Below are 144,179 nucleotides of genomic sequence, written 5' to 3' on the forward strand. Positions count from 1 at the left end.
TCAACTGATGGAAAGACAGATTGTCACAGGTAATTGGGCTGCATGCAACCTGTCCCTGACTCAGGAAGGGAATTTGCCAAGAACAGCAGAGACCTTCCCTTGTCCCCATTCTTGGTCAGTCAGATGTGCTGTTGAGGGGAGATGGTCCCATTCAGCATGATGCGGTGAGTTGCATTTAGCTGGGCCGCCATGTATACTTGCATAGGTTGTCCACTGCTCAAGGGTAGTTGGCCATATGGCCAAGCAAGCCTGGAATCCAGCCCTCCCTCCTCTTATCCAGCTCTGCACCATGATGTGGTCTACATCAGCCCACAGGAAGCATGCTGTCAGCAAACTTTGGTAACTGTGGCACACGGGGCTTTGTTGCTCCATGATACGTGGAATCTTCCTGGACCAGGGATCGAACCCGTAACCCCTACATTGGCAGATGGCTTCTTGTGCTGTCATTTTCTAATTGGCACTGGGGAGTTATCTAGACTAGTTTTAAGCTTTCATTTAAAATGAGAAGTGATAGCACGGCTGGAGAAGAACTTCTGTGGTGGGGATGTGCACAGTGGAGGCAGTATAAATGAGGGTGAATGCTGAGACTGAGAGAGCTCGGGAAGAGTGGGTTATGGGGCTCAGGATTTAGGGAGCCAGAGGAGGAGGTCCAGGAGACTGACAATACCTGCTTCCTGTGGCCTGTGTCACCTGTGTCCCCTCCAGTCAGGAAGGGGAACTTGCTGTCCCCTCAGGAGCTCTGCACTGCAGTTTAAAACCAGAACGGGCTCACGTCATGTCTGATCGTTGTAGAGGAATCCTCTTGTGTACTTCTTCGTCTGAATCCTTTGCTTGAGAAATATTTCTTTTAGGAAACACCTTCCACTTTATCCATATATATATATATATATATATATATACACACATATATATATATGTATATATATATATATATATGTATTTCACATTGATTTTTTTTTTTCCCGGACAAACAACTCATTCCCAGCACGTGGTGGTGTCCTAGGTCTTGGGCTGTGTCCAGGGCTCCATGAGGTAGGTCCGCACGAGGGACTTTGCTGCGTCCTTGATGGGGAGAAGCCGTCCATAGCCCTGTGAGCATGCTGATGCTCACGGACACCAGAGGGAAGGGTCATGGCCAGACCTGGAGTGGTCCTCCGGCCTACTTCTGGGAGCAGTCCAGAGATGAGTGAAGTCCATGACAGTGAGAGAAGCAATAATCCGCTCCACTTGTGGAGCGCTTACTCTGTGCTAGGGACTGTTCTGAGGGTTCTGGCTCATGGTGACTGTTTTGACCTGGTGTCGATTCCATTTTCATGCTCATCTTTTTTAGTTACTGGCTATGTGGAAAAACCTGTGATGGCTCATTTGATTTGAATAAGTAGCTCATTTTTCTGATCTGCCTGGCACAGGCACTGGACTGTTGGCAAGTATAATGCAAGTGTGTGCCATGCTTTGTGTGATCTCAGCTGCCTAGTGGGTGATTTCTGTAGCCTGGGGCCAGGCCACGTGTGTCTGGCTTTTTCTCGAAAGGCTGAGCACGCTCCACTGCTCTACTACTGGCGGTCACGCTGATTTACTTTCTTATACTTTATTTCTAAGCAAACGTTTTAAGGGAAACCAAGAGACTGGGTGGGGCTTCCCTGGTGGCTCAGTGGTAAAGAACCCGCCTGCAATGCAGGAGACACGGGTTCAATCCCTGAGTCAGGAAGATCCCCTGGAGGAGGAAATGGCAACCCGCTTCAGTACTCTTGCCTGGGAAATCCCATGGACAGAGGAACTTGGTGGGCGTACAGTCCACGGGATTGCAAAGAGCCAGACACGACTGAGCACACACACTCACACACACACGCAAGAGGACTGGGTGGTGGCCAGATGAGGCCTTCGTGTTGACTATAACCCAGAGTTTTGGTGAGTCCGTGAAGCCACGGGCCGTGTTCTCTGATATCATAGGAATAGCTGTGATATCTTTCTCACGCCATGTGTCAGGCCATGACTCACCTGAGAGACTGGTGGAGGGCAGTTCAGGAGCTGCCGCCAAGCCTGCGTGTTCTGAAAGGCATGCCTTTGTAACGAGGTTGTCATCTGGAGGTCATGCACGAGAGGCAGACCTTGGGCCTGAGGGAAAATAATAACGGTAAAGTGTGTGTGTGTGTGTGAGAAATTGTAACCCCCTACCCACTCTGCCCCCCAAGTGGCTCCCTCCAATTCAAGGAGAGTCAGGGGAATGTGAACCACATTATATCTCTTTCAAGACTATTCTTTTGGCCAGGGGTCAGCAGATATTTTTTTTTCTAATATAATTTTTTAATTTTAATTGGAGGTTAATTACTTTACAATATTGCATTGGTTTTGCCATACATCAACATGAATCCGCCACAGGTATACACGTGTTCCCCATCCTGAACCCCCCTCCCTCCTCCCTCCCCATACCATCCCTCTGGGTCATCCCAGTGCACCAGCCTCAAGCATCCAGTATCATGCATCGAACCTGGACTGGTGATTCGTTTCATATATGATATTATACATGTTTCAATGCCATTCTCCCAAATCATCCCACCCTCTCCCACAGAGTCCAAAAGACTGTTTTATACATCTGTGTCTCTTTTGCTGTCTTGCATACAGGGTTATCGTTATCATCTAGATATTTTCTGTAAAGTAAATATTTTAGGCTTTGCAGGACAATAGGCCAATTGAGGGCATTATGTAGGTTCTTTAAGAAAAGAGATAGGAATTTTATAAATATTAACCAAATGCAGGTTTTTTTATGTCTATTAATAAGAATGGAATTCTCTGGAATTCTTTTGCCTCACGGCAGTTTATAGATAGTGTTCTTTCTCAACCAATCAATGGCAAAGTTCATCCATGAAAATCATTCTCTACTCCCTGCCCAGGTTTGGCCCACATGCTGGAGTCTGCTGACTCCTGCTCTTGGTAAACCTTCTAGAGCCTTCTCTCTGAGAGCTTAAGAAGCAATCCACTTATCAGCAGATCAGGAATTAAAGTTTTCCTGCCTCATGCTCCTGCTCATCCCTTCAGTCATTCACCACAAAGGTGTATTGAGCTTATGCTACATGCCGGGGACTGTCTGGGGTGCAGGGACACCCAGGAGAAAGATGGTGGGGGGACCCGCGCCCACCACACCAAGGGCTGTCCCAGAGATGGGCAGAACAAAGATGAAGCCATTCAGATGTTATTTAACTGCATCCATGAATTCCATGAGCAAAACGAGTATGTGCAACCGTAAATCAAGTATACATTTGTGGTAAAGTTGGGAAAAAACACTCTAAATTTTTTTTAAGGAAAAATTTCCCCATTTCTCCCTCCTTTCCCCCTCATCCTGCTCCCCAGAGCTCACTGCTCTTAACATTTCACTGCAGATCCTTGCAGTGACCGCCCACCAACCCACCTGGTCAAACAAATGAACCCAAAGTCACAAAGAGGTGCCAGGTCAATCTGGCTTGGGTTATATTTAGATCATTTTATAAATGCCTTTTTTCCACCCCCTCCACTTCAGTTTTGAAATTGTACAGCCTAGTCAATAAATGATTTGGCAACAGTTAAGAAATCACGAGTTCCCTTCTTCCCATATAAGCTTCTGCAAACCGTAGGCGAGGCTCTGCTGCTGGTAAAGCGGCCAGTTTTAGGAAGTTGGTTAGTTTCTTTGTGCGCATACACCCAACAGCACAGAGGTTGCCACTCGGCAGCACTGCAGGTTCTAGAATGAGCAGTTAGGACACCACCAGAGGTGCGGTAAGCCCCTTCTATTCTTTTAACAAAGCTTTCCAGCAAAATAGAGGATTTCTGGCCATGAAACAGGGTTTGGTGGCAAATAACTCTGACCAAAGAAGTGGAGAACGGGCAGATGAGCATGAAAAGGCAAAGTCTTAAAGCAGCTCTAAGTGTAGGTGGAGTGGTCCGGTGTGCAGGAAGTGTCAGAAATCCAGTGCCGTGGTCTTAGCATTTTCAAGAGGAAAAGAAGCAAATTCCAAGTTAGGAATTGATCCGGTCCTGCCAGAAATAGTATTCTCATCTAGAGCCAAAAGGCTGGAGGGGAGGTGTTTGTTCTTTGCTATTTCTACAGAAAAGGACAAGCTCTCTTTGTTCACTCAGGTTGCTTGCTGGTGCCTAGGCAAAACCCGAACTTCATCTCCTACCAGGAGCTTCAGGTGCATTCAGTATTTCTGTTTTCTTGTTCAGAATGCTTAAGTGAAGATGTTACTGTTGCTATAATTATCTTCTGTAGTGTTTAGACATAGAAGGTGGTAAGTTTTTGTTACTGTCAAGAACTGTCAGGTTGAAAAACTTAACAATTTTTTTAAAATTGTGTATTTTCTTAAAAATTGAATGCGATTTAAGCACCATTGCAAAGACTGATTTCCAGAGAATCTCATCCAATGTTTACTTTAGTATATTTTTTCTGTGATCATTTAGTGCCTATTAAAGTTCTTGGAGTTATTTTTTTTACCACTATTTAAAATATGTAATTTCTTGAAGTTCATTTTTTTATATCCAGTGACTGCCCATTACAGATCTTGAAAGTAAATTAAGTCTGCCCTGAAATTCTCTGATGCTTTGGAGAATGACTGCAAAGGCTCAGAAGGAATTAGGCCAGCAGGGCCAATGATATATAGGGAATTGCATTTAAACTTATCCCATTTCGACTTGATATTTACAAACTGTTGTGATAGCCAATATAACTGCATTAGAAGAAAATGATATTAGAATAAAATCAAACTCAACTTGGAAAAATGCCCTGCCTTCCTGTCATTGGTGGTGGGTGGAAGGCAAGGACCTCGCTGACTCCTGGTCTCAAGAGTAGAGGTTCTTAGGCTTGACTATGTGTCAGAACCACAGAGTGAACTTTAAAAAATCCCCCTGTCCAGACTGAACCGCAGACTAATAGAATCAGCATCTCTGGAGTGGGCCTGGGCATTGGTAGCTTTTCAACTTCCCAAGTATCTCCGCGAGCAGCCAGAGTCAAGGACCACCACCTTAGAGAAGCATCTGAACATCCCATTTGGTCTTTCCCGCAAGGAGCACAGACTTTTGGGAGTGGGACTGACAAAGCCTCCAGGAAGACCTGAAGCTTATTCATTAGCCTCTCAGCTTGATTCCAGAAAGCAAAATAAAAGTTCCACGTATACTTTATCCAAAAAGCTGAGGCTGTGGATCAGGGCAGGGACACTTGATGCTGTCCACTCTTCTTTCTGCTTCTCATTCTTTCATGGAATAATCCTAAAAAGTGCACAGGAATTGATGAGAGAGAAGTCAGTCCTGTGGAAACCCAGACTGACAGAGTATCAGGGTATGTCTGACATGAGACGGTGTCACGACCCAGGGTCAGCCTTGGAAACTCAGTTGGATATTATTTGTAAGTGTGTCTCAGCGTCACCTCTGGGGTCTGTTGAGGGGGATGTCATTTCAGTGAAATATCATTTGAGTTCAGCTGACCTATTGAATGGTGCTGAGGGATTTGTTGTTTTTTAAATTATTACTCCCAATTTATAACTCTTCAGGGCCGTAGAGACGGTACATGTAAATGCATAACCCATGGTTCTGGGTCAATGTTGCCTAGCACAGACTGGGCTGACTTTTCAGCTGATTGCTAATAGCCACTTATTGGCTAATATGTCTAGAATCAGTGGATTTCCAGTTGTTCTATGGAATTACAGAGCACCTGTAAGTACTCTGTGGTATCAGTGGAAAGGCAAGGTGGGTAATACCCCCAGCCATTTAAGCCCAGAAGGTTCCATGTATGGCTGTGATGTTTCTGCTGATAATTGAAACCAGATCATTGCTTGGTACCACCTTGTTACCTACGTGGCTACCTCTAGACTCAGTTTCCGCTCTGCCACCTACCATCTGATTGACCTTGGGTAAATGAGCCTCTGAGTCTCAGGCTCCATGTCTGTAAAATGAGGGCTTATGACAGCACCCACCTCACTGATTTTTATGAAGATCAGACAAGAAAATACTTGATTTGTGCTCCCAGTGTTTGCTTAAAGCACTCAACAAATGTGTGCTACCATATTTGCTACATTTCAAATAGCATAATTTTTCATGTTGTTATGTGTATGAAATCAGGCTCCACCTCTTTGTTGATACGTGCATTTAGTGGTAGTGGTTTCTTTGGTCTTCCAAAGGTGTTAGTGAATCCATCAAATGTGGAATGGATCAAGTCAAGTAGCTAGTATTTACTGTAAATTTCATCTCAGGTGACAAATTCTCTCTGCCACTTCTTTATCAATTTACTTTCATAATGTATCAGTGGTCAACGTAGTCAACTATGAAGACATCAGAACCCATGCAAAATTAGAAAATGTTTCCAGTTTGGCAAGCATTTAGTTCTGGTAGAATCCTGCATCATGGCCAAATGGCTCAGTGATTCAGTTGGGTGGATTCATCTTTTACAATCCATAGGTTCCTTTGACACTTTCGTGTCAGGGGGCATCAGCAGGATCCATTCTGAGAAAGCAGTGCAGCTAGAGAGATGGCGTGAGGAAGATCACATCTTAGCGAAGGAGGCTTTCAGAGAGAGAGGTGAAGTCGTCCTACTCTTCGTGACTCCATGGGCTGTAGCCCGCCAGGCTCCTCTGTCCATGGGACTCTCCAGGCAAGAATACTGGAGTGGGTTGCCATTTCCTTCTCCAGGGGATCTTCCCAACCCAGAAACTGAACCTGGGTCTCCTGAACTGGAGGCAGATTCTTTACCAACTGAGCTATGAGGGAAAAAGAGGACTGGATTATTGTACACCGTGGACCCAACCAGAGAACTGATTTGCCGTGGAAACCAGGAAAACAGTTGTGAAATGACTGCCTCAATAGTGAGCAATGCTTTATTCGGCATGGAGTGGGACGTGAGGCAAATTTCTTTTGTTGTGTGTGATTCATATGCTTTTTTTTTTTTTTTTTGAAGAAATGGGTTCTTGATTTTTTTTCCCCATTGGGTATTCCAAAGCGACACGCAGGGAGACTGTGTAGACTGGACCGTCATTGGCAGAGTGTGCTGTGCAGAGAGCTCACTGCCACAGCCAAAGAGCTGTCTCTAGCAGATCAGACTCAGCTCAGCCATGGGGTCTGCTGGTCATCTCTTATTCCCCTGCTCTCTGCTCTTCCTCTCTGTTTCCTGGGGCTGCCACCAACTGGGTGACGCAAAACAACAGAAATGTATCCTCTACCAATTGTGGAGACCAAAAGTCTGAAATCCCGGTGTTACCAACAAGGTTGCCTCCTTCTTGGAGGCTGTGAGGGACAATCTGGGCTGTGCCTTTCTCCCCGGCATCTGGTGGTGGCTGGCAATCCTTGATGTTCCTTGGCCTGTAGACATATCACTGTGGTCTCTGTCTCCATCTCCACATGGCTCTCTTCCCTTGTCTGTGTCCAAATTTCTCTCTTCTTATCAGAATAGCAGTCATTGGATGAGGGCCCATTCAAGTCTAGTATGGGGCTTCCCTGGTGGCTCGGTGGTAGAGTCTGCCTGCCAGTGCAAGATACACGATTTCGATCCCTGGGTGGGGAAGATCCCCTGGAGAAGGAAATGGTAACCCACTCCAGTATCCTTGCCTGGGAAATCCCATGGGCAGAGGAGCCTGAGGGGCTACAGTTTATAAGGTCGCAAAAGAGTCAGATACAGCTTAGCAACTGAACAAATCTAAGTATGACCTCACCTTAGCTTGATTCCAACTTCAGAGACCCTATTTCCAAACATAGTCACATTCACATGGAGAAGCTAAAATGTCAACATATCATTTTGGGGTGACACGATTCAACCTGCAACACTGTCCTTTTCTGGTCCTCTATTCTGCCACTTCCACTCAACCCTAGGCCTCCCCTTCAGCCTCTCCCAACCTAATACTTACCTTACTTTTAAGCAAGTATCTCCTATTTATCTTGACTACTTTTCCGGGACTTGGTCTGAGCCCCAGGATACCATCATTGACAACCAGGGCCAGTCTCTCTTTGGTCAGAAAAGACACAAGGTCTTGAGCCCATGACACTTTAAGCAAAGACTTTAGTTGTTTTTAAAATCTGCAGAAGAGTGAATATATTCCAGTCTGGGTTATATTTGTCTTTATGCCAACGTGGTCATAACATAATTTTTTACTTTTTTTTTTTTTTTTTTTTTATGGAGGAAGAGGCCGTAAAGGCCAAAGCATCTCAGGCCCATGAAGTCGTAACTCAGTGCTATTGACAACCTCATTCTCTTTTCTGATCTGACATATGCCAAGCACAGTTCAGGAACTGCTAATAGGTTTCCAGTGAAGGAGCTTTAATTGTTGAATCACAATCCATCGCCTGCAATCTGTAGGCTAGAATTGTGTCAAAGTTCAGAATTTGCACTGTATCGAGAGAAGATAATTTTGTTGTTCAGTTGCTAAGTCGTGTCTGACTCTTTGCCACCCCATAGACTGCAGTGCTCCAAACTTCCCTGTCCTTCACCATCTCCTGGAGCTTGCTCAAACTCATGTCCATTGAGTTGGTGATGCCATCATAGTACATAGAGGATTTATTATAAAACACTTTGGATGGGTCCACAGAAGCCCTGACGATCACGCACGTGGTAATTTCCGCTCTGAAACCAGAGAGCTCCCATAAGTGGATAAATAAAAATTTTAGTAGCCTTAGCTCAGTTCAGATCAGCTTTTGCTGTCAAATAAGTTAGGAAAAAAAACCCCAAATCTTCTGGTGCTCAGATTTTTAAGGATTTCAGAACTGCGGAGAGATTATTGAGCACCCATACAAGACAGGACCTGCATTCAGAATATAAACCATCAGCCACTGTCCTGGTGACCAGAAGACCTGATTCTACCAATTCCTATGTTTGTAATTTTCCTTTTCTTTTTTTGCTTGTGTGCATCTCTCTTTGATGCTGGGTAAATGCCAGGTACTGACTGTTACTTTGTAACAGGTACTGACTATTACTTCCTACTCAAGCATGAAGCCCCAAACAGCTGATGAGAAGTTTCAGTTGCAAGAACAGGCCTTCCAAAGGATGGGTCCCAGCCTAGGATGGGAACAAACTTCTGGGCTAGGTGCACCACTGTGACCACAGGTCTCTTTTGTGGTGCAGGGCTAGGGTGAGGGGAGTGAGGCCCTAGCTTTGGGTGCAGAATTGCAGGCAGGTAACGTCCCCAACAGCCTGACAGTCAGGACACATATTTTAGCCTTCTATTTTTAAAAGTCATAGTGAGGAACTCTGGCCCACAGGCTGGGGGCCTATTTTGGTAAAGTGAGTTTTCTTGAAACCAGAGCTGGGATGGGGGAAGGCAGGGAACTTACTGCGTGGCACATGCAGGGTCCAACTCTGTCATTATTTCATAGTGATATATGGTCCATCAGGAACTTTCATTTTTTTGTAAACTATTTTCATCTTGATGACTACCTTTTGGGGCATCCTCTTAATTTTTGCTACTGTGGCCCTGCTACTGTGCCTTTCCATTTTCCCAATGAGTTGCTCCAGTCTCCTGCTTGGGGGGTGGAGTGGAGCACTAATGAACCAGGTGGATGTCAGGGGCCCCAGGGCCAGAGGAGGGAAGAGAACGGGGATCTGCGCTGCAGAGACACATGGGGCTTTAACTTTCCTGTTTTCTTTATGACAGTCCACCCCTGCCTTCACTTGGTGCCTGAATTCCTGAACCCAAGGCTCTGGATTCAACCTTTCAAGGTAGTAAGTCTCAGGGAGGGACTCAGGTGAGGTCTAACTTCTCATGCAGACTTCCAGCCCGTCCTTTGTGCAGCCCCACCTGGCACTCCACTGGTGACACTGTGACTGCTGTCTGCAGCTCCCGAGTCTTGTGTGGGCTTGTCTGCTATGAATTGACCTCACTCTCATCAGCTTTAGCCCTTCTCCGCTCTGCTGTACCACCTACCACTCATCCATCTGCTTTCTGTCTTCCTCAAGTTCATACACAGTCCGTGTCTCCTGTGCTTTCCTCTTAATGCCCTTTCTCACCTTGTACAATCCTAACCCTTTGCTCTCACTTTAATGGGTACCTTCAGCTGTTAGCCTCAAACAACAGAAGTGTCTCTGTCTCTCCCTCTCTTTCTCAGCTTTATTTGCATAGTTTTGCTTTCTATCCTATTTGCATAATTGACCCTTTCCCTTCTATTTTCAGAGTTGCTATTTCTCTTTTTTTTTCTTCTTCCACGTAGTTGCCATTTCTCTATTTTATTTGCAGTGTTGCCATTTTTCTTCTGCCAAGCTGAATTTTTTTTTCATTATTTATTATTCATTTATCCACTAAGGGAATAAATTCTCTCGAGTACCCTTCTTAATTCTCTGGGATCTGGTTCCCTTTGAAGACCTTTTGGAGCCAAGACGTTTGGAAGCCAGAGGCATGGGTGTGACTAAGAGGAAGAACTTGGCTACCAAGGTGGGGCTTTTGCTGCGCAGGGCTTTAGGCTCTGCCCTCTCACCTCAGAGGCAAGTGGATGTGGTGAGCTAGGGTTCGCTCTATGGATGATGAGCATTTGCAGTCCGTTTTGCCTCTCTGAGGCCCTGAGGTAGATGGAGAGGCTTGAACTATTGGGCTTTCTCTTTAAGATCTTTGCTAGTTGCCTACTTCCCACCTCCCACTCTTCCCATCCATGTACTTCTTTTCAAATTGAAGTTATTTGGAATTTGTTAAATCCTGTTTTTACCTCAGGACACTCTTTTGGGAGGCTGGAGTTAGGAACCTCAAGCTCTTCGCTTAGAAATCCTCTCTGCAATATTATGCTCATTTCCATGGCCTAGCCCCTAAGTTGCCTCAGATTCTCTGGGAGGCCATGGTGGTGCTGTTCAATCACTCAGTTGTGTACAAGTCTTTGCGACCCCGTGGACTGCAGCACGCCAGGCTTCCCTGTCCATCACCATCTCTCGGAATTTGCTCAAACTTATGTCCATTGAGTCGATGACGCCATCCAAGCATCTCTTCCTCTGCCGTCCCCTTCTTCCCTTGCCCTCAATCTTTCCCAGCATCAGGGTCTTTTCTAGTGAGTTGGCTCTTTGCATCAGGTGGACAAAGTAGTGAAGCTTCAACATTCATCTGCAAGTGTCAAAGGGCTCTTCTTGTGGTCTCCAGCGCCACCTAGAGGCTTTTCTCCTCAATTGCTCAGTGTTGTGTGATAATTGAGTTTGGAATCAGATGTTGAGGAGTTAACGAGGCTGGGGAGGCTGCACAGCACCTCCCTGTCCTGGGGACACCCCCACCCCACCCCCACCCGAGTACCCACATAGAAATGTCTCACCTACTAACAGTACTCTGTGTACTGCATGCAGGGAAGAGTCTGCAACCAGCTTGCCTTGCCACCTGTTCCCCAGGAGACTTTTTAAAAATATATATATTTAAATTATTTATTAATCTATTAACAGGAAGCTGACAGGCACTACCTCAGCCAGGTGATCAAGCTCCACACCAACAGTGAAAGTCCTGCATGTGCCATTGCTGAGCTGTGACTCGAGTGGCCTTTGACCTCTGTGATTGCCCTACCCAAGCCCATTACCCCAGTCTAATCCTGACAAAGACATCAGACACAACCCAACTGAGGGACAGTCTACATGACTATCCCCTTTCCCATCATTTTCTCCCTAGTACTTTCTACCATCTAACATACTGCTCCAAATGGGAAGATATTTTCATCTGTTTTGTTCATTGCTGCATTTCCCCCAATAAAGTATATGCTTAGTAAATATTTTTGAATGAATAAATGAATGTAGAGCTACCCTTTCCCTTTTAATGGCTGTATAGTATTCCATTTATGACTATAACACCCTGCTTTATTTAACTGGAGCACGACTCATAGGCATCTAGATTATTTCCAATCTATTGCTATCACTGAGAGCCCTGCACGGAATATCCTTGTAGACAGGCATTGGTATATGTGAAGGTCTCTCTTGTGGTCTACTTCTAGAATTGAAATTGTTAAGTTCTAAGTATGTCTAATTTTGATAGATATTACAAATTTCTCTCCACCTAATTTAGACCCCTCCAAGTAAAATATAGGAATACTTGATTCCCCACAGCCTCACCTACACAGTAGAATCAGTGAAAAATACACTCTCCTGAAGGTCTGTGCCCTCTTGCCAGAGACTACTGTAGAATCATGAGCATGGCACCACCCTGCTTAAAACCTTCAGAGGCTTGCATTGCTCCTCAGATCAAGATCAAAATCCACACTCATGGATTCTTACATCCATGACTTTCTTTCAGTCCCTTAGAGTCACATGCTCATTCAGATGAGACTTGAGAAATGTCTGCTGATGGTAGTGACATGGAGGTGCTGAGGATCTCTGCCCACGTCATCTCTCACATACCCTTCCAGTCCTCCTGGCCCTACCTATTCTGAATGCTGCTGTTGCAAGCAGCTCCCCTCAGGTTTCGGTGGGCTTTGAGGCTCTGAAGCCTGCTGCGCTTTGTCTCTGGCCCACACCATACCCCTCTTGTGTGCTGTCCAGGGCTCCTGTGGCGGCACTGCATGGGAAACTCAAAGGAATGCTCGCAGGGCCTTTGCATATGCTGAGACATTCTTTTGGCATCTTTCTGTCTTCTTCATGCCAAAGCAACCTGAAAATCCCAGCTCAAGTTTCGCTTCCTCAGGGAAACCTTTCCCAGCCTCCATGAAGAGGTGAAATCCTCCTGTTTTAAGGCTCTTCTAGTCTCACTTCTTTGTGTCATCACTAAGTTCTTGTAATGTGGTTGCGTTTCATTTGTGTCTGTGAGTTAACTAATAATCTGTGCGTGCATGCCTTCTAAATTGTTTCGGTCGTGTCCAACTCTGTGCAACCCCATGGACTGCAGCCTGTGAGGCTCCTCTGTCCATGGGATTCTGCAGGCAAGAATACTGGAGTGGGTTGCCATTCCTTGCTCCAGGAGATCTTCCCAACCCAGGGATAAAACCCACGTCTCTTATGTCTCCTGCAATGGGAGGCGGGTTCTTTAACACTACCACTGCCCCACCCCCCACAGGCCACCCACTAGCTAGGAAAGGACAAGGAAGAGTCAGGAAGTGACTTCCAAATCTAGCGATATTCACACTTGAAAATCACATAGGCTGAGATCTGCTTAGGTGGCAAGCAAACACAGTATTGCCTTGGTCACCTACCCAAGCTTCTTGCTTCTCCAAGGTTCATTACCCTCCTGGCATATGTGTCTCTCCCAGTGGAGACGTTGAACTTGGAGACCTGGGGTGGACTCCGCAAAAGCTGCATATTTTGAAGCCATGAAGCATCTTTTCACACACGTTTTCTAGATGTGTTAGTTTTCCATTGCCACATAACAAATAACCCCCATGTTTAAACCTTTCAAACAATGCTCATTTATTAGCTTACATTTCTGGGCATTAGAGATTGGGTGGGCTTAAGTGGATTCTCTGCTCTAGGTCTTGTGAGACTCAAGTCAAGGTGTTGGCCAGCTGGACTCTTATTGCTAGGTTCTGGCTTAGGAGTCATTTCCAAGTTCATTTGGGCTGCCCCTCAATTTCAGTTCTTTGGGTTGTCAAATCAGGGCCCCGTTTCCTTGCTGTCAACAGGGAGCTGCTCTCAGCTTTCGTAGGATGCCTACATTCCTTGCCAGGGACCCACCCCTCCAGCTTCAAATCTGCAATGATGTATCTATTTCTTCTCTGGCTTCCCATTCCTCTGATGCTTCCCTTGGCCACTAGCCAGGGAAAACGTTCTGCTTTTAAAGGCATAGTGGCACTAGTGGTAACAAACCCACTTGCCAATGCAGAAGACATAAAGAGACATGGGTGTGATCCTTGGGTTGGGAAGATCCCCTGGAGAAGGAAATGGCAACCCACTCCAGTATTCTTGCCTGGAGAATCCCTTGGACAGAGGAGCCTGACAGGCTACGGTCCATGGGGTCGCAAAGAGTTGGACACGACTGAAGCGGCCTTGGCATGCACATATGATTAGATTAGGCCCATCTAGATAATCTTTTTGTCACATAATGTAATTACAGGAGTAATACCAGGGGGCAAAGGTCATAGAGATCGCCTTAAAATTCTGCCTACCCCATGTAAAGCCAGGCTTTCTTTCAGTAAAAGCTAAACATTAAACAGTGGTACCTTGATGGTGCTGTATTTGGGAGTAACTACAGGTAACTGAAAATGCCTGCAAGTTCTGTTCCACTTTAACTTTCATCTCATAAGGAGTTGGCCTTTCCTTGGCTCATATGAATGGGCAATAATTATTGATCCTCAGAATTCTCAACATCCATATGCAAGTTTTTTATATTGTAGGAAGGGTACAGTAGTGACTATTAGTTCACTAACCCTAAATTTAAGGAGAATTTAAAAAGAGAGCACGTGCTTGGTATAACTCACACTAAGGAGATGAGTTGGATTTTAGTGAAAAATACAGTTTAGTAAAGATTGGTCTCCACATCCAGTGAAATACGATTTTGAGAGTTGGTTTTTTTTTTTTTTTTTTTCACTATGACCCTTGGTCATACCCTGAGGAGGCAATGGCAACCCACTCCAGTACTCTTGCCTGGAAAATCCCATGGATGGAGGAGCCTGGTGGGCTGCAGTCCATGGGGTCGCTAGGAGTTGGACACAACGACTTCATTTTCACTTTTCACTTTCCTGCATTGGAGAAGGAAATGGCAACCCAGTCCAGTGTTCTTGCCTGGAGAATCCCAGGGATGGGGGAGCCTGGTGAGCTGCCATCTATGGGGTCACACAGAGTCGGACATGACTGAAATGACTTAGCAGTAGCAGTTGATCATACCAATCACATTAATCTTTTCATTGCTTTGTATAATTACCAAAATAATATTTTCAGCCTCCCGTTAAGAATTGCAGAAAGTGAGACACTCTACTAAACATTATAGAGTGTGTACAAAAACACTAAATGCCGTTGTCTTGCCCACAAAAGTTTACAAAAGCAAAAGAATGGCTATTAATACCAGTGTCTGTATGATAAGGGATATATAAGTGGTAGCCTCCCTACAAAAGCTTTTTGAGTGTTGTCTACATTTGAAGATGTAGTCTAACATAAAGATTTCAAAATGAGATTGTGTAGCATGATGGTTACTGGTTAAAAGCACCATGTTGGAATCTGATGGACTCGTCTCACTTCTGCAGTGTATCATCCTTCTGAAAAGTAGTTAAGTCTCTGAGTTTGAGTCTCACTTACAACCTATGGATAATAATGGAACCTATTGCATTGTATTGTTGGGAGCATAAACATGGGTGAGAAAATGTTCGTGTTTAGCATAACACGTGACACTTTGCTATTATTATAAACCGAAAGTGTCCACCTTCCTGTCATGCTGGGACATGAGAGAATTTGATACATACCATCATGGAGGTATAGACAGATTGTGGGAAATATCAATAAAATATATGGTTGTATAGATAAGGTAGAGAGACTCTAGCTTGGAAATCTTGAAGGATGGCCTAGTAGAAGCTGGATCTGGACTCTCCTTGGGGCTGGCCAGAGTTTCCTTGAGTTATGCTAATAGATTGAAGCAAAAGACATATACCTTGCTCTGCTATAGGTCTGGCATGAACCATAGCCAGGATCCAATATCAGGCCCCCTGTGATGGTGGGGCATCTTGATGTGTGCTTCTGCCAAAGCTTTTCAGGTTTTCTTGTCATCACATCTCAGATAGCTTCATCTTTTGCTTCTTTGCACATCAGGAAGCTGAACAGGGTGAAAACTAAAACCATTCTGAACTTAACTTACTGCACTTTCTTTAACTGTTCAGAGAACTCCTACTTCAGAACTCATTCAAAGTATGATCAAAGCACTGTGAATTTCATCCTGAAATGCCTAGAAAATATTGCCAGTCTAACATTGTGACTCCACTTTGATTTTTCTTAGGAAAACATGACCCTTCGCTTTTTGCTTCTGACCTCCCTTTTCCTGCTCATCTCCGATTCCTGTGAGTTCTTCACTGAAGCCAGTTATCCCCGAAGCTATCCTTGCGATGTGAAAAACAAAAATGGCTCTTTTATTGCAGAATGTAACAGTCGTCGATTACAGGAAGTACCCCAAACAGTGGACAAAGCTGTGACAGAAGTAGACCTGTCTGATAATTTCATCACACGTATAACGAATGAATCCTTTCAAGGGCTGCAAAATCTGACTAAAATCAACCTGAACCATAATGCCAAGTCCCAGAGTGGAAATCCTGCTGTAAAGAAAGCTATGACTATTACATACGGGGCATTTCTCAACCTCAAACACCTAAGGGAGTTGCTGCTGGAAGACAACCAGTTACAAGAAATACCGGCTGGTTTGCCAGAATCTTTGAAAGAACTTAGTCTAATTCAAAACAACATAATTACGTTAACGAAAAAGAACACTTCTGGACTTGGGAACCTGGAACGTCTCTATTTGGGCTGGAACTGTTATTTTGCTTGTAATAAAAAATTTAGCATAGAAAATGGAGCATTCCAAAACCTTACCAAGTTGAAGGTGCTGTCATTATCTTTTAATCCCCTTCACAGCGTGCCACCGAGTCTGCCAAGCTCGCTAACAGAACTCTACCTTAGCAATACCCATATTGGAAACGTCAGTGAAGAAGACTTCAAGGAACTGAGCAATTTAAGAGTACTAGATTTAAGCGGAAACTGCCCGAGATGTTTTAACGCTCCGTTTCCCTGTGTACCTTGCCAAGGAGGTGCTTCAATTCAGATACACCCTCTTGCTTTTCAAACCCTGACCCAACTTCGCTACCTAAACCTCTCTAGCACTTCGCTCCGGAAGGTTCCTGCCAGCTGGTTTGACAACATGCACAATCTGAAGGTGTTGGATCTTGAATTCAACTATTTAATGGACGAAATAGCCTCGGGGGAATTTTTGACAAAATTGCCCTCCTTAGAAATACTTGATTTATCTTACAACTACGAACTGAAAAAATATCCTCAGCACATTAACATTTCCAAAAATTTCTCGAAGCTTATATCTCTCCAGATGTTGCATTTAAGAGGTTATGTGTTCCAGGAACTTAGAAGGAAAGATTTCAAGCCCCTGCAGCACCTCTCAAATTTAACAACTATCAACTTGGGCGTTAACTTTATTAAGCAGATTGATTTTAGCATTTTCCACTGGTTCCCCAACCTGAAAATCGTTTACTTGTCAGAAAACAGAATATCGCCCTTGGTCAGTGATACTGAGCAACATGATGCAAATGGGACCTTTTTCCAGAGTCACATCCTGAAGCGACGCTCAGCTGATATTCAATTTGACCCACATTCGAATTTTTATCATAACACCCATCCTTTAATAAAGACAGAATGTTCACGTCTTGGCAATGCCTTAGATTTAAGCTTGAACAGTATTTTCTTTATTGGGGTAAACCAGTTTAAAGATTTTGGAAACATTTCCTGTTTAAATCTGTCCTCAAATGGCAATGGCCAGGTGTTAAATGGAACGGAATTTTCACGCTTGTCTGGTATCAAGTATTTGGATTTGACAAACAATAGACTAGACTTTGATGATGATGCTGCTTTCAGTGAGTTGCCATTGTTGGAAGTTCTCGATCTCAGCTACAATGCGCACTATTTCCGAATAGCAGGGGTAACGCACCGTCTAGGGTTTATTGAACATTTAACTAACCTGAGAGTTTTAAACTTGAGCAACAATGACATTTTTACTTTAACAGAAACACAACTGAAAAGTGCGTCCCTAGGAGAATTAGTTTTCAGTGGGAACCGCCTTGACCTTCTGTGGAATGCTCAAGATGTCAGGTACTGGCAAATTTTTCAAAATCTCACCAATCTGACCCGGCTTGACTTAGCCCGTAATAACCTTCAGCATATCTCCAGTCAGGCCTTCCTTAACTTGCCCAGGACTCTCACTGACCTATATATAAATGATAACATGTTAAATTTCTTTAACTGGTCATTACTGGAATACTTCCCTCACCTCAGGTTGCTTGACTTAAGTGGAAACCAGCTGTTCTTTTTAACCAATAGCCTATCTACATTTGCATCTTCTCTTGAGACACTACTACTGAGTCGAAACAGAATTTCCCACCTGCCATCTGACTTTCTTTCTGGAGCCAGCAGCCTGATACACCTCGATTTGAGCTCCAACCAGCTCAAGATGCTCAACAGATCCACGTTTGAAACGAAGACCGCCACCAAGTTAACCATTTTGGAACTAGGGAGTAACCCTTTTGACTGTACCTGTGACTTCGGAGATTTTCGAGAATGGATGGACAGAAATCTGAATGTCAGGGTTCCCAGACTGACCGATGTCATTTGTGCCAGTCCTGGGGATCAAGAAGGCAAGAGCATTGTGAGTCTAGACCTCACCACTTGTGTTTCAGATACCATTGCGGCCATATTCTGTTTCTTAACCTTTTCTGTCACCATCTCAGTGATGCTGGCTGCCCTGGCCCACCACTGGTTTTACTGGGATGCTTGGTTTATCTACCATGTGTGCTTAGCTAAGGTCAAAGGCTACAGGTCTCTGTCCACATCCCAGACTTTCTACGATGCTTACGTTTCTTATGACACCAAAGACGCTTCTGTCACGGACTGGGTGATCAATGAATTGCGCTTCCACCTGGAAGAGAGTGAGGACAAGAACGTGCTCCTGTGTTTAGAGGAAAGGGATTGGGACCCGGGTCTAGCCATCATCGACAACCTCATGCAGAGCATCAACCAAAGCAAGAAAACAATATTTGTTTTAACCAAAAAATATGCCAAAAACTGGAATTTTAAAACGGCATTCTACTTGGCCTTGCAGAGGCTAATGGAGGAGAATATGGATGTGATTGTCTTTATTCTGCTGGAGCCAGTGTTGCAGCATTCGCAGTATTTGAGGCTGCGGCAGAGGATCTGCAAGAGTTCCATCCTCCAGTGGCCTGATAACCCCAAGGCAGAAGGCTTGTTTTGGCAGAGTCTGAAAAATGTCGTCCTAACAGCCAACGATTCACGGTATAACAACTTGTATGTCAATTCCATTAAGCAGTACTAACTGATGTTAAGCCAGGGGTCACAGGCATAGTCAAAATGCACAGCAATGCTCCTTTTGTTCTTAGCTGTCACTTGTTGTATAACAGAGTACTCCAAACTTAATAGCTTAAAATGATACACTTTGTTGTGTCATCGTCTCTGTGGACCAGGAATCCGGGCTTGAGTTCTGGCTCAGGGCCCCTCAAAGGCGGTAATCTCTCTGTCAGCCAGGGCCACAGGCATCTTACTATGGTTAGCATCCACTTCAGAGGCTGCATTTGTGTGGTGGTTTTCAGGACTGAGTTCTCCCTGGGCTGCCAGCCCAAGGCTACACTCAGTTCACGGCCACATGGATGGACCCTTTCCTGTGGCCGCTTGCTTCAGCAAAGCCAGCAAGAAAGACAGGTTGCTGACACAATGGAAGTCGCCATCTTTGTAACCCAATCAGGGAAGTGATAACACCTCACTCTGGCCATATTCTGCTGGTTAGAAGTAAATCAGAGGCCCTGCCAGCTCCATGGGAGTGATCACCTCAGTCCCGGGAAAGCAGTCTATGACCAAGGTGGGCAGTCATGGTAAGCTAGCTCAGCCTGCCATCTCGGTCGTAAATGGTGAACACCAGGAGCAGGGATCACTGTGGCCATCCTGACAGTTGGCCTGCTCTGCCTTCTTTTCAGTATCTCAGAACTTTTGTGACTGTAATAGTTCTGATGTTAAGTTGCTATTTAGATTGATCATATATCCATGGCTATGTGGTTATATTATGTTATGGTTGCATCAGGCCTTCTTTTATAATTACTTTTTATAAATACTGGCTATAATATTTCACTTCTAAGGTTTAGATACCATTTAAAGGCTAAGATGGATGGTAGTTAAGTTTGTTTGTTTGTTTGTTTGCTTAACCATTTTTTTAAGTGCAGCTAAATTAGAAACATTTGGAGTTATCTGTCAATCACCATTGCTGTAAATCATGAAGTTAATTATTAAAATGCTTCATTTCACATCATGAGCATATAATAAATATACAGGGAAGTAAATCTATAATATAAAATAAATTACCTGAATGTCCATTGACAGGTGAATGGTTAAAGAAGAGGCAGTACATACGTACAATGGACTCAGCCATAAAAAATGAATGAAATAATGCCACTTGCAGCAACATGGATGGACCTAGAGATTATTGTACTAAGTGAAGTAGGTCAGAAAGAGATATCACTTATATGTGGAATCTGAAATATGACCCAAAGGGATCCATCTGTGGAGCAGAACCAGACTCACTGACATCGAGAACAGACTTGTGTTTGCCAAGGAGGGTGGGGGGAGATGGACTGGGAGTTTCGGGTTAGCAGATGCAAACTATTACATCTAGAATAGATGGACAACAAAGTCCTACTGCAAGGCACAGGGAACTCTATTCAGTGTCCTTGGATAAACCATAATGGAAAAGACTATGAAGAAGAGTGTATATATGTATATAACTGTCACTTTGCTGTATACAGAAATTAACATGACATTGTAAATCAACTATAGTTCAATTTTAAAAATAAGTAAAACCTCAGTTCAGTTCAGTCACTCAATCGTGTCCGACTCTGCAACCCCATGAATCGCAGCACGCCAGGCCTCCCTGCCCATCACCAACTCCCAGAGTTTACCCAAACTCATGTCCATCGAGTTGGTGATGCCATCCAGCCATCTCATCCTCTGTTGTCCCCTTCTTCTCCTGCCCCCAATCCCTCCCAGCATCAGGGTCTTTTCCAATGAGTCAACTCTTCGCATGAGGTAGCCAAAGTATTGGAGTTTCAGCTTTAACATCAGTCCTTCCAACGAACACCCAGGACTGATCTCCTTTAGAAAGGACCGGTTGGATCTCCTTCCAGTCCAAGGGACTCTCAAGAGTCTTCTCCAACACCACAGTTCAAAAGCATCAATTCTTTGGTGCTCATCTTTCTTCACAGTCCAACTCTCACATCCATACATGACCACTGGAAAAACCATAGCCTTGACTAGACAAAGTGACCTTTTCCAGTCCTGTGGCCACTTCTGAGTTTTCCAGATTTGCTGACATCAAAGTAAAACCTAGGGGGATTAAAAGATAAAATTACCACCAACACTGAGTTTTTGGAGAATTCTTAGGGAAAAAGAAAACCTTTAATAGATATCAAAGGTAGAAAAGTTTTCATGAAGTGTGTACAATTGTTAACACAGAAATTAATTCTATCTTTACTTCCTATTCCCTGGGGATTGGACTTCCCTGGTAGCTCAGATGGTAAAGCGTCTGCCTGCAATGCAGGAGACCTGGGTTCGATCCCTGGGTCAGGAAGATCCCGTGCAGAAGGAAATGGCAACCCACTCCAGTACTCTTTCCTAGAAAATCCTATGGATGGAGGAACCTGGTAGGCTACAGTCCATGGAGTCGCAAAGAGTCGGACATGACAGCGATTTCACCTTCACTATTTCTACTTTCACTACTTCCTATTCAGAAGACATAAGATCATGATGCATATGTATCGGTGCCCTTTATGTAGTTCTCCTAAGTGAAACAGTGATGTCCCTCCCTAGCACCTCTGCTAGCCCTTTGTTCCTCTGCATCTGTCCATAGGATCTTCTGTCCGTTGCAGTATGAATCTTGAAGAGGAACCTTATGAAACTGACCTGAAAATAACTGGAAATCATTAGAGCATAAGAAAATAAAATCCCTTTATCTCATCTATCTTCTTCAATTCACAATTTCTACTTAATGGACAGATGCTTTTTGAACAACCAATATGTATTGAGTGCTAAGGTGGATTCTGAAATGCCCAATATCTATCAGCTGTTGAATGGATAAATGAAATGGGCTATCGCCATACCCTGGAGTATTATTCAGCCTTAGAAAGGGATGGAGTATGACACACAGGACAACATGGATGTGCCTTGGAAACCAGATGCTCAGTGAAAGATGCAAGTCACAAGAAACCACAGGTTGTCTGATGCCATATATAGGAAATGTCCAGAATAGGCAAATCCATAGAGACAGAAATTGGGGAAGTGGTTCCCCCAGGGCTGGGGGAGCCAAGAGAAGATGGGAAGTGACTGCATATGGTCACAGGATGTCTTGCTGGAGTGAGGCCACATTCTCAAATTCATGATAGTGATGGCTGCATAACTCTGTGACTCTCCTGACAGCCTTATTTCTCTTCTTGGCCATTTTTTCGGCGGCTTTTCCAGCATGGCCTCACCATGTCTGAAGCTCCTGTATTTCTGTTCTACTCCTGAAGTCGTCTCTATCAGCTCAGTTTTGTCCTCCTCTTTTTGGTGTGTGTGTGGGGGGGTGGTGGGCTGGTCAAGATTCACCAAATCCCTGTCTGGCACTGATCTCTAGTGGTTGGCCTCTGTAAAGAACCCTGAACCACAGGAATTAGAATGCCCAGGTCTGATCATAGCAAATCACTCTGCGTTTCTTTCTTTTTTTTTTTCCTTTTTCAAAAAATTTATTTGATTATACTGGTCTTAGTTGTGACATGTGGGATCTAGTTCCCTGACCCCCTGGTCAAACCCGGGCCCCCTGCATTGGGAGCACCGAGTCTTAACCACTGGACCCCCAGGGAAGTTCCCGCTCCACCTTTCTGAGCACAATTCCTCATGTCTAGAATGAACTACGTGATCTCTATGTGATTTTCCAATATTACAACTGCATTCGTTTCCTAGCATCACCAAAACAAAGTGCCCCAAACTGGGTGGCTTAAAACAATCAAAGTTTATTGTCTCACAGTTCTGAGGGCTACAAGTCTGAAATCTGAGTGTCTACGGGGCCATGGTTCCTCTGAAACTTGTAGCCGAGGGTCCTTCCTTGCCTTTCCCAGCTCCTGATGTTGCTGGGAGTCCTCGGAGTCCCTTGGCCTGTCACTGCATCACTCTGGTCTCTGCCTCTGCTGTTGCATGGCCACCTTCCCTCCCTGTCTCTCTGCTCTTATAAGGACATTAGTCCTGTTGGAGTCAGGGCCCACCCTCCTCCAACATGGCTGTGCTTTAACCAATAACATCTGTTTCCAAATGAGGTCATAGTCTTCTTTTTTTGAAGGAAGTAGTGTTTTATTTCTTTTAATATTTATTTTTCTTATTTATTTGACTGCACTCTTAGTTGCAGCATGTGGGATCTAGTTCTCTGACCAAGGATCAAACCCCAGCCCCCTGCCTTGGGAACGTGGGGTCTTAACCCCTGGACCACCAGGGAAGTCCCTCCAAATGAGGTCATACTCTGAGGTACTGGGAGTTACGACTTCAACATAAAATATGGGAAGGACACAGTTCACCTCCTAACAACAACTGTGGCTTTGCTTCTTTAGAAATTACTCAGAACTCCGAGAAAGTTGAAAATGCCCTTGTGAAAGGGAAAGTCATTTATGAATATTGGAAGAATAAAGGCAATTCCCCTCTCAGCTATTAATAAAGCTATAATAGTGATATGGCCAGGTTTCAACCTCATTATCCTTGAACTTAAAGCCATAATGGTATCCATCATTTCCCGTGAGCACAAAAGAAGGTCGCGCAGTCGTGTTCTCTTTCTGCCCTTGAATGGGAGAATTGGTCAATCCATGCCTCACTCAGCAATCACGGTGTAGTCTTGGAGGAACAAGCTGAGGGAAAACTGGGTTTTGAACCAGAAGGACATCCTCTGCCAATGACCCCAAAGAGAAAATAGTCTTTATAAATGTCCCTTCAGTGTGTGAAGAGATGAGAGGTACAAAGAGAAAAAAACCACTTATGATAGCAGAATATTGCCATGGGGAAGCTCTTTGGGTTTTTTTTGAGCCTTTTCATTTCTAGTGAGTTGCATTTCTAGGAGAGAAAAGAAGACCCCTCTGTTTTCCCAGTCTTCCTCTCCTTTGACATTATACCTGGCCTATTTTAAGTATAACTCTCTATCTCAGTAATGATGATACCAGAAACTCAGAGTTGATCAAGAGTGATCGATGTCTGGATTTGTAGAAGCTCAGAGGCAGTTCCCCAAGCCAGACACCTGAGGCTCACTGTTGACTACTCCATCTTACTCCCACACCCAACCATTCATCTAGCAGATTTCCGCCCCCCTCCTTGGCTGTGCCAGGTCTTAGGTATGGCACGTGGGATCTAGTCCTCTGAGCACGGATCGAACCCAGGGCCCCTGCATTGGGAGCAAAGTCTTAACCACTGGACCACCAGGGAAGTCCCCATCTAGCAGTCTTGACCTCTTAAATTTCTCTCCCATCCATCCTCTGTCTCTGTCTCTATCATCACCATGCCTTATCCAAGCTATGAGCATCTCTTATTGGCTTGCTGGTATCTACTCTGATCCCTCCCCCAGTTCAGTTCCAGCAGCCAGTGATTCATGTAAAAGATGCAACTACTGAATTAAATTTAAAATCTTAATCCTAAACAAGGCACACAGGACTCTCTGTAACCTCCCATTGGCCTGCCCCTCAGGCCTCCTCTCTGTGCATCCCTGTCACTAGCTTTTGGTTCATGCTGAGAACACACCGAACCCTCTTGCCTCAGTACCTCCACACAGGCTACTGCCCTGAGGCCCCTCCTCCTCCAGGCTTCAATTTCCTAACTCCTGCTCGTCCTACAGAGAGAGGTTCACTTAGAGAGGCTGTTCCCTAACCTCCAAATCTCACCTAGACTATCATCTTAGCATTGATCACAAGTTTTATTGTGAAGACCACAGAGAAATGGATAAAGTGCTTTTAACGCATGGGTCTTCCATTAGACTGTGGCCTCTAGAGATGAGAGAAGGTTCCTTTCAGTCCATCATTGTGTCCCCAACATTTATGACCGTGCCTGACATACAGAGATTCTCAGGAAATAATTCTCAAGTGAGTGAGTGAGTGAATGAATGGATGCATGAGTGAAAGTTCAGATAGATATGGGCAGGAGGGCCCACTGTCACATGTCACAGCGCAGCATCTATGGGGGGAGCTCCTTAACCCTCCATTTCCCCCTTTCCCACTCGCAGTGGCAAGCATGCCAGTTGTCCTTTGGGTCCTAGATAGCACCAACCATCTTGGATGCTGTGATGCTGAGTCCATGAAGCTCAGCACCCGGACAGAAATCACTTGCCTTCTCTGAAGGCGGGGCTGTGGTTCAGAGCAAGTGCAACGCAGACGAAGAAGAAGGCAAAGGGAAAACATTTATCAGTTCACTTGCCAGAATTTTCCACAATTCCACTCTACATTTATTAAACGACTGCTCTAAGATGCTCTGTGCTTGGCACTCAGGAGGAGACAGGTGTGAGTATGCTGTGGTATAAACGTGGAACAAACCTTCTCTTTTTTTTTTTTTTTTCCTCCCCAGTTTAAGGACAAAAGTGGGCAACTTTTTATAATCTGTAGCCAATTGATAGAGACTTGGACTCTAGGAATTTATTATGTTTTTTCCTTGATAGATGTAGCATACAAACGGTGAGAGAGGGTGCCAGTGGCATGTAGTGAGCAGAGATCAGGCTTGCTGCTAAACATCCTACGATGCAGAGGACACGCCTCCCCCAACAAAGAATTGTCCAAAATACTGGCAGTGCCAAGGTTGAGAAGCCCTGCCTCACACCTGTATTCCCCAAGTGCTAAGCACAGGGTATCTTAGAGCAGTCGTTTAAGACAGGCATAATGAAATTCTAGAAAGTGATCTGATAAATATGTTTATTACATAAACAATGCACACATTAGCCTTTCCAGAGATTTCCAGGGTTTGTTTCCTGTTGGCAGTATCTTAAATGAATGTGTTCCTAATGATGTTCATTTGAGCAATGCTGAGAGGATCTAGTTTGAGCAAACACCTACCGACTGAACCACCCAAGCTGTGACAGTTTGGCTACTTCTAGTCTCCCTGCTCCTCCAGTTCCTCAGGATGGGTTTTTCACACCTGCCCAGCTTCCAGTGGTCAAAAGTATCAAGTTTGGCCCTAATCTGAACACACAATCATGATTTTCTGATCATAGAACATGAATGATTACAAAAAGAAGGCTCATTTAAGTTGCGAGTGAACATGATCCAAAGCTCATGTGCTTTGATGCGTGTGTCTCCCTATCTGCATTACCCTATCTGATATGTTTAAGGAAAAGTTCTTTCTGCCTGCAGCACTGCTGGCGCATATGGAGCAACAGGGTCAGATGGCTGCAGCTAAGGATTGACCTCCACCAAGGGGTGTGACGTTTTTCACAGGAGTCAATTACCAATCACTGCCGACAGGTGGCAGCCACGATCTACCAAAATCTTCTCTTTCGCAAGGATCTTGGGGTGTGGAATTCTTATTGTTTACTCTGAGACCTGGCTTCTCACCTGCCTGGGGAATCAAATCCTCCTCCACCCACAGCCTCAGAACAAATGTGTTGAGACTAAGCAAGCCGATAGACGGCTGAATCAGTGCACATCAGAGAATAGGCTCTCCTAAAAAGAGAGCGTCAGGGGGCGTCAGGGGCGGGGCATAACCCTACATGGTTTGTCCAGTCAGTTCTCGGTTAATCAGTTTAGACAGGAACCGGTCAACTCAAGTGCAAGTTTTTCATTGGCTCCTGGTGATGTCAGATGAGGCTGGGAGAACTGGTTTTCTAGGTGTGGGGCCGCTTTCTTCCCTGAAACATCTAGAAAGTGCTGATGCCTTTCACCTCCTGCCCAGCCAGGGCCTCCAGCTGTAACTGGATACTAAGCTTTTCTCAGACACTTTATGAAGAAAAGGAACCCCCAGAAATTGAATGGAAAGGGGGAGTGAGAAAAATAAACTCAGCAGCAGGGAGTCTCTCCTGGGCTGCACGTGGGGATCAGCTGGGGATTTCCGTGAGCATGTATGGCTCCAGGATCCTAGCCCAGAGCTTCTGATGAACTGCTCTGGATGTAATATGGGCAGCTGGAGCTTTCAAAGATCCCCAGGTGATTCTGGTATTCCGCCAAGACAGAACCACTGTTAGATGTGAGCCTTTGCTCCTGTGTTAATGAAATCCACTACTAGATTCCTCATGCCTTGAGCTCGTTTGAAATAGAAGCCCAACCTTAGGAAGGAACACTTAGTGCAGGGTCAGAGACATGGGAACCTGATTTAAATGGAACATAAAGCAAAGTCAGGTTTTTTTCTCTCTCCAATTGCCTCCATTAAGTGCTCCCCCAAATACCAGCCTGCTATTTACTTTATCCATCTGTGAATGAAGGGATTGTATTCATATTGGCTGACCTTCAAATACTTCCAGGTTGTCTAAGAGGAAGCCATGTGGCACTTGGACTTTTGAGTGACTTGGCAGCTTGGTGGTGCCACATCTCTTTGAACCTTTGCATTGGAAGGTGATGTCACCGTTTCCATATGTTGCTGAAACTCTGGAGCTGAAGGCTCTAGGCACAATTTAGGTCAAGTCTGTTTAAAGGTTAGTACACAGGGGCCACCACTGGAGGAGGTGATTTGGGTGAGCCGCAGGACACATCACTTTCACAGCCAAAAAAATGGTCGTCTAGCACCTTATGTTGATGGTTACATTTTTAAGTATGTGGTAAGGTCCCATGACTCTTTTGGATGGTTAGACTAACTGCCCTCTTAAGGGCAGGCAGAATTGGGGGGCTGTAACATGGTCACGGGGTGTGCTGGACGGCCTGGATCCTCGGAGTATGTGACAAGCTGGCCTCACCTTCCTCTCACCAGGAGTGTGATCTTACGCAGGTTTATCACTGGCTTCGGGCTTCACCTTGCTCTTCTGTATTCTAAAGCAGGGACCTCCAACTTCCAGGATCTAATGCCTGATTATCTGAGGAGGAGCTGATGTAACAATAACAGAAATACAGTGCGTAATAAATGTTATGCACTTGAATCATCCCCAAACCATCCTTCTGCCTCAGTCTGTGGAAAAACTGTCCGGCGCGAAACTGGTCCCTGGGGCCAGAAAGGTTGGGGACCCTTCCTCCAAGGTAATGATAATCATGTCAGATGGTTTCTCTTAAAGAAACGGGATAAAGCTGTGATGTGCTGGGAATATTTAAACACGAGTGGGGGCCGGGAGGGGCATGTGAAGCACCCTGATCGGTAGTGTTTGCCTATTTCCATGATGTAAATGCTCCCACCGTGGCTGATTTCCAGGTAAGTGGGACGTCACTGAATGTGGAATTGGGAAGAGATGTGTACCACCTGGGAGAAACTATCTTGCGGTGCCTTCCTAGAATGTCACAGACACTCACAAGAGGTTATGTCCTGGTCATCCCACCGCCCCATCCCTGGCCATACAAACACATATGCTGCCATGCCCTCAGTCACTCTGTGCGACCCATGGACTGCAGCCCTCCAGGCTCCCCTGTCCAGGGGGTTTCCCAGGCAAGAATGCTGGAGTGGGTCCCCATTTCCTCCTCCAGGGGATCTTCCCAACCCAGGGATAAAACCCGGGTCTCCTGTGTCTCCTGCATTGACAGGTGAATTCTTTACCACTGAGCCACCACATACAGCGACATAGGGCTTTAGTATTTTTTCTGGTACTTTCACATACACTCGCTCATTAAATTCTCAGGGCAACATTGTGAGATGGGCTGGGTGGGTGTGATTTCTACCGTTTACAGATGTTATATACAGGGTCGGAGAGTCTAGAACAAACTACTCAAGGCCACACTGTAAGTAATCTATGAAATGGGTGCAGCAGGCAGAATAATGGCCTGCAAAGCTGTTTGCATCCTACTGCCTGGAACCTGTGACTGTGAAGGTCATGTGCCAGAAGGGAATTGACGTTGCAGCTGGAATGAAGGTTGCTAGTCAGCTGACCTGAAAATAGGGACTCCTGAATTACCCAGATAAAGCCAATGTAATCACAAGCGTCCTTACAAGTGGAAGAGGGAGGGAGAAGCGGAGGGAATGTAGCTAGAGGGAAAGGGCCAAAGAGAGGCTGCGTTGCTGGAGGTTTTTTTCCTTTTTACCGTATTTATTTTTTGTTGTGCTGGGTCTTCATTGCTGCGCAGGCTTTTCTCTAGTTGCAGCGATTGGGGGCTGTGTGTGTGTGTGTGGGGGGGGGGGGTTGGGGCTTGGAAACGCTGTTCTTTGTTGCAGGTGTACAGGCTTCTAGTTTCATTGGCTTCTCTTGTTGCCGAGCACTGGCTCTAGGCTCCCAGGCTTCAGGAGTTGCGGCACGTGGGTGCCGGGACTTAGTTGCGGGTTAGTTGTATCCGCGGTGTGTGGGATCTTCCCAGACCAGGGATGGAACCGGTGGCGTCTGCATTGGCCAGTGGATTCTTAACCTCTGGGCCACCAGGGAAGTCCCTACCTTCCTGTTTTGCAGATGGAGGAAGGAGCTGCAAGCCAAAGAGTGCAGATGGCTTGTAGAAGCTGCAAAAGGTAAGAAAGCAGATTCTTCTCTAGCGTCTTCAGACAGAAACACACCCCTCCAGCACCTTGACTGTGGCCCCGTGAGACCTATGAGGCACTTCTGATGTTCAGAGCTGTAAGAATATATTTGTGGTGTTTAAGCCGCCGAAATCGTGTCATTTGTTACAGCAGCCATCGGAAGGGAATACAGTGGACTGGCTTCCACCGTCTGGGAGAGGCTTTTTTTTTTTTTTCCCCTCTCACCCTTTCTATACCTTTGCTTTTACCCGCTGAGTTTCTCGTAATACCTGGCTTTTAGCGTTTATGTAGGTCCGCAACCTTTTTGGCACCAGGGACTGGTTTCGTGGAAGACAGTTTTCCGACCGGAGAGAGGGCGGGATGATCTCGGGATGATTTCCGGATGGTTTCCGGATGATTCAGGCGCACTAGGTTTGCTTCTAATCCAATGCTGCAGCTCATCTGACAGGTGGTACTGGTCTGTGACCCGGAGCTTGGGGCCCTCTGGTATACTGCTACTGCTAAGTCACTTCAGTCGTGTCCTACTCTGTGCGACCCCATAGACGGCAGCCCACCAGGCTCCCCCGTCCCTGGGATTCTCCAGGCAAGAACACTGGAGTGGGTTGCCATTTCCCTCTCCAATATGGTTATAATTCTTGGCCTCCCTGTCCGTCTTCTCCCTAATCCCTGACAGCAAGAGAGTTTGCTCCTCACTTTTGCATCACTTTCTGCCAGCGTGGTACTTTCCCCAAGACCAGAGCATAGTAACTCGATTCAGAGTGAAATTAATGTGTGAATGAATGCTAGACTCTGATATTAGCAATATTACTGTACCTCATCATCACCAAGAATCATAGGGCTGGGCTGTCACAGCTGCACGACAGTTAAAAGCATCTCTTGGTAGCGTCTAGAGCTACCTCCCTCCCACCCCTCACTTCCCTCAGTGCAGTCTGGGAGCTGCAGGAAAGATCGAGACTACCTACCCATCAGCCCCAGAAGTAGCCTTTCCCCCAGACCAGTGTGTGTCCTGTAGGGCAATCTGCAGGGAGGAAGAAAGGTTCTGGTTCCAGACAGCGTTATGAATGAGTTATAGGAGCCCCAGACTCTGATGTCGCCATCTTTGTCTCAGCAAAGCTGATAATTGGATTTGAGCCTTTAGGCTAGTCACTTATTTACTCTGCCCTCATTTATCAAATGTGAGAAATGCCAGCTGTGTGCTTGGATTACTTTCAAGGCTTTATAAAAAGGAGTAAAAAAGGTATGAACAGGTCTTGGCTACTGTCACACAGTTAATGCACTGAGAGCAGATGTGATCACGTGCTGAGAAAAGTCAGGGCTACGTAGGAAAGTTCACATTCACAGAGAAGTGAAAGTGAATTGCGTCACTTTCTGTCACGTGACATCCATGGGCTGCTGATGAACTCACTGAGGCTCTGTTTCCTCTTGTGTGAGACAGAGTGAAAAGATGTGTCTCATTTATTGCTCACTCCTAGTGTTGCCCACCCTGTTCTATGCCCTTCACCATTATTTTTATTTTATAGTTACATGGCTTGTCAGAGTCAGGACAATTACAGGTTGGAAGTGAGCATGCTTTTTTTTTCCTCAGGCTAATTGCTTTCCAATGCTGTGGTGCTCTCTGCTGCACATCAAGGGGAATCCGTCAGAATCCTATCTATGTCCCCTCCCTCTTGAGCCTTCCTCCCCCCGCAACCCACCCCACCCCCCAGACTCGTGCATTCTTAGCAGCGGGAATGGTGTATGCAGTGATCTGGAAGTGGAGGCAATGGAGAGGAATATGCATGAGGGATGAGGTACCCTTGTGACTGCAGGTCTGGGGACTTGCAGGAAGCAGAAGCATGCTGGTAAATAGCATACGTTCGAAACATACTGGAAGGTTTAGACGCAGGAGGTGATGTAGACACAGGTCAGAGAACTCTCCTGAGGGGCTGTGTGGAACAGGGCAGCCCTGGGCATGAGCATGGACTGGAGGAAGCTGTTCTGATGACACCCTAGGAGCACAATGATGAGGGGCTCTGGGGGCAGAGGCAGGGAAATGGGGAGAAATGTACAACTTCTGTGTGTGTGTGTGTACGCACAAAGTCGTTTTAGTCGTGTCCGACTCTTTGTGACCCTATAGATTATAGCCTGCCCGGCTCCTCTGTCCATGGGATTTCCCAGGAAGAATACTGGAATGGTTTGCCATGCACTCCTCCAGAGGATCTTCCCAAGCTCAGGCAAGTCAAAATGATGAGTTTGGGTTACCATCTGCATATAGGGGGAAAAGGAAAAGCTGCTGAGGCCTGATGACCTGGCCTCTCATTTGGGGGACCTCAGGCCTGTCTTGGGGTGTCATCACCTACACACACTTAGCCTTTGAGCCCGTAGTAAACAGGATACATTTCTTCAGGAAGAAGAAATTCTTTGAGAAGACAAAAATTGATTTCACTTCCTGAAAAGAACAGCTGTCACTGGCTATACATTCACTTATTTCTCAATTTGGATTTTTCCCTCTGAATATTCCAGTTTCCAGAGGTATTATCAGTTCTTTGATTGTGTTCCTTGTATGTAATTATATCATATGACAATAATTGTCAATTTCAGAGGAAAGAAACTATGCAGTTAAAACAAAATCAGAAAATGAATGAAAAAAGGAGTGTTCTTCCGAATTTCTCCCAGAGTTTTCTCTTACACTTGGAAGGGGCCTGGGTAGTGGCCCACCTCACGCCCAAATGCCTGGATTGAGATCCCAGCTCCCACTTCTTAGCCATGGGATTTGGACAAGTTAGGTGGTTCCTTTCTATGAAGGGTGGGTGGGTGGGTGGGTGTGGGTGTGTGTGTGGGTGTGTGTGTGGGTGTGTGTGTATGTGTGTGTGTGTGTGTGTGTGGCGGGGGGTGGTTAACAATGCTAGTTCTTACGTCATGCCTACCACATTACCTTGTTCTAAAAATGAAATGAGCATTGCTTGAATTGGTCCCTGGCATGCTTGATAAGCAGCCCATAAATGTCAGTTATCATATTCTCCAGATTTTCTACAATGATCCTGAATGACACTGAAGATCAGAAGCATCTATATAAGTTATATCATCTTTATTATTACTTCTCTGTTGTCAGTGGGAATGAAGGTACCATCAGCTGACACTATGGTCACGAGGGTGGATTAAGCCTTTTGCTTGTCCTGGAAAGAAGGACTCATGGGCTGGTCCTCCCACATGGGGTTGTTGACTGAAAAATAAAGAGAGAGAGAGAGAGAGAGAGAGAGAGAGAGAGGGAAAGCACAACCTAAAAGTTGAGAATTCAGTTTTATTCAGTGGACAAACTGAGGACTTAGGCCCAGATCACAGCCTCTCAAATCACTCTGCAGAAGTGCTCTCAAGAGGTAAGGGAGGAGCCAGGAAATATAGTAGTTTATGCAAAAATGCCAAGTAGTCAGCACGTCAAAAGATTACTGATAAAGAAAACCAGACATCTCCAGTTAATGAATTTGGTGCTTTCCTAAGTATGAGAAGATACAAGAGTCTGGGCTCACTGAAATCATTCCTTTGATGTGCACCTCAGGGCCAGTATCCTGCTTTCTCCAGCCTGAATCCCCTCAGTTGCACAGCTTGGGGCGGGTGCAGGGGCTTAGGGCTTGATGCTCGAAACTTCTTTTGTTTACTGATACAGGCTCCTGATGAACAGAGACCACTAAAAGATCAGAAATCTGCGTTGAGCCAGGTCACAGGGGAGAGGGGAAGACGACCTGATCTCTACCTGCCTTGGAAGAGGAACTATCTGGATTCATCATCTTCCTACTTGCAGGGTTCGACTCTGCCCTGGAAGCATTTAGCAAGCCTTATTCCCTCAGGGCTGATAGGTGTCTGTCCCAGAGATAGAAACAGAAATAAAACCTAGGCCCGCCCCAAGGAAACAGGCCTGACAGGGAGCAAGCAGACAGATGGCAACAAGGGGAGCAATCGTCACAACAGAAGATTTTCCCGAGGCAGGGGGTGTGGGGAAACTGCCTTCTGCTTCAGGAAGTCAAAGCTTCACCCAGGAGGGCGTCATTTAAAGCCAAGTCTCTCAAATGGCCGAGAGGCAAGGAACTTTCTAGGGCCACGGAAATATTTTGTATCTCCAGCAACCGGGATGATGGTGACACTGGTGCACATGGTCATCCACATCCATGGACGGAAACTTAAAACGAATGTGCTTTATTTGAAGTAAATTTACTGTCCATCGAGTCCATTAGGAAGAGAAGTCTGCAAGGGCGGGCGCCCTGCGGGCGTGTGAGCATGCTGCCTGGTGCTTGGTGGCCTCTCGCAGCCGTTCTCTGCCCCACGAGAGCTGGAAGGCACTGAGGGGCGAGAGGACAGAAACTTTCTGTGTCCCCAGGAGCCGGCTCTCCCTGGCTGCCAGTTCTCAATCCTGCCTTTGTGCGGCCACCAGAAGCCTGGGCTGGGGCCAGCCTCTGCAGGAGGAGGAGCCTCAGCTCAATGCACAGATCCCGCTGGGCCTTAGGCAGCACAGGGAAGTCTTTTGGCTCGTTTGTCTTGAAACACAGGAGCTCTGGGTCTGATCGTGGGCGTGATTGGTGGACCAGCTCCAAGCCTCGAAGGCCTGTTTGTGCTGTTGGTGGCTCCCATCTGCTGGGCTGTCTGCAGCCTCCTCTGGGCTGCTGCCCCTGATGCCAGAGTTCTCCCCACCGCCCCCACCGCCCCCCTCTCCGGCTCCTTCCCCTCCCCCTCCCTCCTCTTTCAGAGGACCCGGTGGGGCAGGGCTGGCAGGAGGCCCTAGGGGAGAACTGAGAGGCCTGAGACTTACTAAGGGCTCTTTGTGTGTGTGTGTGTCTGTCAGTCTGCCTGCCTGTGTTTGGGTGGATCTGGGTGGACAGACAGCTCTTCAGCTGCCTGGTGGACAGGTCTAAGTGTCCCCTCTCAGTGTACAATTGCCAGATCGACTCTCCAATGCCCCATTAAACTGGACTTTCAGATACACTAGGAATCACCTTTAAATTTAAATGTCTTGAAGACCGCATTAGATAACTTAGACTCCAAAAGCTATCTGTTATTTATGTGAAAGTCCAGTCTTGGAACACCTTGCTTTTTATTTTTTTTTATTTTTTTTTAACACCTTGCTTTTTTAACTAACTGCTAAATGGAGCATCCGTGCTGGGGTGTGGTGGGAAACAGTGGGGAAAAGGAGAGGATGGGTTTCCTTTAAGGCTACACAGGACACAGTCTTCACCAGGGCGTCAGAATCCTGTCAGTATCGGCAGTGATCATGGCGATTGTAGGGCAGGTGCGGGCAGCTTCTCTGCTGGGCTTCCATGGAGGTGAACATCCTGCCGGGAAAGCCACAGTTGGCTGATGTCAGAAGGAATGAGCTGTGAAAATGCTCTGTTCTGTCTCCCACCCCCACCTCCTCCTCTGTGCCACCCTTTTTCATCTCCCAGGCCCTGAAGCCCACAAGGTCACCAAGTGGGAGTCACTGGGGATCGTGGGCATGGATGAGAGGCAGAGAGGGAAGGTTTGATGCCGCCCGCACATCAGCTGTTTTCCCAGGCTCTCCCCTCATCCACTACACACGTGGACCACACCCTGGTTAGAACTCCCCACAGCCATGCTTCATTGGCACTTAACGCTCGAGGCAGGCACAGGAGAAGTCAGTGGAAAGTTACTTGCACATAAACGGACGGACAGATGATGAAACCCCAGGAAACCACGGCTCCTCCCCTGTGGGGGCACTGGGCCAGAGGCCAACCTGCTAGGCTTGGGATCTGCTTGTGGGCTCGCTACACACCCAGAGACCTTGGGCAAGTCGCTGGGCATCTGTCCCATTCCTTCCCTTCTAAGTGGGATGCTGGCTGCCCTGTCACACACTTGCTGGGCTGTCAGGAGGGCAGGAATGAGTGAGCAGATGTAAAAATAATAGCTGCAGCTAAGCACGAAGCCTCTGCACCGTGTAAGCTTTTATCGTGGGCCAGCCTGGCCCCTGGGACCTCCACTTAGAGAAATCCAACACGTGGATAACAGACACGCACATACATCATTACATGAGTCCAGGGCTGGAGTGTCATGAAAATATAGTTCAGTCCACTGAACTGAAATGTGGTGTTCACACCTTACAAGGAAACCTCCAATACAGAACTGCTCTCCAGAAGGATGGCTCTGAACTGTGCCTGCACAGGGCTGGCTAACTCAACTGTACTTGAGTTGCCTTCTAGAATGGATGTCCGCTGGGGACCTGTCTACAGCCAGTTTGATTTTGGATTGTAAGAACCATGGTTTGGAGAAAACTGTCCTCCTGCCCCTTTAAGAACTCAAGTTCCTTCAAGTGCAGCTAAGCAGGAAGTGCCCCTACACCATCCTGAGGGCCTGTTTCACTTCCTTTCAAAGGTGTTTTCTTACTAAAGAAACCCCAAGTCCAAGGTCACATTTGATTTTTTTCAAACGCATACTCAGCTCCCATTTGTGTTGGTTTTATGAAATTTCGGGGGGCAGGAAAGGGTACAAATAATATATATATAGCTCTTTATATTTTTCAGTAGGCTTTATTTTTGACAGCAGTTTTAGGTTCACAGCAAAACTGGGTTAAAGGCATGGAGATTTCCCATATACCCCTGCCCCGCCACACAGTAATACATAGCGTCCCCCACCATCCCCATAAAGAATATTTTTAAAATCTATAAAAGATGAAAACATAAAATGATATTTTAAATATTTTAAAATAGAAAGGTATAGTACATGCTTCTGGGAAAAATGTAAATAATAGAGGATTGTCCATTTTGCTTCCCCAGAGGTAACCTCTATTCACGGTTCTTAAAACTCCCTTTTGGCAATTGTCTCAATACACCTCACTTTTTTATTGCACAAAGGAGATCATACACTATTTCTGAGGTTCTCTTTTATTCATGTAAGTATATTTTGGACATTCTTCCAGGACATTGTGAATAAACCTGCCCCAATCTTTTTCTAACAGCCACACCATTTTCCATTGTTTGGGTATTCTATCCTGTATTTAAGTGATCTCCTAATTAATATACACTTAGGTTGATTGTAGGTTTTCCTCTTAGTAACAGTGCTATGGGGAAAAGGTTATTAATATATATGTATATGGATGTAGATCTCTCTCTCTGTGTCCAAATACAGCCATGGAAAACAGTTTTAACAGTGGAATTGCTAGATCACGTTAGAAATGCTGGGAAACCCATTGGTAACTCTGAAAAGTTGAATTTATACTTCTCACCAGGACCTGGGAGAACTGCTTCCCACTCTCCTTCCCTTGCGTTCTGACCAGCCTCAGGTCGGGAGGTTTACCCCACCTTCTTATTTTGCCAGTCTGAAAGGGACACACGAGGGTTCCTTATTTGATTTGCATCTGAAAGCTTCCTATGGAGGGGGCAGGTGTCTCCTCACATCAATTCTGGCTCAGTGAAAGGGGCTTCAAGACCAGACTCTGGAACCAGATGAGCCATTTGCCAAACTCTGCAGCCTCAGTTTTTCCATCTGTGAAATGAGCATCCTAAGACCAAGTTCTTGGGGTTATTAAGAGGATCCAACAGAGAGTATTTAGAACTACAGATGTTAGTGTGTTCCCATCAAAGCAAAACAGACAACAAAATGTGCCCCCAAATAAAAAACTGATGTCAATTGACCTTGTCAAAACAACTTTTGCAGTATCTGAGGCCTCACCTTCTCCTTACTTGCTGCTCCTGTTTGAGGGAGGAAAATGCAAATCAGACGCTGAAAAAGAAAACTGAAACTGTCACATTAAATGGTTGGTTTCCCTCACCAAGCATCCATGGGCGTGTTACATCTCTGAGCCTCAGTTTCTTCCACTCTAAGATGGATGTTTTGGGTGTCTGCTCTGCCTACCCAGCCAGATTGTTAGGGGAATGCTGGAACACATGGGATAGTCCTCTGGGGATGAGCTTTATATTGTTACTGTCAGCCACGAGTCCCCTCAAAGGCTCAGTCCACGTCCCCCAGCAGGGTAGATGGACAGCAGGCTCCCCTCAACTAACAAATGATTCTCGAACACATATTCAGTGCCAGGCTAGTTGAAGACGCTCTGAGACTCTAAACACTGCATAGGGCACTGATGGAAGGGAATCCTTCAACTTTCTGGTCTGCCTTTTGAGATCAAATTATATCCTATGAGGTTCAACAAGCAGCCCCCATTACCCCATACCCTAGCATCTAATAAGAAAAGACCTTCATGAGTCTACTTCATGAAAATATATTTGCCATGTTTTATCTTTTAAAATTTTCTCCTTTGGAAATGGTGTACACTCTGAATACTGTGGTACTGTTCAAGTGACAGCCAAGTTACCTGTAAGCAGGGATGGTGCTCACATGGTTTCTCCAGATCCTTCAATGTCGTATAGAATCTCAGCTGGGTTTGTGCATGGTGGGGAGAGTAATTCACCTGCTTGAAGGTTACAATTAATCCCACCATGAGTGATTGGTATGGTCTGAACGTGTCCTCTCCAAAATTCTTGTGTTGAAATACTATCCCTCAATGTGATGGTATCAAGATGTGGGGCCTTCATGAATGTTATTAGTGCCCTTATAACAGAGGACCCCCCCCCCCCCGTCAACATACACACACACAGAGCTCCCTAGCCTTTTTGCCATTTGAGGCTACAATGAGAATTCTGTGGCCCTGGAGAGGGCCTTCACCCAACGATGCTGGCACTCTGATCTCAACATCCAGCCTGCAGAACTGTAGGAAGTAAATTTCTGTTGTTTGTAATCCACCCAGTCTGTGGTATTACTGGGCTAAGAGTTCTTTTCGAGGACCACTAAAAGAGCCACACCACGTAAGGAACAGAGATACAATCAAAAGCACGTCTCATAGCATAATGGCTTCTCCATGGAGGAATCTGGCAGAGAACACCTTAGTCAAGTGATCAACATTAACATCCCCAACAATGGAACAAACCAGTACCACGTGCCTCCTGATGGGAGACACTGAGAAGGCCACAACATCCCTTGTGTAGTATTCCTGCCAAAAAGGCAAAGCCCCAATCTAATCATGAGGAAACATCAGGCAAACCTAATTCAAGGGAAATTCCACAAAACAACTGGCTTGTCGTCTTAAAAAATATTCGTGTCATGAAACACCGAGAGAGACTGAGGAAGTTCTAAATTAAAATACACTAATGGGACATCACAACTAAATGTGATACGTGCTCCTGGGTTGAAACCTGGATCAGAAAATAAAATGTTATAAGGATCGTCTCAGGGTAATTGGCAAAATGTGAATTAGGTCTGTAGCTAAGATAACAGCATTGGAGCAATGTTAAATTTCCTAGTACTGATAATTGTCCAGTGGCTATGCTGGAGAAGGTCCTTGCTCTTAGTAAATGCACACCAATTATTTGGGGGTAAAAAGTGTCATATTTGCAAAGGGTTTAGGAGATAGATGACAGATAAAGAGTGAGAGTCAGAGAATGATAAAGCAAAATATTACCAATGGGTGAATCTAGATGATGAGTAAACAGGAATTCTTCATTGTCTCTTCATTGTATTTTTGCAACTTTTCTGTAAGTCACCTTGTTATCATAAACAAGTGGGACTGGTCCAAGGGGTCCATCAGGAATAATAAAGACACCCCAAACACTTGGGAAATGCCAAAAGTTTCGAGGCTCCCTCCTGGGAACCAGGGACCAAGGCCAGCTACATTCTTTCATATGCAAAACCAGATCAAGTATTTTAGCTAAAAAAGTAAGGCATTTCTGCAAACATAGCCATAGAGTACAAAATAGAAAACTCAGACATTAAAATACCTCCTCCTGGCCCAAACTAAAATTATGTCCCTGTCTGGATGTAGACAGAAAAAGAGACTGAAGTCCAAATGTACACTTACTCTCTGTGCCAAGGACCGTAAGTAGTAAAATAAGAGTTGGGGGAGAGCGTGTGTATAAGTATGTTGGGTGAGCCACTTTCATGAATGAGGAATTCCCCATGGACTATACAATTCGTGGAATTCTCCAGGCCAGAATACTGGAGTGAGTAGCCTTTCCCTTCTCCAGGGGATCTTCCCAACCCAGGGATCGAACCCAGGTCTCCCACATTGCAGGCAGATTCTTTACCAGCTGAGCCACAAGGGAAGCCCCATCCTACAGTTAGTTATATTAATAATACTGCCCATAGATGACTGTATTTCACAAGTGACTGAATTTGGTTCCTTGTCATCCTAGATCTGAAATCTTTCTCGTGAAGTATGCATTGTCTGAGCTCTAGACACCTAAAACCATGCCTAGAGGACTGGGGCCTACAGTTTCAAGTCAGGAGTTAGTTTGTAGTCTTGGCTCAGCTAACCAGCTGAATACCCTTGGGCAGGTCACAAAAACTCTCTGTGCTGAGTTTCATCCTCTGGGAAAGATTGATTCCAGCACCTCATTCCTTTATCTGCATAAGGGTGCTTGAAGGATAAAATGATGCCAGAATGAGAAAATGCATTGATAAAGTGTAGAAACATCAGATAAATGTGAGTTGTATTACATAAGAATTACCGCAGCCCAGAATGTAAGGTGACACCTGTAAGCTGTTAGCCGGTCATGTTAGTTTAATTTTTTTCCCAACTGTTGTCTAATATGCTGGTTCCCCTGAGCTAGTGCCTAAACCTTTTTAGGTAATCTATTCTCTACTGTGGAATTTAGGCCATGCAGACAGCATGCAGGGGGAAGGAATAGATTAAATTTCCACAGCAGAGTTCTTCAGTGGTTTATCCGATATGTGTGTGCATGCGCGCTAAGTCTCTTCAGTCGTGTCCGACTCTTTGTGACCCCATGGACTGTAGCCCGCCAGGATCCTCAGTCCATGGGATTCTCCAGGCAAGAATACCAGAGTGGGTAGCCATGCCCTTCTCCAGAGGATCTTCTGGACTCAGGAATGGAAGCCGGGTTTCCTGCATTGTAAGCAGATTCTTAACCATCTGAGCCACCAGGAAAGCCCAGATGTACTGGTAGCCATCTGTTCCTGTCTGTCTCAGAAACCCTGCCGGGGACTTTCTCTAGTTGAAGAGACATCTCTTTTAGATAGACTCGGGTCCACAGACATTCAAGTGATCTCTGGAGAGAATCCATGAACTTAGACAAAAATCACATCTTTATTTGCATCAACCTCTAACCAAGTGTTATTTTAGCCTTTCCTTCAAGGGTAGGTGGAGGCACATCTCTTAGTCAGCTTCAACAACAGACATTTTAAAAAATGTTTATTTATTTGGCTGCGGCGGGTCTTAGTTGTGGTACGTGGGATCTAGTTTCCTGACCAAGGATTGAACTCAGGCCTCCTGAACTGGAAGCGTGGAGTATTAGTCCCCAGACCACCAGGGAAGTCCAACAAAAGACATTTATTTCTCACAGTTTGGGAGGCTGGGGAGTCCACAGTCAAGGTGCTGGCAAATTGAGTGTCTGGTGAGAGCCCACTTCCTGGCTTATAGACACCCGCCTTCGTTCAAACATTCTGTCCGTAACAGCAAGGAACCCCTGTTATCAGCAGTTCCTGAGATTGTGGCAACAACAGAAATCACAGGTATTTTTATACGTGTCCACATTTTGCAGATTATCTACACACGCATCTCCAGTTTGAATTATGCTGGGTGTGTGACCTCCTCCTAAATTGTGTTATTTAATGCAGAAAGAAGCATGTATATCACTACATCACAGTGTTTACAACCCTTGCGATAACTGTATGGAAATGGAACTGCTTTCATTTGTGGTCCCCGGTTTTTTGTTTTCTGCATTTATATAATTCTGAGAGTATAGAGGTTTCCTCAGTTCGCCCTGGCACAAAAAGAGTTAAGAACCCCTGAAGCTTACTCCACCCTGACTCCCCTCCCATTTCCTCAGAACCAGACCCTGGGGAATGAGGAAATGGGACTAGATTCACTTTTCTTCTTTTTTTTTTTCATTTTAAAAATTGAGTTACAATTCACATAACATTAACCATTTAAAAGTGAACAATTCAGTGGCATTTAGCACATTCACAGCCTGGTGCAATCACTGCCTCTAATTAGTTCCCAAACATTTTCATCACCCTAAAAGGAAACCTTGGACCTGTTAAGTCACCACTCCCTTTTCCTCCCTCTCCAATTCCTTGGCAACTTCTAATCTCCTTTCTCTTTCCATGGAGTTGTCTCTTCTGGATGGTTCACATAAATGGAATCATACAATACATGGTCTTCCGTATCTGGCTTCTTAGCAGGTTTTCAAGGGCCTTCCATGTGGCAGCATGCATCAGTGCTTCATTCCTTTTTATGGCTAAATAATATTCCACCATATGGCTAGACCACATTTCATTTATCCATTCATCCACTGAGAGACATTTGGACCGTTCCCACTTTTTGGCAATTGGAATAGTGCTGCTGTGAACCAGCGTACAAGTATTTGAGTACATGCTTTCAGTTCTTTGGGGCACATACCTAGAAGTAGAATTGCTGGGTCGTATGAACATTAACTATTTACCTCTGTGAAGAATATGATTAACTTTTAAATATTTATTCAAATCTATTTGCTAAAGTGAGATTTGGTCATTGTGGTGTCTAGGAATCCCAATTGTCCATATCATCTTGACCCTCTCAGACAGTTCATTCCTGTCTAAAAATGGTGTGGCATAAAGCTGGAACTCAGCTCTCTCTTTCCTGGTGCTTTCATTTGCTCCATGTGTTGCCTTTGGGTGAAAAGATGACACCCTCCTCCTCATCTTCTTGCTTTGATGGAAATGATGCCTATGAGGTTCTTTCCCTGGGAAGGCTCCAGGGAGACTTGGGGGAGTGGGTGGAGATGCTGGGAAAGGCTTGTTGCTTCATTGGCCTTGGTATGTGCCAGTCAGTTCTGATGCACAAGTAGGCCGATCACTGCAGGCATCCCTCAAACAGGAAAAATAACGTGGCAGAAAAGGAGGGAAGAGAGCCGGCATATCCATCAGGCATAGCTCCTTGAAAAAAGGCGGTGACTACCCCAGTCCACCAGCTCCAAGTGCAACTTTGAAGCTTAGCAGAGGAGGGAGAGGCTGAACCGTCTCATGTATACACTCAAACCTTTCCACACCTGGGCAGCTGAGTGGTCAAGATGAGAGAGAGCATTCCAGGCAGAAGAAGAGACAGATGAGTCAGTGGACCCCAGGAAAAGCCAGGGGCATTGGGAGCACAGAGGGAATGAGAACGAGAGAGGCAGGACTGGCTTCATAACTTGGGGACACAGTGCAGAATGAAAACACGGGGCCCTTGGTTCAAAATTATTAAGACTTTCAAGATGGTGGTGGCAGAGCGTTAAGCGAAGCACAGTGCCTCTGTGAGTGTGGGCCCTCGTGCAACAGCACACATCACAGGCCCCAAAAATCCAGCCTAGGGAAGGAGCAATGGTAAGTCATCCAAGAAGCCTGATTAGGGCCCATGTGAGGTGTCCCCCCAAATTTGGGCCACCTGTCCATTGCCCACCTCAGCTTCATTTCTCTCACCATAAAGCCATTAGCCACCTTCTGCTGATGATGTGGGAACTATATTCTATAAAAAAGCTTTGACGTCCTTCATAGAAGCACATTAAAATACATGAACACTTCCTACTTGCTAATGATAATTCGACTTCACAGTGGAATAAAGTTTCATTTTTAACACAGGAGGCCATGGGCTGTACGGAATACCTCCCTTTTCAATATGTTATTTGACCTACTAATTTTTTTTTTAACCACCATAATATGAACATCTGTGGGGAAAAATATTAAAGTAGTGAAAAGCTATGTGAAACTGTCAGTGTTCATGATAAAGAATCCTCATTACCACAACTATGTCAGGCTGTGTCGGAGGAGGCAAAGAGCAGATTGGGTTACTGTAACAAAATCATTTGAAAATTGGAGCAGGCAAATTTTTAATTGATATGATCTATGACTATGATATGTATGCTTCAACGTTATAGTGCTGGAAACCCTGGATGGTTTCTTGCAATGGAACAGAACTCTACCCTGAAGTGGCCTACAGAACGACAATGAAAGGCGTAGGGTAGGTTTTTAGAAACGTGTTGTTTCAATGAGGCAGTTTCTGAGCCAGCTAGTCTGAGTTCATATGTCGCCTCAGGCTTTCACTGTGTGGTTTGGGGTAAGTTATCTGATTTCTCCAAGACTCTTTCATTGGCAAAATGGGGAACCTTAGGGTGCCTCTGTCAGAGATGTGTGCAAGGATTTGGGGAGATACATGGAAAGCTCCCCTGTTTATGGCGAGCCCTCAAAAGAGTCTTGGCTATTATTATGGGCATGACTACTGCTGCCGTTGGTTTTGTTGTGCTGGTTCTGGCTGTTGTTTTTGTTATTATTATACCCTCTGGCCCCTGCCTGCCCCACAACTTTATTTCCTGTCAGTTTTTCCCATTCAATGCAACCCCGGGCGAAAATCCTTGTCCCCTGTGCGAACTGGAAAGTTCTCTGCCTTCTTATTGTTGCCCTTGCTGTGAGGAGGCCAAGTAACCACTTGGAGGGGATGTTGTAGAGGCAAATTCAAGCCACAGAAGGGAACTGGGCGGAATGAGATCCCCTGGAAAGTTCCCCTGGGCTCTAAGATTCCATCAGATCAACAAAGCGGATAGGGAAGTTAGCAGCCCCCGGGCAGACCTTCTCAAGAGTGTTCTCCGACTCTCCTCTGCTCTCCTGGCAACATCCCCTCCTTTTCAGCCTCTCACTGGGGGCGCCTTTGGTTCCCTAGCACTGAGTGCAACGTGGAGCCGCCCGTGCTGGGGACTCCGGTAGAGATAGGCCTCCGTGGAGGGGAATGTAGACACGGTAGACAGATCTTGGGAGATAATCTCCAGCAAATTAGATTCCCTGAGCCTCAGCTTCTTCAGCAGTAAAATGGGCATATTAGTAGCCCCTGTGCAGGGTGAGAATTAAATCAGATGTTATACACAAAGGGCTTTTAACCGAGGATCCAATGTACATAGCGAGATCACTAAATATCACCTCCCTGTCATCACGGTGGGGTGGGGGTGGGGGCTTGGGCTGTGTGTTTAAGGGGATTTGGATGAACAGAGGCGGCTTGCAGGGCCACAGGGGAAGGTGGATCGAGGCAGGTGGGGGCAGATGGCAGGAGGCCCCGAAGCATGGACCAAGTGACCTGGGCCTCAGAAAGCAAAGAGTTGGGAGCCCCCGCTTCATCTCCATTCCTTTTCCTCTTCTCTGGTCAGTGCTGTGTGCAAAATCGCTTAAAAATAATAGGATGAATTTTCCTGAACTCAACAGACTTCAAGGCCTGTTTCTCCAGCCTTGGAAATAGCTCCAAATCTGTGTCCGGCCCGCCCCAGAAAGCAACATGAAACCCAGCGTGCCCTGCCACCGCTTCCTGGTTCCACTGGGCACGGACTTGGAGCTGGCCACGTTCCAGGGCAGGCTCTCTCTCGGCACGGTCTGCACGGGGTCTGTGACCCCAGGATGAGGAAGGCAGGGCCAGGGCGGGGTGGGCTGTCTCCTCAGCTTTTGCTGGAGAGTGCCGGGCACATCCTGCTTAATGTTCCTGCGTGCTCCAAACCACGAGCCTTTGCTTGGTCTTGAGACCTCCCACCTCCAGTGGTGGCCCAGCACATGCTAACCCACTTACAGACAGCAGCTTCTAGGAGGCAGGAACGACCCCCTGACGTCTAAAACATCAATACTGAAAGGACTGAAGCGAAGAAAGCACAGTGGCCTGAGTCACAGGGGCAGAGTGGAGTTGAGTCAGGCGCCAGTTAGTCCCAGGTCGTCTTTCACTGTTAACTAAGCAACTACTACATAACCAGACATTGTGGGAAACAAGACAGCTTGCCCCACGCTCTTCCTGATGGGTCTCAGGTGCAGACTTGGGGTCTGGGGCTGAAGAATTTTCTCAGCATAAGTACCACAGAGTTGCTACTGGCTGAGTTTTCACAGCCCTGGATCTCTAAGCCTCAGTTTCCCCACCTGTAAATCTCTCCTCATGGAAAGTCCCTGGGCAGGAAAGGTGAAAACACATGTAAAGCCCCTATTACAATGCCTGCCCAGAATTATTTTTTATTGGCTGAAAAATTAGCAAAAGATCCCATGAAAATCTCAGTCAACTGGTCCTTTATAAGACAAAGAACTAATACAAAATATGCAGTCAATTCCAAACACTAATCTTTTTTTTTCCTCAACCTTCCATCCTAAATAATAATAATATAAAGCAAAACAATAACAACAGTGTCACACACTGTCTGAAGCATTTTGGTCTCCCAGCAACCCTGAGAGGTTAAGGACTGACCAAGCCCATTTCACAGACTAGAAAACACAGAATTCATAGGCCAGGGTCACACAACTCTGAAGAATATTCCTTGAGTTCGCATTTGCTTCCATCTGCCTCCTGCTGCCCCTTCCATTCTTTCTAGCACCCCAGGCAAGTCAGGACGTCAGGGCCAACACTCGGCCCTCTCTTCCTTTTAGAGAGCCGCCTCCCACTCTCCCTTCCTTTCTATCGGTATCTAGACAGACAGGCAGCAGGAAAGCTGCCATTACCTAACTGGAAAAATGCTCCAGGCTTCTGCAGACTTCTGCATTGCCTCTGCAAGGCCTATCCCTCTCTGAGGAGAAGGTCTCAGGGAGAAGTGGGGAGCCTTAGTGGCGTCCCCTTGTGATCAGGAGACTGAGGAGGAAAGAAGTGATTTTTGACAGCGGCTGGGTGAGGGGAACTGGACTCTCCAAACCCCAGAGAAATGGTGTTGGCACGCAGCAGCTGCCACTGAAAAGGGCCCCAAATCCACCCTGAGTTTCCACGATGAAGTGGACTCACCAACCAGTCAACTAGGGGAAGGTCAGAGGGACGCAGAACCAGAGAGGTGACATCCTGTGCCTGCCTGAAGGCTCAGTGCCCCCAGTTCGGGAGCAGAATGGCTGCCCGCCGACGGAGCAGGAACTGGGGAACCAGACGGTCACCTGCCCCCCACCACGAAGAAGGAAGTCTAGTGGATGAAGAAATGGGGAAGTCGGAGGTGCTCCTGCAGTGGCTGTTAAGAGTCTATAGAACAATTGATTTTAATCCCCAGTGAGACAAAAGCCTCGGCCATAAACGAGATTAATAAGAGGTTTCTAGAAACATTTTCTGAGGGAGAAGGAGTGGGGCAGCATTGCGCTAACTGCTTTATCTGAAAACCCAACCTGGCTTTTTTCCCCTTCACAGGCCTTGGGCAGCCCCACCCCCATGGTATTTGTAACTTGTTTCAGCCGCAAGGGGCGGGGGTCCCTCGTGTTCAGAGTCAGGTGCCATTTTGAAAACTGCTCCAGTCTACCTCGAGCTCCCATGTTTCCGGATATAACTCAGATACGCACCTCAAAATGGAATCCTGCTCAAAAGACTCCCTTCGAAATAGAGTTCGCCTTTTCAATTTAATATTCAGGTTTTAGACATAATGGGATCGCAGCCTTTGGCCTTGTACCCGGGCCTCCTTGGCAATCACTTTTATAATTTAGGGAAATAAGGAACAGGAAAGTAAAGGAACTTCCCCCTGGTCCGGCAGCAAGTCAATAGCAGAGCTTGAACTTGAGACTTAATTTTTCTAAGAGGGAGGCGACGTACTCAATAAACCCCGAAAAATTCACTACCAACTCGCAAATACTCCGGTTATTTGGTTTGGGTGCCCACCACAATTACAGCATTGAAAAAGAATAGGCGTGTTTCAGTGAGAAAATTTTCTTTTAAAAAATCACTTAAGGGTGCTTTACTTCTCAGTCAAGTCTAGGAGAATGCTAGCGAGACAAAGAGGGCCAGGGTGGGGCGTAGGGCTTCCACTGGTCTGAAAGCTGAGTCACAGGAATCGCAGCCCTGCAAGTGGGCGAGGCCGCGGGGCGAGGCATACTGCACCCCGGCTGGGGGATGTCTGCCACGGACAAAGGCAGTTTCACAGTAAAGGAATGCCTGTCCCGCTAGGTACCACCCAGGCCCTTAGTTATCACGCTCGGATCCCCAGGGGCCGGTTTTCGCGGCCGCTGCAAAAATCCACGCAGCTAGAACCGACATAAAGGGGTGGGGGATACGTTATGAAGGAAGTGCGGCGGGGAGAGGGCGCTTTACGCGCTTTATTTTGCCGCCCTCGTCGTGGCTTGGTGCATGGGTGGACGCGGGGCCCCCCCAACGCCATGCAGGCCCCGGACGCCGTTCCGGAGACGAAACCCGGCGCTAAGGAGTTAAGCGGGCGGGCAGATGACGTCACTTCATTTGCATAGGAGCGCGCATATAGCTGCGCCCGCCGCGCCCCATTCGGCACTCGGCGGCGGCCACAGCGCAGACCCGACTTCACTCGCTCGCAGTTCGCTCCGGTGAGCCCCGGGGCCCTCTACCTCCTGCCCTCCGCTCCCCTTCCCGCCCCGCGCTCGCCCCCTCGCCGCCCGCGACCCCGAAACCCAGCGCGAGGGGTCGTCTGGGAAAATGCTGCTCTTCGGGAGCATGGGGAATGCCAGACCGTTCAGATGGGTAACGGGGTCGGGAATTCGGTGACTCTTAAATATGTTTTTAAAAACTGGCTTTTTGCTATTGCCGTTTGGAAGGGAATAGTTTTTTTCTCTTTCCTACCCTCAAAGGCATTCTGCATAGCCTCTTAGGCGGTGATGAATCAGGAATAGAAAGATCCTTTGTTCCAATTCACACCCACCCAAGCCCGGAGCTTCAGACTCACAGTTATTTCTCTCGCCTCCGGTGGCTTCGTGGGCTGTATCTGTTAGGTTTAGGGCTGCGGGGCTATATTATGAAATCTGGAAAACGTCCTTCTTGCAGGGGGACGTGTACAGGGCTGCCGAATTGCTCCTAAATGGAGATCCTAATCGATCTAGCTTTGTGTGCGGCTGGCTGCATTGTTGGCGAGAGGGAGGAAGCGGGGAGGGCGGTGGTCGGTGGCGCCCGGCCGCAGCTGCCGCCTTTGTGAGAAGAAAAGAAAGCCGCACGGCTCGCATCTTTGGGGAAGAGGCCAAGTATAGAAAAAAACATTTTGTGCAGCCTTGGCTTCATTTTCAGAAATCTTACTCGATTTTCTTCCCCTTAAACTTGAAATGACTTCACTTTTATGTTGAAACGCCGCCATTAATCGGCGGTGATTAATTTCACGCTTGCGAGAGATTCCGCCTCCTAACGTGGGCGGTCTTCCCAATTTGGCCCCTCGCGTTTTGAAATCCTAAAGGCAGCGGGAAAGCGCTCTTTTTTTTTTTTTCCTGTAGAAAGAGGAAGATGTTTAGCCCTGAATGAAAGTGGAAGGAGTTAAAAGTGCGTCTTCAGGCAGGAGACAGGAAAGCAGAACGCATTTTCTGAGCCCAGAAAGACGAGGGGTAGGTGGCTCACCCTCAACCTCTTGACTTTGTACCTGCAGCGCCCTCTGCAACCATGTCTGACAAACCCGATATGGCTGAGATTGAGAAGTTCGATAAGTCGAAATTGAAGAAAACGGAAACGCAAGAGAAAAATCCACTGCCTTCGAAAGAAAGTAAGACACCCCCCCCTTTCGAAAAGGCTGAGCGGGAGTGGCCGGGTGGGTAGGAGAGGATGGGAGGGGCTGGGAGAAGAATTGAGGTGGGGGTAGGGAGTGCGGGAGGAGCCAACAGCTTTTTGATTCTGGTGGCTTGCAAAGGTTAATTTAAAACTGCTGCAGCCAACAAACAATAGGGTTTAATAATTTAATGCAGTGTTTAATTTTCCATATTAATATGCAGATGCCGGTATCCTTTTATCTGTAAAAATGTTCTGTTTCGTAGAAGCATTTCATGATAGAATGCCTATTGGTACTTGATAGAATTTGTATGATAAGGAGAGAGCTTTTCAGAAGAAAGGGCTATAATCCTATGTTACGCTATACTGAATTCGCATCTTCACCCGCTCCATCTTTTTTCTTTTTCTTTCCGGTCACAGCGATTGAACAGGAGAAGCAAGCAGGCGAGTCGTAATGCAGCGTGTGCCGCCAGTATGCACTGTACATTCCACAAGCATTGCCTTCTTATTTTACTTCTTTTAGCTGTTTAACTTTGTAAGATGCAAAGAGGTTGGATCGAGTTTAAATGACTGTGCTACCCCTTTTCACATCAAAGAATGGAGAACTACTGACAACGTAGGCCGCGCCTGCCTCTCCCATCTGCCTGTGTGGCTGGCAGGGAAGGAAAAGAACTTGCATGTTGGTGAAGGAGGAAGCTGGGTGGGACGACAGTGAAATCTAGAGTAAAAAGCTGGTCCAAGGTGTTCTGCGGGCTGTAAAATGCAGTTTAATCAGAGTGCCATTTTTTTTGTTGTTCAAATGATTTTAATTATTGGAATGCACAATTTTTTTAATATGCAAATAAAGTTTTAAAACCTGGCTGGTGTGACGCTTTGGTCTCTGAAAGGAGTGGCTTACTCAGATGAAATCTTGGTAAAAGGGTCTAAAGTGGGTGGCCTGGGGAGTGATAGATGACAAACATCTGGCAATTTGGGTAAAAGACCAAAGTGGGTTGGGAAATGGTTCATTTTCTTAGGCTGATTGAATTCCTGGTGTCTGGAGTTGAGTGAAAACTGACAAATATTTGCAGTCCTTACATTTAAAGGGTTTGTTAAGCCTACGTTGAACCTCTCATCTCTTCAAGAAATTGAAGGTGGTATAATTCACAGCACAGTACTTAAGGTGTCAGACTTGGTGTATTTAGCCAGTTACCAGTCTTGTCATATACGGAAAAACGACATTTAACAGCTGCTTTATAAAGGATTGAAGACGTGTTTCCTTCTTTGTCTAATGGCTGATTCCAATTCGAATCCAATATTTAAAATTGTTTTTTGTAAAATAAGTGCACTTAGGATTAATAAATATGACAAAATTTAATCTAGATAATGAAAGAAAATCTTCAAATTTAAAGCACAGCAGCTGGGCAAGGATGAAAATCTTGCTGTGCAAGTCCAATAGGATTTAATGGGCTCACCCTCCAGAGCTTTACCTTTCTTGAGTCCTTGATAACTTCTCAATTACTTGAATACCTATATTAATCGATGGGTAAAAAACCCCCAAGTCCTTGTTCGAGGGGCATTTAAGGTGCAGAAAGGGAAATGAGCAGGGTTTTAAAGGAGAGGGGATGGCTTAAACGTCTTTAATGGATTCCTCATTTATATAAGGAAGGGTGCAAGTATTTTTTTAAATAATTAAGTGGAAACAGCATTTAATGATAGTTGATTTAATAGTTGAGCAAAGCTGAGATTCACAATGCAAATGTCCAAGACAAGCTATACCCCCACCAAAAAGAACTGACTTAGAAAAATAACCATTTTTAAGGAGAGGGGCTGGAGGGCACATTGTTGGTGATTAAATCGGTTGATTTCGTTTCCTTTTGCTCAACACTTATTTTGAGAAAGGCACAGGAAACCATTTACCTGTGGTTTATAGACAACCAGATCATCACCAAGAAGCCTTTATCTGCTTCACAAGGGAAGGGATAGGTGCAAAACCGGTGGCTGCAAAACCTGGAGGGCTTCGCCCTACAGGATCGATCAAGAACGGAGCAGTGAGCACAAAAGTCCGGGAGCCTTCTCAAGATGGAGTCCGCCCCCCCAGCCCTGTGTGTTCTCTTCCTGCCTGTAAGGAAGGGTGTGGGCAAAATGAAAATGTCCAAGGCACAAAGATAAAACCAAGCCCAGGTGTTTACTGAGTGCATTTTTCAAACAATGCCAAGATGAAATCAGATGGTAAGAAATGCACACAACTCCAGTCTTCCTCAGTTTTAAAATAAAAATGAGCATTTAAGGGGAAACGGGTGAGTCATGAAATCAAGTGATGGGAGAGAAGACCTTTCTCTCCCGGGACAACAAAGCCCAAACGTAGCCAGGAAAAAAAAAAAAAAAGTAAAATGAGAAATCTGGTAAGGATTGAATTTTGCCTGCTTGGTGTGTGGGATGGCGAAACCCAAAAGCTTCTGCATGTATCTATCACATTGTACACTTTGCTGCTGTACATGGATGTGGGGGTGGGGGAGAGAGGCTGCTTGTTTTGTTTTTTTGCTGGGAAACGGAGAATTCTCCCCCCAAGTGAGGATCTTTGCAGAGGGTTGGGGTATTTATGAATCAGTTTGGGGATTTATACCCTCACTATTGCGTTTGAAGTGGACCGTGCTTTTCACAAAGGGGACCTGAGGGTCACCGTTAGAATGACGGTGAGGGTCTTAGACCCTCTTCCCCCCAAACTCCCAGAAATAATACAAGCCAAGGGAGCTTATGTAAAAGTTGAAAGTTGCACCGTCCAGTCTGGGCTGGGACTTCTGCAAACTTTGAATTGAGCAGGAAGAATAAAGCAAAAATAGAGGAAGTAAAAGAGGCTCACAGACAGAGGCTTGGGACCGAGTCTTATTTATTTCTAAATCTTACAAATGCCTCAACCATCACAGCCACCCTTTTCAGTCTTCCAACGGATACAGTTTTCAGGCTAATTCATTCAGGAGAACAGCATAGTCTTGGGGCCGATCTCGGAGGATTGTGTATATGGGGGAGCAGGGGGGATGTGTGCAAACTTACCAAACGTGGAGCTCCCTCGGCCCCCAGGGCCTCTTCCGTGCCTGATAATCATTGCATCCTCCTCACGGCCTTGTGAATTAGACAGCATATCCTTGAAATGTACCGGGAAGATTTATTTGCCTCAAGAAGTGTCTAACTCCTCAAGACACCAAAATAAAAGAATTTTCTATCCTTTCTAAAAACGTATGGGGCCAATTTTGTGCTTACTTGAAAAAACAGTGCATTTAGCAAACAACATTATGACCAAAAAATAAAAATAGAAATCTTGAGCTCTTTTTAGTTCAATCATGTAAATTGAAAACATTGTTTCATAGCTTGAAAAGCACTTCACGCTTATTTACGCTGGTAGCATTCACTGGCCTGGCAAGAGAATAAGAAAATTACCCTCCCCAGTCCCTCACCCCAATTTCTCACTTTTTAAAGAGTGGCTTACACACCAATCTAAGAGAATGACATACACCAGTTTGGAGTTCAACTATATTTTATTTGCATGTAAGGAGAAGGGATTGAATTACAAATTGCAGATACAGATGTTCCATGAAGTAAGCTAAGAAGAAAATATGTGTCTGTGACCTCTATTTACCTGGCTTATTTTATCTTGGATACGTGTATTTTTTTTTACTCCTCTAGTCACACACTCATGCTGGTACCAGCCCAGCTCTTTTGTGAGCAGGATCCATGTAGTCTGTGTTCCTATTCGTGTATTTTTTCTTCTACATCCAATAGCGTGCCTTTTGTAGTGGTGGATAAATACTAGGGTTTCAGCAAACCCTTTTCCTCTATTAACTGATGGCAATCTCATTTAACATGTTTTTGAACATACTTTTGAGTATGTGAATAGCATGCTCAAAACACAATTTTAATATATATATTAATATAATATATGCAATTTTATATACAATAATGTATATACAATTTAAAAAAAATATATATATAGTCTTGCCTGGAAAATTCCATGAATGGGGGAGCCTGGAGGGCTATAATCCATGGGGTTGCAGAGAGTCGAACACAACTGAGCTACTGAACATATATATATATATATATATATACACACACACACACACATATATATATGTTTGATTAGTCGCTCAGTCATGTCCAACTCTTTGCTATCTCATGGACCATAATCTACCAGGCTCCTCTAGCCATGGGATTCTCCAGGCAAGAATACCGGAGTGGGTTGCCATTTCCTATTCCAATATATATGTATATGCATATGGTAGTGGTGGTTTAGTAGCTAAGTCATGTACAACTCTTTGCAGCCTCATGGACTTCAGCTCACCAGGCTCCTTTGTCCATGGGATTTTCCAGGCAAGAATACTAGAATGGGTTGCCATTTCCTTCTCCAGAGGATATTGCTGACCCAGGGATCAGACCCATGTCTCCATGTCTCCTGTCTTACAGGAGGATTCTTTACCTCTGGGCCACAAGGGAAGCCCTGTGTGCGTGTGTGAGTGTGAGTGAGTGTGTGAGTGTGTGTGTGTGTGTGGGGGGGCCCTAACTGGGAAACCTTGAAAAAGAAGGGCTAGCTTTGCAATTTAGAGCTAAGATGGCGCCTGGCAGAAGAGATGAGGGCGCTGCATAAGTTGGTTGTTAAAACTTTTGATTGGCTCTCTTGACTTCCGTGCACGTGGACAGCACGTGATCACCATAGACTCTTGTTACAATGAAGCACATGACGACTTGACCTTTAACGTGATTGGTGCAACTATGGTATATTAAGATTTGACCTTTAACGTGATTGGTGCAACTATGGCATATTATAATTTGACCTTTAACGTGATTGGTCCAACCCTCGCAAAACCCCCTTGCTTGCCTATATAAACCAAGAGTTTGTGGCGATGAAGTGGAACTGCTTAGACAGAACCCGTGTCCCCTGTGATTGTCTCTCACTCGCCGAGGGGCTGGGTTGGCGGACAGCAGGCTCACCTCTCCTCGGCACCCGTCAGCTTTGCTGAGGGAAGTTCCACTGCCTCTCTCTTTCTGCGGAGCGCCCCCCCCCCCCCCCCCGCGTATGTTTGTGTGTAAAGTTAAGTTGTTAGTCGCTCAGTTGTGTCCAGCTCTGCGAACCCATGGACTGGGGCCTGCCAGGCTCCTCTGTCCATGGAATTCTCCAGGTAAGAATACTGGAATGGGTTGCTATTTCCTTCTCCAAGGGATCTTCCTGACTCAGGGATTGTACCCCAGTCTCCTGCATTGCAGGCAGATTCTTTACTGTCTGAGCCACCAAGGACACTACATATATTAATGTCTCCTTATTAAGGAGATTATACAGGGACATTCTTCTCAATACTTATTGCTAATACACACCTAAATATAATGAAAGTAAGTTCACAGGTAATGTGGAATCTCCATTCGTGAAATTTAATACTTCTTTTACAAATATATTTAAAGAGCTTTGAATGCTAATTTGCCACCGTCTGTTGTGAGGTGGTTTTCAATCAGTGCTTGTAACCAACTCTATATTAAGCCAGAGTGCTGGATCATTCATTCATTCCATTGATGTTTATTGCTTGCCCAATACATGCCAGGTATTTTATTTGCCACAGAGATTGTCATAAAATGTAGCCTCTACCGTTGTGTTTCTTCCCTTAGTTCAAGATATCCTTTTAATCTCAACCTGAGTAAAAAATGCTAAGAAGTTATTCTTTTCCATTTTTAGGGTGAATGTCGAACCCAAGGGATTTGTATATTTAGGTGAGTGTGAAGATCTATTCTCTGCCTTGGTGTGGACTTTTTCCCAAAGGTCTGTATAATGACTCCATTGAAATCCCGCCAAAAGCTCAAGGGTGAGTGAGATTTGATGGAAACCACCTGATTCTTTTCATCACAATCAAATGTTTTTTAGCATAGAAAGATTAGATATAGTAACTCTTGCCTCTCATCTAACAGTCTTTTATGAGAAATGCCCAAGTTTTAGGAATGGACTGGCTGGATGTTGTTTTAAAATCAGTTCTACGATTTTATTATTTAGATGCTGAATTTCCAGAGGAAGACTTCTCTTTTTTTTAAACTTTATTTTATTGAAGTATAGTTGATTTACAGTGCTGTTACTTTCAGATGTACAGCAAACACACAGACACACATACATCTTTTTCAGATTCTTTTCCCTCATAGGTTATTACAAAATATTGAGTATAACTCTCTGTGCTATACAGTAAGTCCTTATTGGTTATCTATTTTATATATACTGCTATGTGTATCTGTTAATGCCAAGCTCCTAGTTTATCCCTTCCCTTCCCCTCAGCTTTTTCCTTTGGAAACCATAAGTTTGTTTTCTATGTATGTCCAGAGAAACACTTCTTATTGCTGAATTCTTACCCTTCCTCTGTCAACCTCCTTTCTCCAATTTGACCAAGACTGACAGGGGCAAAAACAATAGTCATTCAAATTTTGAAATCCCTCAGATGGTGTAGCAAAATGGTGAACACATGAGAATATCTTTAAGCCTAGCACCTGGCTGATGGACAGCTGAGTCACTTCCATTTAGTAGGACCCCAGAACTTTGAGCCTCAACAGAGAGGGACAAGTTATGTTCGTAATCTATTCAAAGCAGTTGAAGCTATTCTTTTTTCTTTTTAATACAATAGAATTTATTTTAAATTTTATTTTTACTTTATTTTACTTTACAATACTGTATTGGTTTTGCCATATATTGACATGAATCCACCATGGGTGTATACGAGCTCCCAATCCTGAATCACCCTCCCCCCCCCGCCCCCCCCCCTGCCCAATACCATCTCTCTGGATCATCCCCATGCACCAGCCCCAAGCATCCTGTATCCTGTATCAAACATAGACTGGCACTTCGTTTCTTACCTTATAGTGTACATGTTTCAATGCCATTCTCCCAAATCATCCCACCCTCTCCCTCTCCCTCAGAGTCCAACAGTCCATTCTATACATCTGTGTGTCTCTTGCTGTCTCGCATACAGGGTCATCATTACCATTTTTCTAAATTCCATATATATGTGTCAGTATACTGTATTCGTGTTTTTCTTTCTGGCTTACTTCACTCTGTATAATCGGCTCCAGCTTCATCCATCTCATTAGAACTGATTCAAATTTATTCTTTTTAATGGCTGTTCTTGTCCCATTATTGTCAAACCACAGGAAATTATGCTTTTCTTCATTACCACACTGAATTTTGTAAGTGGCTAATACCTTTGGCTATGTAGAGACTTTGTCATAGAGTTTTCCTAATCTAAGAACAAAAATTTCATGAGGTTAAAGATATACACTATATATACATAATAATATACACATATCGATGTCATCCTGTTATTGCAATCTAAAGTCATGGCTTGCATGGAGGGTAGAAAAAAAAAGTTGTTCTGAAAACATATTGAGCACTTCCTGTGTTCCCAGCTCTTTCCTAGATGCTAGGGATAGGAATCTGAATCTGAGCTGGGCCTGATGGGAGAGGCAGACCTGTGTACATGAAAAGCCACATAGAGCGTGAGCCATAGATCGGTTCATTTACCCAACAATTTCACCGAGCTCCATGTTTGCCACGTGATACTTGGGTTGCGAGATCCATGACAGCAGACGGTTAAGGGCCTGTCTGCTTCACTAAGGAGTTTTATAAACTCCCCTTCGGCAACTGGGGCTTTTCAGAGGTAAACTCAGCCCACGTGAGATAGTTTCTAGATTCTTCCTGTTTGAAATGAAGCTATATGGAGGATAGGGCAAAGAATGGACTGCCCATGCTTGCCATCAACAAAGCCAATTGTCATTAACAATTAATTGACATTAACCAAGCATGAGAAGGTAATATATCAGACTTTTATTGGTGTTTCTTAGTCTACATTTCAACAACACAGGCAGTCAGATCTCCATACTGGAAACTCATTTCATGTTGATTTGCTTCCAGTTTTTATACTGGTATAGACAGAGGTTAATATATTTGAAATAATTAAAATTATATTTATTTTTGGTGGGCTTTGTGTGGTTTGCAGTGCCTTATTCTAGGGTTTGCACACTAAAAGCTGGTCTTCAATCATGTATGACTGTGTGTCTTCTTCTCTTCTAAGGACACTCACTTGTTATTGGGGTTAAGGCCCACCTGGGCAATCCAGGATGGTCTCATTTCAAAATCCTTAAATCTGTAAAAGCTCCTTTTCCAAATAAGTCAACATTGATGAGTTCCAGGGATTTGACATGAGTAGAGCTGTTGGGGAGAGGGGCAAGGCACCATCTAACCCACTAGGAATCATGACCCAGTTAAACCTCGATGGTTGAAGTAGCAAACTGGTGATCAGCTCTGTGGGCAGAGACAAAAATTTTACTGAACAAATGGGTTTGTGTGAGGGGAGAGGATAATTGCAGTTTTGTTTTTTTTTTTTTTGCATCCATCAGAAAGTTATTCCATGATATAAAAAGTCATAAGGAAAAACTTCTAGGAGCTGTGAATCAGCAGGGACCAAGGGGAATAGAATGGAAGGAAAATCAAAGGCTTGGGATTGGTTGTAGATTTACTGTAATGACAGAGATGAGCCCAGGTGGCCATAGGAGAAAACAATGGTGCTGCTGCAGCAATTGGAAATGTGCACAAGGCGAGAGCAGAATACCATGTGGGAAACAAACATTAATGCCCCAGGCTTCCTTGGCAGCTCAGTGGTAAAGAATCCGCCTGCCAGTGCAGGAGTTGCAGGTTCGATCCCTGGGTCAGGAAGATCTCCTGGAGGAGGAAATGGCAACCCACTCCAATATTTTTGCCTGGGAAATCCCTTGGACAGAGGATTCTGGAGGGCTATGGTCCATGGGGTCCCAGAGTCAAACACGACTGAGCGACTGAGCATGCACGCCCACAGCATGACAATAAATGACACTGCTTAGTTAGGAAAGAAAATAAACCTACTTCTCATTGATGTCCAAATAGCATTTTCCTTTTTTTTTTTTAAATCCAAATGGCCAAGTAGACAATCATGGAAAATTTAATCTCTCGTCCACCTATCACTTTTTGGGTGGTGATTCCAGCATCCCCCCTGGTCCTGAATTCTCCTGCTTCTCTTCACTCATCTTTTTCTCTGGTTCTGCTTCACCTGCCCCTTAGATATTGGTTTGTGCACAGAGTTAACCTTGACCTTATAGTCTTCCTCATCTATGTTCTTCCTTTCCCCATGGCTTCGCTTAGAAAGTTTCTTTAACCTGATGACTTTACGACTCCTTTGAACTCCATCTGGCTCTCTTTAAGGCTCCATTGCTTAAAGTCATCCTGTCTACAAAACTTGTCCTCCCAACTTGGTCAATGGCATCATTGTCGTTTAAGACACTTGAAAAGACACCTGTATCTCGTGACTCGCTGCTCACGTCCATCATTCACCAGCCCTGGGAATTTAATGCAAACACTGGTCTACAAGCTGTGTCCTTGGGTTCAAATTTTTCTTTCTGTCAAGTTCTCTCTTCCCTATTTGCCCCATCCTCATCCCAGTCATTTTCCAAGGCCCAGTTCCTTTCACATCCTCCAAGGAGTCTCCTTAGACCTAAGCTCAGATTGATTCTGCCCTTCCCCAATGCCTGCTGCATCCTACTGGTACTTTCTATGAAGACTTTAGAATCTACACCTCACTGGAATAGAGTGATGACCTAAATCTCGGTTTCCCTTTCCAGATTGGAGGCTCCTTGGCTGGGGAGGAACAGAAGAGTTTCTCGCATGGAGCTCTGTGGAGTACGTGCTTGAGAAATGTGAGTTGAACTGCTTTCTATTGAATTTACACACAACATATAGGAATCTTGCCAATAAAAGATGCAAGGTATAGCTAGTTTTCCCCACCCCTGGGGTTGGAAATTCATGTGTTTACAGGTGCCCAGCAGGTCACATAAATAACCGGAGAGGTCAAGCTCTGTCAAGAGAAATGAGGCAGCCCTTTCAGCTCCATAAGGAAACATGGACCCAGTGTTGCCAATTCTGATTTTTCAAGAGAAGGCAGAAATAGAGAACTTTAAATGTGCAGTCCCCCAGGTTTTAATTATTGGCAACTAAGTAGAGATATTTTAACCTTTTGCTGTAAAATTGAAGAACGTAAAGAAAACTACAAAAAACACACTAACCTATAGTTTAATGTGTTGTGAGGCAGATATCTAGCTCTTATAATGGAAACTCAGGTCAAGAAACAGAACTTGGTCACCCATCCCAGGAGCCCCCACTGGAAGGTTCCCTTTCAGTGTCAACACCTCCATATGAACCTCTCCTCTGTATTTATACTAATAATCTGCTTTCATTTTTTTATGGTTTTATCAATTGTATGTGCACCCTGAGGTGCTATACTCTAACATACAAATTTAGTCATTTTTGAAAATTTTTGTCTTTTTATCTACATCTTCTGCCAACCCTTCCTTTCCTTACAATTTTTCTGTTGAAGTACCTGGGGTATTTGGAGAAGGAAATGGCAACCCACTCCAGTGCTCTTGCCTGGAGAATCCCATGGACAAAGAAGCCTGGTAGGCTATAGTCCAAGGGGTCGCAAGAGTCTGGCACGACTTAGTGATTACACCACCACCACATGGGGTATTGGACTTGTAAAGTTTCTCACAGTCTGGATTTTGCTGTTTACTGAGCGGTGCAGCTCATGATGTGATCTGCACTTCCTGTACTTTGGCGTCAAGATCCAGAACTCATGTTCATTAATTGAAACACTATTTTCAATTGTGAACATCATCTGTTGGCAGCAGCTTACCTCTGCATCCTCTCCCTTGCTCTCTCTCCTTATTTGTTTCTCTCTCTGCTTATTTTGCCCTGACTATGGGAAAGATTGAGGGCGGGAGGAGAAGGGGACGACAGAGGATGAGATGGTTGGATGGCGTCACTGACTCAATGGACATGAGTTTGGGTAAACTCTGGGAGTTGGTGATGGACAGGGAGGCCTGGCGTGCTGTGGTCCATGGGATTGCAAAGAGTTGGATACGACTGAGTAACTGAACTGATGAATAAATCAGTCAACTTCTTTGCCACTTTCCATGTGGAGAGGATGACAATGTATTCTCATCTAACAGAATCAAAGTCTTCCTAATACTCACATGTCTTACCATAAACTTTCAGCATTGTGGTTCCTTGGATCCTGTAAAGTGGGCCACATAGGGATGTTTAAAGGGAGAAAACAGGCAACCTCCCGGAGACCCATTGGTTTCCTTTCCATCAGATAATCCACCAGGTGGGAGTCAGCCAAGACACTTGTCTTTCCCCCACCAGATGACAGGATTTTCTCTGACCACAGCACATACTGGTTTAAAGGAGAAGTCTAGAACCACTTCCCACATGGGGAAAGGAGGTAGGGAGATATAACTGAGTATAGGTGCCAAAAGTCAGAGTGCGAAAGACAAGGGAGCTGTGTCTTCCATGGGAGTAAAAGGAAACAGGATTTGCAGAGAGACATCCAGGATAGAAAAGTTCTGGTGAAAAAAAAATCTATTAAGAAATCTGCAAAATCCCGTGGAAAAATACATAAGAAATGGAGAACAGCAAAAACAACAAAATGAGAAAGAGGCAAAAAAAAAAAAAAAAGGGAATCTAGACAATAGAACCAAGATGACCTGTTGTAGATCCGAAAACATTTTCCCAATCAATGAAAGGGCCTGGTGAGCAAAGCTAAAATTGTACGTCCATGGTAGTACCTGTAATTGATTATAATCATTTAAATGACTTAATCATTTCAGTTAGATTCTATCCCTAGTGTTAGATTGCTGCCCAGATAAAGCTCTTTTTATTACAAGTCAGAGATCAGGGTGGTTTAATACTCACTGTGGTCCCTACTAGACTGGATGCATAAAGCACAATGGCTGTTGATTAGCTGGTTAATAACCAGGCAAAAACCTGTCTCTAGATTCAGTGACTTGAAGAGCTAGTGACCTAGGAGGAATTTCCTCTTGCTGAATGGGCAAGTCTCTTGCTGAATGGTGGAAACTAACTCGTTACACCAGTGGGGGGCACTTCAGCTGACCTGACCCTTTCTTTTCCTTTCCACCCTTGTCACCCCTTTTTACCCTACTCTTTCATTGTTATCCTACCTCAAGTCCACTGTTAGTTAGTGAAATGTCTGATTTTACCCAGATGGCGAGGTGAAATTTTCCTAAAAGAATATAGCATCCAGTGTCTGGCAACAATTGACTTGCATTCAAACGGAATGTTGAGTTTCAAAAGACGTTTTCTTTAAATGAAAATTTGCCTGGTCACCATGCTTTGGGCATGAAAAGATAACATCATAGGGGAGAAAAGACACATCTTCCTTACAGAATAATTCCAAATGATGTATGAAGATATTCTCTGTCCAAGAGGGAGAGATTAACCGCTCTGCACCTCCAAGCCACACTGGGCTAGATTTAGTGACTCCTTCCAAAACTAGAGTATGACAGTGGAGGAAAAAACAGCGCTATTGTAGTGGAGAAACCTGCCAGATAGCACCTTAACCAAGTGATGAAGGGTAACATCGTCAGCAATGTTATATAGATCTTAGGTACCTTCTGATGTTTGCCACGAGAAGGGAACTTTGCCACTTTCCAAAAATGAATAACCCCAGTCTAATGAGACAAACATCATGCACTCCCAGGTCAAGGGACATTCTATTAAATTCCTATCTGACTACTGAAAATTGCCAAGGTCCTGAAAAAATATGGGAAGATGCAGAAACTGTCAGTTCTGAAGAGACTAAGATGATTACTAAATGCAATGTGGGATCCTGGATTGAATTCTGGAACAGAAAGAGGAATGGAAATGTGGATGAAACTGGAATAAAATCTTCTGTTTAGTTAACAGTAACACAGGCTTGTTAATTTCTTAGCTGTGACAAACACTATAAAGTTTATTGAAAGTAAACGACAGAAGATAACATCATTAAATTGGGTACCAAGTATTCAACCTAGATTTGTTTTTAATAATTTAATACTCCACATATCTCGTTAGTACACAGAGCATCTGTTAGCATGGTGAAGTCTTCTGTAACAGTTCATGGCAATCTGTTTGGTGTATAAAGCAAGAAAAATCAAGGCTCTAGATCTGATATGGCTGCATAGTTCTGTGTGATTCTTTAGCTGTAGTCTCAGTCCTAGTTTTGTCTAGAGAGATCTTGAGCAAATGTACACTGTTTGAATCGGGGTGGTTTAATACTCACTGTGGTCCCTTCCCAACCCTGGAAAATAACTGAAAACACGTGGTGTGTTGAAGGTGACCCAGCAGTGCTATCTTTCCATATGAAGAACTGCTTGATTATAATTAAAGCTTTCATTTGACTATTAAAATTAAAGAACAGCTATAAATTAAAGTAACAATATTAAAACCTCTGGGGAGTAAGTCTAAAGCTCTTCTTTAATTAGAGAGCTACGAAACTTAAGGCACACTAATTCTTTTCAGCATCAAGGTCTCATTTTGCACAGAAGCTGGTATTATGTAAATCACAGTTCTTCCAGGGCTGAGGACAAATTTTGGTTCTTGCCTAGGATTATGGCCTGAAATATTTTAAGAACTAGGCTACAAGTTGGAGGACACTAATTTCTTACCCTTATTGAACATATGAGAATCTAGGTGGTCTTGGCCATGTCACAATTTTTCTCGATTAAAGGTCCCTTAGTTCTATAGTTAGACATTGGGTTATTAACCTTACTTGACTGTTACAGCTGAAAAAGTTTGAAATTTTTGTTGTAATCATGAAATACCCACCTCTCCATAAAGAATAGTCTCTCCTTAACAACAGAAGGCATTAGTTACAGGTGGTGGATTTGCTTATTAATTGCATATTCTTCTTTGTATTTTTCTTTATTTTTCAGATGTGTGTATATATATAGTCATACAAACAGAAAGCTGTGTTTGAAAACATTATAAGGACATATATTGGGTTGGCCAAAAAGTTTGTTCAGTTTAAATATACTAATAGATTTTTCATTAAGAGTTACTGAGTTTAACTAAGATATTGTGCTCAGGTGAGCCTTAATCCTTCACTATAATCAGTTTTGCCAGGACAATCTGAAAGTTGAACTTGGCTTTCAGTCCATCCCCTGACTGCCTATTTCCCCTTGCCAGTCTTAATATTTGTGCTTTCTCTTTATAGACCTTATTCTTCAGTTTTTATCTTTTTTTTCCATTGGATTAAAACAAACAATGAGCTTTTAAAAGAACATTCCTCATGGTAGAAATCTCCAGAGAGCTTATATTTACTTTAAACTGAGTTTTGCCAGACCGCCCAAGTGGATCCTCCTCATTTTTCATTATCCGTCAAGATATTACACTGTAGAGGATACAATGGCATAAAATTGGGGTGGTTGTTGTTCAGTTGCTCAGTTGTGTCTGAGTCTTTGTGACCCCATGGACTGCAGCATGCCAGGCTTCCCTGTCTTTCACTATCTCCTGGAGCTTGCTCAAACTCATGTCCATTGAGTTGGGGATGCCATCCAACCACCTCACCCTCTGTTGCCCCCTTCTCCTGCCCTCAGTCTTTCCCAGCACCAAGGTCTTTTTCAATGAGTTGGCTCTTCAGATCAGGTGGCCAAAGTAATGGAGCTTTAGCTTCAGCATTGATCCTTCCAATGAAGATTCGGGGTTGATTTCCTATAGGATTGACTAGTTTAATCTCATTGCAGTCTATGGGACTCTCAAGAGTCTTCCCTAGCAACACAATTTGAAAGCATCAATTCTTTGGTGCCCAGCCTTCTTTATGGTCCAACTTTTACATCCATACATGACCACTGAGTTAGTCCAGCAAAACTCTGATAACCCAACAGGACAAGACAAAATCATGACAGTAGTTTTCTGTCTAGCTCTAGAAAAATGATTCATACTTTTCCTCGCTTTCTTTCTTCTTTCTTTCATTCCTTCTTTTGAGGTTTGTGAAAAGACAAAATTATATGTGTGTGTGTGTGTGTGTGTGTGTGTGTGTGTGTATATGTAGCATTTTGGTGCCCAAAAAATTGAATTTTGGAAAGTGGAATTGCCATTTGCCATGTTTCCCATCGGCTAAAGAAATGCTTTTTATAAGAATTTGCAAACTCTAGTCCAGTCTTTTACATCTGTAACATTATACTTGTTTGTTTTATAACATAATACCAGCATGACATTATAGTTAGCTCTATCTGAGACTAAAATTATATATTTCAGTGCGATGAATGAGGACATAGGGAAACTGGACATTTGGAGTTTGTCCATGGTTATCTGAAGATGGCCGAGATCTGGGTTTGCTGAGTCACTTCAGTTTAGTTATCTTGGCTGATTGCCACCAAACACATTTAGGGATTCTGCCATCACCTGGTCCATTTTTAATACATAGTAACGTGTGTATGTCAACTAGTGCAAAGGACTGCATGGTAATTTTAACCTACTGCTTGGGTCTTTAGTTGTAAGAACCACAAACTACACCTGGGTTGACTGAGTTTCTTGTGTAGAATGAAATGCACAACAAGTGCCCTTAGCAAAAATATCAGCCTCCTCTATAAAGATCTGGCATGATTTATAAACCTGACCACTCTAAACACATCTTTGCTAATTAAATACATATGTATATACTTCTGCTTTTTCATCTGTAAAAATCTTCATTCCCAAAAAAGAGAAGAACCTTTTATAATGACTAATTCATTAACTCTGATAATGTCTCTACATATCAGAGTCATCAAGCTCTGGCCGGAGGGCCAGGTTTGGCCAGCTACCTGTTTTTCTATAGCCTGAGTGCTAAGGCTGGTGTTTATATTTATAAATGACTGGAAGACAAATCAAAGGAATAGTATTTCTTGGCATATAAAAATTATATGACCATCACATTTCAGTGTCCATAAAGTCTGATTGGTACCCTCGTTCACATGTGGCTTGCCTCTAGCTTTTATGTTCAGTGGCGGAAGTGGGTAGCTCTGTCAGAGACTCTATGTCCTGCAAAACAGAAAATATTTACTATGTGAAAAAGTTTGCTGCTTCCTGTTCCAAATAAAGCTATTTTGGGAAGGAGAACTGAACCCCAGCGTGAAGTGGGTAGACATAGAAAAATGATTGCAATGAAATGGCCTGGGATATAAACCAAACTTCACATGTGATGTCATTTCTAGTGCAGCATCTTGCATAAGTGGGGGAAATTAAAATCTAGAGATAAAAGTAAAAACCAAAAATCTAAATTTCGCATTGTGGGGAAGTCTGGAGAATAGAGCCCAAGGATTGAGGGCATATTTTATATATTGTCAAAATGTGCCTTTTCTGGACCAGCCTGCTTCCCTTCCTGGTTGCAGAGCTGTGCAGCACTAGGCCATCACAAACCCTTGCTGACTGACTGTTGGATGAGGGTCACTCACCTCTGACCTTGGTCAGTGTAGGCAGTAATCAGGGTGATCTTTGAATGTTTAGCATGTCAAAGCACACATACTTTGGTGGTGGGCATGTAAAGGCTGAGTCTCTGTAAATTCCGTAAATGGCCTCCGTAGAAGTGCTATAGTCAGGGTTTCAAAAACCCTTCCTCTTCCTTTTATTTTGGACAGATTTTCATCCATTTGTGAGGGTATAATGAAGATTAGAATTTCAGTACTTGTATTAACCTTGGCCATGGTGGAGAACGGACCTGGCTAAGAACAGTGGTTATACTTTGTAATTTCTGGTTTGTGTGAGTAAGTGAGTATCTCATGTTTTATTTGGGGATAATCTCCTGTACTGGGGGCTTTCCTGGTGGCTCAGATGGTAAAGAATCCTCCTGCAATGCAGGAGACCTGGGTTCTGTCCCTCGGTTGGGAAGATCCCTGGAGGAGGGCATGGCAACCAACTCCAGTATTCTTGCTTGGAGAATCCCCATGGACAGAGGAACCTGGCAGGGGCTACAGTCCATGGGGTCACAAAGAGCTGGACATGACTGAGGGACTAAGCACAGCACACAGCAGCCTCCTGTATGGGACTTCCCAGGTGGTGCTAGTGGTAAAGAACCCACTTGCCAATGCAGGAGACATAGGAGATGCGGGTTCTTTCCCTGGGTCAGGAAGATCCCCTGGAGGAAGGCATGGCAACCCACGCTATATTCTTGCCTTGAGAATACCATGGACAGAGGAGCCTCCAGGGCTACAGTCTATGGGATTGCAAAGAGTCAGGCATGACTTAGCAACTGAGCACACAATCTCCTGTATATAATTTATAAATGCATAATACATTTTTTACATACTTGTGTGCTCAAACTCTAAAATTTTATTGAAATATAGCTGATTTACAATTTTGTGTTTCAAGTGTACAGCAAAGCGATTCAGTTATACATATGTGTGTGTGTGTGTGTATATATATATTCTTTTTAAGATCCTTTTCCCTTATAGGTTATTAGAAGATATAAATTTTTTTTGGCTTCACTGTACGGTATACAGGATCTTAGTTCCCCAGCCAGAGATGGAACCCATGCCCCCTGCAATGGAAGCACAGAGTCCTAACCACTGAACCACCAGGGAACTCCCAAACTTTTCATTGATAGTTTTATTTGTGTTATCAAATTGTTCACATACTTATTGGCTTAATTTTCTACTGTTGCATAACAAATCACTACAAATTTAGTTGCTTACAGCAACACATTTTATCATCTCACAGTTTTTGTCCATGAGGAGTCTGGGAATGGTTAGCTAGATCTTCGCTCAGGATCTCACAAAGGTGCAGTCAAGGTGTCAGCTGGGGCTTGTGGTCTCATCTGCAAGCTTGGGTCTCCTTCCAAGTTCAAGTTGGTTTGGGGTCAGAATTATTTTCCTTAAAGCTATAAAACATGTGGTGGCTGGCTTCTTCAAGGTTGTGAAGAGTCTCTGACTCAGAGAAGGCCTAAGCCCTCTTTTAAAGGATGCTCGACTGATTAAGTCAGGCCTACCCAGGATAATCACCCTCTAGATGACTTGGAGTTCACTGATTTGGAACCTTAATTACATTTGCAAAGTCCCTTCTGCCTTGCCAGCTGATGTTACACCATCAAGGGAGCAACATCCATCATCTTTGGCATATGAAGTGAAGTGAAGTTGCTCAGTCATGTCTGACTCTTTGTGACCCCATGGACTGTAGCCCATCAGGCTCCATGGGATTTTCAGGCAAGGATACTGGAGTGGGGTTGCCATTTCCTTCTCCAGGGGATCTTCCCAACCCAGGGATTGAACCTGGGTCTCCTGTGTTGCGGACAGACACTTTACCATCTGAGCCGCCAGGGAAGCCTCCTTTGTCATATGACATAAATCTAATCATGGCACAACACCAGGACCCGAGATGGTAGATATCATCTTAGAATATCACACTGAGTGAGGAAAGCATGACTTGCAGCGTCACAGGGAGCCAACTTTGAGTCTTCACTCTTCCACTAGCTAGCTGTGTGAATGTACAAGTAATTAAACTTCTCTATGCCTCAGCGCTCTCAGCTGTAAATTGGAGATCATTCTAGCATCATTTTAGCATTCTTGCATCTATCGCTTTGGGGCTGATGGCAGAATTAAATAAGATTACACTTATAAAGGGTCTGGCACAGTGACTGGCAAATAGCAAGTGGTGGATAGGTGTCAGATATTTTCATTCGATATTCATTTTCATACATACAGGTGTTTTATTCATCCAACAGAAAAAACTATGCTAGATATCACCAGAATGTGCATCCCAGGATCTTCAAAAAGCCAGACAAGAGGAAGGAATTAGGAATGTAAGTTATTCCTGGTTTTATAATACAAATGACTTACTGAGAACAAGCTAGCTCAGTAAATGGTATTTGAACACAAAGTGAGATAAGTCTGTGAAAGTGTCTGCACCAAATATAGAGTGAATTTAAATCTGGACAAAAGTACATTGTGATTGTACATAGCAATTGTCTGTGGATTGATAGGATTATCTTCTTTTTAAAGTCAAATCGCTTGCTTCACCAAATTATTTTTTTCTCTTTATTGTTACCCCCAGAGCTATTTGAACTGACTGACACTTAATCTGCCATGTGGCCCCTGCCGCCTTCTTTCATCTAAGGTAAGGCCTATTAATATGAAGCCAATAGAGAAAGTCAGAGTGTAAGAACACTTGCCAAAGATCTTGATAAAGTATGTGTAGCAAAAGGAGAAATACAAATATTCTACCCAGCATCTGTAGTTCCTGTGTTAGTTGCTCAGTCATGTCCGACTCTTTGCAACCCCATGGATTGGAGCCCGCCAGGCTCCTCTTTCAATAGAATTCTCCAGGCAAGAATACTGAATAGCCATTCTCTTCTCCAGGGGATTTTCCCAACCCAGGGGTCAAACCTGTGTCTCCTGCATTGACAGGTGGATTCTTTACCACTGGGCCACCAGGGAAGCCAGTAATTCTTATCTACCTCATAGTCTTATGCTGAAGGGTTCTTTTAAGGCCTTCTTCTCTGAAGGAAAAGAAAGGAACAAATAAAAACAAAACCCCCCAAACATGAAGACTCCACACAAAAACACCACTCTAAATTTGTTCATGTCCTTGGAGAAGGAAATAGCAACTCACTCCAGTACTCTTGTCTGAAGAATTGCATGGACAGAGGAGCCTGGTGGGCTACAGTCCATGGGGTCTCAAAGAGTTGGACACGACCGGGCAACTAACACTTTCACACTTGGAAGTAAAGTCACATAGATTCCCTGGATTCCAGACTTCCTGATATGCGTAACACCCACATCCCCACGTTGACGCGTGCTTACTGCAGTGGGCAGACAGAAATCACACAGTCTGGCCTTTGTCTTCTCCTTGTATTGGCTTCTTGTTCTCCAGAATGGCTGCTGCCCTGGTAACAGGGAGAGGGCCTGCTGACTGAGGAAACCTCTTCAGAGTGGCTGGTGTGGCTATGGGCTGTGTCTGGGGAGACTGGGAAAAGAAAATTCCTGGGAGCAGGGCCTGTGCCATAGGTCCAGAAACTCTGCCATCTTGGGATTCTTGACATGGTTGGTGCTTTGGGCTCCTCAGAGTTCCCATCAGAGTGAACCAAAGAACTCGCTGTTCTAAAATTGTATAGAAAAGAGAGGGAGGGAAATGACATCAAGATGCAGTAACATTCTGAGTTTCATTGTCAAGTACTAGCAAACCATCCTAAGTGGCGGATCCAGATCTTGCTCAGTTTTTTAATAGGAATTATTTTAGACTACGGAACAGAATGACTTAATAGGCTTGGTAGATTATTTTTTGCCTTACTTCAGAATCTATCCCAGTATATAATCTATTTTTATCATTAAATCGTTGGAGGAATGTAGAAGGATGCAGGCAATCATCCAGAAGTTTCCAAGCATCCAAGTGTTTGACGTAGTAGAAGTCTGTATACACATAGATTGTCTGGGCTTTACATGGATTCATTGTTTATCCTTTTGGTTTATTTGCTTATTGATAACACATGTATTTGGAAGGGGTGGGGCTGATGGGCCATGTGCAGATTTCATTCATTCAACACACACTTAGGAGGCATCTATTGTGTGTAAGATACTGAAAAGCACACAAATGAAACACAGAGGGACTTTGGCCATGAGAAATTTGCGCTCCTATTCCAGGCACTATAAATCTCGTGACAAGTGTTTTTCAAAGTTGTGGTGACATCTATACGCCTCACTCATCTCCTGGAAAGCTGGTCCAAACCATTCCACGGGTTACCTAATTCTAGAAGAGAACAAGAGTGAGGCTGAATTGGCTGGTCATTCAGCACATGTGTTTAGCTTGATTTCCAGTTTACCAGCAGCCAAACCAAGGGCTTCTAGTCGGAGTAAGCCAGCTTTCTGTTGCTGTCTTCCACATCTCTTGGAGGGAAAAACAAGCAGCCCAGCTGCCATCAGGAAGGTAGAATTGCCAGCAACCAGTCAAATGCAGTTTTCACCTCTGAACCAAGTGTTCGGTTTCTCCCACGCATTTCCTCCCACGTGCGTTTCTCATTCAGTGATCGCCAGCTGTATTTTTCCCCATTCAACTCTTCTCACTTTCTTTTTAATCAGTGACAAAACAGGATAATTGTTATTTGAAGCTCAGCATTACACCTGAGATTCCTCTCTTTAAAACCTGGAAACCGTTGCCTTTTTCAAAACAAAGAAGCAGTAGATGCGACTAAGGGTTCATATGGTCAGAGGGTATTACCCATTATACTAAGAGAATCTGAAAGCAAATGTCTTGTGCTATTCGCTTCTCAAACCTGATGACTTTTGTTTTATGCATTCCTTCTTTACCTTCCAGACGTTTTTCTTAAAGTATGACCAACTAGCTCCCTCTCTCTTTCCCGATATGTATAATATTATGTATATAATACTATTATTTGTATATACACATTTATATATTATTTGTGCCACTTGCATTGTTAAAAGGAATAATCCACGTGGTGCTATTGCAGTTTTCGTCTTATATTTCTGGACTGTGGGAGCCATTTAAGCAGCTGGCCCGTGGCTGGACTCCTTGGAGCACATTTAAACACCTGAGGTGCATTTTATCTGAGGCGACACCATCTTTTTGGTTATCAGAAACCCTGAAATGTTCAGGAGAAGATGTTAAGTCAGCACTCCACATTACTTAATTGTCTGTGTCTGTGAAAGGCATAAGAAACCGTGCTTCTCTGTACTGTCTGAAGATGGGTCACCCGGCAGGGTCTCTCTTGACAAAGGCAGCCAGGAAGTGACTCTCTTCTCCCCAGAGACACCATCTTCAAGTTGTTCTTTTCCATTCAGTAAAGGTTAAAAAGGAAGTGAAACCTTTTGTACTCTTCTACACTGCTGTGTTTTATTTTTCCAGACAGAGCAGGAACACCTGCCCATACATTCTTCTAAGGCCTTGCTAAGAAAGTCTTGAACAAAGCAGGCAGAAAGTGTCTGTGTTTGCTGTCTGTTCTCTGGCTAAGGAATTAAAAAAAACACACACACACACAAAAAAAAACACAAAAAAACCCACCACTGAATCTGGCATTTGAAACAGCAGTGCTGTTGTGGCTGTGATGACTGCTTTGACAGGCCCACAATTTTCTAGAAGCATGAGCCTGTCCCCAGGAGCCAGCTCAGCCGTTTCTCAAGAATGAGCTGGATTGGGGGCCCACAACAGTGTTTCCTCTTGCCGACCTTTCCACCACTGGCAGAAACACATGCAAATAAAAATTAAGAACCCCAGAGAATAAGGAAATCATTTCCAGACAGGCTGATAATGGACTCAAAGCCTTCAGCTCAAATATCACTGATTTAAATCCATTTGTTCTAGCTCTTTAATAGAATATGAGGTTAAATACACAAACTCATATTTTTAGAATTCTCTCTTGCCCTCACACTAGCATGCAACGTTTTTTAAGACAACATAAACTAGAGTAATTTTTTTTAATCTAACTTTTATGTCTTAATAAAGCTGGGGTAAAAATTTGGCATAGCATGAGAAAATAAAAAATGCTTTTGGATTCCCTTTCCCTGATTTTGAAGGTTTTCTTTTTCTTTTTTCCCCTTATTAATAGACCTTAAAGATTTTAAGATGTAAGTCGGCTGTGAGCTCTGAGGGAGAAGGACAGTGCATTTTATGTACCTTTGTATCCCAGACAACCAGAGATGGCAGGGTTCGTGTTTGTTGAATGCATGCATGACTCTTCTGCCTCCTTATCCTTCTATTTTTCTAACCCACCCTTCGAATTCTTCTGTTTAGGATAATGTTAAGTTTGAATCATCAGTTCCTGGGTCAGTGGTACAGTTTGTACTGCCAGGATTACATTGAAGAGAAGTTTACAAGACCATGCATCTCTAAAGCCCACTTTTGCCTTTTTTCCATGTGTCTGGAGATTTTGTGAGAAATCTGCCTTCAGCCACCTTGGTGGGCTTGGCAGCCCATGGTCCTCCCTGACTTCCTGTTAATTATTTGCATTTTTATGGCCTCTTAAAGCTAAACATTTCAAAGAACCTCGTAAAACTGTAGCGATTCATTTCATCAAACTGTACTTCTCTGTCTCTGGAAGGAATATGACAGTGCTTTGCTCCTTTTAGAACCGGAAGATTAAGGCCCCAAAGTTGCAAAGCCGTTTCTTCCTTTGTCATTCTGTGTGTATATGCAGTATATGAGTAAATCATTCAGTACAGCAAAAAAAAAAAAGATTCCAATTTTTTCCCTCTGGGTTGGAAACAAAAACCCTTTTCAGAGATTTTGATGATTCTTCCTGGAAACCTTAGCCTAATTTCACATATTCTGTTAACCAAACCGTCCTGCTAAAACCAAAAGAAACTTCCACCTTTGTGGCCACAAAGAAACTAGCAGAAGAATTAAAAATCTCCTTTTCCAGAACTTTCAGCATCTTTCTCCTCTCTGAAAATCCCTTGGTTTTTCCTTGTCTGTTTATATTTTTCTTTATAGTGATAGGTTTCATTTCTGTTGCTCTGTCGGCATTTCTGAAGTTTTTAAAAAAGGGACTCCTTTTTGGCACCCTCAATTTTTTGTGGCCTGCCCCCAAGATATTATGAGTTTTGAAATTTATTTTAAAAGATGAATCTTCTAGTTAGGGCATTGCATTCATTTGGTGGGACCCAGTGTCGAGTCTCTGCTTGTTTTCACTCAGCCATTTGGGTGACTCCAGGCCTTGTTTTCTAATTGCTTCTCAGTGTCTCATTTCCAGGGATGGGAATTAAGCACCAGCTGTTCATGCATTGCTTGGTCCCTCCTCTTGATCGTCTTTTGCCTGGGCAGAACGAATGCTCAGACCTTTCAAACAGATTTTTGGTTGCAGCAACTCATTTTATGTGTTAGGACAAAGTGAAGGGCCTCCAACCTCCATCTAGTGAGAATCTGACCACACGTTTGTAAATTAACACTTTCCATCTTTGCAGACTTTGTCCTTTGCAGCGCATTTTGCTTTCTTTTCTTACTACTGCAGAGTCTTTCAGTTTCCTGATGAGCATAGAGATTGCAGAGACCTATTCCCTCCTGAAAGGACCATCAGGGCCACATGGCTGGATGGATAAAGGACCTAGACCTGACCCATGGACTGCTGGAATAGTCATGTGAAAAAAAATGCTCTCAATAACCACTTTTTCCACCTGTACTTTAGTCTTGCTTGAAAATCACTTGTTTCTTACGTCTTTTCATCATAATTTTTATGGTCATCTTGTCAACAGTTCAGTTAAGTTCATTCTCTCAGTCATGTCCGACTCTTTGCAACCCCATGAGTAGCAGCATGCCAGGCCTCCCTGTCCATCATCAACTCCCGGAGTTCACTCAGATTAACATCCATCGAGTCCGTGATGCCATCCAGCCATCTCATCCTCTGTTGTCCCCTTCGCCTCCTGTCCCCAATCCCTCCCAGCATCAAAGTCTTTTCCAATGAGTCAACTCTTCCCATGAGGTGGCCAAAGTACTGGAGTTTCAGCTTTAGCATCATTCCTTCCAAAGAAATCCCAGGGCTGATCTCCTTTAGAGTGGACTGGTTGGATCTCCTTGCAGTCCAAGGGACTCTCAAGAGTCTTCTCCAACACCACAGTTCAAAAGCATCAATTCTTCGGCACTCAGCCTTCTTCACAGTCCAATTCTCACATCCATACATGACTACTGGAAAAACCATAGCCTTGACTAGACAGACCTTAGTCGGCAAAGTAATGTCTCTGCTTTTGAATATGCTATCTAGGTTGGTCATAACTTTTCTTCCAAGGAGTAAGCGTCTTTTAATTTCATGGCTGCAGTCACCATCTGCAGTGATTTTGGAGCCCCCCAAAATAAAGTCTGCCACTGTTTCCACTGTTTCCCCATCTATTTCCCATGAAGTGATGGGACTGGATGCCATGATCTTCGTTTTCTGAATGTTGAGCTTTAAGCCAACTTTTTCACTCTCCTCTTTATCAAGAGGCTTTTTAGTTCCTCTTCTCTTTCTGCCATAAGGGTGGTGTCATCTGCATATCTGAGGTTATTGATAATTCTCCCAGCAGTCTTGATTCCAGCTTGTGTTTCTTCCAGTCCAGCGTTTCTCATGATGTACTCTGCATATAAGTTAAATAAGCAAGGTAACAATATACAGCCTTGACGTACTCCTTTTCCTATTTGGAATCAGTCTGTTGTTCCAAGTTATCCTAAAAATTGTTGAAAAGTCTCCATTCATTCTCAGTGCAGAAGCTCCCCTTCAGATTCCTTTGTGACTGTCGTTGGCTCTTAGCTTGTGGCTGATATGAACTTGTTTGGAAAATCTTGACACACTAGATTCACAGATACCTTCCTCACCAGCTGGTTTATAGGGACTTTATCTAAGTGGCAGTGATCTCCAAACCTTACCTCTACTGAGAAAATGTCCCGATTAACTCAGTTCCAAAACCTCATTAGTACTTCTTCTCTAGGTTGCTGGATTTTGAACACATGTCACCTTAACTGTGGTTGCATAGAATTGCTTGGGAATTATACAGATCTCTCTGTTTAAGGACTACTAAGAACTCTTCATGGGGTCTAGATCCTAGCTTATGTTGCCGCCTTTAAAAATAAGTGGAGATGCTTTTTCATATTAAATAATGCACAGAGACTTGCCACTGTCTCCAGGTTTTTTGTTTTTGTTTTAAATTGCATGGTTCTCTGACCTTGCTGTCAAATAGTGGACCAAACAGATCTAGATATGGGCACCCAACTGCTGCCAAGACGTATGGGTCTGCCCTTGGCTGGCTTCTAAATAGCCCAGTGACTTTGGGAGGGTTACTCTCTCTGGCTTTGACTTTCTCATTTGTAATATGATGGAATTGGATCAGGTTTTCTCCAGGCCTCTTTCTGGTCCTCTCCATCTCTAAAAGTCTATGGTGACTAGGCAAGCCGCATCACCACAGTTTCCAGCACAGCATCTCAGAGCCTTCTTGCTCCTGATTCCTGGCACGCATGCATATCTCTGTATAGAGCTCCCTGGTTTGTGAAGAAGGGCAAATGGAAAAGGAGACCTGAAACCCACACAGTTTCAGTTCTGACTTAGTGAGTTTTGAATTTAAATGCATATGAAACAGTGAGTAGGCAGAAGAATCCTGCAAAAACAGAGCCCTGAGGTTGGATGAGCAATGTACAACTTCTTTCTATGGTGGTTCTCTTTTGGAACAAAACACATCACTGCTCAAAGCCAGAAAAGGAAAAATAAGAATAAGTAAAGGCGTTGTTAAACAAAGAGAAATAGAACGTGATGGCGTGTGTATCCACTTAGGCTTCTGGCAGACCTACCTCCTTTCATTTTTGGCTCTGTCATATTCCCTTCTTTTTTTCATCTTTTTTTTAAAGTTGAAGTGTAGTTGATTTACAGTGTTGTGTTAGTTTCAAGTGTACAGCAAAGTGATTCAGTTATGCATATATATATATATATTTTTTTTCAAATTATTTTCCATTATTGGTTATTATAAAATCTTGAGTATAGTTCCCTGTGCTATGCAATAGGTCCTTATTGGTTATCTACTTTATATATGAAGTGAAGTGAAGTGAAAGTTGCTCAGTCGTGTCTGATGCTTTGCGACCCCATGGACTATAGCCTGTCAGGTTCCTTTGTCCATGGAATTCTCCAGGCCAGAATACTGGAGTGAGTTACTGTTCCCTTCTCCAGGGGATCTCTGCAACTTAGGGATTGAACCTAGATCTCCCACACTGCAGGTGGATTCTTTACCTTATGAGCCACCAGGGAAGCCCACTTTATATATATTGGTGTGTATCTGTTAATCCCAAATTCTTAATTTATCTCTCCCTCCCTTTCCCCTTTCAGTTCAGTTCAATTCAGTTCACTTGCTCAGTCGTGTCTGACTCTTTGCAACCTCATGAGTCGCAGCACACCAGGCCTCCCTGTCCATCATCAACTCCCAGAGTTCACTCAAAGTCATGTCCATCCAGTTGGTGATGTCATCCAGCCATTTCATCCTCTGTTGTCTCCTTCTCCTGCCTCCACTCCCTCCCAACATCAGCGTCTTCTCCAGTGAGTCAACTCTTCCCATGAGGTGGCCAAAGTACTGGAGTTTCAGCTTTAGGATCACCCTTCCAAAGAACACCCAGGACTGATCTCCTTTAGAAAGGACTGGCTGGATCTCCTTGCAATCCGAGGGACTCTCAAGAGTCTTCTCCAACACCACAGTTCAAAAGCATCAATTCTTCGGCGCTCAGCTTTCTTCACAGTCCAACTTTAACATCCATACATGACTACTGGAAAAACCATAGCCTTGACTAGACAGACCTTTGTTGGCAAAGTAATGTCTCTGCTTTTGAATATGCTATCTAAGTTGGTCATATCTTTCCTTCCAAAGAGTAAGCATCTTTTAATTTCATGGCTGCAATCACCATCTGCAGTGATTTTGGAGCCCCCCAAAATAAAGTCTGACACCGTTTCCACTCCCATCTATTTCCCATGAAGTGATGGGACTGGATGCCATGATCTTCGTTTTCTGAATGTTGAGCTTTAAGCCAACTTTTTCACTCTCCTCTTTCACTTTCATCAAGAGGCTTTTTAGCTCCTCTTCACTTTCTGCCACAAGGGTGGTGTCATCTGCATATCTGAGGTTATTGATATTTCTCCTGGCAATCTTGATTCCAGCTTGTGTTTCTTCCAGTCCAGTGTTTCTCATGATGTACTCTGCATATAAGTTAAATAAGCAGGGCGACAATATACAGCCTTGACGTACTCCTTTTCCTATTTGGAACCAGTCTGTTGTTCCATGTCTGGTTCTAACTGTTGCTTCCTGACCTGCATATAGGTTTTTCAAGAGGTAGGTCAGGTGGTCTGGTATTCCCATGTCTTGAAGAATTTTCCACAGTTTCTTGTGATCCACACAGTCAAAGGCTTTGGCATAGTCAATAAAGCAGAAATAGATGTTTTTCTGGAACTCTCTTGCTTTTTCCATGATCTAGCGGATGTTGCCAACTTGATCTCTGGTTCCTTTCCCCTTTGTAACTATAAATTTGTTCTCTATGTCTGTGGGTCTCTTTCTATTTCTCTTTAAGTTCATTTGTATCTTTTTATTTTAGATGCCACATATAAGCTGTATCAGATATTTGTCTTTGTCTGACTTAGTTCACTTAGTATGATAATCTGTAGGTCCATCCCTGTTGCTGCCAATGGCATTATTTTGTTCCTTTTTATGGCTGAGTAGTATTCCATTGTATATACATACCACATCATCTTTATCCATTTACCTGTTGATGGACATTTACAGCCTACCTACTTCCAATGCTGCCACACCTCCATGTATCAGGATGAGTTCTGGGTCTCAAGATTTCAAAACAAAAAACAAAACAAACCAAAAAACAGTGCTAAGAGGGGAAACTGTCTGAACCGATGTTACATGCAATAACATCTTCCAAGTAGCTCTGTGGGATGAGTGACACTTGAGCTGGGCGGTGCGACCATGCTGGGGCCAAGAATGCTGGACAATGGTGCACCACCATTGCTTCCTACAGCCGCCAACCAAGGCAGAGATTCATGTCATCATTGGGTCTAAGCACACTGCCAGCAAATCCTATACTTACAGCTTTAAGTTCATTTGAATCCCAGTTGACAAATGTGTTCCAGGCAAGTGATTATCTGTGTGAGTTTCCACAGGATTTTGTCTCACCAACCTTTAGATACAACAACGAATCAGGGAGTGAGGAACATCTGAAATGTGCCTGGGAGTGTGAATAGAAGATGGAGAGAAATGCTAAGGGTTTAAATAGGAACAACTAATGAGGAAAAACATATGACACTACTACAGGGAAATTTTTCCTTTTTTTGCCATCCCTAAATTTCCATAGTTGTCACCATTCATCTCAAGCTAGTCCTCTGATATTTTTACATCTTAGAAAAATGAAGAGTCTATGAAAGATAACATCTGATAGGCCTGGAGCATTTATATAAGGACTTTTTGAAAGATGTTACTAATCTGCCCATAAGTACCTTTCCAAGCTTTCCATGAAGTTTTGGTGGGAAGGGAAAATTAGTTTTCATTTTGAAATACTGGACCCAAGTGGAAGAGCTATTTCTCAGTGAGTGATAAAAAAGAAGAGGGGATATGATACATTCAATAAATTTCTTTTAAATTGAAGTATAGTTGATTTACAATGGTGTACTTGTTTCAGGTGTATAGCAAAGTGCTTCAGTTTCATATATATGGGCTTCCCTGGTGGGTCAGATGGTAAAGAACCTGTCTGCAATATGGGAGACCTGAGTTTGATCCCTGAGTTGGGAAGATCCTCTGGAGGAGGGCACAGCAGTCCACTCCAGTGTTCTTGCCTGGAGAATCCCATGGACAGAAGAGCCTGGTGGGCTACAGTCCATAGCATCACACAGAGTCGGACACAACTGAAGCGACTTAGCATACAAGCACTCATATATATATATATATATATATATATATACTTTTTCAGATTCTTTTCCCTTATAGGTTATTACAAAATGTTGAATGTAGTAGTTCTCTGTGCTATACAGTAGGTCATTGTTGTTTATCTATTATATATAATAATGTATATATGTTAATCCCAAACTCCTAATTCACCCCTCCCCCCTTCTGCTTTGGTAATGGTATGTTTTCCATGTCTGTGGGTCTCTTTCTGTTTTGTATATAAGTTCATTTGTATAATTTTTTTATGATTCTTCATGTAATGATATCATATGAGATTTATCTTTCCCTGTATGCTGCTGCTACTAAGTCGCTTCAGTCATGTCCAACTCTGTGCGACCCCATAGATGGCAGCCCACCAGGCTCCCCTGTCCCTGGGATTCTCCAGGCAAGAACACTGGAGTGGGTTGCCATTTCCTTCTCCAATGCATGAAAGTGAAAAGTGAAAGTGAAGTCACTCAGTCGACCCCATGGACTGCAGCTTACCAGGCTCCTCTGTCCATAGGATTTTCCAGGCAAGAGTACTGGAGTGGGGTGCCATTGCTTTCTCCATATAATACGCTAGACATATTGATAAATGCTTTGGAGAAAAGTAAAATAGTGTAAAGGAGACAGAGCATGGGAGGGTGGGGACGTGTGCTATTTTAAACAGATTAGGATCATAAAACTCAGTAAGTCTCGTCACCATTCTCCCTCTGTACAGATGAAGAAACAGGGGCATTGAGAGATGGCCCAAGTGTCCCCCGCTGACTTGTATCCTCTGGGAATAAAACCAAGCTCTTGCTACCCAAGATCAATAAAACCAAGCTCTTGCTTCCACTCTCGGCTTGCTCCCAGTTGGAAATTGGTTGCTATCGTGAGATTTCGAGGTTTATCATTTCTTCCCTTTGCAATCAGTTTGTACTGATTTTCTTATGAGTACAAAATAAATTGTCCAACACTGTCCCCCTACCAACTTATGCCAGCAGTAATGGTACCTAAGATGTTGTTGTTGTTCGGTCACTAAGTTGTGTCTGACTCTTTGTGACCCCATGAACTGCAGCATGCCAGGCTTTGCTGTCCTTCACTACCTCCCCAAATTTGCTGAAACCCATGTCCATTGTGTTGGTGATGCCATCCAACCACCTTATCCTCCATCTCTCCTCTTCTTGCCCTCAGTTTTTTCCAGCATCAGGGTCTTTTACCAATGAGTTGGCTCTTCACTTCAGGTGGCCAAAGTATTGGAGCTTCAGCTTCAGCATCAGTCCTTCTGATGAATATTCAGGGTTGAGTTCCTTTAGGATCTACTGCTTTGATCTCATTGCAGTCTAAGGGACTCTCAAGAGTCTTCTCCAGCACAATAATTTAAAAGCATCAGTTCTTTGGCACTCAGCTTTCTTTATGGTCCAACTCTCTTATCTGTACATGGCTACTGGAAAATCAGTTCAGTTCAGTTCAGTCACTCAGTTGTGTCCGACTCTTTGCGATCCCACGGACTGCAGCATGCCAGGCCTCCCTGTCCATCAAAAACTCCCAGAATTTACACAAACTCATGTCCATTGAGTCAGTGATGCCATCCAACCATCTCATCCTCTGTCGTCCCCTTCTCCTCCTGCCCTCACTCTTTCCTAGCATCAAGGTCTTTTCAAATGAATCAGCTCTTCGCATCAGGTGGCCAAAGGATTGGAGTCTCAGCTTCAACATCAGTCCTTTCAGTGAACACCTAGGACTGATCTCCTTTAGGATGGACTGGTTGGATCTCCTTGCAGTCCAAGGTACTCTCAAGAGTCTTCTCCAGCACCACAATTCAAAAGCATCAATTCTTCGGCGCTCAGCTTTCTTCACAGTCCAACTCTCACATCTATACATTACTACTGGAAAAACCATAGCCTTGACTAGACGGACCTAAGTAGAAAGGGTTAGTATACCAATTGGTGACTTCAGAGTGGTCCAGAGTTGACCCCACCAACTGGACAGTCCTTAAGCGCTCAGGGCACTGCCTACTGTCTTGTGCATGAGAGTCAGCTGGGAATCTTGTGAAAATGCAGATTCCGATTCAAGATGTCTAGCTGGGGATGAAGACTCTGCATTTCTAACAAGCAGCCTGGTGATGCTGATGTTGCTAGTCCATGGACTGCACTTTGAGTAGCGAGAGCCAGATGCCCCTGATCCAGTTTGCCTCAGCACAGCTGCAGAAGAACCTGAGTCAAAGCTGGCATTCCCTTTCTTTCCTTCCCCATTACCCTCCTCCCCTCCCTTGGAAGAATCCAGCTTAAAAAAAGAAAACGTTATGAAACACCAGTGCCAAGCCCGAATTACAATGTTAAGCACGTAATTATCTGGGCAAGAAACAGATGTTTCAGACCCGGAGTTATCTCCGCCGGCTGCCCGGGCCACGTGGTCAAGTCACTTGATCAAAGAGGGGATGGAGGCCACACGGTTTGTGCCACAAAAAGAAGGGGTACATGGGTCAGAAACCCGGGGAGGGGAGAAGTGAGCAAGGAGGACCGTTGCATAAATAATGCTGGAAGCGCCTCCCCACCAGATTGCAAGCTGAGACTCCTGCATGCTAATCTCGGCTGCAAGGGTGACTCAGTCTGTCAGCAAATGAAAGTGTGCATCCTTGACTGGGAAATAAAAATAGCCAAGAGCTGGTCTGATGCTGAGGCTTTTCCTCTGTGAGGGGCTGCCACCACCCACTGTTCAATCCTTCGCTTGAGCCACCCTGAAGGGAGTGGGGAGTATTTGCAGGGCCCTGGTTTGGGATAGATGGCAGAGCCCATCTGCAGAGAGCAAGGTTCTTACAAAACCCGCCTTCTGTGGCTGTTGACATCTGGACCAAGTCACTACTGGCTATTGCAAGTCTTGGGGTCCATCGCCTGGGCTGAACCCTCACGTGAATGCACGTCCTGGGTCCCCAGAGATCTGTTCAGGAGGGAAAAGCCAGGCACCCAGCCTGTGAGCTGGCTGAGCCGGGGAGGACTAAGCCCCCCAAGTCGTTTTGCGAGCTCAGTTTTTTCTCAGAGGAAAATGATCTCAGTGATAATAAGAAAAAAGTAAACTTACAGCTCTAAGCAGACACAGGCTGAACGGTTCCCATTTTTTGTTGTGAAGGCAAAAGCCATCGTGGTGTGCGTAGGGTTTCATTGCTACGAGGGGCTTCATCTCAGTCTGAGAGACTTGGGACCATTTGTCTGTATTCAGTAGGACTTGGTGGGAGTTGTGAGGATGGGGTGGTGAGTGGGTGGTGGAGAGCTGACATTGGATTTCTCTGCATTTGCCAGAATCTTGCAGACTACCTTCCTCCTCCTGGTAGTTAAGACTTGTCACCAAGCAGATATGATGGTTGTTCCATCTCAGGCCAGTTGGACTGCCCCCGGACACTCTCAGTAAGGACAAATGGAGCTCTCTGAGCCACCCAACAGTGGCCCAGCAGTTTGGACTTCACTCAGGGAGTTCTCATCAGTCTCTTTTGTTTGGAGTTGAACTCGAGGGGTGGCAAGTAAAGGCGCCTTTCTCTTATCAGTTACTGAACTGTCTTCTACGACCTGGATAAGCCACCCAGGGAAACAGACTAGTTTCCTGGTCAATATCAGGTCCAGCCTGTAACATCCTCCCAGCCTCAGGGAAGGGAATGGTGAAGGCAAACGCCCTTCTCTCCATCACCAGATCTCAGTCCATGGCAGGGTCTTAAGGCTGAGGCTGAGGGGTGACCTGGTATTTTCCACGTGAGACTGTGATCCTGGCTGGGTGAATGCCAACACTTTCCAGAGGTATTCTGGTAAATCAAAGGAAAACACCCCTTTTGATTCAAATGGCCCTTCTCACCATCACTTGGAATGGCTAAATCTTTTGTACTTTGAATTGTGCCCACTTCCAGATGTGGGGGTAGAAGAGGACACCCACCGCCCATTCTACACCTCTAACCAGTGAGCCGGGACCCAGGATGGGGGGAGTAAAGAAGGGAGGGCCCGAGAAAAGGTCAAACCCACTTTTCTTATTGTACCACTGATCTTAAAACGTTTCCATGTCTTTACCGGGAGGGAGGAGGGAGGGGGGTTCAGGATGGGGGACACGTGTATACCTGTGGTGGATTCATGTTGATGTATGGCAAAACCAACACAATATTGTAAAGTAATTAACCTCCAATTAAAATAAATTTATATAAAAAAAATCACAAACTTGTTCTTTTTGTTTGAGCAAACTTTTTGTTCTGTGGTTACATTTGCCAAAAAGTTGCAAAGATCATACAGAGGGTCCCATATACCCCTCCCCCAGTGTTAACATCTGACATTTTCACTGTCTGTAAAACAAAGAAACTGACATTGGGGCAGTGCTATTAACTCAACTCTAGATTTTATTTGGGTTTCATCAGCTTTTCCATTAATATGCTTTTTCTCTCTCAGAAGCCAATCCCAGGCACAAGATGGCATTTGGTAGCTTTTTTTTTTTCTAGCAAACCTCCACTTGTACATGTTTAGCTGATCTTTTCACCAGCCTCCCTCAGCATCTATTTTATGCAGGCCCCTGGCTGGACTGACTGAGAGACATGGTTGAAATGACTTCAAGCAGTCGCTGTCTAGTTGTTGAGCATGTGTGTGTGCTAAGTCACTTCAGTCATGTCTGACTCTTTGCGACCCTATGGACTGTAGTCCACCAGGCTCCCTGTCCATGGGATGCTCCAAGCAAGAATACTGGAGTGGGTTCCCATGCCCTCTTCCAGGGGATCTTCCCCACCCAGGGATCAAACCCATGTCTCTTACATCTCCTGCATAGGCAGGCGGGTTCTTCTCTACTAGTGCCACCATATCATGGGATGCACACAGCTAGTGTGGTCTGCAGACAGAAACTCTAGGTTGCAGAAAGAGGTATCACTGAGGACACGTTTGCTATGAGCCCAGGAAAAATCAGAAGTCATTCCTAGCTAGTGAGTGGGCTGGGAGGGATATCTGGAAAGGTGATACACAGGGCTCTGCCCAATTTGACCTCACTAAGGAGGAGAAAATACTGCAGGGGCGTTGAGCTAATCATGGGAGATATAGACTCTTCAGTTCAGTTCAGTCGCTCAGTCGTGTCCGACTCTTTGTGACCCCATGAATCGCAGCATGCCAGGCCTCCCTGTCCATCACCAACTCCTGGAGTTCACTCAGATTCATGTCCATCAAGTCAGTGATGCCATCCAGCCATCTCATCCTCTGTCGTCCCCTTCTCCTCCTGCCCCCAATCCCTCCCAGCATCAGAGTCTTTTCCAGTGAGTCAGCTCTTCCCATGAGGTGGCCAAAGTACTGGAGTTTCAGCTTTAGCATCATTCCTTCCAAAGAAATCCCAGGGCTGATCTCCTTCAGAATGGATTGGTTGGATCTCCTTGCAGTCCAAGGGACTCTCAAGAGTCTTCTCCAACACCGCAGTTCAAAAGCATCAATTCTTCGGCACTCAGCCGCCTTCACAGTCCAACTCTCACATCCATACGTGACCACTGGAAAAACCATAGCCTTGACTAGACGGACCTTAGTCAGCAAAGTAATGTCTCTGCTTTTGAATATGCTATCTAGGTTGGTCATAACTTTTCTTCCAAGGAGTAAGCGTCTTTTAATTTCATGGCTGCAATCACCATCTGCAGTGATTTTGGAGCCCCCCAAAATAAAGTCTGCCACTGTTTCCACTGTTTCCCCATCTATTTCCCATGAAGTGATGGGACTGGATGCCATGATCTTCGTTTTCTGAATGTTGAGCTTTAAGCCAACTTTTTTGCTCTCCTCTCCCACTTTCATCAAGAGGCTTTTTAGTTCCTCTTCCCTTTGTGCCATAAGTGTGGTATCATCTGCACATCTGAGGTTATTGATATTTTTCCCGGCAATCGATTCCAGCTTGTGTTTCTTCCAGTCCAGCGTTTCTCATGATGTACTCTGCATAGAAGTTATATAAGCGGGGTGACAATATACAGCCGTGACGTACTCCTTTTCCTATTTGGAACCAAACTATTGTTCCATGTCCTGTTTTAACTGTTGCTTCCTGACCTGCATACAGATTTCTCAAGAGGCAGGTTAGGTGGTCTGGTATTCCCATCTCTTTCAGAATTTTCCACAGTTTATTGTGATCCACACAGTCAAAGGCTTTGGCATAGTCAATAAAGCAGAAATAGATGTTTTTCTGGAACTCTCTTCTAACTGGGCAATGTCCTGGTCTCCAAAAACCCTAATACTGGGAGAATTTGTGTGTGTATGATTTTCAAGCAGGGCTCATTAGAAAGAGACTTCAGCAATCTTATTCTTCTTTAGCACATGGTAGTTGGTTGAACTGTTTGATTTTACAGCAAAGAACTCACAAAAAGAGTGCGTTTATCCCCAGCTAAAAGCACAGGAAAACAGCCAAAACCTGTACCACGTCAGCGCCCAAACAGAAAAGCTGTCGTTTTCAGTGGTTGGCTATTTGTTTTGTTGGCGGTGATCATCTCTGCTCTTGCCTCACTCTGCCCCTGCTGACTCTCCTCCATGTAGGGACTTGACTCGCGGGGCATGGCCCCATTTCCTCCACTGAAACCAAAGGGCTGCAGGGAAATGGGACCAGCTGACTGACACACAGCCTCAGTTTGGTCCCCAGAGAGGATCTCTTTCGAGAGACCCAACACAGAGTTGAAAGCAGCGTTCTCCAAAAGCAGGGCATCCACTGATGTCCGAAGAAATCGCAGTGTTGAAAACCTATGGGATTTCAGGTGGGGTTCAGCCAAAGGGTCCCCAAGTTCTGCTTTCCATATTCAGAGCTTCTGTTCTCTCATGAGAGTTTGCTTTTTTGATGCAAAGATGGCTGAGATGTAGCACTGATGCTCTAGCAGTCACATTTTCCACAAAATTCTCAACGTGCCCAGACCACCAGCAACCGCAGACTTCAGTATTGGGAGCAGGGGTGGGGCTGATGCCGAGGACCAGCCAGGACTGGGAGGGCTGTCAGGATTCCAGCTGTTTAGCTCCAGGACCTACCAGGCAGATGGGCTTAGCTTCAGGATGAGAGGAGGAGAGGCTGGGGGAGAATGGGGGAGGCCTCCCTGGGTGAGGGCCTGGAGGTTGAGAAGGCAGGGAAAAAAAATGCCTTTCATGGCTCATTGGAAGCCAGGGTGCCCCCAATAGCTGAATGAACCTGAATCTCTCTGAGCCTCAGATTTTTTTCAACTGAACATGAGAATATTATCATCCACACTCTATTTCACAGGGTTCTGGTAAAAACTCAGAAAACACATGTATATAGAGTAAGTATTGGGTTGGCCAAAAGGTTCATTCAGATTTGCCCATATGGTGTTATGGAATAGACTGAACGAACTTTTTGGCCAACCCAATATATTACCCGATATAACAGAGGAGCCTGGCTACAGGCTATATGGTTTCAAAGAGTTGGACACGACTGAAGCGATTTAGCATGCCCACGTGCATAATGAGTACTGGAGTGGCTATTATTTATATGACTTCATGTATCTTAACATTTTCCTGCTTTTGAATTGCTGTAAATATGAGGGTCTTGTCACAGTACAAAGAGAACAAATGTTATGTTACTAAGGGAAAAAAATATATATATATATATATTGCCTGTTGTGGTAGAGAAAATAATGGTTCTGCAAAGATGTTCATATCCTAAACCCTGGAAACTGTGAGAACGTGTGTGACAAGGCAAAGAGGAATTTAGGCTGCAGGTGGAATTAAGATTGCTAATCAGGGGAACTTAAAATGGGGGGATGATCCTGGAGTACTTGGGTGAGCCCAGTGTAATCACAAGAGTCCTTACAAGTGAAAAAGGAAGATGTGACTATGGAAGAGAGAACCAGAGAGATGGTGGCATGAAGAGGACTTGGCTGGACAGAGTCAGCTTTGAAAGCAGAGGAAGGGACCGTGAGCCAAGGAATGCAGGCAGCTTTAGACGCTAGAAGAAGCAAGGAAATGGATTCTCCCAGAAAGCCTCTAGAATGTAACACAACATAGCCAACACCTTGATCTTAGCCTGGTGAGATCCACGCCAAGCTTTTGATCTATAGAGCTGTGTGAGAAAAAAAAAAAAGTGTCTTATTTTAAGCCACTAAGTTTGTAGTCATTTGTTACAGCAACGAGAGAAAACTAATGCACCTATCCATAGAAATTCTGGAGCAAGTGCATTCTTGGATCTGGGAATGAAATGTTTATTAGCTGCATGCTTTTTCAGGAACCTCTTTCCTCCTTCTCGTGTATAATCACAGACACATTAGTATTTTTTCCCCATTTGCCTGGCATGAATTGTAGTCGCTGAGCTTGAACAGCTATTTACAGAGCTCTTTTTACACTTTCTATTATGTTTGCAAAGATTTATATACAAAATACTCTTGCCTGCTTCAGGCTCCCTGGTTGGATTTTGAACTGGGCGTGCCAGGGCTAAATTAAAAGGGAAATTCCAACTCAAGGGCAAAGTGATGTTGATAAAGCCCTACTCAAAATATTTACAGAAGAAAGATGGGGACAGTCAAGTGAGCTTTTCCCCTATGATGTCACGCTTTCCGTGGGAACAAGGCAGATAATATTGCTTGTCTCTTTGCTTGCTTCTAACCTGAAGAAGGAAATGGCAGCCCACTCCAGTATTTCTTGCCTGGGAAATCCCATGGACAGAGGAGCCTGGTGGGCTACAATCCATGAGGTTGTGAAGAGATGAATATGACTGAACACACACACACACACACAACACACACACACACACCCACACACCCTAAAAGGAGGGGTGAATTACAGAAGCCCGATTGATACTGTTTGACCCCTAGAGGAGCTCAGAGAGGGAAAGGGAAACCTAAGGTCCTAAGTTGACATCTGTAAAAGGATTTGGAACTGAGGATAAGGAAGTTCTGGGGCTGCTAAAAGGGAAGGAAGGGCTTTATGTACTGGCCATGGATTGTACTTCCTGTTGTGAAGCTCAGCGGTGTTTCATAACAGCTGAGGGGCTGCAGTGCGTTGTGCGACAATGAGGAAGCAGCACTCTTGGTTCCCCCACATTACACAAGTGAGTGAGCTCTAAGGTCCAGTGACACAGATGTGGGAAGATGAATGGAACGCTTGCACTGGCTCTTGCAGACATGATCAAAAATTTTTTTTAAATTGCAGAAATGTCTTTTCATATATAACATGATTGAATAGCAGCATCTCCTTTGTTCCTGTGAATGCTCTTTGCTTGTCCGGGGATTAAAAAGGCTGAAAGGGATAAGCACCCACTTAGGGCGGCACCATGGTGTGTTATTTGTTGTCACTGCACAGCTGGGAGCTACCAAGCCAGTGTGGTCTGTGAAAGAAGGCAGTCGATTTATGTCTTTCTTATCATAGAAGTTTGTCACAAACGCCATGAAAACTGTTCCTGCAGCAGATTTGCCTGGCAATTCAGCCAAGGAATCAGGAAACAACATTTCCAGCTTAATGGGAGGCAATATCCCCTGCCTGTATTGGCACCTTCTGAGGATCAGGGCTACTGTGGTCAGGCTTGCATGTGTAAAATGAATCGACAAACTACGTAGACCTCCTGGATATCTCATTGGATGAATACTCAGCAATCTAGATTTCTTTTTTTTTTTTCCTCAGCAAAAGGATCTTTCAAGTTAGAGGATAAGGATGGGGTTCTATCATCACACAGTGTGGGTTCAATCTCGGGTTGGACCACTTTCAAGCTGTGTGACCTTGACTAAGTTAATTAACGTCTCTGTGCCTCAGTTTTCTCATCTTGAATGGAAGGAGTAGTACAGTGTATGCCACGTGGCTGTTGTGAGGATTAAGGAGGGCAATATATGGGGCCCACAGAATGGTGCCTGAAGCTAGAAATCGCTTGATCAGCGGTGGCTGTTTTGATTAGATGGAATAGATGTATATTGACGATGGTGGAATGAAAGGTACAGAAACAGTAAGTCACCACAGGGAAGCAAAGCATTTGAAATTTGGGAGATGCCATACATCACCGTGACACGTGGTCCCATTTATATCCCATGTTCAGGGCTCTGTACCTTTTCCAGTCTGCTGCCCCACCATCATCTTTCAGGAAGCTTCTGCATCAGCCACCCGGATCTCCAGGACTTGCCCATCTCCTTCCCTGAATGCAGACATTTTTTTCCCCCTCACATCCATGGCTCTATCAATTCTACTGAGAGTTCCTCTGTTTCTCTTCAACATCTCCCTCCTTTGAGCTGACACAACTAAAAGTCACAGGGCCTTTTTGCAAACACAATTATGTGAAGGGACTTCAGTTACTTTGCTTATGTTACACATTTACAAATCTGGACCAGAAAAGTTGCATGGTTTGACAGTTTTTGAATTTGGAACTTGGAAGATATAAACTATGGACAAAATTCCAGATTTTCAACTCTCTTAATCACTGGGCCATAGGAAATATTGGGGGACCACTGTCCAAGCAGTCAAACTCTGCCCTGCTATTAGTACCTTCTTTCCTCCTCAAACTTCAGGATTTGGTTTCTTATTTCTCCATTGGAATCTAAGTGCTCTAGGGCAGGCATCAGATATAAGCCTTGGATTGCCAAGGATAGCTCTCAAATCTCAGGTCCTTGAAACTGTTGAGAATCTTTATTAGAAGTATCCCTTGACATTTGCATCGATTCAGTGATGAGGTGGCTTATTCTCTTCCCTTGCCAACGTCTCTAAGAGGCACATTCTCCCCCTGACCGCAAAGTGCAGCCATCTCAGAAGTGACCCCTGACTACTGTGACTTCTGGCTGCTTTCGTCACAGCAGGTGGCATTCTGGACTCTTTCCCCTGAATTTGGGCTCCATCATGAAGCCCTGTCCTTTGCGTTCTGTCCACTGACCACACTGGAGAAACCATAGGCTCATTTTTTTTTATGCCGGGACACAGTGGATGAGGAAGTAAATAAAGGCAAAAAGAGAACAGAGCTGCTTTGTTCCCCTTTAACCTCAGGTTTCAAGGGTTGTGGATTTGGGGGCAGGCCCTGGAGGCCAGCAAATTATACCATGTCACCTCCTTTGTAGACTTCAGAGCATGTGGCTTCCAAGTTCCTTTTGCAGGGACTGACAGTTTGCAGTGTTCACCATTGGGCATCTTGCCTTGGAACCATAAGGAAGGCAGGATCCTCACCTGGCATGATGGGGCACTGGGCTCCGGCAGGCATAGCTAGCACAGCATCTTCCCAGGTCTGCACTGCTTCTGGATGAAGAGGTCCCTGTGTTGAGGGAAAGTTCCCTCTATTGCCTCAATTAATGGCACATTATACTTGCCTTTCACGGCCCAAAATGTAAACCTCTGGGACTTTCTCTCTGCCACAAGCTCATGGTAGAATTAGATATCACTCTTGTTATTCATATTGATTGGTCTTTGACAGATCCCAGATACCCCAGAGCCATTGTTCTGCAGTGCACGGCAATTCCAAGGGGGAAAAGCACAGCCAGGCCTTTTATGGAATGCCTCCCCAGCTCCGCCATTAATAGCCTTTCACTGACGAAGTCAGGTCCCACTTTGCATTAATGTTTGGAAACATTAATTCCTGATCCCAGAGCAAGATGACGGAACAGAAGGACCTTGAGCTCATCTCCTCTCACACAAACACCAACATCATATCTAACTGCTGAATAACCATTGATGAAAAAGACTGGGACCTTCCAAAAAAGATCTTCTACAACTAAAGACTTAAAGAAGGAACCTCAATGAGATAGTAGGAGGGGTGTGCTTGTGATAGAATCAGAAATATGATTACCTCCCATCCCTTTAGAGAGAGAAGGTTGAACTCAGCACACACCTATCAGACCCAATACCCCATGAGTCTCTTTTCTCTGGTGTGGTGTGGTCCCGGGAAAGAAGGCTGGATATGGTTCCAGTGGCAGCAGTCCTGCTTTCTGGCTGTGTGGTATTAAGTGAGTTTATTTTTCCAAGGCTCAGTTTCCTCATCTCTAGAATGAGAACGATAAGGGTAGGCTCAAAGCATTGTTGACAGACTTCCCTGGTGGTCCAGAGGTTAAGACTCCACGCTTCCAATGCAGGGGGTGCAGGTTCAATCCCTGGTCGGGGAACTAAGATCCGTCAAGTCACGCTGTGTGGCCAAAAAAAAAAAAAAAAAAGTGTTGAAAAAAAGTTAATGAGGTTGTGCATGCAAAGCATCTAGGACAATGCCTGGAACACTGAATGCCTTTATTATTATAATTATTATTGTGTTAATAACATTAGTGTCTTTCATGGGAAAAGAAAGAAAAAGAACTGGTCAGGTGAATCCTTACAGTGACATGTTTAAACACTAGGAAAGAATAAATGCCATTCACTGTCATGGATCTGCCCGTGCTTCTCCTTCCATTTGGGGCCCCAAATCACAACCCATTGTTACTGCAAGATTTGTTGTTGTTCTGATTTCCACTGTATTTCACTTTGGCATGTAATGTATAGAGTCTAACCAAGGGCATGGTCATGTATTAGAAAATACATAATATACTGAACTGATCATTTTATATTTAACCAACCTGTGTCCTATGGCAAATAATCGGGAGGACAGTTTCCTCCCCTGTGACCCATTCTCAGGGTGGTCTAATCAGCCAGGGAAGTGTGGCCAGGGAAGTGTGTGAGGACTGAGCCGCACACTCAGCAGCTCCCCCAAGTTTTCCACTGACAACACTGAGGAGAGCTTTGAGCTACACGGACCAGAGCAAAGCCTTCTGGGGACTGTTGGGAGCTGGGCCTGCAAGAGGCGCAGAGGGGGAGCGGGAGGAAATAAGTCCCCCCTGTTGGGCAGCCATCCTTCAGGCAGGGCCTTTTGTCTTCCATTTTCATGAGGAACCTCAGATCTGGAAAGATGAAGTCACTGTCTACAAGTCAAGTGCAGGAAGCACAGCTTGCTCAGAAGGTGCGCTTCAGTTTCCTGAATAACCCCCCTGTTGGGCAGCCATCCTTCAGGCAGGGCCTTTTGTCTTCCATTTTCATGAGGAACCTCAGGTCCGGAAAGATGAAGTCACTGTCTCCGAGTCAAGTACAGGAAGCACAGCTTGCTCAGAAGGTGCGCTTCAGTTTTCTGAATAACTCACTTGTCTCTGAGCCATGTCAGACCTTTGGACGACAGTTGTTCACTCATATTTTCAGCTCCCCATAGCCTTCCTGGGCTTCTCTGATAGTTCAGTTGCTAAAGAATCTGCCTGCAATGCAGGAGACCCTGGTTCGATTCCTGGATCGGGAAGATCCCCTGGAGAAGGGATAGGCTACCCACTCCAGTATTCTTGAGCTTCCCTGGTGGCTCAGATGGTAAAGAATCTGCCTGCGATGTGGGAAACCTGGGTTTGATCCCTGGGTTGGGAAGATCCTTGGATGGGTCCAACAGTCATTCATGGCATGCTTTCTGAAATGATAGGGCTTGACTGATGTAGGCTTGCGAATTCCAAGACTTGTTTGAATGGAATGAAAATATGCCACCTGATGCCTTACCCTGTGCTCCAAGTCCAAGTGAAGTGAAAGTTGCTCAGTCGTGTCTCACTCTTTGCGACCCCATGGACTGTAGCCCACCAGGCTCCTCTGTCCATGGAATTCTCCAGGCTGGAATACTGGAGTTGGTAGCTGTTCCCTTCTCCAGGGGATCTTCCCAACCCAGGGGTTGAACTCAGGTCTCCAGCGTTGCAGGCGGATTCTTTACCATCTGAACCACAAGGGAAGCCTCCATTCTATCTCCAGTCAAATCTCTTTTCAGTGGAATCTCATTTTAAGACCTGTGCTTTTGCTTAATTCACATTCAGTACAGCCACCTCTCCTTGCTCCTACTACCTGAAGAACATTGGGCAAAGAAGTTAGACACAGCTTTTTGAAGCAGACACCCACTTCCATGACAACCAAACAAAAACAAAAAAGGAGAAACTATCTTAAAGCCACCCCCTGTAATTCTGTTCTGCTAAAAACTGGGGTACTGTGTAATTTCTGCTGACAATGTTGTTATTTTTATGACTGAGATCAAGAGCGACAGAGTTTAAAAGGTCTTTCTTTGCCTCTATTTTACCTCTAAACTGGTACAGAGATCCTAGTACAAACTATCTTCAATGAATGAATTGCTGAACTGACTCAATAAAGCTGACTTAACTACCTAGTCTATATTGTCAGTAATTGTTTTGACTTTTTCTGCACACTTCGATCTTCCAATAATCTGTATCCGTTTCCCCCAGTGGAGCTGTGGATAGCTCTTAACGACACAGTGAAGGTGCAGCTGATACGGTGTAGGTCACAATGATCCTTCTATTTCTGGTTTCCCCCTAAAAATAACTCCCACTGTAACATTAGTGATCACAGTGAATGGTTCTGTTCTGAAATCAATTTTACATTTATTTTGCTACACATGGTTCAGTTCCCAGCCATGTTGTTACCAAGGCTGACTCACAGTTTCAATTCTGAGGAACATGCACTTGTTCCCAAGGTGGAAAGAGAGGCTTCATTTGATTTGTCATCCTTGCCTCCACTGGCCTCTTTCAAAGCTTTCAGTCGGGATGCTGTGGGACAGTGACCATGTGGAAATCTCCCGGCTTTTTGCCCCCATCCCCGCTCCGTTTCCTTCTTCTGTACCCTGGACAAGGAACATAGGAGGTTTCCTGCCCAGGAAATTCTCCATGTGGGCTTATCCCTGGGTAGTTTAGGGCTTCCCTCATGGTCAGCTGGTAAAGAATCTGCCTGCAGTGCAGGAGGTATGAGACACGCGTTCAATCTGTGGGTCGGGAAGATCCCCTGGAGGAGGAAATGGCAACCCACTCCAGTATTGTTGCCTAGAAAATTCCATGGACAGAGGAGCCTGGCAGGCTACAGTCCATGGGGTCTCGAAGAATTGGACTGAGGGACTAAGCATGCATGCTAGGTAGTTTAAAAATCAGCCAGGGGCCACACTTTTCTCTCTGTAAATCACCATGGAGTCAGTCTCTCCCGCAGATCAGCAGCTGGAGGGACTCCCAGCCAAGCCTGGGGTGGTTCCTTTTTCAAGAAGAAAGGCATTCCATGTCCCCAGGCTACACTCTCTGTTAGCAGAGGAACCGTGCCATGGATGCTGGCTTTTAATTACCTCACTAATTGTGCCGCCTCTTTCATTCTCTGATTCCCTGGTGGCTCAGGTGGTAAAGAGCCTGCCTGCAATGCAGAAGACCCAGGTATGATCCCTGGCTTGGGAAGATCCCCTGGAGAAGGAAATGGCAACCTACTCCAGTATTCTTACCTGGAAAATCCCATGGACGGAGGAGCCTGTTGGGCTACAGTCCATGGGGTTGCAAAGAGTTGGACATGACTGAGTAACTTCACTCTTTCATTCTCTGTATGACGCGGTGTGTGTTCTAGTATAAGAGATTCATCTCCTCCTCATCTTTTTTCTTTTCACGGAGGCTCTTCTGTGTGGATTCTCCACAAGAATATTCATGTCTCCAGCTGTAGTGAAAGAAAGTTTGAGATAACCTGAATAGCCAAGCAAAGGACATTAGGAGAGTAAGCATCATTTTAAAACACGGTGTCTGAAGGATATTTTAATGTTATGGAAAGTTGATGATGCTCCAGTAAACATCCTTCTACTGGATTATGTGCATTTATACAAGAGATTCTGTAGGATGTATTTCCAGAAGTGAAATCACTCGTTCAAAAAGTTTAATCATTTTTTATTTAATAGATATTCAGGATGGGAGAAAACTTCAAAAAGACTGTACAAACTTATCACCCAGCAATAATCAGTTGCATAAGATTTTTCCAAGGGATCATTTTTAATCCACCTGACTTGGTCTAAGAACAAGCTGGAATGCTCTACGAGAAACTCTAAAACACCAGCTGGTCCTTTCACTCAAATCTGTATCATTTTACTGGAAAGATGTGTAGAGAAGCTGTGTGTAAAAATTTCTGCACATAAAGCATATTTTTGTCACTGAATTAATGGTAAAAACGTTTCAATACGTAGTTGAAAACTTTTTAAAAAAACATCCTAAAGGCTTTGGTCTATGCAAAGACAGAGCAGCTTCGTGTTTGAATGCTATGTGTCACTAATGTGTTCTGGCTCCAGTTTCCTTATTTTTAAAAAGAGGGATTGGAATCTGATTGTAATGACCAGGAGAACTTCCTCTCATAACAACAGGTATCTTGGATTACAGATTCTGTTAGATCCCCTGGGTCAGGAAGATCCCCTGGAGAAGGAAATGGCAACCCACTCCAGTACTCCTGCCTGGCAAATTCCATGGACGGAAGAGCCTGGTGGGCTACAGTCCATGCGGTCGCAAAGAGTCGGAGGTGACTGAGCCACTTCACTTTCACTTTTTTCACTTAGTCCTCATAAAAGCCTTTTGACGTCTAAGTATCATTGCATCTATTTTGCAAAGAGGAAAGTAAGGCAAAGAAAGGTTAAATAACTTGCCTGAGGCCAGCAGACCCAAGTTCTTTCTCTTTCCCTCCCTTCCTCCTTCTCTCTAGTCAACAGAAACCAATGCCAAAGTAGATCCCATGGAATTGTTACCATCGCATGCCCTGGCTTAGACGATGTTTATTTCCATGTTCCAAGGGAGAAGATTCTCAAATTATACCCAGTTGGATGTATAAATCCAAATTTAGCTTAGCTTCTCTATGCTTTAAAATTAAGAGACTCTTTATGTTTTATAATTTTTACAGGCTGCTGAGACAGAGGCAGGAAAGCATCATAAGGGAAATCTCCTTAAGGTCAAATTGAGTCACTTTCTCTGGCAGATCCAAATGAATATGCTTTTGCAGGCAGGTCGCTGTGGCTTACACAGAGGTCTGCACTGATTCTGTTTTCTTGTTGATGAAGGGTCATCGCTGATTCGAAGGCAGGGGTTGTGTGAGACTAAGTGTGCAGGGTGCATTCACAATACATGCTGGCTCCTGCTTTTCCCTGAACCCCCGCCCCCTCCAGGCATCTGGACACAGACAACTCAGGACAGCTTAGCATTTTGTGCCACGCAAGAGCCCAAGACTCTCCCCTAAACCTATATCATGTAAGAAACTTTTTTCTCCTTCAAATCATTTGAATGTTCTGCATCACCAAAAAGCAAAAAAAAAAAAAAAAAAGCAAAAAGTAGCAGCAGCACTTGACCTTTCATTTTAAACATTTTTGCTTGTTGATCCCAAAGGTTCTTAAGAAAACACTTTGCTGATCATCTTCAATACCTCAGTCTTCTCCAGATGATGAGCACCTCCTTCTTTCTAGATTATTCCTTGGGTCTTTTGGTGTACACTCTGGAGTGGATAGGTTGGCTCTCCCACTTGTAGCAAGTTACTCAGCCTCTGTGAGTCCCAATTTCTTCCTCTCCAAGAAGAAAAGAATTCTGATATCTACCTCGAAGTATTTTAGGGCTAAACAAAGCAATACCTTTTAAGGATCTTTGCCAGGTAGGTGCCAAATCCAACCCACCGCCTATTTCTGTAAATGAAGTGTTTCTGGCACACAGCCCAGCTCATTCCTTCCTGCTGCAAGGGCAGAGTGCAGGAGCTGCAGCAGAGATTGTATGGCCTGCAAATATTCACCATCTAGGCCTTCCCGGAAAACGTTTGCTGATTTCCAGTAAAACCCGATATAAAAATAGACCGTCAGCTGTGCTAATAAGCCCCTTTGATTCCTTCATTAGTTTATTTATGGAGCTAGCAAGTGTTTATTGAGCACATGGGCCTAGCATAAGCCAGAGATTCACATATGCATCAGACATTCAAGAACTGGGGGGAGATACTGCAATTCCACATGTTAAGTGCAAATCTAGGTATATCCAGGTCTCCTCGAGAGTGAGACGGTGGGGTAGGATGAGATAGTGTGAGAAAGGTGTGTGTGTGTGTGTGTGCGGGGGTGTGTGTGTGTGTGGACAGATGGTGGTTGAGGGGGACGGAAGTTTCTAGAAACGGAAAACCTCTAAGTTGAATCCCTCCTGGGTAGGGAGGCAGCAGGAGATGGCTGACCTGTGTGTGTCTGTCTATTCATTCAATAAATGTAGCTTGAAAAAGCCAAGCAAATTCTCTGCCCTTAGGAGAATAAACTCAGACAATCAGCTTCGAGTCAACGAAAGAAAATAAAAAATAAGGTAAACAGATGGAGAAGGAAGAAGGTAGCAGAGCAGTGCATTTGTCTCGAGTGGTCTGGGAAAGTCTGGCTTCGAGAAGGAGAGCTTGGGCTCAGACAAGATGACTGGAGTGAGTCAGCCATGAGAAAAATTGGGGGCCAAAGTGTCCCAGGCTGACAGGCATCAAGTGCAGAGGCATTGGAAGTGGGAGGAGGGTGCGAGCCTCTCACTGGACTGCAGGGAAGAGAGAAGACATAGGTGGATGGCTGGTGGGCATGGGGTGCAAAGGATGGGGAAGAAGCCCATGGGCCTTGTCCTGGTGCCATCTGATTCTCAGATGATGGGGCTGCCAACAGCAGGGAGTGGGATAAATGTTTCATAATAAGAATGTTATAGTATACCAATTAGGGTCATTTTCGAGATCATCCTTTCTTTCTTTCTTTGGCTATGTTGAATCTTGGTTGCAGCATGTGGGATCTGCATTGTGTCATGTGGATTTTTTTCTTGTGGAGCAAGGACTCTCGTCGTGGCCCACCGGCTCAATAGTTGCAGCAGGAGGGATCTTAGTTCCCTGACCAGGGATTGAACCCATGTCCCCTTCATTGCAAGGCAGATTCTTAACCACTGGACCACCAGGGAAGTTCCTTCTCCTTCTAATAAGTTTGGGAAAGAGGCCTTGGACTGGACATCTAGATCGGGAGACTTAATCTGGGATTAGGTGGAGATGATGGATTAACATGGGAGGGTGGGGACTGAGAACCACAGATACTGACCGTGGGCTGCTGAATGAGAGCCTGTTCTGATATCATGCTCTGATGTTTGCTTTTCTTTAGAGTCACCACTGCTCTGCCTTTGGCCTTGATAAAAGATAAGAGTAACTTGAAAGGAAACCCCCACCCCACCCCACCTCCCTGGCCCGCCCCAAACAGCAGCTTGTTTACCTGAAATGGAAAATTCCTTGGAACGTGACTGGTTCCCAGGAATTCTCAAGTTGTGAGGTCAACCTGCATTTCAACCTGAGTAAGATCGGGATAAACTTAAACCGAGACTTGGATACCAGTTAAGGCTCCTGTTTTCAGCATCGATTCTTTCCACTTTTGCTTTAGACTTCCTATAAACTGTTGCAACTCTCTCTCTTTTTATCTCATGATTCCATAATGATTTGACGATAACATTTCCACAACTTGACTCCCGAGACAAATTTTGCTATGAAGCTGTTTCCACAATGATATCACAATGGATCATTTCAGTCAAAAACTGCTCCATAGAAGGGAAGGGAACCCAGTCAAATCAGGGATTTGGTGTCAGACAAACAGGCTTTTTGTTTTGTTTTACTGAAGTATACTTGATTTACAATGTTGTGTTAGTTTCAAGTGTACAGCACAGTGATTCAGATATCTATGTATCTATCTATCTATAGCTGTTCTCTTTCAGATTCTTTTCCCTTATAGGTTATTACAAAATATTGATTATAGTTCCCTGTGCTATACAGTAGGCCCTTGTTGTTTATTTGTTTTATATATAGCAGTGTATATATGTTAATCTCAAACTCCTAGTTTATCCTCCCCATACACCATGTTTTTGCTTTGGTAACCATAAATTTGTTTTCTGTCTGTGGGTCTGTTTCTGTTTTGTAACTAAGTTCATTTGTGTCCTTTTTTTTTTTTTAGATTCCACATATAAGTGATTTCATATGATATTTGTCTTTCTGTCTGACTTACTTCACTCAGTATGATAATCTCTAGGTCCATCCATGTTGACACAAATGGCATTAGTTCATTCTTTTTTATGGCTGAGTAATATTCCACTGTACATATGCACCACCTCTTTATCCACTCATCTGTTGATGGACATTTAGGTTGCTCCCATGTCTTGGCTACAGTGAATAGGGCGGCAGTGAACACTGGAAGTAACAGGCTTTGAATCGGACACATCTTTTCCTTTTTAGCAAGTTGCCTTGTTTGCAAACAGAGCTCAGCCTGCCCAGATGGGTTTTCCTCTTTCCCCAACAACCCCTCTCTCTTATCCTTCTGGGTTGCTCTGCGGGGTCATCCATGCTGTGTTCCCTGGCTCCATGCCACAAGCTATCTGAGACATTGGAATTGTGGGAAACTAGAGGGAAGAGGTGGAGAAGGCAATAGCACCCCACTCCAGTACTCTTGCCTGGCAAATCCCCTGGATGGAGGAGCCTGGTAGGCTGCAGTCCATGATGCACAGAGTCGGACACGACTGGAGCAACTTAGCAGCAGCAGCAGCAGCAGCAGAGGGAAGAGGAGTCAGGAGTACTTCTGTCAGGCAGCTTCTTCACCCCATCACTGATAAAGGATGGGCCATATGGAGAGAGGGTGTGAAGATTGTAGGGGACAGGAAGTGATTGACGTTGGCCCTTAGGTTTCTATGATTCGCTTGCTGAACAGTGCTGGGCAACTAGACAAAAGCAAATATGAGATCTCCTCCCGTTAGGGGGGATGAGCCAACTGTTTACCAAGCTAATAGAGTTCCCGGTTCTACACTCCCCATTCTCAATGCAGGGCCTTATCTTCAAGGGATGCAGCAGGTCTCTTCCTTTTTCCTCTCCCACATCCCACCTGTTCTCTTTTCCGCCCTCCAGAAGAGAATAGGAGGATACCCCATGTGTGTTTTCAGTCTTAGAATGAGCAGGCTCACTGGGTGCTGACACATGAAAAGAATCCCATCCCTCGTCTTGCACATCTGGGGGAAGTGCCTGTTTTCCTTTGAATTCAATAGGCAGCTAACGAGTTTCCCTGTCCCTTCTGCTCTCTCCGGGCTCTGCCGTCTTGTCTACTGGTGGGCGTTTGCAAATAGTAAGTGGTTGAGTATCCTTCTTCCATTGCAGAAGAAGACCTTCAGGTGGACGTGGATGGTCATTTATGAAGGTTGGACTGGACTGCAAACATAATTTAGAACTTTGTGTGTGTAAAAAACAAACCTGACTGACATGAAACCATGGGTGCTGGGAGTAGATCTGGGAGCCAGAAAAAAAAGATACTGACTGGCCAGTTGAGAGAGAGAGGTGGATTGGCAGGAAAGGGAATTGACTCTCGCCTCTTGCTTGGGCCTTTTCAAGGATCTTCTTTTTCAACAGTGGGAGGTTACAGCAGATCATAAGAGTCACCCTTGTCTGATTCTACAGCTCGTGAATGTGGGCCACTTTATTTTTTAAAAAGAGAGAGACTGATTGATTTTGATATAAGAATACATACAGGAAATCATTTTATCCACAAAGCAATTTAATCTGGACCATAGCCATAAAGCACTCCTTACTAGTGATGAGAGCAAGGCAAAAGCAGACTTGAACACAAGACTAATCGCTTGGACACATATTTGATTCCCTGTAAGAAATTTGCAGAAAACCCATGACCTAAATCTCTGAACTTGGGTATTTCCAAGGAAACCACCCAACTTCCCCACGATCTTAGATATAACACAATTAATGAAGTGCCTGGCAGGCCTCAGAGGTCTTTGGCTAATTAGATTAGAGCTGTAAAATTCATTAGCATCTGAAATTTACAATTCTCTGTAGGCTAAGACCCTCTGAGGCTTAGTAACTGTCCAAGTAGAAAGAAAGGGGGGAACCCCAAGAAAACAAACAAGAATAAACAAACTACGGATGCAGTGAAGAGCTGAGGATTTTCCCAAAGGCAAATGGCTGAATTCACCCTACCAGTGAGAGTGAAAGGAACCCATTAGTCAGCCTTTACTCAGCATTGGGCACAATTCATTCTTGCTGTTTTAGAAAACATGGGTCGGTAGCAATAAAGTTCTTGTATTGTAAAAAAGAATTTACAAATGCAGGTTAGTATTATTGCCTCCTTTTTTAGATAAACAAACGGAGGCTCTGAGAGTCATCAGCAATTCTGAAGTCTCCAAGGTTACAAGGCCAGGACTCAAACCTGGGACCCGGGACTCTAGAGTCATTTGTTGTCTCCTGAGCAGTCACCCCTTAACTAGCCTCGCTGGGGAAAGATGATTTCACATAGAATTTTTTAAAAGTGAGGATGTGGGGGAAATGAAAATGTGGCCCAAGAATGTCTGAAAAGGAAACCAGCTCAGTGGTACTCCAGGTCATGAGATGACCTTGGTGGGAATATGGACTGGTAAACCACTGTGCGTATGGGAATGGCCCAGACATGATGGACTGCACCATCTGGAAAAGTGGGGAAGCCTAGCAAGAAAGAAAGTGATCAGGGTTTGTGTCAAGAAAATATCAACATCTCATGTTTCTTTTCACTTTAAGTAGTTATTCCCACTTACGCCATCTCCCTGTCCCTGAGCTGACACAAGTTTATTGGTTGAATGCAAAACAAGGCGAGAGCCAGCTGGGAACAGACATTCTTTTTAGATAGAGCTTCTTCTGGTGAGACTTGCAGCAAAGCTCCAGAATTTCAGTGACACAGACTGCTTTCTTAGTAAACAGCTGGGGAATTCTTCCTCATCTTCTTTCACAGCCCTGGTGTTCTTCATCGCTTTATCAAGGATTTGTAGGTCGGAAGAGAAAAACCCTAGATTTTAAGTCCCCTAGATTTTAAGATTAGCTTCTGGAGAGGAGGATGGGAGTAGAAGGTGGGTACCTAGCAACTTGGAAGACAGGACCCAAGTTCAAAAGAGATCAGAGGAGATTGATAGAGAATTCACCAACAAAACAGTACAACAAACACTTGTTGAATGAGTGTTAAAATGCAAGGATGGAGGGGGAGATGGAGAAGCGGGTCTATGGATAAAGCAAAAGGTCTATGGATCATAGTTATGGTGACTTTGCTTCTGAAATAGAAACCTATGATGTATCATGACAAGCATAAATGTACTTCGTTAACATCACTTCATTGAGTGCATATTGGATTAATTCTCTTGAATTAATTAATGAACTACTCAGATGGTAGTTCTTGATTGGTACATTGGAATGTACTTGTTTCGCATTTTTCAACTTTATTGAGCAACTGACATACAGTAAACTGCATGTTTACTATATGAATATGTATATGTACAATGGACATGAACTTGGGCAAACTCCAGGAGATAGTGAGGGACAGGGAGGCCTGATGTGCTGCAATCCATGGGGTTGCAAAGAGTCAGACACTACTTAGTGACTGAACAACAGCAGCAAACTGCATGTATTTAAAATGTGCAATATGATGAGTTTTGATTTATATGTGTGTGCACTAAGTTGCTTCAGTTGTGTCCAACTCTGTGAGACCCTATGGACTGTATCCTGCCAGGCTCCTCTGTCCATGGGATTCTCCAGGCAAGAATACTGGAGTGGGTTGCCATGCCCTCCTGCAGGGGATCTTCCCGACCCAGGGTTAAACATGCATCTCTTACATCTGCATTGACAGGCGGGTTCTTTACCACTAGCGCCACCTGGGAAGCTGAATACTAGAGTGGGTTGCCATGCCCTTCTCTAGGGGGTCTTCCCAACCCAGGAATTGAGCCCAGGTCTCCCGCATTGCAGGTGAATTCTTTACCCTCTGAGCCATCAGGAAAGCTCATGAATACTGGAATGGCTAGTCTATCCCTTCTCCAGGGGATCTTCCCAACCCAGAAATCGAACTGGGATCTCCTGCCGGATTACCAACTGAGCTACCTGGGAAGCCCTTTGATTTATAAACACACCTGTAAAACCATCTCCACAATCAAGACACTGAACACTGCCATCATTCCTAAACATTTCCTGATGCCCATCTGCAATCCTTCCCCCTCCACTCTCAGTATCCAGGCAACCACTGACCCATTTATTATTACTATCAATTGTATTTTGTAGATTAATTTTATATAAATTAAATCATGCAGCAGATACTCTTTTAAACCCAGCCTCTTTTACTCAGCATAATTATTTTGAGAACCATGTTTCAAGTGTCATTATTTCTTTTTCTCCTGAGTGATATTTCATATAGTTTTTTTTAAAGCTTAGTTATTACTTCCCTGAATAGATAGTTGACACATTCCTACTCTCTTTATTCTATTTGTTTGTTTGACTCATGTCATAGATGCAGTAAATACTTATACTGATTTATTTAGGGATTTGGTTAAAAAAAAAAAACCCCAAATCTACAAGAAGATTCTGTGAGAGGTCATTAATTAATTCACTTATTCAGTCATTCTGCAAAGATTGGCTCAGCCTTTACTAGTATTAAAAGATAAACAGAGATAATCTGCATTTAACTGAGGGAAAAATTCTGTTTGAATGGGGAGCATCAAACCAAAAGTGGTTAGGAACCCCCCACTGACAAGAGCTTGGGGAGAGAGTTTTATAAAGAAAAGGCAGAAGCAAAATAAGGAAATGATTGGTTATAGCTTCTAGCATAGTTGGCTGTTTGGGATTGGTTGTCTTTTGGTTTCAATTTGAGGCCTTCACAGACTTAGATTTTGGTTTGCTTCCATAGGCCACCAGGGCATTAAAGCCCTATCCATCTAAGGCCTCCTTGTTTAATCAGTTCAACACCAGGTCCCAGGCACTGTCCTAGGCACTGGTATTGCAATAATAAAGGAAGCAGATACGAGTCCCAGCTCTTATACACGTATATTCTAATGTGAGGAGATGGATATTCTGCATTTTTCAGCTTTACTGAGGAGTGGTTGATTTTCCTGGTCATTTTGATTCTTCTTCTTTTTTAAAAACACAATTAAAAAATGTTGCAGTATGTTAGGAATTAACACGTGCAATTTAGAAATAATAGAACAAGGTAAAGGGTCATCAGACGATGATGCAGTACACATTGCCGCTGGCTTCTGTAAACTGGACTGTGGAGCCTTAGGTGTGGCTTCCTCAGTCAGTCCCACAAGCTTCCGTGGAAATCAACTTGCCAATAGGACTTCAAAACAAAACAAGTCAAAACCAAGGCTGCCAGTAATGGCCAGGAGTCAGGAATCTGATCTCTTTGTGGGACCTACCCCCATGTATGAAGCTTTTGTGTCCACCAGGAGGAGAAAGGAGAGACTGGGCACTGTGGTTGTCTCCTCCCTCAACTGGAAATCAAGCCAGAGAGTTTCTTGTTTCTTTTTTTTATATAATTATTTTAATTTTTAATTGATTGAGGATTGCTTTACAATATTGGTTTGATTTCTGTCATACATTAACATGAATTAGCCATATTTGTATGAATCTCCCTGCCACCCCTCTAGGTTGTTACTGAGCCCAGGTTTGAGCTCCTTGCATCAAACAGTAAATTCCCACTGACTGTCTATTGTACATATGGTAGTGTGTATGTTTCCGCAATTCTCTCTCTGTTCCTCCCATCCTCCCCTTCCCCCATGGTGTCCACAAGTCTCTTCTCTCTGTCTGAGTCTCCATTGCTGCCCTGCAAATATATTCATCAGTACCATCTTTCTAGATTCCACATGTATGCATTAATATATGATATTTGTTTTCTCTTTCTGACTTAACTTCACTCTGTATAGCAGGCTCTAGGTTCACCCACTTCATTATGAACTGACTCAAATGTGTTCCTTTTTATAAGCCAGAGAGTTTTACAGGCGGGGGAGCACTCTCCAAAAACTCAATGCTGGTCACCCTGTGCGAGTGAAAGTCCCATTTCAGTCCTGGATGTAAACCTGGATCCAGGAAGGTGTGTGCTCCACTAATTCTCAGCATTCGGGTATTTGGTTTGGGGGAGGAGAGACATGGCAAAGCAAACAAAGTTCAGCCAAGCCAAGATGTCTTGCTCGAAAGTTGGCTGAACAGAGCCCCCAGTCCATAACCGAAGAGTGCTGGACTCTCCCCAGCTATAGAAAAGTTTTCACCTTTAAGCTCAGAAAGGTTTAAGGGAGGAATGTAAGGAGAGACTCTGTAATCAGAGGAAGAGAACCTTGTATGTCTGCCCTGGGTGCTTCTACTCCAGTGCCATCTGGCAACGTCCAAGGCAGCATGAACTTTCTGAGACACTTGACTTCTGGTTCCCATAGCCTCTGCAGACCGGGGTGACTGAGGTGGGGGAGCCCGACTGCATGTTAGCAAGGGGTGGGAACTCTTTGCTCTGACATGCTTAGCAAGTCCCTTAGCAGCAACTGTGAAAATGAAACTTTGAGCTCCAGAAGCTTCATTCTTTCAACAGCAAACTTGACTCATGCAATTCTTTTTATTTTTTTGACTGTGCCATGCAGCCTGCAGGATCTTTCCCAACCAGGGATCAAACCCAGGCCCCCTGCCTTGGGAGCACAGAGTTTTAACCACTGGACCACCAGGGAAATCCATTTCTCCTGTGATTCCTAAAGATCTTCGAGGAAGACAAGTTTTGGGGTTTGGTTTTGTTTCGGGGTCTTTTAGAACATAAAAGTATGAACTTAAAATGTAAAGGGAGTCTTACCATCACCTAGTTCAACTCTTAGATTTTACAAAAGAAGCCGTGCAGAGGTGAGAGTTATTAGGTGATGTTGATGGGGGTGGGATGGCAACAGGGTCCATGCTTCCTAACTCTGAATGTGATGCAGTTTCCTCCAAGGATTATAGAAAAGTGCAATTCTAAATACCAGGCGTTGGTGAGTTTTACCATGTGTAAGTTACACCTCACCACCCAACTTTTAAAAACAAAAGTATATGTTATCCAAGTGAAAGAAAAGTGTTAGTCACTCAGTCGTCTCTGACTTTTTTGTGAACCCATGAACTGTAGCTTGCCAGGCTCCTCTGTCCATGGGGATCCTTCAGGCAAGAATACTGGAGTGGGTAGCCATTCCCTTCTCCAGGGGATCTTCCCGACCCAGGGATTGAACTGGGGTCTCCTGCATTGCAGGTGGATTCTTTACCAGCTTCCCTAACACATATTATCCAGGCCTCCCCTTGAACCCAAGTCTGACTCAGAGCCTGGGTGTCCTTGCATTTTGCCTCATAGTAGCATTGCTATCACTCCAGTGAATCCACAGTCCTTTCATAGTTTGTGTTTGAGGAAGCTGAGGACTGATGTGGCTATATAGGACTAAGACATTGACTGTGGCGATTGGGAAGAAAAGCTTGCTGAGTCCTGAGCTGGACAGGTCAAGAGCTTCTGAGAGCACTGTGCAAATTTCACTTGCCCATGAAATTAATCAGTCTTCGCCAAGAGGGGTGTTATATCCGGGCCACTCGCCGCTTGGGGTTCAGGATAGAAAAACAAAACAGCTCTGGTTCCCTGATGGGAAAGGGACATTTGGTATTCTTGTTAGCTTCCTGGCTAGTTACAAAGTGTCAGTGACATTCAAAAGAAACCTGTCTGCCTCAGTGATCCACAAATAAGGAAGGGCAACAGAAGGTGAGCCAAAGAAAAGACAAGGTCCTCCAGGGAAGTACAGAGCAAAACCAGTCAGCCCCAGTAAACACTAGAGGGGAAAGCATCTTCCTTCACTCACAAAGGAAATGGACACCACAGTAACTTGGAGAAGCGACGCAGGCTGAGATCAGGTGGGACCCAGAACTCTTAAACTAACCATAGCTGCCTTTCATACCTCAAGGATTTGTTACTACAGACCATTTCTCTAACAACAAGCTGGTAGAGTGACTGGTAGTCTCTTGCTTAATATCCAGTGTAAATGCATAAACATGCAATACAAATAGTGTGTGTAAGAGGAGTTTGGGAACAAGAACGTGGGCTTTTCTCTAGTTGCAGAGAGTAGGGGCTACTCTAGTCGCAGTGCACGAGCTTCTCATTGCAGTGGCTTCTCTTGTTGCAGAGTAGGGGCTCTAGACATGTGAGCAGAGTGGTTGCAGCTTGCAGGCTCTCGAGCCCAGCAGTTTTGGCACATGGGCTTTGTTGTTCTGTGGCATGTGGGATCTTCCTGGACCAGCAGTTGAACTAGTATCTTCTGTATTGCAAGACAGGTTCTTAACCACCAGACCACGAGGGAAGCCCTGATGACTTTTTAAACACAGGATCAAGATATGTACCAGGGATGTCTTAGGCAACAATTTCTGGAAGTTCAAGTTCATGAAAATAGGGGTCCAAAGATTATGAAGGGTGTTCAGTGTGACAGTGAGAAGAGTGAAACAAGCACGTGGTTTGAGGACTGGTTTGCTTTAAGGTCTCTTTGAGGATGTGTTCATTCTCTGCTTTTCTAGCACTCTTGCCTAGAGAATCCCATGGACGGAAGAGCCTGGTAGGCTGCAGTCCATGGGGTCGCTAAGAGTCAGACACGACTGAGCGACTTCACTTTCACTTTTTACTTTCATACATTGGAGAAGGAAATGGCAACCCACTCCAGTGTTCTTGCCCAGAGAACCCAGGGACGGGGGAGCCTGGTGGACTGCCGTCTCTGGGGTCGCACAGAGTCAGACACAACTGAAGCGACTTAGCAGCAGCAGCAGCAGCAGCACAAAGCACAGGAGGGCTTAAGTATCAGGGTGGAGGACCCGCCATAGACTCAGGGCCCTTGATTTGGTCCTTTGCTACTTCATTCACTCACCCAGGCCTGACATGATTCTCTAGTCAATCTATGACAAAGCCGAATCTAATACAAAGCTGTAGACTTGCCCAACCAATGGGTTGCAGGCACTTGGAGCAGACAGACTGTTGTTCTAGGAGATGTGTTTGGTCTGTTTTCAACTCGGGTTTGCTTCAGCCTGGTGATGAGTTCGCCATCATATAAACAGAATTGCTTCAGGACAAAACAAAGAACAGGAAACCACAACAGGGGGGCCCAGAGCACACCCTTCTCCCTGCCTGTCTCCTAGACACCTGCTCCTCCACTGTGGAGTCCTTCCCCCGCCAGTGCTGACCCTTTGCCTGCACCATCACTGGAGCCTGGAGAGAACACCCACCCACCCAGCTCTGGTGGCTGAGGGTGCCTCCCTCCCCCACCATCTGACATCAGGCAGGAAAAGCACCCAGCCTGAAGCCCCTTTGCTGCAGCCGTAAACCCATTTCCTCTGCTAAGAAACTCTCAAAATCCATCTTCACCTTCTTGACCAGCAGTGCTCAGGGTGGATTTGAATCTATCCAGGCCTTTCATATTCCACTGGGCGAAGTATCCATTCTGCCTAAAGTGATAGGCTCGAAGATGTGCGTGTCCCTAGCCTCAGAGATGAGGAACGATCATGTCTAGAGCTCTTTCCCCACCTCCACGTGGGTCCCCAAGACCGCCTATGCCTCCTTCATCATCACTTGGACTCCCTTGCTCATCCCAGACAACCCCCACCCCCAGTGTCGGTCCCCTCCCTAGGCACAGGCACAGTGACACCCTGGAAAATTCTACACCAGCCTGAAACTCAACCTTCACACCTTTATGTCAGGATTTCTTTGGACAGGACCATTTCCCTTGCTGGGTTAGATGCCATTTTCCCCTGTCAAGCCAGCCTGCCTTTATATCCGGGAGTTCTCAGTAACCCAAACAGAATCCCAGCCTCCTGCCACTAAACACCACCAGCTCACCCCATTTTCCCCACCATCCACTTGACTCCTCAATTAACCAGTCAGACATCTTGGGCAATTTTAAGCCATAATGGCCTCAGGTTTCCCTCTGTTTCAAGCTAAAGATGTGTAACAGTTAAGAAAGAAGACACATCTTGCTGAGTGCTTTGTGCAACCATCCTGACTACTTTATAGCCCATCTGGAGAAATAAAGTTTACAAAGGCCTCATCAAGGAGTTGGGCTGAAAATGGTATTCCAGGCCTGTGGTGTAATCGGAAAAACACACACATACACACCAACAAGCAGTATTCAGCTAAGAATTCAGCTAAGAATTCAATGCCAGCTCATTTTTTTTTTCTTTAAAAGAATATCAAATCAAGGAACAATTCTCCATCACAAAGCAGGATGAGAAGTCAGGTGGAGACAAACAAGGATTACAGAGCCACTTATTTGGCACAGTCACCTAGAAACAAACCAAAAATGATTTTTTTAAGAACTCCAAGTGTCCAAGCTAGAAACCCCTGAAGAAATGGGGCAATTAACTTCTTTTCCAAGCTAGAGTATTTGTGAGACATCTCTCAGAAAGAAACAACTCAATATGCAAATCTTTAAGCCTTTGTAAAGGCAGGAAGTGTATTTGAGGCAACAGTGGCTTGAGGAAGCTAAAGACTTGAAAACACGTTTTTTCACATAGGTTTTGTGTACTTACCACAGTGTTCAGGATGAACATGGTCACTTCAGTTTTTTTCCACTAGAGGTTATCTGCAAAGACCACAGGAAGTGTCTAAGCAAACTTAAAGGCTGTTTCTCAAAAGTTATTAGAGTAAGTATAGTAATTTAGTTACCTGGTTTCTAACAACTCAAGGCCTGACCCCTCCCACCCTCAACACCGTTCTTCACACAGTCGTGTGAATAGGCCAACAAATAGTAATAATGCTGGCTAACGAATTAGAAATGGCTTTTTAAAATGTCCGCTCTTTTGTCGTGCTCATTGAGAATGAGCTCAAAGAAATGTACAATTTGAATTAGTAGATGGACAGAGGAGAAGGTGAATAGGTGGATAAGGAAGTATAGCAACCAAAAGTTGATGGTGGAATCTTGGTGGTGGGAACATGAGAGTATTCTCTATAAAATCCTTTCCTCCTGATATTATGTTTGAAATTTTTAATAAGAAATGTTATGAAAAAAATCTACCTCTCATTTTGAGAACATCTAGAATTCTAAGATGTGCCTATTGGGCTCAAGACTGGGAGCATCCATGTTCTGTTGCCTGACTTAGTGATTTCAGCTCTGATGGCCAATCAAATATTGCAAATTTATCAAATGGGGCTGATAGTGCAGGAGATGAGGGTTCACTCGCAGTAATCCTCTAGATACTCAAATGTTTCATGTTCATTTAAATTTCAGAAATTTTTTCCAGGTCTTAGACTCTTGGCAAAAATTGTGTGTGTTTTAAAATAAATTTATTTATTTTTAACTGAAGGATAATTGCTTTTCAATATTATGTTGGTTTCTGTCATTCATCAACATGTATCAGTCATAGGTATACATATGTCCCCCTCCTTTTTTTAAACCAAGTCTCTCTCTCCTTTTTCCCCCCAAACAACTTTTTACTGAAGTACAGTTGATTTTACTATGTAGTGTTAGTTTCAGGAGTAGAGCAAATTGATTCAGTTATACATATAACTGAGTCAATATATATAATGTGTGTGTGTATATTCTTTTTTTAAATTTTCTTCCCATTACAGGTTATTAAAAGATACTGAATATAGTTTCTTGGGCTATACAGTAGGTCTTTGTCAATTTTATATACAGTAGTGTGCATCTGTTAATCTCAAACTCCTAATTTATCCCTCCCTCCAATTCCCCCTTGGCAAGTTTTTACTGGAAGGCGGCAGCACGTTTTAGGTTCTGGCTGTTTAAGAATAAAGACCTGCATTCATCAGAAAGCTTCCTCTCCCTCACACCCTTCCGCCACCACTGCCCCTCCTCTGTGTGCTTCTCTGTGCAAACTCCATCGGGGTCCTTCTTAATGGGCTTTTCTGGAGTCTCTGTAGCAAGTAGATTAGAATTGCCTGGAGGACAAGACCAGTCTCGGGCCATCAGCAAATGCTGCCTTTGTCTGTGGCTGGATGAGAGCTGCGTACACAGGCCCTGGCCTTCCCTCCCAACAACAGAGGTAATCTGCCCGGTCCTGAGAAGGACACGTCTGCTCAGAGCAGAGGGTCCTCACACCCAAGCACCATGCTGCCTTCGTCCTCCTTGCTGAGTTTTTGATGACCTGTGCTGGCGTGTCGCCTGGGCCTCCCATCGTTCAAAATCACCCCAGGGACAAAAAAGGCTGGCAGCAGCCAGAACTCCTGGGTTGGAGCTTCAGGGGCTGCCAGATCCTTTTGCCTTCACTCACTTTCTGTCATTTAATTTTTAGGACAGGCTAGCAGGTCACCAGGGGACACTGGTTTCCAACTGGGGCCGATTTTGCCCTGAAGGGGACAGTTGGCAGTGTCTGGAGGCTTTTGGGGGTGTCACATCTGGGATGGGGGGCGCCTAATGCATAGAGGCTGGGCTTCCCTGGTGACTCAGACGGTAAAGAATCCGCCTGCAACATGGGAGACCTGGGTTCGATCCCTGGGTTGAGAAGATCCCCTGGAGGAGGGCGTGGCAACCCACTCCAGCATTCTTGCCTAGAGAATCCCCATGGACAGAGGAGCCTGGTGGGCTGTAGGGTTGCAAAGAGTCAGACATGGTGTGTAGATGCCAGGGATGCTGTTAACGCCCACAGAGCCTGGGACAACACCCTGTCCGGATGTCAGTGGGGCTGAAATGGAGACACCCTTGTCTCTAGTAACCTGCGTCCAGCTGGGGCATCTTCGTCAAACCAATTTCTTCTCTGTTACTCCTCTGCACATGCCATGCCCCTGCCCCATATGAGACAGACACACAGCTGTGGGTTCCAAAGCGCGTCTGAGTCACTGTTGATGTTGCAGGTGGGATTGTCTCCACCAAGTGAGGGAGCCTACGTTCAATGCGAGCGTTTTGTGCTCAACCCTTCCTTGCTGGGTCAGCTGCTTCTCCTGGGAGACAGAGATTCTAAACACAAAATCTCAATTCCTTTGACACATCACACGTTTAATGAAGTGTGCGCACCAAGTTTTGAAGATAGCAAGTTGCCTCAGATCCCCAGTAGATCTGAGTTGTCTTTGTAGAGAACGAAGGATCTCCCATGGTTAAAAAACCCCTTTGTTTGACAAACTCAGGCCTAAAACCTTCATCTTCCTGCTGTCATGAAATGGAATTGAGGTGTCATAGAAACCTAATCGTTAGCCAGGCACATTGATCCCTCTTCCTGGGACTCCCACCTCCCCCACCCCACCCCACAGGAATTCCCAAAAATGCATTTTAAGGCAAAATCTAAATCACTTTTGCATTATCGGAGCTACCTCTTTATTATTATGGACAATTGAAGTCACTGTGCTAATGGCAACTTCTGAATAACGAGAGGTCAATTAATACAGTATTAAATGTCACAGTTAAAACAAAAGGTACAGTGCTTGTAGCTGTATTGCTGGACTGAACACAATTCCTGGTGTAAGATTTATGCTTAATAAGCATTGGCTGGATGAAACAATGAAGTAACTGAGTGAATCAGAATAAGACACAAAGATTCAAGTGATGTATAGAATGGAAAAGGTAAAGTGCTTTTGTTTGACGTTGATGTCTTTAGTGATTGCTGAAAGAGGTGATAGTGGGCTTTCATTTTAATTATTAAAGCATGAATAAAGCATATAAATATTTATTTTCTTGGAGGACCCTTAGCACCCTTGGTAGGAATGTCAATTGGTGAAGACCTTATGAAAACTGTATAGAGACTCTCAAAAAATTAAACATAGACCTTACATATGATCTAGCAATCCCACTTCTGGCTATATTGGCAGAGGAAATGACATCAGGCTTAGGGAAAAATATCTGTACCCCCATGTTTACTGAAACACTATTCACAATAGCTGAGAAATTGAAATAATCTAAATATCCATCAGTGGATGAATGGATAAAGAAAATGTGACATATATATATAATACATGAATGTCGTTCAGCCTGGATGCTTGGGGCTGGTGCACTGGGATGACCTGGAGGGATGGTACAGGGAGAGGTGGGAGGAGGGTTCAGGATGGGGAACACGTGTACGCCCGTGGCAGATTCATGTTGATGTGTGGCAGAACCAATACAATATTGTAAAGTAATTAGCCTCCAATTAAAGTAAATAAATTTAAATAAAAAAATTAAAAAAGAAGGAAATCATGCCATTTGTGACAACATAGATGAAACTTGAGGACCTAATGTTAAGTGAGATAAGCCAGACACAGAAAGATAAATACTGTGTGATCTCACTTATACATGGGATCTAAAAAGGGTGAACTTACAGAAGCAGAGAAGAGAATGGTGGCTACCAGGGGTTGAGAGTTAGGAGAAAGGAGGAGACGTTGGTCAAAGGGTACAGTTTCAGTTATGTAGGATGAATAAGTGCTGAGGGTATAATGTACAGGATGGTGACCATAGTTAATAATACTGTATTGTATACTTAAAATTTGCTGAGCTGATCTCAGTTGTCTTCAACACAAATAACAAAGACAGAAATAAAACCACACAATGGTAACTAAATGAGGTGATGGAAATATTAATTAGCTTGATGTGGCAATCATCTCATAATGTATTCAGTTCAGTTCAGTTCAGTCGCTCAGTCGTGTCCAAATGTTTGTGACCCCATGGACTCCAGCAGGCCAGGCCTCCCTGTCCATCACCAACTCCCGGAGTTTACTCAAATTCATGTCTGTTGAGTTGGCGATGCCATCCAACCATCTCATCATATATACAATTTTAATTTGTCAGTTATAAAGCTGGGAAAAAGAAATAACTTACAGCATCATCAGAATGCTGATTGACTTCTATCAATAAATTACCGTAACATATAAAAATGATTTTCTTATCCTTATATCAGTATCTGAGTTTCACCAAATATTGTATGATATGAATGAATATAATCTCGATACTCATATTAACATTTCTTTTCCTGTTGGCAGACATTCATTACATTTTTCTTTAAAAGAAGAATAAACAGTTTAAAACAGGAAATATCTGACAAGATTAGGTTTTATTTTTAAAAATAACTTTTGTGCTTTTATCAACATCTGACAAACATTTTTAGGAGCGATTTTTTCCATTAGGCACAGAGCTGAGGGCCCACAAATTACTTCATTTTCTTCTAAAAATCAGAAGGGGAAAAAAACCCTGGACTGAAGTCGCCATAAAATATAATTTTAAATATATATTTTTTTTTTTTGGTGAGGAAGGGGCTCATGAAAGGACAAGTGCCTACAGTCCTTGAAAGCTGTCTAGTGGTCTGGGATGTCGCCTCCTTACATTCCAATACTCTCCTCTTTTCAAGGAAATAGTTGTTTTTCTCACTAGCTTCTGATTTCAGTTTTTCAGAGAGTTTCATTTGATTGTCTGAATGACTGTCTGGGTCCTTCAGTGGAGGGCGTTTCACAGCTGAGGACATTTATATCCATGCAATGACAGGGGACTGACTCAGGGAGTAGGGGAGGGGAGAGGCAATATATGAAGTGGGAATATACCAGCTTGCAGGTCAAAGGTGAGGGGTCAAGGATGACTTTGTGACTCTCAGCTTGGGGGTGGGAGTAGATGAAGGTGCAGTTATCTAAGAGATCTCAAGGCAATACCATGAGAGCAGACATGGTTAATAGATGTATCAGGGAGAATGAGTCAGAAAATGGCTAAGGCTGACCCTGGCAGAGATGAAGGAGAAGGAAGCAGCACTACAGACCATGACGCAGCAGCTGGAGGTGGGTGGACAAGCCAGAGAGCTGGGTCCACAGTTCTAGAGAGGACATAGTTCTAAGAGTTGTGGCGAGGTCAGTCAATTCAAAGCCCTCAGAGAGGGTTGAGGGTTGGATGGCCACTCCCAGATTTGACCATCCAGAGGTCACCAGAGTTCTTTGCTTGGTAGTTTCTGAAGGGCTGTGTAGGGAGTAGTCAGACTGCAGTGGATTGAAGATATGGAGACAGAGACGGAAAGAGAGTTCCTCCCTCCAGGTCCAGGACAGTTTAGAAAAAGAAGTTAGTGCCATGGAGAAAGAGAGCAAACTGGTGTTTTAACTTCTGTCTCTCAGAAGTATGCTTTAACAGAAAGAATCTATGTTTTAAATAAAGTTTTATTGGAACACAGCTCTGCCCAAGGAGATCCAACCAGTCCATCCTAAAGAAAATCAGTCCTGAATATTCATTGGAAGGACTGATGCTGAAGCTGAAACTCCAATACTTTGGCCACCTGATGTGAAGAACTGACTCATTTGAAAAGACCCTGATGCTGGGAAAGATTAAGGGCAGGAGGAGAAGGGGACGACAGAGGATGAGATGGTTGGATGGCATCACCGACTCAATGGACATGAGTTTAAGTAAACTCCAGGAGTTGGTGATGGACAGGGAAGCCTGGCGTGCTGCAGTCCATGGGGTTGCAAAGAGTCAGACACGACTGAGCGACTAAACTGAACTGACTCTGCCCATTTGTTTATGTATTGTCTGTGGCTGCTTTTGTGATATAGGACAGAGTGGAATACTTGTGACAGAAGCTGTCTGGCCAGCAAAACTGAAAATGTTTACCATCAGGCCCTTTAGAGGATGTTTGTCAACCCCCTTTCTAGGTCAGCTTCCTCGATGTAAGAAACAGACATTCCATTCTACTTCTATACCTTTTTCTGTCTTGTTCTGACAAAGCAGAAATGCCTCCTGGAATGGCTGATTGCCTACTACAGCTCTCATCACCCACTGAATTTCCATTCTCATCAGGGTGGGTTTTCCTCCCCTTTCTAGCAACAGATGGAAACTCAAGCCAAAGGCATGTCTGGCCTCTGTTCGGGCCTCATTTCAAGAATGTTTCTTGGGCACAATAATGAACAGAAGTGATTTAGCTTTAGCACTGTTTCTGAAAACATGGTGATTTCAGTGAACAGGAAACATTTTTGTTTTTACCTCCCTCCTTTAGTGTGAATCAGAGCTGGTAGCTCACATCAGGTTGCCAGTTCACAAGAAAGGGAGAGGTTGCCAGAAAATCAAAATCACACAGTTTCCTGTTTTTGAAGATGATTTCAACAATGTCACTGAGGGTTTCAAAGACAGTGATGGCTGTTTGCCAGAGCCAGACTGGCTCCAAGGGCCTTTGTTTTCATGATTGTTTGATGCTGAGGGGTCGATGCATCCACGCCATTGTCTTCCTCTCTCTGCTCCCCACCTCCGCTCTTTTTCTTTTATGCTATTAGGTTTCCTGCAGAAAATTAAATCTTCCAATTTCCTCTTTGTTGATCCAAGCAACCAATTATAGAGCAATTAGAACCGATTTGTGACTCTAGGGGTTTTTTTGAGCTTGCAATTGGCTATACACAAAGGTGGTGGAACAATAGTCTTGAAAAAGGAAAGCTATTTGTACTGATTTTTTTTCAATCAATATTTACATATCTTGGCCTCACAATTCCTCCTATTTATCCCATTTGAACAGGAAAAGATGCCTCTTCCTGGAGCTGTAATCGCCTTCTCCCACCATCCTCTCCCTGCTCATCCCCACACATTCCCCATGCTATTTAAAAATTATGGCACTGGACTCATATGGGCCCTGTAATGCAGGTGCCAAGGCCAAAGCCGTGCTCCCAGACTACTTAGCATGTCATTGCCACATTCACTCACCACTTCAGCCTTGTCATGGTTGAGAATTCTTCCAAGTAATGTCCAAGAGGGACAGTCCCCCCCCACCCCCCAGGGTGAGACTGCTATACCAACTCAGAGGGACATGGTACATTTTGATAACATCTCTTGGCACAGAATGTAGGTAGGGCAGCCATGGAAGGATTGGAAGACTCACTGACAGGAGGGGGCTCCCAGGATGACTTTATGTGACATCAGACTGCTAAAGAAACTTTGAAATTGTCCCAATGTCCTGAACTTTGGTTCAGATCCATGGGACCGTGATGGACTTGAATGGTTTGCCCTCTGGCCACCACTATTGTAAATTAGACTCTTGAAGAGGGTCAGAGTTTCTGGAGTCTCTTTGTGAAGTAGGGACTTTGGGCCTGGATCCAGTGCCTTGAAGGTTTCCCTTGGGAACCATTTTGGATATGGTGACCGCATGGTCTGAATTTAAATGCAGGAGGCATGAACAAATATCCATAGACATGGACAAATAGCCATAGAGTATTTGAAGCACCACTGCCTCAAACCATGGTGACTTTTCCCAGGTGACATGGCATTTTGTCATTTCTCATTCTTGAGTCTCCTATGAGAGGAACGTCTTTTTGGGCCCAGTCACCCCTGTCTAGGTTTATGATCAAGATCCATGCACTTCAGAAACAAGATCTAGGATCTGTGATGTCACACAGGTGGCCTCGGGGGAGGACAGAGCGCTGTAGGCATCTTGATTTAAGGTAAAGGCATGCAGCCCCCGTATTGCAATGAAGGGGTTGTGTTATCTGAAGTCATTGTGCTAAAATGGAGTGATTGCCACAGTTACGTGATCATACTCCTCATTCCTTGCTAAGTAGCCATCAACTACAGTTGGCCTCCACTAACATTCTAGTTAAGAAGATTTTTCTGTATTTACCTAAGGCCATCCCAGAAATGTTTTTTTTTAAACCGTGCTTTATTCGTAGACATTTGCTGTCCTCTTTATGATTTAAAATACTTAATTATTAATTATTTAGACTTAATCACTGTTTGCTATTGAACTCTGAATCACCAGTGTTTTCTGTTCAAATTTCAAGTGAGTCAGAATTCATCAACACACTTGAACTTTGAATCTATGAGAGTGCATGAACACAAAAGGAACTGGGACACAGAGAGAATCTTTGGCCATTAGCATTCACCATAGCAATTACTGGGATAATTTAAAAAAATTTTTATATTAGAGTATAGTTGATTTATAATGTTGTGTTAGTTTCAGGTGTACAGCAAAGTGATTCAGTTATACATATACATATATCCACCCTTTTCAGATTCATTTCCCATATAGATTATTACAGACTATTGAGTAGAGTTCACTGCACTATACAATAGATCCTTGTTGGTTATCTATTTTATATATAATAGTGTGTCTCTATTAATCCCAAATTCCTAATTCCTCCTCCCACCTTTTCCCTTTGGTATGGGATAATCTTAAAACATCATAAAAACCAGGAGTTTTTAGCTTAGTCCCATAAAATTGGAGTTACAATTTACTTCAAATCAGTATTGCTCTAAATCAGCATAATCCATTCAGCACACTAGTTATGAGTAATAACTACTCATTTGGAAGAATTTCCTGAAGAGTCCACAGCCTCAAATCAGTGTTTTCTATTTAGTACAATCATGGCATCTGGGATCTTTTTTAAAATTTATTTCTAAAAGTAATATGGATTTAGAATGAAGAAATGACAGTTCACCCTTTCTTAGTCCCATTCCTTAGAGGGATATTAACACCATCTTAGACAAGTGTTCAGATTGGTGGGTTTTTTTTTTTACTCTCAGTTCAGTTCAGTCATTCAGTCGTGTCTGACTCTTTGCGACCCCATGAATTACAGGCCTCCCTGTCCATCACCAACTCCCGGAGTTCACGCAAACTCATGTCCATTGAGTCAGTGATGCCATCCAGCCATCTCATCCTCTGTCGTCCCCTTCTCCTCCTGCCCCCAATCCCTCCCAGCATCTACTTATCTGTAAATGACATCAATGAATTGAAATCAGCTGGTTTTCTCTTTGGCCACCTTGTGAATGGAAGCATATCAACTGACATTTCTTTGTTTTCAAATAAATAGGATCACACTGCACATCTGCACTTTTATTTAATCTAGTGACAAGCCTTGGGGGTTTTCATGTTATAATCACATGTATATTTGCTTTATTTCGTGGTTGCACAGTATTTCATCATATGGAGGTAGCATTTTTTCATCAGTTCCCTCCTGGTGGCTATTTATGTTGATTCTATCTGTTTTGTCCTTTGCTGATATAAACATGGTATTTTGATGTCATTGTTTAGTTGTGCAAATTCCTAGAGATTTAAAAAAAAAACTGGATTCAGTTCAGTTCAGTCGCTCAGTCGTGTCTGACTCTTTGCAACCCCATGAATCGCAGCACACCAGGCCTCCCTGTCCATCACCAACTCCCGGAGTTCACTCAGACTCGCGTCCATTGAGTCAGTGATGCCATCCAGCCATCTCATCCTCTGTCGTCCCCTTCTCCTGCCCCCAATCCCTCCCAGCATCAGAGTCTTTTCCAATGAGTCAACTCTTCCCATGAGGTGGCCAAAGTACTGGAGTTTCAGCTTTAGCATCATTCCTTCCAAAGAAATCCCAGGACTGATCTCCTTCAGAATGGACTGGTTTGATCTCCTTGCAGTCCAAGGGACTCTCAAGAGTCTTCTCCAACACCACAGTTCAAAAGCATCAATTCTTCGGTGCTCAGTCTTCTTCACAGTCCAACTCTCACATCCATACATGACTGCTGGAAAAACCATAGCCTTGACTAGACGGACCTTAGTCAGCAAAGTAATGTCTCTGCTTTTGAATATGCTATCTAGGCTGGTCATAACTTTTTTTCCAAGGAGTAAGCGTCTTTTAATTTCATGGCTGCAGTCACCATCTGCAGTGATTTTGGAGCCCAAAAAATAAAGTCTGCCATTGTTTCCACTGTTTCCCCATCTATTTCCCATGAAGTGATGGGACCAGATGCCATGATCTTCGTTTTCTGAATGTTGGACTTTAAGCCAACTTTTTCACTCTCCTCTTTTAGTTTCATCAAGAGGCTTTTTAGTTCCTCTTCCCTTTCTGCCATAAGGGTGGTATCATCTGCATATCTGAGGTTATTGATATTTCTCCCAGCAATCTTGATTCCAGCTTGTGTTTCTTCCAGTCCATTAACTGGGGTATATTTTAAAATCTAGTGATCTGTTGCATGTTTTGTGTTGGCATGAAAGCCAATGCTAATATTTAGGAAGATAAAGCACCTTTGTGAGTGGGGGTGTCACTGGAATAGTTTAGAATAGAGCCTCTGCCCTTGTGTGTGACATTCTGTATTTCTAGCACTTGGCGGCAAACTGAGTGCTATGATTCTACCTGATTTTATCCCCATTTTAAATTATGGGAAACTCTTCACAGACACACTGAACTTTGATTGTGAAGATGGGGCTTGATGATTTCAGGAATGTAGAGAAAAGACAAATGCTAAAGATCACTATTTGGAAACCTATCGTGAATGTGCTTATTTGGCATGTTAGAATAATGTCTTGTGACTAGTATTACAAATACTCAGGCAAGCCTTTGCCCTGAATTCTTAATTATTCCTCAGGATTCAAGCCATTCTAAATGTCTATTGGATGGTCTTCCTCCAATGACACAGGCCATCAGAAGTGTCGTTTATAAAATATCACATCCAACTCTGGATTGATGTTGTTCAGTCGCTAAGTTGTGTCTGACTCTTTGTGACCCCATGGACTGCAGCATGCCAGGCTTCCCTGTCTTTCACTCTCTCTCAGAGTTTGATCAAACTCAATGTCCCTTGAATCGGTGATGGCATCTAATCATCTCATCCTCTGCCACCCTCTTCTCCTTTTGCCTTCAATCTTTCCCAGCATCAGGGTCTTTCCCAATGAGTCAGTTCTTCGAATCAGGTGGCCAAAGTACTGGAGCTTCAGCTTCAGCATCCATCCTTCCAGTGAATATTCAGGGTTGATTTCCTTTAGGATTGACCAGTTTGTTCTCCTTGCTGGATAACTCAAGAAAAAGGGAATTGATTAGAAGGACATGGGTCATTCATTATAATCACCAGAAAATGAGAGATCAGGTACAGAAAATAAACAACCACTAACAGTGAGTCTGATGGCCAAGACTGAGGGCAAGCTGTATTCTCATTAGGGCCTTACTGCTGACACCTAGTATACCTAGATCTCCCTGCGCCTTTAGGATCCTGACTTCACTGCTACCCTCAAGAATAATCTAATGCCTGCCTCCCTGAAGACTCGAAATCCTAACTGGGACTTTCTGATTGGCTGAGCCTAGGTCGTGTGCTCAAGTGCCAGTCCCAGAAGACTTGGGAGAGGGAGTTATCTGACACCTTTTGCCTTTCCCCTTGAGGAATCTACTAAGAGCCACACAATGGGGAACTGTTGATAAATAGAGAGTTCAATGATCCATAGCCAGAAAAAGAAGAAATGAGGACTAGTTACCACTGTGAGTTCTCTACTTCTTTTTCTGGAATAGAATTATAAGGATTTATGATTCTCTTTACTGGTGCCTCCTTAAAAGCAGCAGGTCACACCTCCCAGAATACTGGAAATAAAAGCAAAAATAAACAAATGGGATCTAATTAAAATTAAAAGCTTCTGCACAACAAAGGAAACTATAAGCAAGGTGAAAAGACAGCCTTCGGAATGGGAGAAAATAATAGCAAATGAAGCAACTGACAAACAACTAATCTCAAAAATATACAAGCAACTCATGCACCTCCATTCCAGAAAAATAAACAACACAATCAAAAAATGGGCCAAAGAACTAAATAGACATTTCTCCAAAGAAGACATACAGATGGCTAACAAACACATGAAAAGATGCTCAACATCACTCGTTATCAGAGAAATGCAAATCAAGACCGCAATGAGGTACCATTTCACACCAGTCAGAATGGCTGCAATCCAAAAGTCTGCAAGCAATAAATGCTGGAGAGGGTGTGGAGAAAAGGGAACCTTCTTACACTGTTGGTGGGAATGCAAACTAGTACAGCCACTATGGAGAACAGTATGGAGATTCCTTAAAAAACTGGAAATAGAACTGCCTTATGACCCAGCAATCCCACTGCTGGGCATACACACTGAGGAAACCAGAATTGAGAGAGACACGTGTACCCCAATGTTCATTGCAGCACTGTTTATAATAGCCAGGACATGGAAGCAACCTAGATGTCCATCAGCAGATGAATGGATAAAAAAGCTTTGGTACATACACACAATGGAGTATTCTCAGCCATTAGAAAGAATACATTTGAATCAGTTCTAATGAGGTGGATGAAACTGGAGCCGATTATATAGAGTGAAGTAAGCCAGAAAGAAAAACACCAGTATAGTATACTAATGCATATATATGGAATTTAGAAAGATGGTAACGATAACCCTGTGTGTGAGAGAGCAAAAAAGACACAGATGGATAGAACAGACTTTTGGACTCTGTGGGAGAGGGAGAGGGTGGGATGATTTGGGAGAACGGCATTGAAACATGTATAATATCATGTAAGAAACAAATCGCCAGTCTAGGTTTGATGCAGGATACAGGATGCTTGGGGCTGGTGCACTGGGATGACCCAGAGGGATGGTATGGGGAGGAAGGTGGGAGGGGGGTTCAGGATGGGAAACACGAGTACACCCGTGGTGAATTCATGTTGATGTATGGCAAAACCAATACAGTATTGTAAAGTAAAATAAAGTAAAAAAAAAAAAAAAGGCAGCAGGTCAGCTCCTTATAAAGTTGCTTATTCTCCATCCCTTGGCATATGTTATTACTCTTAATGATTCCCAGCAATAGTGGTAATGCTTCATTATCCCCTAGTGCTTGTGGTTTTCTGGATGTAGGTTCCATGGAGGGCGACATTTAATTAACTAGCCTCTATGTGGTAGGAATAATACCTCCCTGTGTTTACTTTGTGTGACATACCTTTTTTTTTTTAATCCTCTCCCTATCTAAACACTAACCACCATTCCCACTTTCTTCCTCAGCAACATTCAAGAGCTCCATTTTAGTCATTGCAATGAGGACTAGGCTTTTGTCTCTAGATTTCAGGACCCTTCTTGATCCCACCTTTTCCTGCCTATCAAAGCACTGCTCACCAGCTCAAATCATTCATCCAGCCAGAGGGGTTCCTCCTGCCCAACCTGCGGCCCTTATGCATATATTGCCCATTGCCCTGAATGGAAATAAGGTCCTGCATTTGAGTGGGGGGAAAGAAACCATATCTGTATTATTTTCCATGTTTAGTACTCCGGAAACGTGCAAGTAGCAAATAATTTCCAATATCTCATATTTTCACTTGTCTTCTATGCTCATTTGTTTTGTGAGAAAAGATGAAATGGAATGTAAATATTTTGGTGAATTCTGTAAGAACTTACATGCAACCAGCTGTATGTTTTTTTGGAAAGTAGAGAAGCTCCCTGGGTCTCTTCTGAAAGGGTAAATGTTGGACCATATGATTTCTGACTTCTTCTACAAGTGTATAATTCCTTGCATTTTAAAAATTGCATGAACAGAAGTGGGGGCTGACAGAGAAGCGGGCTCCAAGCACCATTACAGAGTAGTACTTCTTCTTTTATTGACTTTATCTGAAAATGAGAATCGTAATTGATATTGTTGGAGTAGGTTCGGGGTAGATGAGTTCATTGAGGCCCCGTGAGTTAATTGTCGGAAGGATTTATTTTTAATTGAAGGATAATTACACTATTGTGTTGGTTTCTGCCTATGGATCAGCCATAGGTATGTATATGTCCCCTCCCTCCCACCTCTCACCCCATCTAGGCTCACCCCTCTAGGCTCAGACTAAGTCTTGAACGGTTGCAGTGAGCTCCTTAACCAGCCTTGCTGGCATCTGTCTACTATGATTGTTCGTTCCTTGGTTATCTGGACCAGCTTTAGCCAAACTGAAGACTGGAAGTCCATGACTCCTGGAAGCCTTGTGTCCTCCTGGTGGCCAGCAGGCTCCTCACATAGGCCATGTTCATCAGTGTTGCTGTGTCTCCATCCTGCTGCCTTCAGGCCTGATGCTTAGAAATGGGTTTCCCTTAGTAAAGCCTCTTGGGCATGGCCATGCCCAGTGAGAAAGAGGAAGGGCAGGCTGAGGCTGGGTGAAGATACCAAGAGGGATCCAGTTAATAATGCATAATTACCATTAGGCCCGAGATTTTCTTTTTAGCCTGAGAAACATAGCTGGTGCTTCACTTGAGACTGGGCAGGGTAGTTTCCAGAACCTTTATTTTGAGGCTAAGAACTGGGGTGACCCAGACAGAACAGGAGCAATCCAGGAGTCTTTTGGGGATGACAGTGTGGGAACGGGTGGTAGAAATGAGGTTGGGCAGATGGGTGGTAGAATATCAAAGGGATTCTTTCTATATTTTCCACTCCGGTATTCTTGCCTGGAGAAGTCCATGGACAGAGGAGCCTGGGAGGCTACAGTCCATAGGGTCGCAGAGTCAGACATGACTGAGTGACTCACACACACACATTCTTTTTATATTTCAGGGAAATAATCAGTGATGTCTAGAGAAACTGGGAATCCATAATTCTCGCTGACACAGAAAAAAATGCAGCCACAGCTGATTTAGTCGAGTCCAGGGCTACTTCCAATTTTGATGATGGTAGAAGGTGGGGCTAAGAGATGCAATTCTACCCTTTTAGAGGCATGCTAACCTTAGTAAGGCAGGTCACTGAACCCTGGTATACCTCCTCCTCCTCATCTGTAAGTCCAGGACAATGACAGTGCTCATCTCTTAGAATTGTTGTGAGGATTACATGAGTTAGTCCACTAAAGGGTTTAGAATTATGCCTGGTACAGAGTAGCAATAAGTGATGGTGACTTTTAGCTTGAACTAGCCTTTTCTGGCCAGACAGTGCAAATGTCATGTAGGCCGACAGTCTGAGAGTCTGGGAGAAAAGGCCTCCTTCATTCAAATGTAGCGATCATTAAGGGCCATTTCTTTGGGTTAATAAATTTCTTGCTTTTCCCATTTTGGAGAGGGTTAGCACATGGTGTGGAGGGATGTTTATTAAATTCCCTTTGCCTGACAGCTCTCCGATTGAGTGGTTCTCAGGGGATGGGAACGTGGCTGAGGTGAAGGTAGGAGGAATAAGGGGACCTCTGTGATGGAGGCTCTGCTCCTGAGGTGGAAGCCGGGTGGGTCCTAGAGGGACTGAGATTTATAAGATGGAGGTCAGAGATGCTGGGAGATGGGTAAGGGGTCCCAAAGGGACATACACTGTTTCAGAATGATTTTTGAGCTAAGAACCTGCTGACTCAAAGTAACTGTGCTAAACTGCATGTGTTCCATATCAAAGGTATCAAACTCTCCATTCAGGTTTATCTTTTGGTGCTGTTCATTTATTAAAGACTCACAAAAACTCTGTCCCTTTGAGATACGTGTGTGTGTGTGTTTTAAACGCTGTCTCCCAGATGGCATGCAGACCCTTTTTGGTGTCATTTCAAATCTGGGAGTGAATCTAGTAGCTATCTTTGTTGCCAGAATTTCCTTGTTACATGAGATTACAAGACATTTGAATGCACCATATTTATGTGCTTTTTATTGTGCCTTTGACGTTTTTCTTTTCAGCAAGGAAATTATCTTGGCTTTTATACAAATACCTCTCCAGGTCAGAACAAGGGCTTCTTGTCCCTTCCAAGGGCTGACCCATGCATTGTCTGATTTTGTTGCTCTCTCTGTGTACTCTGTAAACAGTTTTACCGCATTAACCTCCGTTCCCACAGGTGTTCTCAGCCCTCTCCCATCAGAAACCCCCTGGAGTGTGAATTTAAGTTGCTGTTTCCTGACTGTACCCCAGATCTACCGAATCTGAATTTCTGAGTAGGGTTCAGGAAACTGTATTTTTACCAAAAGCCCCAAGGGATTCTGACACACACAGATGTTTGGGAACCGTGTGTCTGTCCACCTCCCTGCTAGCAAATTCCTCAGCATCCTTATTTTCAGTCTTCTTATCCAGCCAGGAAGCTCCCTTCCTACGTATGTATCCTGCATTGGTGTCAAGTTTGCTTTCCTAGGAAGGAAGGTAGGCTCTTGACATGAGCTTTGTGGTGAGGTGGGGAGAAAGCAGTTGTTAGCTAAAGTTCAGAGTTTGTATCTTGTAAACAAGACGAGTCAGACAGCCTTGTGAGTCTGACTGCATGAAACCATGCTCTTGAGTCAGAAAAGTTGGTCAGAGTGACACCAGTGATTTACTGATAGAGACATGGTGAGACTGGTCACTTTGTTTATCTACCTGTGGATGCTCTCCGACCCCAAGATTCCACTCACGACAGTAAAATAGCCTGTATCCTCTAAGCTAACTGGGTCTTGGCTGTGACTCAGGCCTCGTTGCTGTCGTTTTATGCATAATTCCAAGAAGATGGATTGTCAGACTGCTCAGGCTCTTGCACATGGCAGACTGCTGATTGAAAGCAATTTGTGAGAACAAGGGGAATAAGCAGACACAGGCACTTTGGCAAGAGGTGAAACTGACAGATGTTAGAATTCAAGAAATTTGGTTAAGTGAGGCTCATCATTCCACAATTCTTATATATATTAGGTGGGAATCCAATGATACTTGCAAAAACTGAGTACTCCCAACTTGAAGACTTTATCTTGAGAATCTTCGAGTACTTAAAAAAAAGAGTAGGCCATTGGTGATCAAGTGCAACGTTGACTACTTAGTGATGGAGAAATAGAAATTTAAAAAAGGTCAAAAGCCTTGCACAGGTCATGGAATCGAGTCAGTAATGATCTAGTGGCTGAGACTAGGTCCCATCAGGTCTCTCCAAATTTATAGATTTTGTTTCATTAAAAAAAAAAAATGGAAGCCTAAAATCCTGTACTGAGTCTCTCTTCTATTTGATTGTCCTAAATTTCTTTTAGCCTTGGCTGTGTACCAAAACATTACATTAGCAAAATGCTTCCTGCAAGTGTACAGACATTTAAGCTGGAAATTCAGTACTCAAGTGATTAGAATCAGTGTTCTCTATACTGTATAAGTGATAGCCTGGGTGTTTTTCTGCATCCAGGGCAGAAATAAAATCAAGTTCTGGCGTCTTTCTGTGAATATTAGATAAGTTGAGACATTTCCAATAGTGCCATTGTAAGATACAGGATGTAAAATCCAAATTCTAAAATTGAATAGTCTTATGCCTGATTGTCTAACCCTTATATTTTAAGTTATGTTAAGAGGAAAAAACTTAGTGTTTGCAGTTATCCTAGGAAATGAACTAAATAAGGAAGGCAATAACATTGTGTTAGATGGAGTAGTGCCTCTCTGTGATTTTTGTCACATAAAAATACAAGGGGGGAAATAGACAAAGGAAGAAACATGTGGAGTCACCATGGCAACATGCAAACTTGCTCAGGTCCCAGTGGCTCCACTGATAAGCTGGGAATATTATTGCTCACATAATACAGTTCCCCCAAGGTTAATGATGATGACACATGGCCCTCAAACTTGAAACATGGTTTCCGAGAGGATGGATAACAGGTGAATGGAGGACTGGGGTTTTAGATCAGGAAGAATCTTCGGCTATGCAATGCTATACTCATCCGATAGGTGAAGGACCGAGGTCAGAGAGGTCAGGTGTCTCCACTGCCTCTTTTTATGAACTTTCTGTGGTGCATCATAACGGTCAGGTTGTGTTCCTCTCAGTTCTGGAAGTCCCTGCAAGGCAAGAGGTGTATATGAACCATCTTGATGTCCCTCTGTTCTGAGCAGAGTGTTGAGAACACACCAGATGTTTGCTGTTTATTAAACAAGTTGCTAAGGCAAGTCAGTGATAGAGTGTCTCCAGTAACCAGACTCCCAAGCAGCCCTTCTTTTACGAAATCTCAGCTTTGTAAACATTCTTGAAAAATATGTCAGTTCAGAACGTTCCAAACTCAATGATGGATTTGTCTCAGCAGCATCTCGCTGGAGCAAGATGTTTAAATTCTTTTCATGAAGGTCCTGGCCAAGTCCACACACACATGATCCGTTTCACTGGGCTCTTTCTGCCTGCTGTGGGTCCCTTGAGGATGCTGATCCTGAATTTGTCATCTCTGTGTCACTAGAGGCTAGCACAGCACCCAGAGCCCAAGAGTGCTTCTGTGAGTGTAGGTTAATGTTTTCTTGCTAAATCACTTCCGTCGTGTCCAACCCTGCGACCCCATGAACTGGAGCCTGGCAGTCTCCTCTGTCCATGAAATTCTCCAGGCAAGAATGCTAGAATGGGTTGCCATGCCCTCCTCCAGGGGATCTTCCCAACCCAGGGAATGAACCCGTGTCTCTTATGTCTCCTGCATTGGCAGGTGGGTTCTTTACCACTAGCACCACCTGGGAAGCCCTAATACTTTCTAATGCTTTCTAAACACTAACCAGGCACCAGGCACCTTTCAGAAGCGCTTTCCCTGATTAACGCTTTAATCCTTGCAGTGGCATTATTACTGTTATTTCAACTGTATAGATGGAGGAAATGGTCACAGAGAAGTTCAGAATCTAATCCAAGGTCACAGAGCTTAGTCATTAGAGGAGCGAGGATTGGAGCCAAAGAATCTGGCTCCAGGGCAGACCATACCTACAATTCCCCAAGTTTTGGTCTCAGCCCCACTTCGTACTCTTAGAATTTATCAAGGACCTCAAAGAAACTTCCTTTATGTGGGCCAAATCTCTCCAAATTGACTGCAGTAGAAATTCAACCCAAGAAAATTTAAAATATTAATGTATGTCAATATAACAATAAGCTCCTTGCCTGTGAAATGTGATCTGTTTTTATTTGGGGAAAAACCCAGCTCTATGTTCCTAAACACAGAAACGTGTCACGAGAAGAGTGGCCAGGTTGTACATTAGATTTGTTTCGTAAATGACATCTCAGCAGACACCTGGATTTGCTCATCATCCACTCTGCGTTCAGCCTGTCAACGTTCGCCTCTGGGAAACTCCACTATCCACTTGAAAGAGAAGAGAGAAAAAGGCACAGTATCTTGGCTGTTCACAATCCCTGTGGCTCCCCCTCAGTCGAGTTGGGAGTGTAGGTCATCCACACTCTGTGCGGGCCCGGGGCTGGGATGAATGTCACACAGATGAACCTCTGCAGTCCAGGGGGCCTTCCCACTGCAGAGGCGACCAGTGACACATCCTCCTCTAACCTGGAGCCACCCGTGGGGGGTGGGGGAATCCAGTCTCATAAAACCAATCCACGGGCTTTGCTGCCTCTGTGCCTGAGGGCTCACTGAGCGCCCTTTGCAATTTGTTCTTTTCCTTCAGGCCGCTTCCCGGGCACCTGGGCTGGACTAACTGCCACCCCTTTCTGGGCTCATAACTCCCCAAATAGAGTTCCATGATGGTCGCCACCCTCCCCGCCACCTGACGTCACATCTCTCGACCCTGGACCAAGCACTTACTCTCCAAGAGCAGGGATTTAGAATTTCCTCCTCTTCCCATTTCCAGCACTGAGGGCAGAAGTGCAGAGCAGAGTGCTGGGAAACATGGGGATGGAGGAGAAAAACTTGACCTAGAGATCAACGGAAAGTTCCTGGAGGCGGGGGACTGGACCGGGGCCGGAGGCAAGTCCTGTCATTTGAAATAGTTGGAGCCTGGGCTGGGCATCTCCTGGAGAAAGAGCGAGGTGATAGATGTGGTCAGAGGGCCCATGGAAAGGGGGCTGGTGGAAGACAAAGCCAGGAAGGTGAGAGAGGGCACAATGTCACCTGTGTATGGAAATCACCCGGATGAACGGAGCTCATCTGATGTTGTGTTCCAGAATGTTCGGTAGTACTGAGGCAGGCTGACGGCAAGAATGAGTACACAGGCATTTTAGAGAAGATGAAAGTGCTTCTCCCGAGCAGCAGCCAGCAGACATCACATTCGAGAGCCTCCTGGCCCCAGAGTGGCTGTCAGATTGGTTGTAGCAGAGAAGGTCTTATATAAAAGAGGCTCACGGTCACTGGCAGGGTCAGTCTATTTATTCTCAAGGATGCAGGCTGTACTCCTCGGACAAACACAAGAGAAGCTACATGACTAGGAATCAGTAGTTGAGACAGGCATTTATTTTTAGTTGACAGCAAGAAATATTATTTCTCCTCTTATGCTTCAGCTGCCATTGTGGCTAGATTTTATTACTCTGGAGAGAAGCAAAGCCAAGAATTTCTTGTAGACATTATTTCCCAGCAAGGGTCATCTTTTCAAATGCATGGAAACAGCTTCCCCTTGATCTGTTAATTCCAGACATTCACTGTGGCACCACTTAATAAATTATTATTACGAACTTGAAGCTCATTGAAAAACTACTACTGATACTATTATTATTAACATAGTGCTCGTTGAAGAATTTAAAAGTACAGAAAAACAGAAAGAAGAAGACATAATATCCCCTCCCTTATAATTCCAAACCCTAAGATGCTGATCCCTCTCTGGTGGGCTCCCAAGTTATCTGCTCTGAGTTCCTTCTCTCCATGGATGCACATGCTCTTCATCTATCAAGAGTTGGGGGTCTCTCCCCCTGGATCCTGGGCTGATGTCCTGAATTGCTTTGACCACCAGAAGTCTACAGAGGTGCTGCTGTGCCCAGAGTTGAAGAGGCCTAGCAACTGTTACTTTCCCTCTGGAAACCAGCTGCCATGAAAAGTCTGACTACGTAGAGACTCCATGCTGTGAGGAAGCCCAAGCTAATGATACGGAGAGGCCACCCAGAGGAGAGCCAAGGTGTCTGACAGGTGAGGAAAGCCTTCTCAGACCTTCCAGCCTAGCCCAGCCAGCAGTTCAGTGCAGTTGAATTTGTGACCTCAGCCAATGTTTCATAGAGCAGAAAACCACCCAGCTAAGACCAGTCTACCCACAGAATCATGAGAAATAATAAATAATCATTGTTTTATGACACTAAATTTTGCAGTTTGTTATTAGGCAGCAAGCTGTAACTGAAACACCCCATTGTATCTTAGAATATTTTCTTAATATCTTTTTTCAAAGTGGTTCTAGAGGAGTCACACCCATGCAATAAATACAATGGGGTTTTTTTTTAGCACTTTTCACTTCACGTTGTAGAACATGAAGTTTATAATTGTATCAAAGTGCTGTGACAGTGTTGAAGAACTACACACTATTCGACTGTAGGGAGGGGGAGGTATTATCATCTGGGCCAATCAGACTCCCACCCAGGAAGGTAGAATGGGGACCAAGTGATTCTTGTCAGTGTTTGTGACTGGGATGGCCACATTTGGGCACTGTACAAGCAGAAAGAGAAAATTAGCTATAGGGACAAAGAAGGAAGAAACAGGAACAGAGAGAGGAAAGGAAAAGGACACAGGGAATCTCCGCAGAGTCTGCTGCTATTCTAGTTCTAACTTTTGTATGCATCCCTCTGTGTTCCAGGAAATACTTGAACATTTGTTTCTAATAAAGTCTTCACTTACTCTTAAACTACTTTGAGAGACTTTGGTTTCCTTCAACCAAATGGCTTTTGAATAAGGCCAGTGGTTTTGGAAGAAGAGCAGAAAGGTTTTAGAAGAAGAGCAAAAAGGAATATCACCTGGAAGAGGCAGGAAGGGAGGTATTTGGGGGTAATGTGTGGAAACCAAGCATTGGCAATGCACAGCTATTCTATAAGGGAGAAGGCAATGGCACCCCACTTCAGTACTCTTGCCTGGAAAATCCCATGGACGGAGGAGCCTGGTGGGCTGCAGTCCATGGGGTCGCTGAGAGTTGGACACGACTCAGTGACTTCACCTTCACTTTTCACTTGCATGCATTGGAGAAGGAAATGGCAACCCACTCCAGTGTTCTTGCCTGGAGAATCCCAGGGACGGCGGAGCCTGATGGGCTGCTGTCTATGGGGTCGCACAGAGTCAGACCCGACTGAAGCGACTTAGCAGCAGCAGCAGCAGCAGCAGCAGCAGCAGCTATTCTATAAATAGATTAATCTTCTCTCTGCTGAAGGCTGAGTTAGCATTCTTCCAATCAATGTTATTTGGGCGCAAATGGACTCCCCCTAAAATAATCTCTACCAATTTCCACTTCAGCCCCTCCACTCCTGGCCCCATATCCTCTCCCTAAATTAAACATCTTTAAAATTCAGAAGGCAGTGTTATTGACCCAGTGACTTATGTTGCACGACCATCCATCAATGTTTTTTAGCTGTGCTCCATTATTGATGGCTTGCTCCCCTTTGGAGGGTCATGTTTCTTCTCCACTCACTGTGTATTTAATATACATGAGCACATCCCCAATGTTCTTGAAATTGTGAGGTATCTTTCCTATGTGTACAAACAGGCTCTCCCCATGTTGTTCTGCCAGTCTGGGGCTTCTCCTGAAGGACGATGATTCCATGAGCAAATCCATCCTGCTGCGAATAAATAGCAGGCCAGGCCCTTGGGGAAGTAGATTCAGGTAGGGAACCAGGCTTTTTTAAAGAGCCCCCCTCAACTAACCCATAATCCATAAATATTAGCTGAGACTAAAAGAGGTTTATTAAGCAATTTCCTCAGCTACAGGATTATATTTCAGGGAGTTTTGGAGGATAAGTACATCTTTGTTGGGAATCACTATTAATATGGTCAATAGCTTTCACATTCTTAAGTCCCTCATTTCAAGGGCAGTTATGTTGAACTCCATATTCATCAGAAAATAATTGCAGAAAAAAAACACCAGTTTTTTGTTTGTTTGTTTTTATTTTTTTGTTTTTTTTTTTTGAGGTATCAGCATTATAAAAGGTGGAACTCAAAAGTAACATTTCTTTTTTAGGTAGTATTTGAAAATCGTGCCGTGGCGGTTTGGCAGGACTAATTCATAGATTGGCTTATTTATGCCTGATGTTACATGAGCATCAAATTATCCAACTTCTCTCTGATTCTTTTAATCTATTCCTTGCAAATGGATGTATGCTTCTTGCTGCCAAATACATCACACACACACACACACTCACACACACACACACACACACACAGTGATTAGTAGTTCACTATTGAAAGACTCAACCAGTTAAAATACGGTGATCTGTAGATGGCTGTAGATACCTTAAGGCAACCCCTCATGAGTTGCATTCTTATTTAATCCTCTTACCTTAAGTGGCAGGGAAACCTGTGACCTGCTTCCATGCAGTAGAATATGGCAAAACTGATGGGATGGCACTCTCTTTTTAAAAATTGAACTATAATTGATTTGCAATATTGTGTTAGTTTCAAGTATACAGCAAAGTGATTCAGTTATACATATATATGTGTATATCTATATTCTTTTTTCAATTATTTTCCATTTCAATTATATAATTGAAAATTATATTCCAGTTTTCAAGCATTTTCCATTGGAAATATTTCCAATTATTTTCCACTTTCCATTGTCATAAGACATTGAATATACTTCCCATGCTGTATAGTAAATCTTTACTGTTTATCTATTTTACATATAGCAGTATGTACAGTCCATGCGGTCGCAAAGAGTCAGACACCTCTAAGTGGCTAACACTTTCACTTTTCATGTATCTGTTAATCCCAACCTCGTATTTTATCCCTCGCCCCACCCCTTCCCCTTTGGTAACCATAAATTTGTTCTATATGTCTGTGATTCTGTTTCATTTTAAAAATAAGTCTATTTGTACTATTTTTATTTATTTTCTGTTCCAGTTCTTTATTGATGCACAGCAAATCACCCCAAACTTACTGGCTCACAACAGTGACAACATTCGTTTTGAACTTGCAATTTGGACAGGGCTCAGTGGGGACAGCTTGTTTCTGCTCCATATGGTGTCTCCTGGGATGGCTTGAAGGCTGAGGCCCACAGTTGTTGGCCAACTCATCCTCCTCTGTTGCAGGCCAGCATCCACAGGTACATCAGCTGTGGCTGTAGCCAGAACTTCTACGCTTGAACCTTGCATGTGGCAGCTGGGCTGCCTCACAGACTGGTTCCTGTTTTCTCGTGGTGAGTGTCTTGAGAGGACTGGACAGAGGCTGTATTGCCTTCTATGACTTGATTTGCTAAGCCTCACAGTCCCCCCAGATGGAAGGGAGAGGACCTAGAGCCCATGGCTTGATACAGGAGGGCAGCATCATGCACTATTTTTAGATTCCACCTATTAGTGACATCATGTGACATTTGTCTTTCTCTGTCTGACTTCCTTCACTGAGTATGATTATCTCTAGGTCCATCTATGTTGCAGCAAATGGCAGTATTCCATTCTTTTCTAAGGCTGAGTAGTATTCCATCACACATATGGACCACCTCTTCTTTGTCCATTCCTCTGTCGATGGGCATTTCGGTTGTTTCCATGTCTTGGCTGTTGTAAATAGTGCTGCTCTGAACATAAGGGTGCATGTATCTTTTCAAATTAGGGTTTTCATCTTTTCTGGCTATATGGGGGTGACAGTCTCTTGATTATATTACATAAGACCTTGTATGAGCGGACTGAAGTAACAGTCTCTCCCTTGCCAATCTTGAACAAGTCAGTTGCCATGTTGGGAGAGGGTCATGTGGCAATGAACTCTGGGCAGCCTCTAGGAGCTGAGAACAGCCCCTGGCTGGCAACTAGGAAGAAAGTGGGGACCCCAGTCCTATAGCTTCAAGTTACCAAACTCTGACTGAAGGCCAGCTGTCACCTTTGTTGCACCCTTCTGAGACTCTGAGCCAAGAGCCTAGTCATGCTGAGCCCAGGCTCCTGACCCAAGGAGCTAATAAATGCATGTTATTTTGAGCCACTAAAGTTGTGATAGTTTGTTATACAGTATAGAAAACAAATGTAGTGAGTTTTCCATTAATTTCTATGACACAGTATTTATAAATTTATTTTTAAACCAATTATGCTCAAACTCTGTGAAGAACCAGTGTTTTAATCTCCAGTCTATTTATGGAAAAACATTTTCATAAAATGAAGTAAAAATGAATGACTAGAAAAAGTAAATCAAAAGACACACAAAATACCAGTCCTTAGAGCAACACTTCTATAAAGTGAAACAAAAATGAGTTAGAAACATTCAATGAAAAGACACACAAAAAGCAAACTTAAGAGTTTCATTATTAGATTTAATAGATGTATCTTTCTGCCAAATAAGTATAAAAGTTTCTCAACATCTACTCTCAATTTACATATCTAATTGAAAGTGAAAATGAAGTTGCTCAGTCGTGTCCGACTCTTTGTGACCCCACCAGGCTTCACCATTCATGGAATTTTCCAGGCATGAGTACTGGAGTGGGTTGCCATTTCCTTCTCCAGGGGATCTTTCCAACCCAGGGATTGAACCCGGGTCTCCCGCATTGCAGGCAGACGCTTTACCATCTAAGCCACCAGCGAATCTCCCATAATAAATAGTCCACAGACTGGCATCAGTTTACAGTTCACGAATTTGAATGAGATCGAATCAACTTATAAAATTGATATTTATGGAGGGCTAAAATCCCTATTTATGGAGGGCTTCCTAGGCCCTGGAGAGGGAAATGGCAACCCACTCCGGTATTCTTGCCTGGAGAATCCCATGAACAGAGGAGCTTGGTGGGCTACAGTCCATGGGTTGCAAAGAGTCGGACACAACTGAGCGACTTCACTTTCACTTTCCTAGGCCCTGAACACTGTGAACAGCCCTTTTCATGAATTTCCTTCTATTCATGTTTCTTATACCTCTATGAACTTTTACAAAGTCCCCCATTTATGTGTGAACAAGCTAGGATGCTTGGGGTGAAGGTACTCACCCAACTTGGTCACACAGCTAGTAAATACAGGAAGCTGTGATCCAAATCCAGACATCCTCACTGAACAGTATAATCCTGCAGAATTCCTTTATCATTCATAATGATGGAGATAATGTCATCCTCAAGGTATAAATATGAGCTATCATTAATTTCACCCCAGTCAAATATCCTTCAAAGTCCAATGTAAGGAGTTTTCTATGCTCAGATGCTCTAAAAATGAGACCAAACCCTGGTGCCAAACATGAGCTCTAGAGAGACGAGACATGGTGATTTCTAGAAGGAAGTGAACCTTGTTCTTGTTGGTCTGTCTTCTCAAAACCTGGTGGTTCTTAGTAGCAGAGTCAGAGGTGCAGGAGGGGGAAACTGTGCGTACTTGCTTGATTTATGCTCTGTCTACACTCCGAAATGGTTTTCACTTCCTTCACTTAGGTCCGTCTTAAGGGTAACAGTTCCCATCAGAATCACTGGGGGGATTTTTACAGCTACTGATGAGTGGGCCCCGCCCCTGGGGATTCCTAGGCCACTGGTCTGCAAGAGCCCTATCAATCGAGAGTATTTTCAAACCCTCTCCATTGATTCTAATGTGTAGCCAAGGTTGCAACTGGATTCTTAAGGAAGGGAAGCATGGGAGGAGGTATAGCTGAATCACCTCTGCTCCACTGCTGATGCCCTGTTGCCCAGGGCTGTGCGGAAGCCGCCTGGAAACAGCTTTCTGTCCATGGCACTCATCCATGGGGAATGCCCAGTTAGGACTAGGGCAGCTCAAGTTCCCCATTGCATCTGAAGCTCAGGAAATCTTCCACCAGCAATTTAGCCCCTGTCAGTTCAGGTCTTCATTAGCTTGAGACTCATCTGTTTTGCAAAATCACAGCCAATTGGTTTTAGCATTGGAGGTTATCGTTTATGGCAAAATTAGCATTTCATTAATACTTGGCCCTCATTCATGATTTTTACCTACACTGGAGGAAATACTTCTGTCATTTTAGGCCTTCCCAGGAATTCTAGGATTTTAAAATTTTATGTTTATTCAGCTTCAAGTGACCAGAATTATACATCACTGAGAAGTTGCTTTCGAGAATTTTCTGTGGGTTCCCTCCACCTGTGTTAGACTGGACACAGTAGCTAGGGTTGAGACTACTCTCACAGCATATTTGGTGGAATCCAATCTTGTGAGAAGTTCCTGCAAAAGACAGTTTTTCAGCCCCTCATGACTCAAGGTGTGATGCTTGGTAAGTTGAAGCACCCACAGCTCCTGGCAGCCTGCCAGAGATAGTCTTGGGCCCCACCCCAGATCTAAATGTGGAATCAGAATCTGCATTTAACCAGACCTTCAGCTGATTTGTATGTATGTGTAGGAAGGCTTTGAGAAGCAGTGAATGATGAGAAATGACTGCAAATTTGTTGTCTCCAGTTTTGAAGATATGCATTAGCATATGAAATATTCTGTTAAGTCCAATGGTAAAGAGAACTGTTCACTCTGTATTTTCCCAAATGTATTTGACCTTAAAACAACATCTTTTTTTTCCAGGTAGCACTTGAAAAAACTTTTTTGTCACAGTATGACATACCTCAGAAAGTGCCTAGTCCCTCAGTCATGTCCAACTCTTTGAGGCTCCATGGACTGTAGCCTGTTAGGCCCCTCTGTCCATGGAATTTTCCAGGCAAGAATACTGGAGTGGCTTTCCATTCGCTCCTCCAGGACATTAGAATAGTATCCATATTGTTGGTGAGGGACCATTCTCCATGGGGCTCTCACCTTTCTGCTAGTCTTGGAACCAGTGGCACGGACTTCGTTTATTCCGAAGTCTCTTCTCAAGGATGTTTGTAGAGCAAACAGCCTGGGAAGACAGAATTAGGATTGCCCTCAAGAGCAAAGATCAGTCCAGTATAATAAAGACAACATCTCTCTCCAGGGCAAGGAATCAGATGAGCTTACCACCTATTTTAAAAGACTTGGGTTCCCTACAGTGTGGGTTCTTCAACTATGACATAAACCCGCCACATGCAATGCATCCAATTGGCCCTCCACTTCACCCAGAAGCTTCACCCTGGACAGAAGCTCGTGCTGCCTGCTATGCTGTGAGCAATCAGGTCCTTGGTCTCTGACTCAGGGGGCTCATGTCTCCTGGCGACACCCACAGGGCTATGGCAGGCTACCTTGTCAACTTGCAGGCAGAGTCAAATCAGTCCTTTGACAGTTCTTGGTGATCACATGGGATCATCTTGAGAGATTTTTACACACTGTACATGACCAGGGAACTGGTTACCAGATCAGGAAAGATAATATCAGCGTCCACCAGGCCTTCTTGTGACCATTGCCCATAAGTACTCTCCTCAACTCAGGTTAACTAGCAGTGACCTCATATGTGTGCAGGGAGCCATTTTCTGAGCCAAGATGGTTTAAGCTGACATTTACTAGCATTTAGTATGAGTCAGGCACCCTCCGAATCCCTTTACATGTAGTTAACAGTTTAATCTTCATAGCAACCCTCTGAGATGAGAACTAATTATGCCCATTTTGCATGCCTGCGTGCGTGCTCAGTTGTGTCCAACTCTTTGCGACCCTATGGACTGTAGCCTGCCAGGCTTCTCTATCCTTGGGATTTCCCAGGCAAGAATACTGGAGTGGGTTGCCATGCCCTCCTCCAGGGGATCTTTCTGACCTAGGGATCAAACCCACATCTCCTGCATTGCAGGTGGATTCTTTACCACTGAGTCACCCGGGAAGCCCCCATATACTCATGTTTTATAGGTGATAAATAAGTACAGAGGCTAAGTGATTTGTCAGAGGTCTCAGAGCTAGAATTTGAACCCAGGTAATCTGACCTCAGAGCTAACTCTTAACCCTGTCACCACACTGGACCCCATGCTCTGAAACTGGCAAAAGATTTCTGCAACAGGAATCATTCTGGGATGTCTGGGTATGCGTGATTTTATAAACACAAGCAGGCCCCAAGTATAGACATGCTCTGTTCAAAGGATTCGTTCATAACCAATCATCTTTGCTGTATGGTAGAAAAAGTACTGAATTTGGCATCTGAAAAATCTAGATTCCATTCCCACCTCTTATCCAGCAGCTCTGTGACTTTGGGGAAGTCACTTAACCTCTTTAGCTTTCACTTTCCCCATGTGTAAAATAATGGAGTTGGCCCAGAGGAGCGTGCCAGACTTCTTTTAACCTTACATTCCTGTATTTTGATATTCAGTATATATTCTCTGTAGGATTCAGTTCAGTTCAGTTCAGTCGCTCAGTCATATCTGACTCTTTGCAGCTCCATGAACCACAGCATGCCAGGCCTCCCTGTCCATCATCAACTCCCAGAATCTACCTAAACCCATGTCCATTGAGTCGGTGATGCCATCCAACCATCTCATCCTCTGTTGCCCCCTTCTCCTCCTGCCCTCAATCTTTCCCAGCATCAGGGTTTTTTTTAAATGAGTCAGCTCTTCGCATCAGGTGCCCAATACATATATATATATATATATATATATATATATATATATATATATAGCATTAATGTGATTAATTCCAAGGCTAGCAGCATAACATTTATTTCAAGTAAAATGAATTTGAAAATTGTAAATATACATAGGATAATATACAGAACAATATTTCCATGAACCAGAACTTGACTTTATCACTGATGACTTGGGCAAGTCATTTATAGTGTGAGGCTGCTATTAAAATAAAAGCTTGAAATACTTGTTCTGAGAGGGGGTTATGAACTCTGATCAGAGATCTATCTAGCTCTATCTGTCTATCATCTCTCTAGCTCAGTGTTTTGTAAGGGGATGTATATTGTGCCCACAAGGATGTTTATTGTTTATAGCTTCATTCATCCATTTATTCAGGACACATTTATTGAATACTTGCCCACTTCTTGCCAGGTACTCTATCACTGGTGAAGCTATCATACTAGAGTACAGTGGGATCAAGTTTCTGAGAAAGGCAGGAGCCTCCGAATGGGTACCTAAACTAATCAGCAGGTTTTGTGTGTTCATTTGTAGGTGAGGGGAGCAGGGGAGATTCCCCTGTAAAATTGATGTAAAAGTTGAGACTTGCCAGCCAGTGCTGGCTGGGCTGCTGGAAGCCAGGATGGAGTGTGGGTCGGTGACACTATTCTAGGCACAGGACACAGCTGGGGCCAAGGCCAGGAGGCATGAGAAAGCCAGATTCTTTGTCAGTGGAGTCAAGGCATATGGTCTTCTCAGCATCACGTTATCTCCAACAAGTGGCCTGCGGGTGGTATGGGGAGCCCCAGATTATAGGATGGTGCAGACAGGTGGCTTAGATGGTAAAGAACCTGCCTGCAATGCAGGAGACCCAGGTTCAATCCCTGGGTTGGGAAGATTCCCTGGAGAAGGAAATGGCAACCCACTCTAGTATTCTTGCCTGGAGAATCCTATGGACAGAGGAGCGTGGGGGGTGGGGGTGGGGGAGTACAGTCCACGGGTTCGCAAGGGTCAGACACGCTTAGCAACTAAACCAACCACCAGACAGCAGTATTTTGCAAACTTTCAACCCATCTTTAGAAAAGAAGCCTTTCTTAAGCTGCCCCTTCCCGCTTCCAAATTGGGGAAATTAGGAAGGGGCTCCTGGAGCAAGCTCCCAGTTAATTTTCCTGTTCCTCTGAGAGTCACTTTGCCCCTCAGAGGGTGTGTGGAAATCGTGTCGAGGGACACTTTCCTCTTCAAGACTGGATGCTTTCACTGTGACTGCACCTGGCTAAAGGTGTTGGGGTTGGGGTGGCACTCTCACTATTTGCCCCCCCAACTATCCCTCTTGCCCCCAGGAAGCTCACAGACACACACTGCTTCTCCAGAGCAGATGGAGGGGTACTGCTGGCATGGGAAATGCCACGGAGTCATTCTGCTCCAGCCTTGGCTTCTTTGCAGCTTTCACGGGAGGAATCTGGGGGCGAGGAGGGAGTGGCGCTCCCTGTGGAAAGAGAGAAGAGCTTCCCATTTAGGCTTTGATTTCAGAGATCATCCAGGCCACCCACCCCTGCCCCCAGCCCTTCCAGCCACCCCAGACATCGGGGAGATGCTGTCACTGGAACACAACTCATTTTCCTTATCAGAACGGTATCTGTGACTCAAAATGGGATGGAGAGCCAGGGAGCCGGAAGTTCCTTCTAAACTGGGGAAGAGACTTGATGCCTGGGGCTCGGCTTCCTGGGGCCCCAAGGGCTGGCATCTTGGCCCCCTAGTGTTTTCACAGCTGCTTGGTGACCAACAGGAAAAATGTTTCATTGTTATTTGGTCTCTGCCACCTAGTAGTGTCTGGAAGGTCAGAGGCACTCGAACTATTTGGTGGAGGAGGAAAAGGGAATGCAAGTGTTGAAAACTCTCCATCTGAGTCAGGCACTGCCTTGCCTTCAAGAGCTCAGGGACACCCCTGCTGTCTTTTTTTTGTTGTTGTTCTGTTTCAGGATCCATTTCCAGACACCACGATGCATTTGGTTCATTTTTATTTTTAAGCAAGAGTGGTTTCCCCTTTTGGTTGGAGAAAAAGGTTCATTTTTCATCATCATTGCTTCTCCTTAAAAATCCCTGTCAGTTTTGGAAAACCTGAATTCTTTGAATAATGAGAGGATTCTGGGATTTAACAGTCAACTGGCCTTTAATTGCCAATGATAGGGAAATTGTTCAAAAAAATATAGTTCTGGAGGGATTACATGGCATTTGAAGAAGCCAAGCAGGTGGTAGCACATGGCAGAGGGATGGGTCTAATGAATCTCACTTGTTTACTTTTGCCGTTTAAAATTGGATTTACAAATTTGGGCTACCAGATCACTCATAAAGTAGAACTGCATGTATTGTATAAAATGCAAGTGAGATCATGTTCCTTTGTTTCTTAACAACCTACAGTGTTTATAGCAGCATACTCACAATAGCCGAAGGCCCAACTGTCTATTGGCTGATGAAGAGATAAACAAATTGTGGTCTCCTCATACAATGAAATATTATGCAGCCATAAAAAGGATGAAGTGCTGACATATACTACAACATACATGAACCTCCAAAACATCATGCCAGGTGAAAGAGGCCAGTCACTAAAGACCCATGTATTGATTCCATTTGTGTGAAATATCCAAGAGAGGTAAATCCTTAGAGATACAATGCAGATTGGTGGTTGCCAGGGACTGACAAGGATGAAGTGCGGAATGACTTCTTATGGGGAGGGTGGGTTTCCATTTGAGATAATGAAAGCATTCTGGAACTAGATAGAGGTAGGGTTAGGCAAGAACATTTTGAGTGTCTTAGGTGCCATTGAATTGGTCACTTTCACTTTTGTGACTTTCACCCCAATAAGGAAAAACAAATTGTTATTGAAAACCTGCGCTGGCTCCCTATTTCCTTGAGAGCAGAAGCCCAGTCTTTTGAGTGGCCTGCCAGGTCCCACAGGATCTGTGGCCCCCTGGCCTCATCCCTTCCTGCTGCCCTTTTTCTCTTACTGGGCACACTGGCCTCCATGCATGCTGTGGCTCCATGCCAGTCATTTCCCACCCTTTGCCTTAGCTGTTCCCTCTGCCTGGAGGGCACCTCTCCCCAGCCCCTATGGTGCTCCCTCCCTCACCTCTGTCATTTCTTTGCTCAGATATGTTACGTCTCGAGGAGGCCTGTTCTGCCCACCCTGTTTCCAGTTATATCAGCCCCAAGGGCCCTTCCCTTTATTCTGCTCCACTTTACTTATTACCTTCCAATGAACTGTGGACTTTCAGTGATTGATTCTGATTATGGTTTGTTCTCCTTCTTCCCCCGCCTCCACTCCCCGCCCCCCCGCCCCCCCCCCGCCCCCACCATTACACTGTAGCTCCACTAAGGGTTTTAGCCTGCTTCTGCATTCTGGGTTCAATTTGTGCTGATTTTTTACAAAGTTTCCACAGAATCAAATAACAAACAATTACATGTTCAAACAGATTCAATTAGGTGCATTCTGACGGAAACATCCACAGAAAATGAAGTATCAAATCTAAAGTGCCTTTATGGCTTTTTGTTCTCTGTCAATATTTATACTCCTGGAGGCAGAAAAGCGTAAACTTTCAGAAACTTATCTGTCCCTCTCTTCCCTTCTCTCTGTTGTCACAAGCCACTTGAATTTTGAACCTGAGGGAGAACCTTTGGATTGAAAGTCATTAATTATAGAAGGTGGTGGAACTAGAAGACATTTCCTACTGGTTGAAATTACCTTATTACTTTTATTTTATTTATTTGTTTATTTATTTTTTTACCAAATAGCACTTTCATCTTTCTCAGGGCTGATTGGGGTTGTTACAGCTTATGTGGGGTGGCGAGAGGGGCAGGGGAGAATATATTGGATTTACCAAAAAGTTCATTCAGGTTTTTCTGTTACATCGTATGGAAAAACCAGGCCCACCCAATGAAACATTTTTCTTTTTTTAAAATACCTTTTTCCTGTGCTTGCATTTATTTAGCACATATGTGCAAGACCTGGGTGATTGGAGGAGGTCCAAAGAAACGCATATTAGCGTTTCAAGTAAGAGAAGTGGATTTGTCACAAGGGGAGTGAAAGTCTGAGACAGGGAAAAATAAAAAAGGAACAGAGAGAAAAGAAAGGACGAGAATTTAGAAACAGACCTCTGCCTGAAATATTTTTGTCCCCAACCAGGAAGTTGCTTTCAGAAAGCTGGGCCCCAGACTCTTGCACACAGACCTTACACAAGGAGCTCTATGATTAGAAAATAGCATCACGAGCTTACAGCGATGACATTTTGTAGCTGGGATGTCTCTGTTCATTTAGATCTGTATGGTGGCTGGCAATGCCCCTGTCTGATGCAAAAGCAAACAAGACATTCTACCCCCCTTTCATATTTTTATGTGCATCTATCTCAAGCATAACAAAACTGAGGATCAGAGTACCAGAGTTTGTCTGGTAGGTGAGACTGAGTGGGGAATTCTGATACCAGAGCTCTTGAATCCAAAGTTTCAGCTTTGGACATGGAACAGTTTCTCCCCATCAGTTACCACGCTCTCGTTGGGCTTAGGGGCGTGCCTCACCAATCCGCATTCCATCGTCCTGGCATTGACTTGGACACACCATCCCATATGGATTCCATTTGAAGGGGAAAAAAAAAATTCAAGAAGCAGAGGGGAGGTGGGATTTTTTGTGAATGTTGTAATTTCAGAGGAATGCAAAAGTAGCATGACCCGATATTAGCGACTCCTGCACTGCAAAGCATTCTGACCACAGCCACATAGGGAATGCTGCATTTCTGAGGCAGAAATGGCCAGTTCAGAGACCAGCAAAGACGCAGGAGCAAAAAACCACACACATAACCATATCTTGTAACCAAGAGAAACAATTTGCCTGCTGCTGAAAGAAAAAGGACTGTTGTTAATTTAACCTAAAGCACTTTGATGGGGATATTTTCTTTGATTAACTGATGCCTCCTCAAATAATAGTGGACATTTGTGTTGTCACAAGGGGAGATAGATGGAGGAATAGTGATGCTGTGAGGCTGACATCATCACTGAGAATTTTTCATTTGTCCTTGGAGCATAAACTGAGCAAAAAATATCCAGATAAGCCGATTCCTCTTAGAGCTCTTATGATGTACAAGTGAAAGCTGCCTGGGAGAGTCCAAAAATTGCCCAATTCAGTGGTTCTCAACAGGGGGCAAACCAGCAGGGGCACATGTGGTGATATCTGGAAACATTTTTGGTTCTTACAACATGCAGGTTGGGCACTGCTATTGTCATCAAATAGATAGAGGCCAGGGATGCTGCTAAACATTTTGTCAAACACAGGGCAGCCCCTTAACAAAGAATGATCTGACCCAAAATGTCACTAGTTCCAAGGTTAAGAAACCCCCATTGCAACCCACTTCCTAAATATAAACCCATTTGAAATATCCCCCAATTGGTAGAATCAACCAGAACAACAGTCTGATAAAAACAAAACTCAAGTAACCTAGTTAGTAATATTTCCTTGTTCCTCTTTTCCACCCCACAGAAAATCATTGAATAAATGTAAGCCTGACCTTTAAAGAAAAAACCCACTTTGTAAGCAATCTCCCTAACTATGTCTTGCTGCAATGTCTGTCATTCTCTAGAGGCTATTCTGTTCCCAATAAAATTATTGAAACCATTGGAATAATAAACATTTATAACCACATTAGCATCTCTTGACTAAACTTGTTGAAATGGCAAGGGAGGGTGAAACATTAAAAAGACTTTTTAAAAAGAAATCTAGCTTATTTGATCATTCCTCCCCAATTGAAGGAGAAAGACTGAAATTTGTGCTAAAACTGGCTTTAGATGCAGGGCAATAAATGACATGGGCTTCCCAGTTGGCGCTTGTGGTAAAGAACCCACCTATCAATGCAGCAGACAGAAAACATGTGGGTTTGATCCCTGGGTTGGGAAGATCCCCTGGAGGAGAGCATGGCAACCTACTCCAGTATTCTTGCATGGAAAATCCCATGGACACAGGAACCCAGTGGGCTATATAGTCCATAGAGTCGCAGAGAGTCAACATGGCTGAATCAACCTTGCAAGCAAGCAAATAAGTAAGCATTAAGTGTATATGCAAAAAAAAAAAAAAATTAAGTGTATATACAAATACAAGCCCAGCTCGGCAATGCCTGCTTCAGTCAGCCTGAGCTCTTGGTTCTTCTAATTTGCTGGCCAGAAGAGGGAACTGAGCTTGGGTTGTTCTTCCTAGTGAGGAAACTTGACGACTGTTATTGAAATATGAAGCCTTTGAGAATGTGAATACAGAAAGTCCTGCCCATGGCATGGAGAGTTTTGTGCATAGAGCAGTAATTGTGAGATTGGGGCTTTTAAGACAATTGGGGCCACCATTTATCTGTGTGACCCTGCAAGTGAACAACAACAACAGGTTACTCCTAAATTGAAGTTGGTCTTGCAGACTCTGCTCAGATATTAGTATCAGTCTGAATGTTAAAGTTCATGAATTTAGAATTTTCCAAGTAAATCTCTATGCAGAATAGAGCAGTGTTTCAGGGTCGAGGGTCTTCTCTATGACGGGCCCTTGAAAGCTGAAAATGGGAGAATTCACAGGACAAAAGCTCAGAAACCATTAGATGTTTTTTCCCTCGACAGGAAGTCTCTACCAGAAGTCAGCCTGCAGGGAGCGAGGCAATCGACACTGGGCCTGCTGGACCCCCGAGAAGGCAGGGTTTATTTGTTTCTCTGTCAGTTTCACTCCCGGCCCACACCCTCCCACCCAGAACACTTGGCTATCTAGGTTACTCCTTCTGCATCTGCTTTCAATTATTTCAGGAATAGTTTTACAGTCTCTGTTTTACTCATGACTTTGTCTTGCCTTCTTTTTGGGGCTTGAATTTATATGAGGCATGAGGACAAAAGGGCGTTGAATCCCAAACCCAAATCCTGTTTGATGTATTCCTTTATTCATTTATTTTCATCTCAGCAATAGGTGAGAGAGAAAGAAGCTTAATAGGAGGACCAAAATGTGAGTGTAGAAAACCATTAGTGACTTTTAAGAGGCAGAAAGCATTGGCTGTTTAGGGCAGTTATTAAGAACTGAGCATTATCTATTTAGAAATGTTGCTTGGGTTGTTTATCAAGGTG

General features: G+C 44.2%; 2 protein-coding genes across 17 annotated transcripts; both read left to right on the forward strand.

The window, feature by feature from the left end:
* Window positions 1-3,612: 3,612 nt before the first annotated feature.
* Window positions 3,613-21,601, forward strand: TLR8 (toll like receptor 8). Of its 13 annotated transcripts, none has more exons than XM_070289768.1 (4): window positions 3,613-3,750; window positions 6,421-6,824; window positions 9,600-9,664; window positions 15,810-21,601. In XM_070289768.1, the coding sequence occupies exon 4, from the start codon at window positions 15,816-15,818 to the stop codon at window positions 18,915-18,917; it is 3,102 nt and encodes a 1,033-aa protein (XP_070145869.1). In that variant the 5' UTR covers window positions 3,613-3,750; window positions 6,421-6,824; window positions 9,600-9,664; window positions 15,810-15,815; the 3' UTR covers window positions 18,918-21,601. The 13 variants fall into 13 exon arrangements, with proteins under 13 accessions (XP_070145869.1, XP_070145866.1, XP_070145864.1 ...); XM_070289767.1 differs by lacking the exon at window positions 6,421-6,824 and adding an exon at window positions 4,111-4,166 and having other exon boundaries at window positions 3,655-3,750; XM_070289766.1 differs by lacking the exon at window positions 6,421-6,824 and adding an exon at window positions 4,111-4,166 and having other exon boundaries at window positions 3,655-3,745.
* A 7,318-nt stretch (window positions 21,602-28,919) lies between these two features.
* Window positions 28,920-49,486, forward strand: TMSB4X (thymosin beta 4 X-linked). Of its 4 annotated transcripts, none has more exons than XM_070289775.1 (3): window positions 28,920-29,200; window positions 48,502-48,615; window positions 49,038-49,486. In XM_070289775.1, exons 2-3 carry the CDS (start codon window positions 48,516-48,518, stop codon window positions 49,070-49,072), a joined length of 135 nt encoding a protein of 44 aa, XP_070145876.1. In that variant the 5' UTR covers window positions 28,920-29,200; window positions 48,502-48,515; the 3' UTR covers window positions 49,073-49,486. The 4 variants fall into 4 exon arrangements, with proteins under 4 accessions (XP_070145876.1, XP_070145875.1, XP_070145874.1 ...); XM_070289774.1 differs by lacking the exon at window positions 28,920-29,200 and adding an exon at window positions 47,410-47,461; XM_070289773.1 differs by lacking the exon at window positions 28,920-29,200 and adding an exon at window positions 47,411-47,615.
* The last annotated feature ends 94,693 nt before the right edge of the window (window positions 49,487-144,179 follow it).

The sequence above is a fragment of the Ovis canadensis genome, chromosome X (assembly GCF_042477335.2).
Source record: "Ovis canadensis isolate MfBH-ARS-UI-01 breed Bighorn chromosome X, ARS-UI_OviCan_v2, whole genome shotgun sequence".
Classification (NCBI taxonomy): Eukaryota; Metazoa; Chordata; class Mammalia; order Artiodactyla; family Bovidae; genus Ovis; species Ovis canadensis.

Bases quoted from the DNA above. Each gene is read 5' to 3' on its own strand.
- TLR8 (XM_070289768.1), top strand. From the start codon at position 15,816: ATGACCCTTCGCTTTTTGCTTCTGACCTCCCTTTTCCTGCTCATCTCC.
- TMSB4X (XM_070289773.1), top strand. The intron at 48,616-49,037 runs GTAAGACACCCC...TTCCGGTCACAG, and splicing joins TCCACTGCCTTCGAAAGAAA to CGATTGAACAGGAGAAGCAA.